This window comes from Abramis brama (assembly GCF_963993115.1).
Source record: "Abramis brama genome assembly, chromosome: 18".
NCBI lineage: Eukaryota > Metazoa > Chordata > Actinopteri > Cypriniformes > Leuciscidae > Abramis > Abramis brama.
The window spans coordinates 16,388,117-16,532,295 of NC_139980.1; the positions used below are offsets into that span (position 1 = coordinate 16,388,117).

At 38.0% G+C, this 144,179-nt stretch overlaps 4 protein-coding genes across 7 annotated transcripts; 2 read left to right on the forward strand and 2 right to left on the reverse strand.

Moving 5' to 3' along the window:
- Positions 1-18,550: 18,550 nt before the first annotated feature.
- Positions 18,551-22,455, reverse strand: LOC311069033 (protein FAM177A1). Its single transcript, XM_084091958.1, has 5 exons — positions 22,311-22,455; positions 21,525-21,707; positions 21,197-21,263; positions 19,333-19,430; positions 18,551-19,246 (listed from the first exon to the last, which is right to left on the reverse strand). Exons 1-5 carry the CDS (start codon positions 22,377-22,379, stop codon positions 19,046-19,048), a joined length of 618 nt encoding a protein of 205 aa, XP_083948084.1. The 5' UTR covers positions 22,380-22,455; the 3' UTR covers positions 18,551-19,045.
- An 881-nt stretch (positions 22,456-23,336) lies between these two features.
- LOC311068509 (uncharacterized protein) lies at positions 23,337-50,240 on the reverse strand. Its single transcript, XM_084090994.1, has 11 exons — positions 50,101-50,240; positions 47,109-47,280; positions 43,512-45,167; positions 43,295-43,434; positions 28,437-28,641; positions 28,234-28,338; positions 27,945-28,138; positions 27,731-27,857; positions 26,174-26,797; positions 25,990-26,067; positions 23,337-23,791 (listed from the first exon to the last, which is right to left on the reverse strand). Exons 1-11 carry the CDS (start codon positions 50,113-50,115, stop codon positions 23,787-23,789), a joined length of 3,321 nt encoding a protein of 1,106 aa, XP_083947120.1. The 5' UTR covers positions 50,116-50,240; the 3' UTR covers positions 23,337-23,786.
- Positions 30,333-35,342, forward strand: LOC311068473 (uncharacterized protein). Its single transcript, XM_084090948.1, has 2 exons — positions 30,333-35,051; positions 35,114-35,342. The coding sequence occupies exons 1-2, from the start codon at positions 32,141-32,143 to the stop codon at positions 35,206-35,208; spliced, it is 3,006 nt and encodes a 1,001-aa protein (XP_083947074.1). The 5' UTR covers positions 30,333-32,140; the 3' UTR covers positions 35,209-35,342.
- Positions 50,241-50,256: 16 nt separating the features above from the next.
- On the forward strand, positions 50,257-85,037 carry c20h2orf81 (chromosome 20 C2orf81 homolog). Of its 4 annotated transcripts, none has more exons than XM_084090998.1 (4): positions 50,257-50,323; positions 52,382-52,643; positions 59,970-60,179; positions 62,066-62,160. In XM_084090998.1, the coding sequence occupies exons 2-3, from the start codon at positions 52,395-52,397 to the stop codon at positions 60,159-60,161; spliced, it is 441 nt and encodes a 146-aa protein (XP_083947124.1). In that variant the 5' UTR covers positions 50,257-50,323; positions 52,382-52,394; the 3' UTR covers positions 60,162-60,179; positions 62,066-62,160. The 4 variants fall into 4 exon arrangements, with proteins under 4 accessions (XP_083947124.1, XP_083947123.1, XP_083947121.1 ...); XM_084090997.1 differs by lacking the exon at positions 62,066-62,160 and adding an exon at positions 84,818-85,037 and having other exon boundaries at positions 50,258-50,323; XM_084090995.1 differs by lacking the exon at positions 62,066-62,160 and adding an exon at positions 69,950-70,793 and having other exon boundaries at positions 50,259-50,323.
- Positions 85,038-144,179: the final 59,142 nt, after the last annotated feature.

Sequence of the window (144,179 nt, forward strand, 5' to 3'; positions counted from 1 at the left end):
GGGTTCATGGGAGTTTGCCCAACCAATCCACATGTGCTTTGTGGATTTGGAGAAGGCATTCGACTGTGTCCCTCGCGGCATCTTGTGGAGGGTGCTCTGGGAGTATGGGGTTTGGGGCCCTTTGCTAAGGGCTATCCGGTCCCTGTACGACCGGAGCAGGAGCTTGGTTCGCATTGCCAGCAGTAAGTCAGACTTGTTCCCGGTGCATGTTGGACTCTGGCTGCCTTTTTACGCCGGTTCTGTTCATAATTTTTATGGACAGAATTTCTAGGTGCAGCCAGGGGCCGGAGGGGGTCAGGTTTGGGGACCACACGATTTCATCTCTGCTCTTTGCGGATGATGTTGTCGTGCTGGCCCCATCAGTCCAGGACCTTCAGCATGCACTGGGACGGTTTGCAGCCGAGTGTGAAGCGGCTGGGATGAGAATCAGCACCTCCAAATCCGAGGCCATGGTTCTCAGTCGGAAAAGGGTGGTTTGCCCGCTTCAGGTTGGTGGAGAGTTCCTGCCTCAAGTGAAGGAGTATCTTGGGGTCTTGTTCACGAGTGAGGGAAGGATGGAACGGGAGATTGACAGATGGATCGGTGCAGCTTCTGCAGTAATGCAGTTGCTGTACCGGTCTGTCGTGGTGAAGAAGGAGCTGAGCCGCAAGGCAAAGCTCTCGATTTACCGGTCAATCTACGTTCCTACTCTCACCTATGGTCATGAGCTGCGGGTCATGACCGAAAGGACAAGATCCCGGATACAGGCGGCCGAAATGAGCTTTCTCCGCAGGGTGGCTGGGCGATCCCTTAGAGATAGGGTGAGAAGCTCGGTCACTCGGGAGGAGCTCAGAGTAGAGCCGCTGCTCCTCCACATCGAGAGGTAGCTCGGGCATCTTTTCCGGATGCCTCCTGGACGCCTTCCCGGGAAGGTGTTCCGGGCATGTCCCACCGGGAGGAGTCTCCCGGCTGGCCTGGGAACGCCTCGGTGTCCCCCCGGAAGAGCTGGAGGAAGTGTCTAGGGAGAGGGAAGTCTGTGCATCCCTGCTTAGACTGCTGCCCCCGCGACCCGGTCCCGGATAAGCGGAAGAAGATGGATGGATGGATAAAATTGGCCACTGATTGGTAAACGCCCATTTTGGTTTTGCATGCGCACTTCTCAGTAGTGTAACGCTTCCTCAATAGAGAGAAAACATAGGTGCATCCTATACAGAAGTCTTGTTTGTTGAAGCACCTGACATACTTACATGACTTCTCTAGCACAGTTTCAAACAATGGTGCATCTACATTCTTAAAAAATGCGCATTGCTTTAGTAAAGTTTATTACGAATTTCCTGAATAAAGTTCTAACATCATTTAACACATTTCTTGAAGTGCAGGAGACATGAACAAGAAAGTTACACTGCAAACATAGCCCATGTCTTGCATCCATCAGTGCTTGCATGCAGAGCACATTGCTCCTTTAGTAGGAATGAAGGCTGACGAAGATGGACAATAAAAAAAAGAAAAAAAGAAGCACCCTCCTGATAATGCTCACATTGATTATACACAGAGTTGTTGTCGACAGCATAATTTTCATTTCGGGCTGAACCATCCCTTTAAAGAAATTTTCATTGAAAAAACCTAAGCTCTTTTATTCTACAAGATAAACTTGTTACTTGAATGCTATGTAGTTTCACAGAAAATGAACTGAGATATAGTTAATGGCTATAGCTCAGAGGTGCAGAGGTGGACAGTAACAAAGTACATTTACTTGAGTACAGTACTTAAGTACACCTTTTGAGTATCTGTACTTTACTTGAGTATTATTTTTTCTGGAAACTTTTTACTTTAACTTCACTACATTTGAAAGACAAATATCGTACTTTTTACTCCACTACAATTTTGTCAGATCCTTGAGTAGAAAGTAACATCAGTCAGTGGATGATTTTGGTTGCAGGGGTTGCATTTTGGTTGAAAATGAAAGTCGGGTTGACGTCAGAACCCTGCATCTGATTGACATCAGAACCCGACGTCAGATTGACGTTGGATATTGATTGAAAATAAAAGTCAGGTTGACGTCAGAACCCGACTGATGTTGGTTTCTGACGTCAACCCGATTTTCATTTTCAACCACAATACAACATCTGTCCAATGTTGGAGATCAACGTCAATCTGACATTGGATTCTGACATAAACCTGATTTTCATTTTCAACGTTGGGTTTGGTCTTCTAAATGCGAATTTTGTCACTTTTTTGGAGCACACTAGCTTATAGATAACAGTAAGGCTAACATATTCATACTAAAAGCCAAAAAACTTTAAATAGGGCAATATTTGAGGGAACAGCCATTTGGGTGTTCGAAACCATTATGGACGTTATTGAGAGCACTTATTCAATCTCACATTCAATTCCACTACTGGAACTGTGTTCTAGAAATAAATGTGATATTAATATAAGTGCAGGCATAGATTCAGAGGCATAAGGTACTGTAGGTATTACACACAACAATGCAACAATAATAAAACAATGCATTGACATTTACTTTTTACTTTTGATACTTAAGTACTTTTAAAAACGAGTACTTCTGTACTTTTACTTAAGTAAAAATAGGTCTTTACAACTTTTACTTGTAACGGAGTAATATTTGACCAGTAGTATCTGTACTTTCACTCAAGTAAGGAAGTTGTGTACTTCGTCCACCTCTGCAGAGGTGTTTGTTCCTCTTCATGAAGAGTTTAGCTCCAACACCTGCCTGGAAGTGTTCATTGATCCTAATGACCTTGATTAGCTTGATTAGCTGCTTCAGGTGTGTTTAATTAGGGCTGGAGCTAAAATCGCACACCCCTGCCATAGTGCTTTCTTTTGATATTGAAGCATTAATAGATTTTAGAAAAATAAATGAAATAATCAGAATTTAACGATACTTTAATCATAGTTAGAATATTTTGTGTTCAGCAATATTTTTTTAAAAATGAATCATATTGTGTTTAGTATATTAACATTCTTGAATGTGGCAACTGAATTGACTTGTTCTCAAGTAACATCATGCTTTCTTTTTCAGATTTCAGAGAACCCAAAGGAAGAGGCAGTAGTCTGATGTAAGACAGATTTTTAAAAACCTGAACCGTTGGACCACCTGTAGTTATGACATCAGACTTCTAAAGCCAATTTTATTTTTAAAGGTTGAAATTATTTTGTCCTATTTCTCCCCCTTTCTTTTTTAAATAATGATCTTTTAATATATTTTTGTCATTGATTGATTGAATAAAATAAATTGACTCAACTGCTGGAAAGGTGTCATTTATATTTTAAAAGGGTTTTTGCATTTTTGCATTTTTAAATGGTCAGGAATTTGCTGACGCATCACTGAAGCGTAGTTGAAATATTAATGTTGTTTCAACATTAACTTAGTACATCAGATGGCAACATTGGTTGACATTCCTTTTCAGTGTATTTTCAGTGTTTCAACAAAATATATTTAGAATCAATATCACATTGTAACATTGATCAAACCATATTACCAAATATTATTTCTGTTAATTTCAGTGTTGATTCAACAGCAGTGATGTAGATTCAACATCATAGTGTAACGTTGATTCAATAATATTACCATTGATTTATTTTAGTTAATTTCAGTGTTGATTCAATAGCAGTGATGTAGATTCAACATCTTAGTGTAATGTTGATTCAGTATTACCATTGATTATTTTTGTTAATTTCAGTATTGATTCAGCATGGGTGATGTAGAATCAATCATAGTGTAATGTTGATTCAGTAGCATTACTATTGATTTTTTTGTTCAACAGTTTCAACATTAACTGAGGGTGCAAAAGTGATGTTGATAAAATATCACTTTGTAATGTTGAATCAATACTATTACCGTTGATTTTTGGTTTGAAATCTCAACATTATTTCAATATTAACTGAGGGTGCAAGAGTGATGCTAAAGCAACATCACTTTCTAACGTCATTTCAATGTAATCAGCGTTGACGCATCAACACTGACTCAACATTGTTTCAATGGTTACATGCTATCTGGGAACAGTTGACGGTAGCCATTCATTTCCAGTATTTTTTCCCCATACTAGTCAATGGGGTCCATCAACTGTTTGTTTTGATATTCATCAACATATCTTCTTTTGTGTTCAGCAGAAGAAAGAAATTCATAAATGTTTGGAACAACTTTAGGGAGAGTAAATGATGACAGAAGTTTCACTTTTTGGGGGTGAAATCCTTTAAGTATTCTTTTAAAGTATATACTCTTTTTAAAAGTTTGCTAAATTGTTCACCTGACCAGTGTCTTGCAATTCACCTTATTAATTATAACCACAAAATACGTTTTTCCAGAACTCTAAAGGCTTTACAAAAACATAAAATGCCCCTAAAACGTTTAACCTCTAAAACCCTAACCTTAACTAACTTCATAGACACTGGTTGCTATATATAATTTGTGGTTGTTTTTCACATACACTTTCTCAGAAGTAGCCAAACATTTTAAAAGGAAACCTTTGGATCCTTGATAATCTCATCAAATATCTACCTCAAAGTTAATGAAAACAAACTTTTATATCTTAAATGCATGTTTAAAATCTAGGTTTCTCAGCCCATCCTTTCAAAGGATAAAATGTATGAATTTTAGGGCGAAATGTTCTTGACCCCGGCCCAAACCTCAAACATGTTTGGCTGTTCTGACTTGGCGTTTCAGATGTTACTGACCACACGGTTGTGAATGTTCCCTATCTCATCTCTTAGCATGTTCTGTTTCAGAGAAAATGGTTCAAACTTATCTCATCTCACTTCCTTTATGCTTTGGTATTTGATCTTAGAAGCATAGATATAGCATTAGTTCATGCAGTTAAATCACATGCTTTAAGGTAAGGAGAAGAGGCAAAAAGATGTGCACAGTACATTGTACTGTATGTCTTTTCATATATTTATTTATTTCAGTCCAGTTGTAGTGTGGTGTTGTTAAACCTCACAGAGAGGTAAAATGAGGAAAGAAAACAAACCATTTGAAATAACAGAAGTACCTGAAGTGCAAAAAGTGGTGAGAAACGGCCATTTCTGTAACACCCACCACACTGAAATCCCTTTGTGATCCAATTCATCTTCGTTAAACGTTAAACTGTGGGAGTGTGTCAGAGCTGTTTCCTGCTCTCTCACAGGTACCACCGCAGATAGAGTTGTGTAATGTGTGAATCTGGAGGCTGGTAAAAACCAGAACACTCATAACGGTCACTGGCCAAAATAAAGCAACTAATGGAAAATGACTATAAATATATATTGAGCGTGAAAATGTATTCATTGAAGGTCAGTGACATTTTTAACAATCAAACTTGACATCTTCTAAAAGAAAAGTCCCTGTGACCACTTCCCATTTGAATACTCTGTAATGAAAGAGTGAATGAAGTCACTTCTGTTGCAGCATTTTTTTATTTTTATTTTTTCAACAATATTGCCTGCAACCTATGCAAAATAGATTAGTACATTTGCTACATAAAACATCCTAATGGTGGATGAATCGTGTGTGTGTGTGTGTGTTTGTGTGTAAACAAACAGTTGCGTCCCCATTGACTTCCATATAAATGGATTTTTTTTTTTTTACTATGGAAGTCAGTGGGGACCAGAAACTGTCTGGTTACCAAACATTCTTCAAAATATCTTTTTTTGTGTTCAACAGAAAAAAGAAACCCATACAGGTTTGGAGCAACTTGAGAAAAAATATGTCAGAATATTAATTTTGGGGTGAACTATCCCTTTAAAAAATAAAGGTGGTCTGCCAGCTTTCTTCAAACACAAAATAATATGTTCTGTGAATTAATGTTTGTTTTTCTTGTAATTCCAAATTGAATCAGTTTGTATTTTAGGCTAATACCAACACTGATATTACATAGGCTAATATACTTTCTTAGCTTGCATAACTTAATTGTATCAAACTGAAAATGTTATATAGAATTACTTCTATACACCAAATGAAGTGGTGTACAGCACGTGGCCAAATGATGTCTGGATGGAACGCTTGTTTTTAATGACACTACAAGTTTGATTCAACCATCAAAATATGAATATATATATATATATATATATATATATATATATATATATATATATATATATATATATATATATATATATATATTTAAATACTTTAAAAATGCTTTTTTAAGTATTAAAAAATACAAAAAAGGGGGGGCAAAAAAGGCAAATTACAGGTTTTCTTTTAATATAAAAAAAATTAATTGAAAAACAAAAGCTCACAGGAAAAAGCATGCATTGACTACAACATAATCAGTTATCAATATTTCATTCTGTCTTGAAAAGGCAGAACCAATGAACTCCAGTGAACCAGTGAACCAATGGACTCACTTTCATTGGTTTCATCATTTTTGTGTGTGTTCATAATTTCATTGTATGACAGCCCGGCCAAAAATTTCATTGCGTTATCACAAATAAAACAATTGACTCCAAGCACATACGCAATATGTCTACAATTTTTTCAATAATATCTGAATAAAGGTTAAAGATGTCAATTTTCCTAAGCCGGACATCAATTTTGGCCACTGCTGTATGTGCTGGGATGGAAGAAATCATAATCATAAATCATAATCATCAATTTTACAGCAAAATAAAATCAAAAATCAAAAGAAACAGATATGTCAAAGCACATCACTGTTGCATTAGAACAGTTAACACACATTTATGAGACACTGTTAAATTGATTACATTAAATTATTACATCATTAAGCCGATTCTCCATCATTCACTCCCTGCTCGTGATTGTAAATTCTTGCTGTTGAATATTTTTAAGTTGCTATAGTACTAAATGGCCCAAACATTTACTTTAGATTTAAAGCTTTACATTCAGTAGTTCAATCAACCTTTAAAATAGAGTTTGTCAGACAAAACCAAAGGTTTTTTTTTGTGTACAATATAGGCTTGAAATCTGAACCTCCTCTTTGATTCTCTTTGTTTCTGCCAGGCCATCGCAACACTGTTACTGTCTTTGCTCTATTACGTGATCTTGAATTTCACCTATGAAAAATGACAAATGATGTCATGCTTTGGTGGAGTCAAGAAAAAAAAAAAAACATTACTGAGTGGACATGCATCTTGACATGTACTGGATGTGGATGAAGCCACTGCCAGTGAATCATGGATATCTCAAAATTCCCCTCACACAGTCAACATGAAGTCATTATTTTGTACATGGATTGAGCCAAAAAATAAATGTGAGGTCAAGAACCACTCCACACTTCTCAATATAACACTGCAATATCTACTGCTCATCCTGCAAATAACAAAATAAAATCATACGTTGAAAATATGGCGTACAAACCCTTATCAGCAAGGTGTATTTAGCAAGTCTGTGAATGTGTAGTGAGGAACACACCGAATCTCGAATAACATTCACTCTTTTTAAATTTTCATCAGCTTCCCTTAAATAGTTACAGTTCCTCTTCTCTAAAATCCCCTGAACTTTCCCTGTCACGTCTGGCACAGGTGTGTGATAATGCGTATCCCAGAAAAGCATACAAGGCTGCTGAGGCGCTTCACCAAAACAATAACATTGCAGAAACAGGACTTTTGATTTGATCAAGAGTTTAGCTGTCACTGGTGAAAGTACAAAGCTGCCAGCTGCTTCCCAGAGCAGTGTGAGGATATATTGTGCGGAGGACATGGAGTGGGGATTTACACATCTGTAATTGATCAGGCTCTCGGGGAATTCCCTCGTGCATGTATCTATTTGCTTTTTATAACCGAGGCGTATCATATAACATGAACCAAACCTCAGCGGGCAAACGCTTTTCTTATGGTGTCAACATCTGCTACTACTGTTACACCTTCACACTGACAGCAAGGTTTTTTGTTGTTGTAGTGGGCCAACTTCAAAACCTGCACGCCTTCAAATAAAAAAAGCAAAGCTTACAACATGCTGTGCTACGTGTGAAAATGGGTATTTGAGTTATGGGAATGGGGCTTTTAGTTGATGCAGTGCACAATGTAGCAAGAGTATTTACCACAAATCTTTTGATGTGGGTATGTATATTTTCCCCCAAGACATGAAACAAGACTCTCATCTCTTTATGTTCTACATGTGACACTATGTAAAAGGAACCATGCCTCTCTAGGGGCTCTTTTTAAGGGTATTCATCCAGTGGCGTCAGCAGTTGCATAATGTAAGGGGAGTTCCTTTCTTTCCTTTTTTATAATGATAGCTGATTCTGTTCAATAACTTTCCCATGAAAGAAAGAACAGTAAATTCTCTGAATTAAATCACTTCTCTCTCTCTCTCTCTCTCTCTCTCTCTCTCTTTTTTTTTTTTTTTTTTACATGCAATTAAGTTAGAGTGCATGTAAACAAGTTGGTGTAGAATTGACTTTATATATATTTATACTATGCTTACACTTCGCCAAATGATTTCAGTTATTTCAAAAGTCTTATATAGTAAATACAAATACATATAGTAAACAATAGGATAAAAATGACTTTTTTGCCACAAAATTACGTGTTATTATGTATTTTACAATTATTACTATGGAAAAGCACATCACTGACAGCAACTAGTGTTGGCCCAGATCCGTCCCACATCTGGGCCGTGTGGAATCCACGTGTACCAGATGTGAGTCGGATCTGGGGCGACACTATGTTGCTGCATATCTCTTGTGGGATACCTCGTTGTCTCTCCCACTCAAGCGCGCACGCACACATACAGTACAGACACACACTCGCACAGAAACGTGTTGTCAGCAGCGCTGCTCTGATAACTTTATCAGTAAAACAGTTTAGCAACTTAAAAGCTACATGACGTTTCTCACTAGCGAGGTGCAATGCAGATAAAAGTAGTTTCGCTATTATAGGACGCTGGTGCAGAACACTGTTGAGAGACGCACAGACTGATGCAATTCACACACTTAATTTCTCTCCCTCTCTCTCTCTCTCTCTCTCTAATAACTGCATAAATAACCACATTAATTGACGTACAGTATGAACAAATGACTGCCAATGTTTAAAAGAAAAAAAAGTTGGTTTTATAGGGATAATCAACATAAATAATAAGGCCTGTATAAGGCCTAATATAAAATAATACTACAGCATAAGGCCTAATATAAAATAATTATTTCATATGAATTATTCAAGATTGCGCATGCGCACATGATCGGAACTCCACGCAGCTCATGGTCATCATGTGTTTTATTGTTGGTCGGAAACATTGAAATGGAGACATTTAGGATGTGTTTTTTGACTAAATGAATAAAGTCTGAAAACATGGAAGTGATGAACATTTTATTACAGGCCATAATTGAATTGAGAATTTTGGGTTTTGGGTTGGGGTATAAACGAAAATGGATGTAGGCTACTACAACCTCCTTTCTTAGCGAATAGGCTAATCTGTAAGTTAATAATGTAAGTTTGCCAAGTCTCAGTAATTCCTCACTGTAATTATAGCAATAATCAGACTACTGGTGTGCATGTTATAACTAGCCTACCTAAAACAGGCAGAACCTGATTTCACAAAGTACAACATGTCTCTGGATCATCATCTCTGTGATCCTGGAACAACATTCCAATCAACAAAACAGATTTGTGGGACAAGTTTAGAGTTTATGTCAAGTTTAGGCTTACAACCAGGGTTAGGTGCTTCTCTCTGATAGGTTGTGATAGATTACAACCTATCATTTCCCTCTGATAATAAGGATAACTTATGGGTAAGGACTTCATTTTTAGACAGGAATGTTGTTCCAGGATCAACAAAATATGTTGACCCAGGAACGTGTCTATCTCTGCAAAATCAGGACGTGCCTAAAACAGAAGACTTGATCCAATTAGCTGCAATTAAAGCGTTTAATTTCTGCATGAGTAGCAAAAATGAACAGATTTGTAAAAATAATGACTCAAACCCGCCCCCTGTTTGCCATTGGCCATACAAACACTTCATTTCATCAGCCCCCAAACCCCCCAAACTTAATGTAGCTGTCTTGGGCTGGTCAGGATGTTCAAACAAACACAATACAAATTCTTCCTGTTCTCTTAATGCTTGCATTCTGTGCTGGCCTGTTGAAAGCAAATGCTTATACAGGAAGAGGAAATGCTTGAACTATGCTTAGTACTGGACAAAATGTCCCTAAATTTCCCCAACTTACAGTCCTCTATGAGTGAGCTCATTTATGTCTGGAGTGACCGCACCAGCCTGTATTCCTAACCACAACTTAGTAAATAGAGAGTTACGCATTAATTCCTCATGAAGAACAAGCATACACCCAAGATAAAAACTGATTACACCCTCATTTATTTATTTTTGTATCAAAATCCATTTAGAAGTTTATGGTTAAGATTATGATCCATTTACACATGCAACGATATGAATCCCTGTGCAATAAGACTTATACATGTTAAACTATCTGTTGTGTGCTGACATGCACATCTGCACATGATGTCTAAACCACAAACAAAAATACAAGATTGAACTATGGTTAGCCAAACTGAAAAATACCAAAAATCTCCCCAATATGTGTTCACTATCAAAGGAACAACTGATTCCATTTTTTTTTTTTGGCATGCCTACTCACTCAGACTTTGTGGTTTACACCCTTACAGTGAGGGTAGATCTGACCTCTTGCCTTTGCAAAAGTTTTCGGTCTGCGCTCGTGGAGCAGGCTGGTGGGGACTTTCCACAGCTGAGGGAGTAACAGCGTTTTATCTTCAGCACGTCTTCTCACAGCACAATGTAACAAGTAGCCTATCACTCATATGCTTGTTTGTTGGTTTTGATACCCTTTTATGCAAAACTATAGATAGATAGCCTTGATTCTGCATGTTGTCCTGCAAGTTGAATGTAAAAATCTCTGTGCATGTTTGTCAATGTAGAAATCTGAAACAGTCTAGCAATGTAGAAAAGTCTATTAATGATGAAATGGTAGAATTTTACTTGTTCAGGTTCTAACAACATTGCAGTTTGCAGCCAAAATGGTTGGGAAAATTCTGTGGCTCTAGTGTGCTGAAAAAAGAGATCCGGGTTTTTGGGTATAGCAACAGGAAAGAGGATGGGTGTTGGAAATCCCCGTCACTGTATCTGTGCGGGCCAGTCGTGCTGCATTTGGAATCCAGCTGCATTTTTGGACAAGTGAAGTCGTCTTTTTTTTTTTTAAACCAGTTTTTGTGGTTTCTCCTGTTTGGAATTTGGCAGATTCATTTTCAGTTGCTTACAAAATGTCATAATTTGCCCACATTGCATTATATGTCCTTACGTTCATGTGCAACAAAGTAAATCCCATTTTAGGTAAAACGGCACTTAACATTTTATCATGAAGTTCAATTGGTTAACATTTAATACATTATGTAACCTGAACTACCAATAGCTAAGTTAACATTCAACTAAATAATCCTTTAGCAATCAAATTGAAGGCCTTCATGTAAACATGCATGATCTGAATGAAATTTGGTCAGATTGTAGACTTGAAATAATCCATTCAATAGAATGCATGTAAATACTTTAATCCGACTACTTTCTCAATTAGTCAAAAGTATCTTGCGCACACACGCAATGTTATGGTACACATTTTATGACTTACGTATGTCCATATGTTTATTTAAGTTTTATGAACTGGTCAGTGGAGGAGACTACTTACTAATAATTTGTAAAAAAAAAAAAAAAAAAAAACATAATCTGACATACATGTCCAGCTTTCTCTGTATATATGTCAAAACCTTCAATTATGGTGGCTGCACATTCCAGTTTTGTTTGTAATACATGTAAATGTAGATAAATATGATTTGGATGGCAAAGTTTAGGGTTCATATAAACATTACTTTAAGAATCTGTATAAAATTTTGCATAACCAGCAATTTACTTGGTACAGATGGTAGCCCATCATAGAATAATGCTTAGTCATCTTGGATCATGTGTTCCTCACATGACAATCATATCATAACCCTGATATTATTGAATTGCATTTAGAGTTTTACAACACAGTCATTCTTTGCAGAAATGAGTAGTGCCATACAAACGCATCATACTTTGATCAAAATTATCTGTGACGCCTCTTATAAAATAGCTTTCTATTTTGTGGTTGCTTGCAGGCTCCAAATATAGGTCACTCCAAAATGAATATCACAGTCAATTTATTATGTGACAAGCATAGACTATGAAATTAAATATTTCTCTCAGCATACTACAATATTCCAGCAAAATAAAAACTTGAGGATTTGAAATGTCAAAAGTGGTTTAAATGTTTGAAAGTGAAGAATTTAAAACATATTTTTATTGAAACTTGTAGTAGTTGGTACTTGTAAAGAGTGAACCCAAATGTGATCACCCTTAAAATCAACTATTTCCATAAGCAGTTGAGTCTTTGAGTTCTTTGTCTGTCTGGATGTCCCAGCAGTAGCAATATGGGACATTTTCATATGAAATTAAATATCATATCGCAGTTAAAATTTTAAAATTGAAATAAAACACATTCTAAAAAAAGATTCAATATTTTATCTGTTTTCTTTGAATGTCGTGACAATGATCATGCATTGTGGTTAATATCTTTAAAATCTCAGGGGGTACTTTAAATAAATACTTCTAAAGGGTACAGCTGACAAAAATGTTTAGGAACCCTTGCCCAGGTCCCAGTGCGGATCCATTTGTGCGGGGGCCCGATTGTTCCCGACTCCAGCCGTACATTTTGCAGTTTATTCAACTAACTTTAGAGGCTCCCCCTGCGGGTAGAGATCTGGTATTACAGCACTGGGTTTTTGAAAGCTAAACCATTTTGTTTTCTGATCACTCAACTCAACCGAATCACATGCATGCAGAATCAGATATTCAGTACAACAGCAGCTTTGCTTTTGTCATACTACGGCCCTGTCCTACATGGCACACTTCATATGGTCTTGTGGACTTACAATGGCTGCCGTGTGCGCGTGTCCGTTAAGTCCGTGAGACCGTAGGGTGTCCCATTTGTCATTTTCGGTCTCAGAAGGGTGCTCGCGAGCGGTCGATTTGTGCCCTCGATGCGCACTTTTGCCGAACCCGCACTGATGCGAGCTCCGCAGCAGACTTCTTCCCAACAGTCAAAGCGGCGTTACGTCACGAAAGTGCGGACTCAGAGGAAGACCGCGAGTGCTTAGGGTGCCATTTGGGACAGGGCCTACTTTGTGACATGAAGGCCAAGTACCCATACTTGTGCCCACTCGACCTTAGACATCAGCCGCTAGCGCGCCTCTTGAGTTCAGAGGAGTGAGGTTTACACGCACAGCTCTTAATGGCCAACGTCTGTTACACTCACCCCCCAAACCTCACTCCCATCTGGGTCACGGCACCAGATATAATCAGTCCTACTTGACCCTCTCTGAACGGGATTAGAACCGGGGTCTCTGGAATGGGAGATGGGCACGCTAACAAGGACGCTAAACACAGCGCGCCTCTTAAGGCTAACATGCACAGCTTTTACTGGCCTGTAAGAGCCACACACTGCAAACCCTGGACGCACACACCCGGAGCAGTGGGCAGTCATTCGCTGCGGCGCCCGGGGAGCGATTGGGGGATGGGTGCATTGCTCAAGGCATTGAAGGTGGAAGAGAGGGTGTTCATTCATTCCCCTACCTACATTTACCTATTGAGAATCGAACCTGCTACCTTTGGGTTACAGTCCGACTCTCTAACCATTAGGCCACAACTGCTGAAAGTCGACATGAACTGGAAGTTGTGATAGTCTGTTCTTGTTACGTATATCTGAGTAAAAACGGCTACAAGAAAAAATGTAGGGCGGGACTTGATTTTGTCCATCAGGAATTAATTGGATGGTTGTGGTTTGCTATTGGTCGATCCGATATGATTGAGAGGTTTTCCCACCCTCACACTAGTGAACACATCACCAGAGAAGAGAGTGATTTTGAGTAAGGTTATGGGAAGGACACATGAATTAAAAAAAATAATAACAATGATGTGCACGGATAAATCATTTTTAATAAATATTGCAATATTTCATAAAAAAATGAAATGGTCCATTTTGATTTCATAGTGACTTTAAATATCTAGTGGGAGCATTCAGCACCATGACAACATCCAGACAGTTGTTCGATATCATTGTGGGATCAGGACAATGATTTGAGTTAAGGGAAGTTGTTCCGAATCATGCAGTGAAGCGAGTGATCTATTTTCAGCCTGGGAGTCTCTGCAGAGCTACATTCATGTCTATTTTTTTCCCTGGTAAAAAAAAAAAAAAAAAAAACCCAGACTCACCCACTTTTTCTGCAGCTGTCTGACGCAAAGCCACGGCGGAAAGGGTGAACAATCTCTGAAGTGTGCAGAGTCTAGACGGATGTACCATATAACACAGAATCCCCCTGCTAGTTTAGAAACAAATCTTTGTGAAGGGTACAATCACAGAGGACCAGAGATGTGGTGTGTGACCTATTTTTGGAAGTCACTGGCTGTGGTGTGATGCATTCAGGGGATTCAATACATGTATGTATAATGAAGTAAACCACAAACTGAAACTCTGAGCTCTATTTAAATATTAGGTGATGGATGAGTGTGGTAGAAAGCAGTATTACAATTACTACACAATAGCTGTTACTGCCATCAAGTGTTGCTAAACACTATCATTAAAAGATTTGTGTAATCTGGGATTTCCCACTGATTATAAAACGTCGCCAATAACATGGCAAAATGAATGTTATCTACAATGAATATCGCTCTTAATTTGTGTTTTTTTCAGGAAGAACTCATGCTTTATTTGTCAGTTACATCTGTGTCCCAATCACATTTCTAAATAAATCAACCCCAAATAAAAATGGTCATCGTTTATTCAATGTCATGCCATTCCAAAACCTTATGACTTTTGTTCTTCATTTGAAGCAAGTACTGGCTTATCTGTTTCATTAAATAAAAGTGAATGGGGATCTAGCTCCAAAATGTTTATAAAAAGAACCATAAAATGATGTATCCCATAACACATCTGTACTATATGTTGTCTTCTGAAGCCATAATCTGTTTGTATGAGAAGCAGAGAGAGACATCATGCTGCTTGAATGTTCAGTAGATGTTTAAATCTGCATTCATGCATGATGATCAGAACCAGTGTCTTGCAGTTTTTGTTTTGCATAACAGAATTGCCTAAAACTTTATATTACATCACCTGTGAAGCTGCTTTAAACATTAAAACAGAATGATTTGTAAGTGATGTCTATCTTGTCTCTTTTTGAAACCAAACGGTTAACATCGCCATCTACTGGCTCTTTTGAGGAACACATTTAGACTAAAATGTAACTATATCCCAGTTTCAGCTGTTTAGGCTGACTGACTTTTTTCAGTTGAATTAAATATAAGGTTTGCAGAAAAAGAAAGCTGTTTCTTTGCCATTTCAAGTTTATTTCCTAATACTCTCGTTGCTGAATGTCTTTCAGCCAGCAACACAGAATCTGGTTGTCATGACAACAGATTGGCGCCTGCTGACGCCATGATGTCACAGAACTAAGCTAAAGGCTAAAGCATAGAGAAAAAACATGCAGGAGCAAACTAAAACTCCTTCTACAACATGTAAATAAGCTAGGATTCATAGTCAGACTATTGATGTTTGTTTATCGTGAATAAAGTGGTTAGGGGTTTCTTTCAAGTAATTCAGACTAATTTAGATTTCAAGTAATATTGAATGGCAATCAGATGATTTTCATTTTCAGGTAAGAAAAAGTACCTATTTATGGGTTGTTAAGAAAACTTATAATTAACACTATTTTTTTTTTTTTTTTTTTTGAAACAACAAACTGCAACATTTGAATGAAGGTGGAAAGAGGCCTGAATCTTTCTTTCTTGGGCTGATTTTCATTTTCAGGTAAGAAAACAGTAGGCTACCTATGTCTAGGTTGTTAATAGAATTCATAATTAACACTATTTTAGGGCTGAAATGAATCTTTCTTCAGTTTCAGGCACAAGATACAGTAAATACAAATGATGTGAGGAATTGTGCAAATGCACTTTGATTATCATGTGATAAAACAGCCAGTGTCGTTTTAAACCTCATAAGACCAGGAATGAGGATGATTTTAAATTTCAGGTAAGAAAAAAAAAAAAAAAAAACTTTTTTGGGGTTATGCACTTAATTGGACTCATAACTAAGTTTTTTTTTGTTTTGTCTTTGCTATATTATATTAAAACAAACTTCAACCTGATGAACCTGAAAGGTGGAAGGAGAATCTTTCTTGAAAGGATTTTCAATTTCAGGTAAAAACATTTACCTGTCTAATAGGTTTTACTCTTAACAGGACCCCCCCCCCCCTTGCGAGAGGAGAGTGTTTGGAACCAAAGGATCGTCTCTGGGACGAGAAGAGCAAACCGTTAGTTAGCATGGGGCCGCCTAAGTGTGGAAATATAGCATGGATTGTCATGTGCGGACTGTACCGACCATCCCACCCGTGCCAGTATCTCCATCCGTGATCTACGATGTCCATTGAAGTATAAATAATTATATTTTTAATATCTGGAACCAAGATATAAAAATACATTAATTCAAAGTCATCCCTTCATTATTAGCCATTTTATTGCCATGTTATATGCATCATGTGCTTGCAAATTGAAAATTAGTTTTGTAAATATACTGTAAATAAACCTGATGGGGTATATAAGGCTAATTTGGATCATATCATAATGAATGTGTCTCTGTCTGAGCCTTACTCATATGAGCAGGGTTACACTGAGGACATGCTCGACTGGCCTTCAGTACCACACAGACACTGAGTCCTTTGTTGCCTAAGACAAAACAGTATCTATCAGCGGGGAGGACAGTAGAGCATAATCTACCCACACAACACATTCAGATCCATCCAACTTACAGGGTTCATGCTATGTTTTAAGAGTAAAGCACTTTACAATCATTGCTGCTATTGCTTGCTAACTCAGTCAGGTTATTAGACATTGTAATTATGTTTTTATAATGAAATGTAATTATTGGCGAGGCTAAAACTTGCTCGTAAATTACACCCAGTCATCTAACTATTAGCTTAACTGTTCTTTCATATACACAAAAAATGCTATGTATGCATGATAAACACAATATTCGCAAAATAGCTCATCACTCATCTTCCCACATATAGTCTCTAATTCGTTAAAAGTAATTTAAAGGTGCAGTAAGCGATTTCTGAGAAACACTGTTGATATTTGAAATCAACCCAAACAAACACACCCCTCCCTTCATTGCTCCGCCCCCAAAATGCACGAACACGCAATGCAAGAGTGGATGTCTCTTTATCATAGCAGAAACGAAGCAAAATAATGCTTCATGAAAAATAAAGTGAGACACCACATGAATGACAAGAAAGAACAAAAAAATTTAACATATAGTACACAAGAGTAATATAAGCAAGTGTTTGTTGTTAGTCGCCAGCAGCTCACCAGCTCCAGACCAACAATGACACTCAAAACTGTCCTGTTATTAGAGCTAACATTACAACAACAGCATATCTTCTTGGTCCTGTGAAAGAGCAAAACCAATGTTACTCACATATGGAGCAGAATGGTTTTACTCACATATGGTTTTCAGGCCTTCCCGCTTAGGTCTCTCCAGCACTGGAAAGATTTTCTAATATTAACACGGGTCCTAAAGCTCTTTCCTGATCATAACCCTTCTTTGTCCAATGATATTCCTCTGACCTTTTCTCTTTTGTAATGTCTCTCAGCCATCTCTCTTTCTACAGTATTTCTTCAAATCTCTCTCTTGCTCACTCTCTCTCCTCCCCCATCATGAGTGGACATGCCCCCTACTGCTGATTGGCTCACTCTATCCACCTCCATCATGAGTGGACACGCCCCCTACTGCTGATTGGCTACAAGTGTGTTGTGCTGCTCGGTCCGATACACTTTCAACAGTTTATCAGAGTTTGCTTACTGCACCTTTAATGCAAAGAGTCTTGTCTAGCACTAAACGCATTGCCAAGAGTACAATACTACACACTTGTCTTTAAAAATAAAATGAAAACTTAACACGTGACTCCATATTGATTTTAAAATAACTATGTCAGTAGAAAACCCCTCAGTAGAAATCTTGGACCCTTTTCCCCCCGCTAGCGTGACATCAAAACATGAGACTCGCGCAAGGGATCCACGACTTGATCTTTAATAAAGGTTAATTTTCGTAAATAGCTTTTTTCTCTTTTAAAGGGATAGTTCACTTTAAAATGAAAATTCTGCCATCATATACTCACCCTCAAGTTGTTTCAAACCTGTATGAATTTCTTTCTTCTGCTGAACACAAAGGAAGATATTTTGAAAAATGTCAGTAACCAACCAGTTAACTGGTCCCATTGACTTCCATAGTAGGAAAAAAAAAATACTATGGAAGTCAATGGGACCAGTTAACTGTTTGGTTACTGACATTTTTCAAAATATCTTCCTTTGTGTTCAGCAGAAGAAAGAAATTCATACAGGTTTGAAACAACTTGAGGGTGAGTATATGATGACAGAATTTTCATTTTAAAGTGAACTATCCCTTTAATCACACTGGATGTTTTTAAGGACGACATTCAAAATCCAAACACCTTGAAAACGTAACGATTAAAATCAAGTATTTTTCAAACTCTGTATGAACCCTGAACTAAACACTCGTATGAAATAATACTGTAGTATTTTATTCATGTTAAAAACAAAATGGTAAAAAAAATTACATTTTCTCTTTAAAAAACAAACAGTGACATCACAAATATCAAGCATTAACAGTATATTAAATAAGTACTGAATATTCAGTGTGAGGTATGTGTCTCTGGATTGATGGAGGATAAGTCCATCAAATGCTTCATAACACTAATAATAATAAAACATACATACTGTACAGAGTCAATTAAAAAACACTTATGTAGAAATGTTCAGTGTAATCATGTTAGCGGAGAGGCATTTCAGAATTTTTGGTCAGAGGCTGAAGAATTGGCTCATCTCCTCATTAGCACCATGATCAGTATCATATTGTTTCACTGGCCCAGGATCAGTGCATTAAGGCAGTTAAAGTCACAAGTTAACATGGACATCTATTACAGGGCCTGTTTATGTCCCTGTGGTAAGTGCTTTAAAGAATAGAGACTAGTGTTTATATGACTATACTTGTGTTGGTTAAGTGCTAGTAACAATTGCAGGGATGTGAACTGTGTTGGGCACTAAAGAAGTCTGACAGTCCAGCTCATTGGTCACCTGTACTTGAACACTGTTGGTCTCGGGCTGGTTGGTCTTCGGGTCCTCATCTTCATCATTTAGCTGCTCTTCAAACAGGTGCTCTTCCTCTTCAGACAGCTGTGTATCTTCAGCTCTCTCCTCCTGTTAAAAACAACAACAAAAACATTACAATATGCCAATTCTGATACTAGCCTTTTACATTAAGCGAATATAAATGACTGCAGTACCTCCCTCTTTGACCTGCTGTATTCATCTATGGCATACTGGTATTTAGCTGAGGTGATGCCAAAAAGAGATGCCATTCGCTCACCCAGGTAGTCACAAGCTGTAAGATGGGAGATGGTTATAGAATATGAATATTTACAAATGTTTGACACTAATTAAATGTGCCATAACAAACGTGTGAGATAACACGCGCTTGGACATTCATACAGTGTCTCAATGTTCTGCCTTTACAAGATGCTACATTTTTAAAAGCTTAGTGCATCTCTGTAGAGATGAAGGATTTTGAACAGTTAAAGAAAATCTTTAAAGGAACACTCCACCGTTTTTTGAAATAGGGCTTATTCACCTTCTTTCCCACATTTAGATAGGTGGGCAAATGCATTTTTGTCTCAGTGCATGTGTTGTTTTAGTTTGACAGGGTCGGCGCTAGCTTAGCTTAGCACAATGAATGGAATCCTTTGTTGCCAGCTAGCATGGCCTGAGTAAAAGTGATAAAAAAAATTACTTCTTGTGGCCTGCGTATTCACAACGAGTACAAATAGCGATGCAGATTAACACTAGGCGATTTCCTAGGCAGATATTGACTTGGGACTATATTAGGGGGAAGCACAGGCGAAGCACTGCTGCTTAGGCGAAGCACTGCTACTTGGGCGCAGAGATATCACGCAACACATGAGTAGCCCAAGTAGCAGTGCTTCGCCTAAGCAGCAGTGCTTCGCCTGTGCTTCCCCCTAATATAGTCCCAAGTCAATATCTGCCTAGGAAATCGCCTAGTGTTAATCTGCATCGCTATTTGTACTTGTTGTGAATACGCAGGCCACAAGGTTTTTAAAAAAAATTTTTTAATCACTTTTACTCAGGACATGCTAGCTGGCAACAAAGGATTCCATTCATTAAGCTAAGCTAAGCTAGCGCCGACCCTGTCAAACTAAAACAATGCATGCACTGAGACAAAAATGCATTTGCCCACCTATCTAAATGTAGGAAAGAAGGTGAATAAGCCCTATTTAAAAAAAACGGTGGAGTGTTCCTTTAAGAAAAGCTTTACTAAACGTAAACTAGAAAGCAGCATACAAAAATAATCATGTTGAAGCTCGAGCGTGTTTCGGTGTTTTGCATATTTGAATAAAACATCATCCAAAATGGCCCGAGGAAGATTTCATTGCTATTCCCACAGACACAAACATTAGGCCAGAAAACCCTTTTTAATCTTATTGCTTATGCACATTTCAGTCATTATGCCTGTACATAGAATATGAATATGTTTTTTTTTCCCCAAGTTTTAAGATTTGTTGTTAATTTTGTAGAAGATGATGATGTTAAAAAGGCCCTATTATGCCCTTTTACAAAGTCTTGATTTTGTTTTTGGGCTCTACTAGAATTAGCCTGGCTCCGCCCTCCTACGTACTTACGCTCAATTTTCATTTTCCTTCAGTACTCCGTCTGGGTTTGCGGTATATTCTTGGGTTTTCTCCGGCCAATTTTTTGGCGGTCCAATCGGCGAACAGAGGGAGTGGCTGAGAACGACAACGTTGAGGCCGTGCGCTAGTTTGAGTTACCCGCCTTCAAGGAAGTTAACGCTTGTCAATGGAGAGTGGCCAGACTCTCTGTACAAATGAAATGTACGAGAGTCTGGTAGGACCAGGCTATACTAGAATAGGCTTTCATGCTTGAATGTTTAAAAACATTATTTTCCCACATATTTTACATTGTTGAGGCTCCTCTCTTCCCAGTCTGTCAGTAACGTTCTATTTAGTTCCTGTCTCAATGAAGCCCCTCCTTCCGAAAATGTAATGCGCTCTGATTGGTTGGCTGGACAGTGTGTTTTGATTGGTCAACCAATGAGCGTGTTTCAGTCAGACTTACCAGATATAGTGGATGTAGCTGCTCTCCACATTTGAAACCAGACATAGGGACCCCAAGTCAGCTTGGACTTAAAAAAAGAAGAAGATAAAAATACAGTTATATTTATGTACTGTCATACTCTTATTTTTCACCTCTGGATAGTGCACCCAAAAATGTGCTCATGTTGTCTCAAACCAACTTTCTACTGTGGAACACAAAATATTTTCTGAAGAATGTTTTCTTTTGCATTTCACAGAAGTCATATGAGCTCGGAAGGACATGAGGATGATTAAATGATGAACTATCCCTTTAAGGGCCATTCAGAGGATTTGTTCAAACACACACATACTGTGTCTATGGAAGACAGAAGTTCTTTCTTTGCGTTCTGTCTTTTGTCCTCCTCCTCCTCATCTGTGCTGTATTCTTCCATGGTTTCCCCACTGGAGAAATGAATAATGCGCCGCGGGGTCTTCTCTTTTCTGTCTAGATCACCAAGCTCCACACACTCGTATTCTTTCTCTTTTCCAGAGCTCTGTCCACAGTCACACACACATCACAGATCATCAGTATTAGGAATAAGTTGATTATGTACAATATGATAGGGTTTTAAACTGAAATGAGGGAAGAAAATTACCCTAATTCCATTATAAAAAGAAATTAACAATAGTAGTTTAAAAAACACCACAGTATATTGTTGTGTTTGTTGTATTTATTCTAATATCAAATTAAATGTACATGGGTCTGATTAAAAAAAGAGAGAGAAACAAATATGGTTCTGCTTCAAAACTTTCAGACATTCTCATTTCTTTATTAGACAGTTAATAGATAATACCATATCACTTTTTTTTTCTTCTAAATTTATATTTGTATTAATGTAGTAACTTTTGGTGTTAAAGACATACTGTATCATCTAACAGGTTTTAGTTTCTATGTAAATAAGCATAAGCACTAATCAGTTTAATATGCTTGTTTTATAGCTTTCTAGTGATAGAAATGACCAGGACCGTGATTTAATTCCAGGCGCAATGGGAATGCTTCAATTAAAAAATAAGTGATAACAGTAGCCTACAATAAAAATGATACATGCAGTGAGTCATGTAACGTTAGGCATGATTTAAATTGGTCAATAATTTACCTTGTCATTGTCCATATCATGTGTCACAGTTATACTGACGCTGGAGAGATAAAGGGATATTTCTGCCATCGCTATTGTGTTGAAACTCCGCTTTCCAGTGCAGTAACACAACCTGTCCTGTCCTGTCCTGAGCGGGCGGGTCCACCACTACATCACTCCTGACGTCACAGCGGTCCCAGGCAAGCTGGTCTCCGTGCGGAGACAATAATACATCACAACCACGCCACCTACAGTTTTGGAGCGTTATTTATTTGAGCCTATATTTGTTTGTTTTATTAATAATATCATTATCATTGTTAAACACACCCACAATAAATTTAAGCAGCATACACTAAAAGAGAGAGAGAGAGAGAGAGAGAGAGAGAGAGAGAGAGAGAGAGATAGAGAGAGAGAGAGAGGGTAACACTTTATTTTACAGTGTCATTGTTACATGTAGTTACTATAGTAATAACTATAACTTATGCATAATTACATGGAACTAACCCTATAACAAACCTAATCCTAACCCTATAGTAAGTACATGTAGTTAATTAATATTACTCATAACTTAAATGTATAATTACAGTGTAACATAGACACTTTAAAATAAAGTGTAACGAAAAAATAAAGAATTAAAAAATACATGTTAAAATATATAAAAGAAAATGATAGTAAATTAGATTAAATTTAAGGGGGTTATCAAATATACTATATTTGTAAGGTATAGTATATAAATATACTAAATATAGTTAAGGAATTGTTTTTTCAGCTTCTCTGAGGGTTAAAATAAAGTTTTCTAATAATTTTTAAATGCCACAAAACTTGGAGCAACTTAAACTAATCTACATTTGTGTAAATAAAATCAAAATGTTATTACCCCAAAAACGTACGTATAACCAAAATATTACACAAAAAAGTCAACTTCTATACTTTATTAAATTTGATATGTGCCGAGTTTACATCTAAAATATTGAACTGAGATAATATAATTCCTTTCTTGTTTGTGATGTTGCAAACAGTACTTAAAGACACAAAGTGTAAGCATTTGTATTCATGAATGTTTAATCATATATAACACAAAATAACAAATCCAGATATGACATCCACATTGATATTGCTTTAAGTAAAACTAAAATAAATTAAACATCACAACTGAAATACTCAAATAATATATTTCAACTATATTAACAGTCCTGCAGAAATATACATTATAATAATAATGAAAAAACAACAAAAAAACATAAATAACATCCAGTATCCAGAAATCACAATGCAGTCTTTGAATGCAATTGTTAGCCTAGAGGTAAATTCAGAATTTTATGATTTTTTTTTTTTTAAATAATAATCATAATAAAGGTTTCCCAGTCATTTGGTTTTAACCACAACTAACTCAGTCGTTAACATTCAATTCAAACTCATCAGCTTATTGAGAAGGTCAAGAAAAAGGATTTTACAATTGTTTCCAACTCCAATGGGTTGTCTGTGCTGAAGGCCCAGTCAAGCTTTAAGACAGAAAAGAACAATACAAACACATGAATATGATTATTCTTTAGATTCATAGATTCATTTTTTTTTATTTTTTATTTATTATTTATTGAACATGTTAAAAAATACAACAACAAAACTAAATAAGAACAAACAATCAACAAAAAAGATCATCAGCAGATGATCCAAATAACAGTCATGTTCAAAGGGGTAGGAAGAAGTTAATATAACTTTTCATGTCCTACCCCCATTCAATGATATTTTTAGCTACTTAAATTGTTTGCATCATTATATATTCAAACTAAATAAAAATCAACAAAGTTCTGAAAATCACTGTTCCAGTTCATATCCATCTAGGATTCTTTTTTTAAATAATAATTTCAGTTGCAATAAGTTTTTACATAACTTTAAATCATTATTGCTGTTGTTCCACAGGATAACACCCTGAGTTGTTATACAGTGGAACTTACTATTTGTTCGAATTAATGGTTTACTAAACATTGATATTCCTCTGAAATTGTACGTGCTTTCTCTCAATTGAAAAAGCTCTTGGATATTTCTAGGCAATTGGTTATTATGTGCTCTAAAAGCAATTTGAATAGTTTTGTAGTCAATCAAATCTTTAAATTTTAATATTTTGAGTTTAATGAACAATGGGTTCGTTGGTTCTCTGTATGTAGTTTTATGTATGATTCGAATAGCTCTTTTTTGTAGGATGAAGATTGGATATGTATTTGTTTTGTAAGTGTTCCCCCATACTTCCACACAATAAGTCATGTATGGGAGTATGAAGGAACAGTACAACATACTTAGAGAAGCCTTATTCAATAGTTCTTTGGCTTTATTTAATATTGCTAATGACTTGGATATTTTAGTTTTAATATACTTTATATGAGGTTTCCAGCTTAATTTATTATCAATAACTACCCCAAGAAATGTTATTTCAGATACTCGTTCTAGTTCTATACCATTTATCATAAGTTTCTTATCTGTGTCTGTTAATCGGTTCCCAAATATTATAAATTTGGTTTTACTCAAATTCAGTGTTAGTTTATTTTCATCAAACCAAATCTTCATCCTACTCATTTCCTTTTCCATGGTATCCAGAAGCTTCTCCAAATTTTCACCACAACATAGTAGGTTTGTGTCATCAGCAAAAAGAATGCTTTCCACAATTTGTGACACTTCACATATATTATTTATATAAAGGTTAAATAATAATGGCCCCAACACTGAACCCTGTGGCACCCCACATGTAACCTGCAACAGCTGTGATTTATTGTTTTGTATTTCAACATACTGTTTTCTGTTATCTAGGTAACTGGATAACCATGTTAGTGCAATTCCTCTAATACCATATCTTTGTAGTTTTTGAATCAATAATTTGTGATCTACAGTATCAAAAGCTTTTTTGAGATCTAGAAATATCCCTACTGCATATTGCTTCCTGTCTATGGCATTTGTAACTTTTTCTATAAATTCTATCAATGCAAAAGAAGTTGATCTGCTCTAAAACCATATTGCTGTTCATATAAAATGCTATGTTTGGCGATGAAATCATCTAGCCTTAAAAATAACATTTTTTTCCAGTATTTTAGAGAACTGTGGAAGCAATGAGATAAGTCTGTAGTTGTGTAGTATATTTACAGTTTTATATATTGGTATTACTTTAGCTATTTTCATTTTATCTGGAAAGACACCGGTTTGTAGGGACTGATTGCAAATATGGGTTAGAGGTCTTGCTATGGATTCAATAATGTTTTTGACTGTGCACATATCAATATCATGGCAGTCGGTCGACTTCTTACTCTTCAATTTATTTACAACATCAATGAGTTCTTTTTCATCAGTCCCTCTTATAAATATTGCTTCTTCAACAAATAACTTCTTACTTTCTACTCTATCACTACTACCCGTTTTTGGAATATCCCTGGCCAGTCCCGGACCAACATTGACGAAGTATTTATTGAATTCCCCAGCAACTGAAGCACTGTCAGTGAATTCTGTATCATTTGATACCAACAGGTTCATACATGTGCTTTTAAGACATTTACAAAATGAACTCAAATCAAAACCACTCTGTGTACCACTGCTGACAATCCAAAAAAACACTCTACTGACAGGTGTTTAATGTCACACAACATTAGGATAATCATTCAAATATCCCATATAACCTGTAAAAGGCCTTTGCGATATTGACAATAAAAACACGTACCACTGCTCAGGTCCATCAGAGATGGCAGGATTGAGTCCTCAATCACATTATCCGTGCTTCTGGATCCTCCTGGATTTTCTATTACAACACAAACAAATCTAAAGTTACAAGTATGTATGTATTTATCAATGTCTTTCCACTACATTTCTGATGTTGTTTAATATCATTTATATCCAAAATTTACCCAAAACAGCTTGTCCATACGCATCAGTCAGCAAGTTGGATCCAGAACTCTTTCTTAATCTGGTGCTCGCTTTGTTGGCCTTGTTTTCATTATAGTGGTGAACAATGTTCCTCATTAGAAACAGATGCGCTGATGACAAAGACATGAAGTAGTTATTTTTCTTCATTTTGGCAAATAGTCGCTCTGCAACTTCACTATTCACTTTGCTGGCCAGCTGAGGCACGAGCGTGAGTTTCCTCAGAACATCTGTGCCGTCTTCTGAGTTGCGTTCATGAAGCACGTAATGATCAGATGAACCGGTCGCCGGGTGTCCGTGAGGATCTGCCATTTCCATTTTTTCACCCAGCCAAGGCAGGAACACTCTCAGCTGTCCACGTTTGGCAAGTTCTATGTTTGCTTGAGTTGGCTCCACCAAGAGTCCTTCAAATGGAGAGATGGGAAGCTTTTCCGGGGCCCTTAGATTGGTGTGCGTAGCAAGACTCTGCGCAAAGTCATAAATCATGACATTCGGCATATGTTGCCATGATAACAGCAAATCGGCAAAGTCTCGAGGGCTCGCAGCTTGGAGATTGCATTTTAGACTGTAGACAATTCCACAGGGGCACATGATGACTCCCCAGCCTCCTAAAAAATGGACAGAAAAAAAGAAGAGAGAAATATGATTTTAGAAAGTAACATTTAATAATAAAAAGAGGGTTAGTGACAAATTGAAAAAAGAAAAGGAAAAATCTTTTAAATATTTAAATTTATATCCTTTAATAATAATAATAATAATAATATTATATATATATATATATATATATATATATATATATATATATATATATATATATATATATATTTATTTATTTTTTTTTAACTTTTTTTTTTTAAAGAAACTTGCATTACATTGATCAAAAGTGACAGTATAGACTATAGACTTTTATAATGTTAAAAAGTATGTTTCTTTCAATTCATCAAAGAATTCTGGAATGCATCGTGATCTCCACAAAAATATTAAGCAGCAACTGCTTTCAACATTGATGATGATAAGAAATGTTTCTTGAGCATCAAATCATCATATTAGAATGATATCTAAAGGATCATGTGACACTGAAGACTGGAGTAATGTTGCTGAAAATTCAGCTTTGATCACAGGAATAAATTACATTTTAAAATGTATTAAAACAGAAAACAGTTCTTAGAAATTGCAATATTTCACAATATTACCGTTTTTATTGCATTTATGATCTTTAAACAGTAGTGTTTACTTTTCAAGGTAAAAGGTATTTTTACAAATGTAATTAATTATTAATTCATAAATATTTTATGGGGAAGTATTTTTATCACCAACTTTGCCTCGTCTTTAAAATATTAAATTATTTTAGTTAAATGATGGAACTTGTTGACTTTGACAAAACTAGGGTCTGCAGGGATCCTCTCTGTGATATCATTTCCTGTTGATTTTTTTTTTAAATATTAGAAGCAGTTTTTTGTCATTTTCATATATTGGCAATAATAAAAAAACATACATTTACAGGAATGCAGTTACAACAGTAGAGTAAACAGTAATCTCACCAGAGCAATAGATTTTTTCACATGTTTGCCTGGATTTCATTTCATCGGCCAATCTAAGAAGGATATCACCACGAGATCCGGTGGAGTCCACACCACATTCGTTGCATAAATCTCTAACCACATCATCCTATCAAAGAATATTATTTAAAAAATGTTCATTTTAATTTATTCAATAAAAAAGCATTAAAAGGGTTGATCCACTCATAAAGCAAACCTTCTGTTTGAAAAGTTCTTCACTGAGACTATCCTCTGTAACTGTCATTTCTAAAACCTCTGACTTAGACTTTGAAGCACGAACTTTCTCAAACTCTGTGTTTAGCACAGTGTCTGACTGCCGTGTGTTCTTGCCTATCCAAGGAGCCCAAAAGTGATAATTTGGTGGAGCTGCAAATGGATTGTGTCCACCATCTAAAACAATAGGGAAAAAAATAAAAATAAATCATAAGATGCATTCTTTTCAATATTTCACAATATAGTGTAATAAGCACTGTATGTGTATGTACTTTCAACAAGTCCTCGACAGATCATCTCTTTGGATAGTGCCTCCCAGAACTTTTCCAGATTGACCTCCCCTTTAAAATTCTCTGGTGGTTCTTTAATGTCATTTTCTGAAAACATAACAGTATTTCACTATGACAAAAACCACATGTCCAAAAAAGTATCAAATAAACAAACTGGAAGATGAAGAACATTATCATTTTTCTACCTGATAAGTGAGAAGTGCTCGGTTTGTGTACACCCAAGATCACCACCGGGGGATGATCGCCGCAGGAGGGGCATGAATACTTGTATTCATGATCTGTGAGGGCTTCAAACTGTAAATATGCATGCAGCATTGTGTCTGGAGGTGGAAACTCCACACCTGTCATGAGCTGTAAATATTCAACTGCTCTGCTCACTGAAGTATGTACCTAAGCAAAAATACAAAAAAAGAAGAAAGTTTCAAACAGTTTCAACATTTGAATGTAAAAAATAGAATACTTAAACACATTCATGGATAAGTGGCATAGATAAGAGTGTTCATTATAAAGAAAAAAATCCTTCTTAGAAATGTACTCTTTGTATCCTTTGTGAAAAATAAGGTGCTCATACAGGTGTGGAACGACATGAGGGAAAGTAATTAACGACAGAATTTTCATTTTTGGGTGAACTATCCCTTTAAAGGGTTAGTTCACCCAAAAATGAAAATTCTGTCAGTAATTACTCACCCTCATGTTGTTCCAACCCCGTAAGCCCTTCGTTCATCTTTGGAACACAAATTAAGATATTTTTGATTAAATCTGAGAGCTGGATCACTCCTCCATAGCCTTCTAAGACATTATAACTTGCTGGCCCAGAAAATGTATTAAAGACATCGTTAATATAGTCCAAGTGACTCCAGTGGCTCAATCTTAAGTTTATAAAGCGACGAGAATACTTTTTGTGCGCAAAACCCCCCCAAAAATAACAGCTTTATTCCACTATTCATTTCCTTCTCTCTGGGCCTTGAGTTTTTTCACGTAGTGTTTTAGCGCAGCGCGTCTGTGTTGCACGTTTCGATCGGTCTAATGGTTTCGAAGATATTGGCAAATGTTTTTTAAGCGCTAAATCACAACGCTACACAAACCGTAAGGCGAAACCTAGCATGGGTGGTATCGTTGGACTCGGTGAAAATCAGTTGACCACAACCAGAGTTATAAGCATTTGAACGTTTAATTTTACCACTAGGTGGCGCTGTTCTGGCGCTGGTCGAAACTTCTTAGGCTCCTTCAGGGCATCGCAGTGATGACCCATACCGAGTTTCGTGACAATCCGTTTATGCGTTCATAAAATACAGCATTTTAGCACATAATTCAAAATGGCCGACAGCCAGAATGGCCGACCTGGTAAAATTGGATACCATTCGACTCGCCATGATGCCCTGAATCTATCGAGACCACTTTTATGATTTTTGGGCAAACCGTTCAGAAGTTATAAGCCAAAATAGCCATTTTTCATATCTCCGGACCAGTAGGTGGCGCTGCGCCGAAACGCAGCATGTAGCCTCAGGTCATGCTTGTGATGACATGTACCAAGTTTGGTCTGAATACGATAAAGCGTTGCGGAGATACAGCCTTAAGTCTGTTTTCGCAAGCGCTACGTAAAATTAGATTGCGGGGTATTCGAGAAAGTTTTGACGAATCAACTTGAATTCCATAACTTTTTGTTGGCATGGTCTGGAGATGATCTGGTTCAATTTTTTTCGTGCAAATCGGACAAACCGTCTAGGACGAGTTCGAAAAAGTAATTTGTTTGGACAATTCAAAATGGCGGACATATTTATATGACGGAAAATGACGACATAGGGTGCAATCGAATCGTCATGAGGGATCAGAAGAAAAAAGAATTTTGTTGATAGGCTTTATGGTTCAAAAGTTATTAGCATAAACATGAGTGAAACTTTGGACAGGTGGTGGCGCTAGAGGGAATGAGTTAAACACACCAAAATTGGTGTATTTGATGTTGGGACTGTCCTCTATCAGAATGTCAAACCGTTACAATTTTCCCGCGATCGGTTCTATGGGCTGCCATAGACTCCTAGTCGGAAAAATGAAGAATAATTTTGAGAACGCCAACGGATACAATAGGTGCTGTGATGGCCACAGCCATGGCCTCACAACCAGTCCAAAAGCGGTAACCTCATGCACTTATATTTTTCCTGAGTTTATGCGGTTTTTCTTTAGGATTAGTTTATATACTTTTTTATACACATTATACATTTGTTGCAAATATTTATTTAGTTACAAATAACTCACAGGACACATAGTTCATTTTACATACATTATACTTTATTTAGTTGACCATACAGAAGTATATTTTTGGGAGCGCGCACCATTAGTTGCTTTTGGATTGTCATTCTGTTTGTATAATTATTTGTTTCTGAGCTTACCAGTGTTGGATTCCACACCGGGAGAGATCCAGGAAGTCGGCTGGCTTAAAGGGGTGGCGCTTGGAGCAGGAGCAGCTTTATAGGGGAGGTGGCCTGATTGGACACTACCATTGTTTGTTATGTCCGGGGGAGGTGTAGCTCATTCTCTCCTTAGATATTTTGGGGTTTAGATTTATATTATATTGAGTATTTTTGTTGAGTTAAGGTTAAGTAAAAGTACATTTCTTTTGGAATAAGTTTTAGGTAGATTTTGCTGTTATTTGTAGTTTATGTAATAGTGTTATTGTTAGTCTTCCCCTGTGTGTCAAAATTGGTCTGATCAGCCAATATATAAGTCCCTGTTGTTTCTTGTGTTAGAGGTCAGTTGTATTTTTGAGTCTTTTATGTTCAGAGCTTTAGTTACTGTCTGTGTATTTGATTTTTTTTTTGTGGGCCCAAAATTTTATCTTTATTTTGTTATTATGATTTTTGGGAAATAAAAATTCGTATTTTTGAACTTCCCTTGTGACTCCTCTTGCTTAACTGCTTGGTCCCTGACATATGGTGGCAGCGGTGGGACTAGCCAGTTGAGGAGTGCAAGGTGTTTTTTTTTTTTTCCTCATTTTGGTGAAGCATGCGAGGAGGGAGAGTGACAAGAGGTGGCCAGACAGGGAATAAGAAGACTGAGTCAACCCATATAGAGAGAGGACACCGGGCTGAAGGTGAGGACGCAATGGAAGGTGAAGCACTAAAGGGAGCATCGGGTGGTGAGGATGAAGATGGCAGAGAGCCAACGCTGAGTGACCTGGCTGGGATCATGCGGTCATTTATGGGTCAACAGGAGACCAGGGAAGCAAAATTGAGAGAGGAAACTAACCGCCAGGAGTACCAGTTCAAATCACTACAGCATCAGTTTCGCCTTCTGCAGCAGGAGGTAGCGGTTCGCACATCTCCAGTACCAGATCCTGCTTCCACAGTGCCAGACCCTTCTGAGGACTATGATTTGAATGTGGATCATTCAAAGGCCCAAGCCTCACCCTCTATAGAGTCAATCCACCCCACCATGTCTTCAGCAGGTCAGTCTCGATCTTTTCATGAGCCTAGACTGGAAAAATTAACAGAAAATGATGATGTTGAACATTTTCTAATTACCTTTGAGAGAATTGCAGTGGCATGTCGGTGGCCAAAAGTGGACTGGGTTTTTCGTCTCCTCCCATTGCTGACGGGTAAGGCCAGAGGAGCCTATGTGCATATGGATGTAGATGATGCTCACGAATATGATAAAGTGAAAACAGCAATTCTGAAAAAATATGATATTAACCCTGAGACCTACAGGCAGAGGTTCAGATCTCTCTATGTGGAACCTGAGGAAAGCCCCAAGGAGCTGTATGTGAGGCTTAAAGAGCTGTATGTAAAATGGATCCAACCGCAAGGTAAAACACTTCATGAAATTAATGAAATCCTGATCATGGAACAATTCTTGAGAATGCTGTCCCCTGAGCTTCAGGTTTGGGTAAAGGAGCATGGGCCGAAATCTGCTGCTGAAGCTGCCACACTTGCTGATGTGTTTGTTGCTGCCCGGAAAAAGGGTCAGCCATGGAGTAGTATGGGTGGGAAGGCTGGTAAGGACGGCCACAGGCCCATACCCCCTCAGTACCAACAGAGGCCGGCACCAGGAGTGGGTAAGCCCCCCCATGAGGGAGGACCAATATACACCACCTAGAGCTCCTAACAGAACGCCCATTTGCTACTTGTGTGGACAGGAAGGTCATGTTAAACCAATGTGCCCGAAGAATCCAGCCAAGCTGACCCAAATGTGTTTTATTCCACGCCAGAGTGCTAACCCTGAACCCAAAGGTAATCACACCATGAAAATGACTTGGATTAAAATGAATGGGGAAAACCTCAGAGCCCTGATTGATACTGGCAGTACTCAGACCCTTGTACAGAGAAAATATGTACCAGCTAATGCTATCTGTACCCTTGAGACTGTCCCTATTTGCTGTGTACATGGTGATGAGAAGTATTACCCTACTGCTGATATTTATCTGGAGATAGAGGGACAGATGTATCTGTTAAATGTGGGAGTTGCAGATTACTTGCCTTTCCCTGTAGTTTTGGGCGAAGATCTTCCAGTACTCTATGACTTGATAAAGCCGGTGCAAAGTTGTAATGTGATCACTAGAGCACAAGCTAAGCAGGTGGACACAGATTCCATAGCCCTCAGTGCCCTGCCGTTCTATAATGAAGAGTTTGAGACATGTCCCGGGAAAGCTCACAAGACTCGTAGTCAGAGGAGGCAAGACAAATTTCAGGGCACGGCTATACAACCATCAGCTGAGGCTACTCCAGACATGTCCCTGGGTTTTCAAATACCTACAGATATAATGCAAATGCAGGAAAATGATCCAACTTTGTCTACCCTTTTGCAGAGAGCACGAGGAAGGAAGCAGGAGACTAATACTAATGGTGAGCAAAATGAGTATGTCCTACAGAACGGTGTTCTTTACCATCAGAATGGCCAGGTGAAGCAACTAGTGGTCCCACAGGTGGCCCGAGAAATAGTACTTAACTTGGGTCACTCCATCCCCTGGGCGGGCCACTTAGGGAAACATAAGACCACAGCTCGTATTAAGCGCCATTTCTACTGGCCCGGTTTGCAAACTGATGTCGCCCAGTTCTGTAGAAGCTGCTCTCAGTGCCAAAAGACGTCAATGAAAAGTCCCTCCAAAGCTCCACTTCAACCTCTCCCAGTTACAAGTATCCCTTTTGAGCGTCTTGGGATGGACATTGTTGGTCCGGTGGAGAAAAGCAAAACAGGAAACCGCTTCATGTTGGTAGTAACCGACTATGCAACTAAATATCCAGAAGTGTTCCCATTGAAATCAGTTAAAGCAAAAACTGTGGCTTTTTCCTTGGTGCATTTCTTCTCAAGAGTTGGTTTCCCTTGTGAGATTTTAACGGACCAAGGCACTAATTTCATGTCTGATCTTTTGAAACAGGTTTATCAACTCCTTGGCATAAAGAGGGTGCGCACTACACCTTACCATCCGCAAACAGATGGGCTGACAGAGCGGTTCAATCAGACCCTCAAGCAAATGCTCCGTAAGTTTGTGAATGAGACTGGATCTGACTGGGATCACTGGCTCCCCTACCTCCTCTTTGCATATAGGGAGGTACCTCAGGCTTCCACAGGTTTTTCCCCTTTTGAATTACTCTATGGTCATGAGGTGAGGGGTCCTCTAACCTTATTGAGGGACACCTGGGGAGGGGATCAGAAGAAGGAAGGGACCATTAATGTAATCTCATATGTTGTCCAGATGAGAGAGAAACTGCAGCGAATGGGGGAACTAGCCCAGACACATATGCTGGAGGCCCAAAAGCATCAAAAGACTTGGTATGACAAGTTGGCTCGACAGCGAGGCTTCCAACCGGGCCAGAAAGTCTTGGTTATGTTGCCTACCAGTGACAGTAAGCTCCTTGCAAAATGGCAAGGGCCCTTTGAGGTGCAAAAAAAGTTGGGGCCCACCACCTATCAGGTCTCCACTCCAGGGCATCAGCGTTCTAGCCGGGTGCTTCATGTGAACCTCCTTAAGGAGTGGGTCCCAAGAGCTGAGGTGTTCCTGATTCAGGCCGTAAAGGAAGAGGAGGAGGCAGATGACCAGTATCTGCCCTTGCCAGTGTCCACAGAGCTTGATGTAAGCCATCTGTCAAAGGATCAGCAGTCTCAGGTACAAACTCTACTTCACTCAGACACATTTCAAGAATATCCAGGGCGCACAAACCTGGTTGAACATGACATTGTATTAAAACCTGATGCAACAGTGAGACGGATGAGTTACAGGATACCAGAGCGCCTCCTGGTGTCCTTGAAGAAGGAAGTTGACCTCATGCTGTCTCTGGGGATAATCCAGCGATCTAAGAGTGAGTGGTGCAATCCCGTGGTGCTGGTTCCGAAGAAGGATGGGACAATAAGGTTTTGTATCGACTTCAGGTATCTAAACTCAATTTCAAAGTTTGACTCTTACCCCACCCCACGAATTGATGATCTCATTGACCGCCTTGGAAAAGCAAAGTATCTAACCACCATTGACCTCTGTAAGGGTTACTGGCAAGTGCCCCTAACCCAGCAGTCTCAGGAACTGACAGCCTTCCGAACTCCCTGGGGGCTTTTTCAGTTTACGGTGTTACCATTTGGGCTGCATGGGGCTCCAGCAGCGTTTCAAAGATTAATGGACCAGGTTCTTTATGGATTGTCTGAGTTTTCTTGTGCATACCTTGATGATATTGTCATCTACAGCACAACGTGGGAGGAACATGTGGAGCATCTCAAAGTGGTCCTGGACCGCCTACGTTCTGCTGGCTTGACAATCAATCCAGCTAAATGTGTCTTGGCCAAGAAGGAAACTGAGTACCTGGGTTTCACTATTGGAGGTGGGTTAATTAAACCTCAGGTTCGAAAGGTTCATGCAATTGAGTCATGTCCTCTCCCACAGACCAGGAAGCAGTTAAGATCTTTCCTGGGGATGGCTGGCTTCTACCATCGGTTCATCCCCAACTTCTCGGCCAGGGCTGCTCTACTAACGGATAAGACGGGCTCAAGATGTCCTAACCAGGTCAAGTGGACGGGGGAGGCAGTGGCAGCTTTCAAGGACATTCAAAAATCTCTGAGTAAAAGCCCTGTTTTACATAGTCCAAACTTTGAGGAACTGTTTATATTACAGACTGATGCCTCTGAGAGGGGTGTGGGGGCGGTGCTTCTACAGGGACCTAAGGAGGAACGACATCCTGTGGCATATATCAGTAGGAAACTTCTACCCAGAGAGGTCCGCTATTCAACAGTGGAAAAGGAGGCCTTGGCAGTCAAATGGGCCCTGGACTCTTTCAAGTATTACCTGATGGGCAGAGAGTTTATCTTAGAGTCTGACCACAAGGCACTGCAGTGGCTGGAGAGGATGAAGTATACCAATGGGCGGATTACCAGGTGGTATCTGGCCATGCAGCCGTTCCGGTTTACAGTCCAGTACATCCCTGGCAAGTTCAACACCACTGCAGACTACCTCTCTCGCTGGCCCAGCAGCAGCTCTGAAGGGGGGGGGATGTGTGATGGCCACAGCCATGGCCTCACAACCAGTCCAAAAGCGGTAACCTCATGCACTTATATTTTTCCTGAGTTTATGCGGTTTTTCTTTAGGATTAGTTTATATACTTTTTTATACACATTATACATTTGTTGCAAATATTTATTTAGTTACAAATAACTCACAGGACACATAGTTCATTTTACATACATTATACTTTATTTAGTTGACCATACAGAAGTATATTTTTGGGAGCGCGCACCATTAGTTGCTTTTGGATTGTCATTCTGTTTGTATAATTATTTGTTTCTGAGCTTACCAGTGTTGGATTCCACACCGGGAGAGATCCAGGAAGTCGGCTGGCTTAAAGGGGTGGCGCTTGGAGCAGGAGCAGCTTTATAGGGGAGGTGGCCTGATTGGACACTACCATTGTTTGTTATGTCCGGGGGAGGTGTAGCTCATTCTCTCCTTAGATATTTTGGGGTTTAGATTTATATTATATTGAGTATTTTTGTTGAGTTAAGGTTAAGTAAAAGTACATTTCTTTTGGAATAAGTTTTAGGTAGATTTTGCTGTTATTTGTAGTTTATGTAATAGTGTTATTGTTAGTCTTCCCCTGTGTGTCAAAATTGGTCTGATCAGCCAATATATAAGTCCCTGTTGTTTCTTGTGTTAGAGGTCAGTTGTATTTTTGAGTCTTTTATGTTCAGAGCTTTAGTTACTGTCTGTGTATTTGATTTTTTTTTTTGTGGGCCCAAAATTTTATCTTTATTTTGTTATTATGATTTTTGGGAAATAAAAATTCGTATTTTTGAACTTCCCTTGTGACTCCTCTTGCTTAACTGCTTGGTCCCTGACAGGTGCCTACGCACATTCTGTGCTTGGCCCCTAAAAATATGATGCCAAACTACGTAATAATGTTTAATGTTTAAGAATTTCCTTCTCTTAATGAGTCTTTTATTATTTTGATACAAGAACAGTTGTACCACCAAGACATTTATGACTATATTTTTGAAAGAATTAATAGACAGGACAAAAAAAATAGCATCAGGACTTCTGGTTTGAGCATGTAGCGAACAGACGTGTGAGAAGTGGCTCCCGAATTACTTTTTTATTTTCTACCTCATTTTTTCGACATAAAGTTAGGCGCACCTTAAGTTGATTACGTGTATGTTAAGCATAACTTTGCACAACTAAATGAGACCAAAGAGATGTGACCGTGGGCAAAAAACGACCGAGATGGACGAAGATGCCACAAGTGAAGACAACATGGCTACACAAGCTAGCCCAAGCTCGGAGTTACCTGCTGATCTTGCTAAGCTTCACTCGGTACTTCTATACGACCTTGCACAGCAAACAGACTTCCTCTTGAAAAAATCACTCGGCGATGACAAAAACAAAGTGGAGGATTTGGAAAATCGCTCCCGTAGGTCCAATCTGCGAGTGGTCGGTATCCCGGAGAATATGGAGGGGCCGGACACAGTTAAGTTCATGACTGAATTTTTCGAAAAAGTCCTGGGTAAGGAATTCTTTCCACATCCCCTCATTATCTCCCGCGCGCACCGAGTGGGACCCAAACCGACCGCCGAACCCGGCGCTAGCTCCAAACGGCCGAGGATATTCCTCGTTCTCTTCCACAACTTCCAAAACAAACACCGCATAATAACGAGGAAACGAGTGCAGCTGTTCTTTAGGGGACATAAGGTCTTTTTCCACGAGGATGTCAGCGCAGAACTCGGCAAGAAACAAGCTGCTTTTAAAGAAGTGAAATCCCTCCTGTATAAGAAGAACGTCAGGTTCGCTCTTATCTATCCCGCCCGGCTCCGCGTCCTTCATGACGGACAGACGTTAATTTCGAGACTCCGGACAAGGCCAGAGAGTTTTACGAGCTTCATTGGGGAAAGTAGCCTAAATGATGCTGGAGCACAGAATATTTACGAGAAGATGAAAGTAAGCCTAACTTTCAGCTTAGATACTTTGACTCCTTGGGACGATTTGTTTTCGTACATGTTTAAGTTTAAGGTACAATAACAACGCAGTGGCCTCTGTGATTTAAATATGCAACAGCTTTGGCATATTTTTTTGGCAGCGTTTTTTTTTTTTTTTTAAACATGGCAGGGTTGTTTTAGTTAATGTGGCTTTCACACATAACTGGCATATTACCATTTCACAGACTGGTCAATTTAATAAGGTAAATTAAGTGAGCTGGATACATAACTAGGTCAGTCACTTCGAATTATTTTACATACTTTTATCAGTCCAATTGTGCTCTGTGTAATTGCACAGATGCAAATCAGGGATATATCATATTACTTTCAAATTTATTTATTTAGTTTGGTCCCTTTTTTCTTTATTCTCAAGGTGAGCTGAACAGATAATTATGGTAGAACACAAATCACTTACTGAGAGAGGAGCCATTCTCAGGTTAGGATAGGAGTTATAGACAACGTTAGATGTCTTGGAAGTTTTCCGTCTGGGAATTCCTGTGGTTTTCTTCGTTTGGGGAAGAAGATCTAGGTTTGGGGTGTTCAATGTTTTTTTTTTATTTTTATTTTTTTTATTTCAACTTAAGTTTCATGAGAACTGGGGAACATTTTATTTACATGGCAAAACCTTATCTTCTGAGGATGCACATAGCTATGTTAAACTGTATTTTTAGTTAATTATTATTACTATTTCATTTTACTTCTACACAACTGCACGCAGTGTGTATTGACATCACTTATGACCACAAATGTACTTCCACAATGTGGTTCAGGCTAATCATACACATTTTGGATGTCTCCTATGATAAATAACGCAGGCGGTACAAGCCCAGGAGAGGGAGCTGCAGTAAGGTTTTTGTCCTGGAATGTTAAAGGGATAGTTCGCCCAAAAATGATATTTAAGCCATGATTTACTCACCCTCAAGCCGTTCGAGATGCATATGTCAATGTTTTTTCAGACGAACACATTTTCAGTTATTTTAGAAAATGTCTTAGACCTTTCAGTGGTTATAATGTGAAGCAATGGGGCTCACCTCGTTGAAGTCCCAAAATGTGCGCGCATCCTTCACAAAAATAATCCATCCGGCTCCAGGGGGATAAACGAAGGCCTTCTGAGGGTAATCCGTGCGTTTTTGTCGTAAAAATATACATATTTAAAACTTTATAAACGAAAATAACTGGCTTCCGGTAGCAGTCGACGCGCGTTCACGGAGATGGATGCTGGAGTATGACGTATACTCCAGCATCGGGGATTTCTTTAAGGGGATGAACAGTCCTGTGAAACGTTCTAGGATTTTTTCCCATCTTAAACAACTGAAAACTGATGTTTTGTTTTTGCAGGAGACACATTTACGGTTAGAAGATCACACCAGGTTAATCATATCTTCCATTCCAAATTTAATAATAGATCGCGAGGGGTGGCAATTTTGATTAATAAACGAATTCAATTCTCACTAAATGCAATTACTGCAGACCCCAATGGTTGATATGTCATTGTCTCGGGCCTCCTATTTCAAACACCCGTTCTTTTGGTAAATGTGTATGCCCCTAACTGGGACGATACTGAATTTGCCAATAAGCTTCTGTCATCTCTCCCTAATTTAGATACACATAGACTGATCCTTGCAGGAGATCTTAATTGTACAATTAACCCATTGCTCGATAAATCTAGCCCTAAATCTACCTCACCTTCTGCAATGTCGAGGGTCTTTTCAGACTTCATGAGACAAAATGGCTGTGTAGACCCATGGAGGTTTCAAAATCCAACCTCCAAACAATTGTCTTTCTTTTGTCATGTTCACCATTCTTTCTCAAGGATAGATTACTTGTTTATAGATAGCTCGTTCATCCCTGCAGTGAAATCGGTTGAATACTTGGCCATCATCATTTCAGATCATGCACCACTCATCTTAGACCTTTCTTTCACTTTGAACGTTAGAGAGCAACCCTTCTGGAGACTTAATTCCCTGCTGCTTTCAAACGAGAAATTTTGCGAACATGTGGCTACTAATATAGATACTTTTCTGGAAGTAAACAAGAAGGAAGGTATATCATATTCCCTACTTTGGGAAACCTTAAAAGCGTACTTAAGAGGACAAATTATCTCCTATGTAGCACGTCAATAAAGAACGCCGCAAACAAATACAAGACCTGACGGATTCAGTTTTTAATTTAGACCGCAAATATTCTGAAAGCCCTTCCCCAGAATTATATAAAGAACGGATAGCTCTACAGTCTAAGCTCAATCTTCTATCCACCAACCAGCCTGAATACTTATTACTGCGGACCCGGAGCACTTACTATGAGTATGGAGAAAAAGCTAGTCGATTGCTGGCTCACCAGCTGAAACGTCAGGCTGCTTCACGGCTCATACCCCAAGTGAGAGATCAGGATCAAAACATAGTCACCAACCCAAAGGAAATCAATAATACTTTTGCAACATTTTACTCTACACTTTACACGTCTGAATTTCCATTAGATGTTACGAATATGAACAGTTTTTTAGATAATTTAGAATTACCTACTACTGAGCCTGGAGACAGGGAAATGTTAGATTGACCTCTTGCACTGACAGAGATCGCTGCAGCCATCGGAGACATGCGAACTGGTAAATCTCCAGGACCCGACGTTTACCCCCCCGAATTTTTAAAGAAATTTAAAGATAAACTTGCACCTATTATGCTAGAAGTATTTAACGAATCATTGGGAAACGGTTCCTTGCCCCCAACCCTCACACAAGCTAAGATTACACTACTCCTCAAAAAGGACAAGGACCCCACCAACTGTGGCTCTTACCGTCCTATCTCCCTCCTAAATGTTGATATAAAAATTTTATCCAAGGTAATGGCACATCGCTTAGAATCCGTTCTCCCCAAAGTAATCTCTGAGGATCAGACTGGTTTCATAAAGGGCCGCCACTCTTTTTCAAATAATCGCAGACTTGCTAACGTCATCTACTCCCCCGGTCCTTCCTCGACTGCAGAAGCTGTAATCTCTCTGGATGCGGAGAAGGCATTTGACCGGGTGGAGTGGAAATACTTGTTTGCCGTATTGGAGAGGTTTGGGTTCGGTGACACGTTTCTGGCATGGATTCGTCTGCTCTATTCGTCCCCACAAGCATGTATTCAAACTAATCAATCTCATTCCAAATTTTTCCCCTTGACACGTGGGACACGTCAAGGATGTCCTCTATCCCCGCTCCTGTTTACAGTGGCAATCAAGCCTCTTTCGCTTGCTTTAAAGTCATCATTGTTATTTCGGGGGGTTGGGCGTGGGACTGAGGAACATCGCGTCTCTCTGTATGCAGACGATCTCTTGATCTATGTAAGCAATCCAGAAACCAGCATCCCTGTAATTGTATCACTATTGAATAATTTTGGGTCTTTTTCTGGCTACAAACTCAATTATCAGAAAAGCGAATGCTTTCCCATTAATTATTTGGCAATGCAAATTAAGTCCCCTTTCACTTAACACACTCCGGTTTCAAATATCTTGGAATAAACATTACGCGTTCTTTCACCTCTCTTCTTGGGGCTAATTTTACACCTTTAGTTAACCAAATGAAAGCTGACTTTCAAAGGTGGAGCTGCCTACCTCTGACTATTGCAGGGAGGGTACAATCGGTGAAGATGAACGTACTCCCAAAATATTTGTATTTGTTTCAATGTCTACCGTTATTCCTGACGACTAAATTTTTTAAATCAGTTAACACATCCGTTACCTCCTTCATCTGGAAGAATAAAGTTCCAAGAGTTAATAAAGGCTTACTTCAGAGGGGTCGCGATGTGGGGGGACTAGCTCTTCCCAGTTTTATCCACTACTATTGGGCAACTAACTTGCAGAAAATTTTATTCTGGCTCCATGTGCCAGACACCGACTGGTGTACACTTGAGGCACACTCTTGCCACTCGTCCTCTCTCCCTGCTTTGGTGTACTCCTCCCTGCCTACAAAGTGGTCCAAGTTTACCTCCAATCCCATAGTATTGTCCACCCTTAGAATCTGGGCCCAGTTCCGAAACCATTACAAATTCACCACTCCCTCCCCCCTTAGCCCTATTTGTAAGAATCATTTATTTCCAGCCTCCTCTCTCGACTTAACATTTACTCAGTGGGGCAGGAAGCAGCTTTCCTGTTTTAAAAGCTTGTACTGTAAAGAAAGGTTCTTACAATTGATTGGTTGGGTCCTTACATGCGCTTCGTGAGGCACACTAGCACACACGCGCAAGGTCTCTCGCTCCCTCTCTCTATACGTTCTTATCCCGGTAGACGTAGAATCAACAGCTAGATCAATGAGAAACCCTATGATTACAACGACCATCATTTGAAGTGTCACACAGTTCTGAAATTATCGTACATTATAGGATTTTTTCCATTATTGATCGTACATCGTACAGAGGTCAAAATTATCGTACAAATACGATAATTATCGTACATCTGGCAACACTGCATAGACAGTATATAAACGAGAGCTCCACGTCCGAGACTTCGACCGCTCCTACATGTACTTTATTAAACAGGTGAGCACATTTACATAAAACTAATCAATGTTATATAGTTCAACAATGATAAAATGTCAGAATATGATCTGTATGTTATTCTAATGTTGATCTAGTTTACTGCTAGTCTCATACAGACAGACTAACACATAAATTTCAACACATTCAAATGCAGTTTAGTGTGCTAGTGTAATGTTAGACCAAGTGAAACAGCGCTGCGTTACCTCACAAGTTTAATTTGTCTAATAAACTGACCTGTGAGTAGTAATTCTGTGTGTAGTTCGGTAGAATGAAATGTCCATATTCCTTTTATATCCGCGGGACTCGCGTCGCGTTTGGAGCTGATAGCTGTCTCTTAGCAATCCTGAACTGCTTCATATCACAGTCATGATAAAAGCATCGATGTATTCAGTCATCCATAAACATTATTAGATCGGTCGGCTTGACGTTGACGACAAGATCCATAATTCTTAGCAAATGTTGCGTCATCAAACTACGCCTTTGTTATTGTAAATAGGTTAGCGACCCCTAGTGGAGAAAAAATCCCATACTGTACGTTTAAAATGGCAACCATTTGTGACATATTTTGAGAATCTCAAAGTATTGCCTGAAGTATGAGACTCCTTTATATTTTACAATTTACTACTTCTTCTCTCTGTTTCCTTTTTTATTTTTTCTATATATGTTTATTCAAATCAATGATCAATCACCTTGATGTGGTGGGAACTGAGTAGCCTGACTGACAATTGTGAAACTGTGAGTTTAAAGCCGTTAATCAACTGGGGTCGAAATGTGGGCATGCAGCTGTGTGCTTGTTTTCAATGTGTAGATCCTTAAACTTTTTTGAAGTACTGTGTAACAAACAAAATGGAAAAAGATTGTTTTCCCAGAATGTTGTCAAAATTTGGGGGGTGGGAAGGGTTGCCATTAAGTAGTGTGTTTTTTTTGGGGGGGGGGGGTTGTATAAGGTTTTAGTTGTTTAAGATAAAATGAAACTGGAGAACTGTTTCATTTCCTGTAAAATGTAACACCCTTGATTCTCCAATAAAAAGATTTAAACAACAAAAAAAATTGCATCATATCACTGACTCTGATATAGTCAGACTGAAGATTACCTGTAGAAGGTTCCTGAAGGTTAAGCACAAAGGTATGTCAAGGATGATGTGATCATTGAAGTTATGGAGGCCGTCTTTCCACTCTTGGTAACGATAAAATATCCCACACTGCGGGCACTGCTTACAGTAGGTGGCAACATCTAGCAATTAAAACAAATATCACATTACAGGACAATGTAGCTGAATAGAGGACAAGCATAAGGACAATATAGCCTACCTTCAATACTGCACCAATTGGTCAGTATTTTGGCGGTCTGTGTAATTAGCATAGGATCGCTGAGAGGGACTTCGCCTGGACATCCCTGACATAAAGTTTCAGTCGGACAAAGGTTTCGTGGGTAATCCTTACGTGCCGATGGTATGCGCATATCTTCTGGAAGAACAGCAGGAATCTTTTTGATCTGAAGAATGTAATTCACCATATACTCCAGTCCCAGACCTTTCGGGGGATACACATGAATGTCGTCTGTGACGCCTTCCTCTTCTGAATGTGGCGTGTTGTGTGGTGATCCATCAGTACTCAATAGCTCACGGTGCGTTTGAAATAGATGCCATTTGGCAACATACTTGTGCAGACATGAGCGTCGCACTTTAGTACAGGGACAGTGCCACGTGTTCATTTGGGTGTTGTAAACAACCATGACACGGCCCAAACGACTATAGGAGGACACACTGGGCTCAAAAACCGAAATAAACATTTTTGTCGTTGACACACCAATCGAGGTGTGAACGGAAAGTGGTACGCGGCTACTATTGGCGAGCTGTTGCAGAACAAGGCATTCTTTTTTCTTTTTCTCGCTGAACAATTTTCCTCTCACTATCGCCGTTAAAACTTCTTCCTTGAGCGAGACTGGTTCAGCCGAAGACTTGCAAAAGCTCGCTGCACTGATATGCACGCACTGGTACGATGTGATACCACTCCTCTGCGCAATATCTATGTTAACCTGGCACTCTTTCGATTCGCAGAGAATTCTGTGGTTTTCTCCCATTGTCTTGTATTGTACGTGAAGCGGGACGCTGTGGCCTTTTACAATTTTAAGAACTGTAAATATCCCGTTTGTCTCGTCTATACACTCGCTTGTAAGCTGGAATGTGTCACCAATGTCCAATTCTGACTGATCGGAGTGTTTCCGTTCAATATGTTTTTGTAGATTGGTTTTATTGATGAGGATACTGCACATTGGGCATCTTTTTTTAATAACAGGCCGCACACGAATCTTGCATGTACTGGTGGGTGACGATCCATCTTTGATCCCCAAAGCAGTCATGTCTATAGTGGTGGCTGAGGGTCCATCTTTGATCCCTAAAGCAGTAACGTCTGTACTGGTGGTTGAGGGTCCATCTTTGATCCCTAAAGCAGTAACGTCTGTACTGGTGACTGAGGGTCCATCTTTGATCCCTAAAGCAATAACGTCTGTACTGGTGGTTGAGGGTCCATCTTTGATCCCTAAAGCAGTAACGTCTGTACTGGTGACTGAGGGTCCATCTTTGATCCCTAAAGCAATAACGTCTGTACTGGTGGTTGAGGGTCCATCTTTGATCCCTAAAGCAGTAACGTCTGTACTGGTGGTTGACAGTGTGTACATGAATGCAGGAACGGTCCCTGTTGTATTAATGATTGACGGTATGTTTATGATTGTAGGAACAGTCCCTGTTGTATTGATGATTGACTGTGTGTTTATGATTGATGGAGCGGTTACTGCCGAACTGGTGCTTGACACCATTTTTGTGGCTGATTTTGAATGTAGCTTATGTTTACAGACTAGTAAATGGTTTTTAAAATCAGCTTTCCTTATAATTGTTGTTGAACAGTATATACAGTGGAAATGTAGGGATGGTCTACAGCCCAGGCCACACCTGTGAAAATTGAAGTCTAAAAAAAGAAAGAAGATATATGTATATTAGTAAAATATTGAGATACAATATATTTATGCTACATGTATACACTGATGAGCAAAAACATTATGACCAGTCACAGGTGAAGCGAATATGATCATCTCCTAACAAGGCCACATACTAAGGTCTGGGTAGAATAGATAGTAAGCAAACAATCAGTTCTAATAATCAATGTGTTGGATGCAGCTGACTTTGACAAGTGGCAAATTCTAATTCAAAATATCTCTGAAACGGCAAGGCTTGTGGGTTGATCCCAGTCAGCAGTGGTGAGAATTTATCAACAGGGGTCCGAGGAGGGACAAACCACAAACCGGCAACATGGTGTTGGGTGCCCAAGGCTCATCGATGAACGATGGCAATGAATGCTATTCCGTCTGGTCCAAGTCAACAAAAGGTCTACTGAGGCACAAGTCGCACACAATTTTAATGATGTTTTAGGTGGAATGTGTCACAACACACAGTAACTCACACTCTGCTGGAGCTGTGACCAATCAGAGTGCCTATGTTGACCCCTGTCCACCGTTGAAAGCGCCTACAATGGGCATGCGAGCGTTGGATCTGGACCTTGGAGCAGTGGAAGAATGTCGCCTTGTATGATGAGTCTCGTTTTCTTTTATATCACATGGACGGTCGTGTGCACCGTTTAACTGGGGAAATTATGGCACCAAGATGTACTGTGGGATGATGACAAGCCGGTGGAGGGAGTGTGATGCTCTGGGCAATGTTCTGCTGGGAAACCCTGGGTCCGGCCATTCATGTGGACGTATATTTGACAAGTGCCACATACCTAAACATTGTTGCAGACCAGGTACAGCCCTTCATGACACTGGTGTTCCCTGGTGGAAGTGGCCTCTTTCAGCAGGATAATACACCCTGACACACTGTTCAGGAATGGTTTGAGGAACATGATGAAGAGTTCAAGGTGTTGACCTGGCCTCCAAATTCCCCAGATCACAATCCAATCAAGCATCTGTGGCAGAGTCCTGCACGGGTCCGATTTTGTAAATCCGCACCCGCCCGTACCCGCAGTGCTTCAAACCGCATCCGACCCGTTATCCGTCAACAGCACCAATTAAAATCCGCACCCAACCCGACCAGCTTAAAATAGAACCGACACCCGACCCGCACCCGAAATAAAATCAGTTTAGCCAATCACATTATAGACACACTTACAAAAATGTTTATTGCCAGGTCATACAGAAGTTATAACGACAATTAACACAAGGACAACTTCAGCCGAAGCTGTCAAAAGGCCGGTACATGAAGAACATGGCTAACGTTACCACAAAACTGAGTAACAGATGCAGCTACAACACTATATCTGCCACGCAATTTCGTCTAGCCTACATCTGACAATTTTGGGTTCAAACACTGCACACCACACATACTGAACAGTGTTAAATCTGAAAAATACTGTTCGATAGAACTGCTTGGGTTTGTTACCACAGTTATCTGTGTGCTTCCTCAGCGATGAAGTTACACATTTGCGGCTATCCAACACGAAAATGCATGCAGCAAAGCCTTTCACAATATTGTTTTCTTCAGATAATTCCAAATTTCTCCCACACACTGGACTTGATTTTTGATGACGTATTGTCGACAACTTTACAATCTCCACTAGCTATTCTTTTCTTCAACTCCTCAGCATCTCTAATCTGTGGGATGTGCTGGACCAACAAGTTTGATCCATGCAACCTACAGGACTTGAAGAATCTGCTACTAATGCCTTGGTGCCAGATACTACAGGACACCTTCAGTGGTTTTGTAGAGTCCATGCCTTGATGGGTTGGGGCTGTTTTAGCAGTACATGGAGGACAAACAGCATATTAGGCAGGTAGTCATAATGTTTTGGCTCATCTGTGTACACATACTACACACAATATACAATATATGTACACTATACGCTATATACTTATACCTCCATGGACAACTGCTTTTTTAGAGTGGATTTTCAGATGTAATTTGAGTTTGTCCAGTCTGCTGGGCTTAAACACACTGGCCATACAAAAGGGACAATGAAAATTGTTGCAGCATTTTGTGCATCTCTGCAACTGAGGGAATGTTTGACCTTTCTGAATTGAAATATGTCTCTGCAAAGGAAATAAAAAAAAAACACAGTTAAGAAGACTACATATTTAACCAGACACTGCATAGAGTGCGAAATAAATGGATTGTTCACCCAAAATTTTTAATTTTGTCTATTTACTTGGCAATAGACGTTCCAAACCCATTAGACTTTCATTCATTTGCGAAACACAAATGAAGATATTTTTGATGCGATTTCTGTTCCATCATTGAAACCACTGTAACCAAAATGTTTACACGTCAAAAAAAGACATTGTAAAAGTAATCCATGTGAATTGAATATCAAGAGAAACAATCTCTTTATATGATGAACAGATTTAACTGTGGCAGTTATTCATAAACATTGATCAACTCACATATGCAAGAACTTCATTGGTTCATCACGAGGAAGTTAAAACATGCTTCTGACATATGCCAGAACAAACCTCATTGGTTCTTGAGCACATGCATATTTGATGTGCTCTTCAACACACATGGTCTATGTAGCCTATGTGTGTTGATCAATATGTGAATAGCCTAAATCCTAAATGAATCTGTTCATCATATAAAGCGACTTTTAAAATCTCTTTATGAACTTTTTGAAGCATCAAAGTTTTAGAGGAATGAACTTTGCATGGAGGGACAAAAAACTCTCAGGTTTCATTAGACATCTTCATTTGAGTTTCAAAGAACGAACAAACGAACGAACGAATATGTTAGGAATGACATGAGGGTGAGTAAATCATGACACCATTTTTGGGTGAACTGACCCTCTGCTACACCGGACATAGGTGGGTGATTCTCCAACTAGGAGCACTTTTGGCACTGTGAGTTTATGGAAAATTCACTCTCTTAAAACACTCTTAAAACAATCTTTCTAGCTTCATTCATTTGTCTTCTAACACAATATAACAGTGGGCAGTTTTAGAATTCCATGGATTATTATTATTTTGAACAGTTTTTCTGAAGAGCACATTCAAATATGTCATTTCCACCACTTTTCAATTTATGTATTTTATTACAATATAACATTGTAAAACTGATTATAAGATTATGTATCAGTCAACAACATCAGTGGCTACCTAATCATGTAACAAAATAAATCTTAATACTTCATGAACTTAATGCATTTTTATTTAAAGTTGCTAAATGCCACGAGTTGCCACGAGCTGGGATTTTTGCCTACAGCATTTCATTTTTGCTCAGGTCTATGTTTATTATAAGTCACTCACACATATATTGCAAGTAATGAACTATTACTACTTGATTTAAAATACATTTAGATCCACATCATTGGTTATTCTTATTTTTTTTCTTAAAAACTGTAGTGGTGGAAAGTGGTGGAAATTACGGTTTATGGTGGAAAGATTATTTCTGTTTATTTTTACTTAAATTGCCAGCCCAAAATATTTTTAACCATGTATTTTATTATTTAACATATATGAGTAGAACAGTATACCTAATAGTTTTAAAAATAATGATTACAAATTATATGCAAATTATATGAACCTGCTCAAAACATTCATAGAAATATAGATAAATAAAAATAAATTTAGAGTGTACTGGAATGATGATACAGTTCTCAGTCCAAAAGCACAAATATGTCATTAGAACATGCAAATAGCACACAAAAACTATATAAATCATGTCCAAAGCTACGCCTGTAATTTCTCAGTGGTGGAAATGACGGAGGTGGAAATGACATTTTAGCAGTTTTTCTGCAATATTAGCACTCCCTCATGTCAGGCTTAGCTACTTTTGGACTTATTATGTTGTTTACTCGTAATAAACATACATACATTATTTTCATATTTGTTGTACTTAATTCAACTGAACTACAGCCAAGGTGGAAATGACGCTGAATAAAAATACTCTGTATAAAAGCTTGAGTTACCTTGATTTATTTTCTCGTGCTGAAGAGCACATGTGCCTTAAGTTTCATCTTCAACTAATACGTCCTTTTCACTATTATTTTCATGATTACCAAGTAAATAAAATATTTAAGGTGGAGCTATTAAAGTGGATTTTGTTGAAGGAGGTGGAAATGACGGAAAACCTGGGGACACTTATTTCATTCCAAAAATAGTTTAAAATTATGATATACATATGGAATTTCGATGCTATGATATTATATTTTATTTGTCCTTAAGACAAACATGTTAAAAAATATTTTTAAATCGATCCTTTAATATAATTTTTTAACATTCAAAGAGGGCCAGTCTGGGTTGGGGACAAGCATAAAACTGCAAAATCTGCTAATAAACAGCCTTGCAAAAGCATTTTTAAAAGAAAAAAGGGCAAGATTTGGTGGTTACTAGGATGTTGGAGCATGAACTTCATAATGACAATTTATTTGTGCACTTGTTTGTTTATTTATTTACAAAAAAAGGCCAAGGACACAAGAGTGCCTGTAGTTGGAGAATCACCCAGGTATAGACTCAGGAACATAAGATTCAAAATTCACCGTTTTATTTATTTAATTTGCAGAACTTTACACACACACACACACACACACAGAGAGAGAGAGAGAGAGAGAGAGAGAGAGAGAGAGAGGTCCGTGTATTTGCATAGAAAGCGATAGGGAGAATGCAGAACTTAATTCGGAATAAAGAAGCTTTGGAGAATACATTTTACTTCAGGAATTGCGACAGAGAGTTTGTAACGATAGAAGTAAAATGTAACCAAGAAGAATTTACTTCCGTAGTTTTGCACTGGTCGCGTTCACATCAACATGGCATTGCAGACTCCATACCGCCTTTTTAAGCGGAAGCCGAGCGTGCACCAAAAGTGCTATTGTTAAGCGATCATGTTAAAACAAATAAAACATTACAAAAACACCAACTTACCGTGCACCCCTCCATAATTATGTGCTATTAGCTCTGTTGTAAAACTCTGTCCGGAGACCGCTGGCCTAGTACTGCTGTTCTGAAATTGCTGTGACATATGGCTGCAGTATCTCGTCGTTTCCGGTGTCGTCATCGTCAGAGGCGCTGGCCTGGCTGCTTGGCAACCACGATCAACAAGAGATAGGCAACCAGAATCAACCGGAGATAGGCTAACGTTATACAGGTAAAGTTAAGGTTTTAAATGTTACATATAATCTTCTTTAATGTGTCGAGTGCTTAATGATGAAAATGTTTGAAAAATGTTCGTCATTAATTGAATCGTATAACTTTAGAAGTGTCCCTTGTGAAAAAGAAGTGTGCTTATAATTGTATTGAATGTGCACTTGCAGTGTAACGTTACTTATAAATACAAAAAAATATATATTTTTAAAAACTGTACTTGCAGATAATATAATGTTAAAATGTGTACTTGAGAGTACACTTTCATTACTGTTTCTTATCTTAAATACACTTTTAAAAAGTGCACTATGTTTTTCATTCAAGCAGGCCTAACGTTACATGCAAAATCATTGTTTTTAATAATCTTTTGTCATGCTTATTTTGATGTTGACTAACATAGGCTACTTAAGCATTAATTTTAACTGTAGTGTGTTTATTTGATGTTAAATGTACTAAATTGCAACTTCATTATTACAAATGTGTAGGCTAATTACACATTTAAATACATGACATTTAAATTTGAATAGAAATTATAAGGGAGGTGTGCATTCACTGATCAATCTAGTCATATATATCAGTGTGTGCATTAACATTTTTTAATTCATGACATAGAGGCAATGAACCACCCAAAGCAGTTTTAACACACACCTTCCAGCCAATTAGAATCAAGTATTCAGACAGACCATGGTATAAATTAAAGTATGTTTTTTTCAGTACATGCGGCAGTACTCCATATTTCAAAGACAATAGAAGTAATTATGAAATGTACGTAAGTCAAAAAGCAAGTTCAACTAATTGCATTTAATTTAAACAAATGTATTAAATATAACATTTTACTAATTAACAAACTTAAATAACATGCAATGAAGTGTCTGAAAATATAAAATTTAGTTCACTTACATATATTTTCAAAAGTATTATTTCTGTAATAAGTAGGCTACTCTTTTTAAAAAATAAGCTAAATTGTAAAATTCTAAATTCTTTTTCATGGTGGTGGGGATCACATGTCTGAGTAGGCACTACCTTTGAATTTACTTTGCGACTGTAAAAAAAAAGTATGTTTTATCATACATTATATGAATATGGGTACTATGAATTAAATCCAGATGTAGGCTACTACATCTGCACATGTTGTTACTGTCACGTGACCTACCGGCATCAGTTGTGTTGCTTTACCGTCAAATCCCCTATTGTGGCCTCATGGGATAGGAAAGTGTCCATCGAATGCACACCTCAGAATCTCTACAGAAAGTAGTAAGTCATCTAGGTACTTTTCGCCTACTGTTTTTCGAATACTAGCCTATGTATTCGGACACACTACTCTGTTGGCGTACTGTTTTTGCATACTATATAGTAGGGAAGTATTCAATATTGGACGTAGAGTTGGTAAAAGCAGCATACCAGGAGTTGGTAAGATAGCATACTACTAGCATACTATTTCACCCATGTAATTTATAGTAGTAGTAATAGTAGTATACTAGTATTCAGTTCTGAATTTAAATAATAAAAAAATATATATTTTCAATTTATTTATTTATTTGTTTATTTTAAATAAATTTAATTTTAAGATTTTTACTGAAATTTACCCATTGTCATGTACTGCTCAGAGACACTAAGGTTGAGGATCTAAATGCAGTATTTATTGAAATGGCAATCCACAATCAAAGTCTAACAGGCACAGGCAAACAATCCCAACATATACTAGGGCAGGAACACAGGGGTCAAAACCAGGGAACAGATAATCAATGGCGCGTTTAGAAATGCAGTATAGACACATACATTACTTTGCAAAGAATGGCTGAGTGAACAGGATTGGGGCTGTGCTTAACAAGGTAATGAGTAACAGCAGTAAGCAATCAGGCATGAGTCCAGGCAGTGAGTTCTGGGAAATGTAGTTAGTTTGTGAGGGAATGACAATAGTCTGTGATGGAGAGCCCCCTGGTGGCTCTTAAGGGCACTCCACCTGGTGATCGTGAACCATTTTGACAACTCCATGTGACAAAATACTGCATTTTTGGTGTCCTGTTGTTTTCCCCCAGTTATTTTAATTTATTTTTACCAGAGAAGTGAAGACCATGCGTCGCTCAGCTGCCAAATCTCGGGTCGATAAAAGCCACACAGATTCTGGCTCAGTTAATGCTGCTCCTCCACCACACTTGGTCCAGCCCGTCGAGACCGTGGACATTGTGCCGGGCCTCCTAACCGAGTCCACCTGGACCAGCATGCTCACCAAGGAGGAGGGGGAGGAGGTGGTGGTGGACATCATAGCGGAACTAATGGACAGACTGATGGACCGATGTTGTCAGGTGTATTTAAAAAGACAGGTGAGCTGAAACTTCATGGAATTATTGTTAACTAGTGCAAAATGCCCGTGCAAAATCAGTTTTTGTGTGTGTTTTTAGTAATTGTTGGTTTGGTGCCCGTGAAAGAGACTGTGAACGCATTGAATTCAGGGAGCAGGCTACGTTACTACAAATGATGGCCGTGAATAAAATATAATATTCAGAAGTAAACAGTATAGCTGACAGAGTGTTTATGTCAGAATGTTTATTTTTAAACCACAACCTTCTAAGTGCTTCTTTTACCGATATATTTAAGAAAACGCTATGTTTGAGCAAACAGCTTGTGAATAGGCAACTACAAATGATGCCCGTGAAAGAGACTGTGATCGCATTGAATAGGATATGTTTAGTTGGTGAATAGCATAGGCTACTATTACACAGTAGCGATAGCGTTAAGCGCACCAGAATCTATCTATAAATTACAGAAGTAAACAGCATAGCTGACTTGTAGATTCAGTTTACATCCACAAATGAATATGAATTACATCCTCAATGAATTACATGCACATCCGTCGATTCAGGGAGCAGTGCAAAGTGGCCGTGCAAAATCAGTTTTTGTGTGTGTTTTTAGTAATTGTTGGTTTCTTGGTAAAGAAACAAAATCAGTTTTTGTGTGTGTTTTTAGTAATTGTTGGTTTCTTGGTAAAGAAAACTATAATATTCAGAAGTAAACAGTGTAGCTGACAGAGTGTTTATGTCAGAATGTTTATTTTTAAACCACAACCTTCTTGGGGCTTCTTTGACCGATACAACCCTCTAATGTCAGAATGTTTATTTTTAAACCACAACCTTTTAAAAATGATATATTTAACAATATCTTTAGCATTTCTCATGCAAACAACGTCAAACTTGGCACTGCACTTACTCGTGCCCGTAGCGAGACACCTGTCGAGTTTGAAATCCATCGGACTAACGGTTCGAGAGATAAGTGGTTAACAGACATACACACACACACAGACACACAGACAGACAGACGTTTCTGTAATTTATAGATAGACTAGTGCAAAATGCCCGTGCAAAATCAGTTTTTGTGTGTGTTTTTAGTAATTGTTGGTTTGGTGCCCGTGAAAGAGACTGTGAACGCATTGAATACAGGGAGCAGGCTAGGTTACTACAAATGATGGCTGTGAATAAACTATAATATTCAGAAGTAAACAGTGTAGCTGACTGAGTATTTATGTATACCACAACCTTCTAAGTGCTAGTGCAAAATGCCCGTGCAAAATCAGCTTTTGAGTGTGTTTTTAGTAATTGTTGGTTTGGTGTGTTTGAGTGCTCATTAGCCGCTTTCCGACCGGAGGAACCTTTTCACAGTTCCTAGAACTATTGGCTAAAGTACCCGGATGTCGGCGTGTTCGCACCGCAGGAACTAGGAACGATTTTAGTTCTAGGAACTCCATTTGTAGGAACTAATTTAAGTCCTACTTCAGAGTAGGGTCTAAACCAGCGCTATAGGAACTATCCGTGACGTTAGTGTACGCTGATTGACCGAACGCTCGCGGAACACCAGCACCCGCCATTTTTAAAACAGCTAGAATGTAAACACATTGTAGCCTATATATTTACTCCATAAACTAACTATACAAGATGGAAAACAGTGATAGATGGGTCTCTAAACCTTTATGCTGAAGAGAAAATCCAACGCAACTTTGAGGGGACCAATCCAAACATGATTATGTAGGCTAATAACCTTTTTTCATATACTGTCTACTTTCTATAACAGTTCTATCTAATATGATATTAAACAGTACTGTTAGACAGATCGCTAACTAATAAACACAGAGAATGCGAGCATTGTTTGCTCTGGCATTTTCAGCGCCGCCAAAATAAAGGTCCGTCGCGCCTTCAAAATAAAAGTCACCGTGCTTGCGTCACTCCCTTACCCCTCCTACCAGTTCCTATGGCCACTTGGCCAGTGCGAACGCAAACAGCAAAACCGAGTTTGGGGGAGAGTAGTTCTTAGAACTGTTTAGAAGTGGACAGTTCCTAGAACTAAGTTCCTAGAACTACTTGGTCGGAAAGCGGCTATTGTTACAATTACACAGCAAAAGTTCAGTGACATTTTTATTTGTGCATGGTAGAAAGCACACAGTGAACTCCGAGAAAACGCTACGCTTGAGCAAACAGTTTGTGAATAGGCTACTACAAATGATGCCCGTGAAAGAGACTGTGATCGCATTTAAAGGTGCCTTGTGTAAAAATAAATAAATTCATACTCCACATTCCATACCAGATGGGGGCAGTATACCTCCAGAAAGTGAGTTGGTCTACTCTAGAGTATGAATATCTTCAAGCTACTCCCCTTCACCTTTACCAGTGAATATGTTCATATTCGTTTTGTTCATATTACATTTTTATTGTTAGTTTGAATTACATTAATTTGACAGACAGCATTCGCTGATGTTGACCAAGCTAGCGCCAACGTAACCAGAGCTTCCAACTCTCACGCATTAACCGTGAGACACACGCAAACACTTTTCACACGCTCTCACCCCACACATCAATTTTCTCACGCACAGAAAAATCGCGAAGCAAAGAGGACACGGAGACCGACAGACTAGACAGAGCAGGTTAGTTATGATATAAAAAAATCTCAGCTCTCAGATTCTGTCAATTAAATACCGTTTTGGCGCTTGTAAATGTTACACGACAGATCCCTAGCGCATGTGAACCGATCATCTCTACTAGCTAATAGTAAAAAAAATCACGAACACTGAAAGATACAGTAACGTTAGGCTACAACTTACCAAAATGTATTCCTCATACATAATATCGACCAATCAGTGTTTTTTATCATCGTGAAGAGGTCAATAACACAGCTGGAGAACAATTATGTCAGATTTACCTCAGGAAAGCCATTTAATATACATAATATAGGTCACGTAGTTGGCAAGAAAAAAAGAGCAATAGAGATTGTGCTATGTGTGTACTATATTACAATACTGTATTTATGAACGTTATATACGTTTATCGAACAGCCTTCGATACATTTCTATGTTATAACTTCCCGAAAATCTACACAAACATATAAAACAAACTTCTAACGAAATACTAACAGCATCTTACTTACCAATCCAAAAGAAATGTTGCAAGTTCGAAGTCAAACCTCATTTTTTTCATGTCCATTAGTTGTCTCCAGCGATGGAAAGCAGTGCCAATGTTTACTCTGGTTCTGTTCCTTTTTTATCATATTTTATTTGAATGTAGTAGTGGGCTGTAGGCTACTTTCCACACGATTGACATCAGGTTCAAGTACGCCCACAAGCCGTGCGAGTTATTCGTGTATTGCATGTTTGGCTGGTGGTTATGTTGCCGGCATACCGCCTCCCATGGCCGAAACTGGTATTACGACACCTGTCGGGCCGTGGCTATTAATGCTAATGCTAATTCAGGTTGATATCTCTGCAGCACTATAACTTGACATTTTTTTAATGACATCATCGCCCTTATTTCTTCTCATTCTTTTGATGCATGTAGCTCATTTTTTGGATATTTTTACCTCAATTTTTACATAAGGCACCTTTAATAGGATATGTTTAGTTGGTGAATAGCATAGGCTACTATTACACAGTAGCGATAACTTTAAGCGCACCAGAATGAAATCTAATATTCAGAAGTAAACAGCATAGCTGACTTACAGATTCAGTTAACATCCACAAATGAATAAGCGCGTCGATTCAGGGAGCAGTGCAAAGTGCCCGTGCAAAATCATTTTTTGTGAGCTAAGATATTTCTTAGTGACGGCTGATTTCAACAGTTTCAATATGATAGCATTTTGGAAAAAAAAGTGTCATGAATTTATTGCAATTTTTTGGGAAAAATAATCCGTTTTATAATAGATCTTTGAAAATCCAAATCTGGATTTGAATTTATGATATTATAACCTTAAGATGCTATGTGAAAGTTTGAAACAGAAAATAGTGTTTTTCATCTTGCCACTTTCTTGGTAAAGAAAACACATTTTTACTCAAATTAATCAAAATGGATTTATCACGTTCTGGAACCAAACTATAATATTCAGAAGTAAACAGTGTAGCTGACAGAGTGTTTATTTTTAAACCACAACCTTCTTGGGGCTTCTTTGACCGATACAACCCTCTAATGTCAGAATGTTTATTTTTAAACCACAACCTTCTAAAAATTATATATTTAACAATATATTTTGCATTTCTCATCCAAACAACGTCAAACTTGGCACTGCACTTACTCGTGACCGTGGCAAGACACCTGTCGAATTTGAAATCCATCGGACTAACGGTTCGAGAGATATGCGGTTAACAGACACACACACACACAGACAGACAGACGTTTCTGTAATTTATAGATAGACTAGTGCAAAATGCCCATGCAAATTCAGTTTTTGTGTGTGTTTTTAGTAATTGTTGGTTTGGTGCCCGTGAAAGAGACTGTGAACGCATTGAATTCAGGGAGCAGGCTACTACAAATGATGGCCATGAATAAAATATAATATTCAGAAGTAAACAGTATAGCTGACAGAGTGTTTATGTCAGAATGTTTATTTGTAAACCACAACCTTCTAAGTGCTTCTTTTACCGATATATTTAAGAAAACGCTATGTTTGAGCAAACAGCTTGTGAATAGGCAACTACAAATGATGCCCGTGAAAGAGACTGTGATCGCATTGAATAGGATATGTTTAGTTGGTGAATAGCATAGGCTACTATTACACAGTAGCGATAACGTTAAGCGCACCAGAATTAAATATAATATTCAGAAGTAAACAGCATAGCTGACTTATAGATTCAGTTTACATCCACAAATGAATATGAATTACATCAACAATGAATTACATCCACATCCGTCGATTCAGGAAGCAGTGCAAAGTGGCCGTGCAAAATCAGTTTTTGTGTGTTTTTAGTAATTGTTGGTTTCTTGGTAAAGAAAACTATAATATTCAGAAGGAACCAAACTATAATATTCAGAAGTAAACAGTGTAGCTGACAGAGTGTTTATGTCAGAATGTTTATTTTTAAACCACAACCTTCTTGGGGCTTCTTTGACCGATACAACCCTCTAATGTCAGAATGTTTATTTTTAAACCACAACCTTTTAAAAATGATATATTTAACGATATCTTTAGCATTTCTCATCCAAACAACGTCAAACTTGGCACTGCACTTACTCGTGCCCGTAGCGAGACACCTGTCAAAATCAGTGTGTTTTTAGTAATTGTTGGTTTGGTGTGTTTGAGTGCACATTGTTACAATTACACAGCAAAAGTTCAGTGACATTTTTATTTGTGCATGGTAGAAAGCACAACGTGAACTCCGAGAAAATGCTATGCTTGAGGAAACATTTTGTGAATAGGCAACTACAAATGATGCCCGCGAAAGAGACTGTGATCGCACTGAAAAGGATATGTTTAGTTGGTGAATAGCATTTACACAGTAGCGATAACGTTAAGCGCACCAGAATGAAATATAATATTCAGAAGTAAACAGTATAGCTGACTTATAGATTCAGTTTACATCCACAAATGAATAAGCGCGTCGATTCAGGGAGCAGTGCAAAGTGCCCGTGCAAAATCAGTTTTTGTGAGCTGATCGCTGAACAAAAAAGTTCAGGAGATATTTCTTAGCGATGGCTGATTTCAACAGTTTCAATATGATAAAAAATAACTTTTATATTGATTCAATGGATTAATTGCATTTTGGAAAAAAAAGTGTCATGAATTTATTGCATTTTTGGGGGAAAATAATCCGTTTTTATAATAAATCTTTGAAAATCAAAATCTGGATTTTAATTTTTTATGTTATTATAACCTAAAGATGCTATGTGAAAGTTTGAAACAGAAAATAGTGGTTTTCATCTTGCCACTCTCTTGGTAAAGAAAACACACATTTTTACTCAAATTAATCAAAATGGATTTATCATGGATTTATCACGTTTTGGAACCAAACTATAATATTCAGAAGTAAACAGTGTAGCTGACTGAGTATTTATGTCAGAATGTTTATTTTTAAACCACAACCTTCTTAGGGCTTCTTTGACCGATACAACCCTCTAATGTCAGAATGTTTATTTTTAAACCACAACCTTCTAAAAATGATATATTTAACGATATCTTTTGCATTTCTCATCCAAACAATGTCAAACTTGGCACTGCACTTACTCGTGCCCGTGGCAAGACACCTGTCGAATTTGAAATATCTTTTGCATTTCTCATCCAAACAACGTCAAATTTGGCACTGCACTTACTTGTGACCGTGGCAAGACACCTGTCGAATTTGAAATCCATCGGACTAACGGTTTGAGAGATATGCGGTTAACAGACACACACACACACAGACAGACAGACACACAGACAGACAGACGTTTCTGTAATTTATAGATAGATATGTCTATAGGAGTTGCTTTGCAAACATTCATTTCATTCATTGTATGCTATAGTTTAGGGATAGGTTATGCCATGTTAAACATAAGTTATAGAGTGTACAATATGTGATCATTCAGTCAAGTATTTCTGTTTTAGTATCAATGAGATACTATTACAGTTTTTATTAATATTTTAAATTGGTTTATATATATATTTTTAATTGCATGTTTTTATCATTTTATTATTATTATTTTAAATATCTATAGGCTTGTTTTCATTTATTTTTAGTACATCAAGTTAAACCAAATAAAAGACAAATTTTGTCTTGGCAAGCTAGTTTTTTAAAATGATATTATTATTTTTTAAATTTAGTTTTTTTTTTTCTTTTCTTTTTTTCTTCTTTTTTAACTATAACAACCCTGCAATAGACCAGGGAAGCACCATATTTAATTTTTTTTCCCAGGAATGAAAACAAGGCTAAATCAAGGAACTGTTGTAAGAGCTTTGTCTTATATATTCCTACTCTATACTTTTATTTACTGCATTTGGATTTTGTTTTGCATTTGCCTTGTGTTACAAAAACTGACATGTGTTACAAAAACCGTTACTGTTTAAAAAATGTTTTATTAAAAAAAGGAGTGAAAACGACGCTATGAGGAGTGTGTTCAATGGTGTTAACAACCTACTAATCGTTCAGCTGGCGAAAAACATATTTCTTTCAATAAACATAATTCCATAAAACAGCTTTGAAAGCTGTGAGTTTTGAAACTTACATGTGATCTAGGACCTTTATACAGTGCATGCCATTTTAAAGAAAGTCTGTCCCTCACATCCTCGTTTTCATCTGCGTGAAGTTCAATATGTCACCTACCCTGATTAAAGTCTGTATGCTTACTGTATTTGAATAGCTTACTTGCAATGAAAAAGTTTTGTGATGCATTCATCTTATACACATACTTCCTACCCTCCAGATGATACCCTTCTCGGTTTGGTGGGCACGAAATAACCTGATTGAGACGATAGAATGTCTTCTCCTGATGAGAGATGAGGGGGATGATCCAGAACATGAACCCTTTTGGCAAGAGGACCCAGAACCTCAGCCTTGTGCTATTGATGCTTGGGCTGAGGGATGTGTGCCTGTGTTTCATTCTGCTCAGCAATAGCACACTGCTTTACTGCACGTAAGAAAAGGTGGGGTGTGGGCTTTTCGGGGTTGGGGCAGTGAAAATTGCCATTTAAAACAGCCTGAATTGAAAACACTGGTGGACATCTTACTCAAAATCCTACTCACAAATTGTCCTTTGTAAACCTAGACATAAAATATTTATATGTATAATAATATGCAATAATTAATAATTTTTAATGTCTCTTGTGCTCTTTCTATTTGATCTAAAATACAGTAAAAACAGTAATATTGTGAAATATTCTTTATATTTTAATATGTTCATGTGACATTGAAGACTGAAGTAATGATGCTGACATTTCTTTTACTGTATTTTTGATCAAATGAATCCAGCCTTTGTGACCATACATAAAAACAAAATCTTCATGATTCCAAACTTTTGACTGTATGGGAGTGAGAGCGTAATTAAAAGAACAAACTTAAAAAGGTTCTAGTATTAGATACTGACTGTACATTATGTCTTAACAGAACTACGCCACCTTCAACCTGCTATGGCTCAAGATGGCAGTAATGATGTTCGACTCCGCCAGTCGGAGATCACTAAAATTAATGTTAAAGAGGTGTGTGAACTCGCAAGTATGATGTCAGGCACTGTAATTTGCTCTGGCCCCCTTCCTTTTCGCAGGAGTGATGAGATACTTAGTAGATTGTCCTCACTCAATGGCTGGCTGTCTAAGTGGTGTCCGCAAAATAATATAGAATTCATAGACAATTGGAAAAGTTTTTGGGGCAGACATGACCTGTTGAAAAGAGATGGTATTCATCCCTCCTGGGATGGTGCTGCTCTTCTCTCTAGTAATATGGCACATAGTCTTAGAGCTCAAACATGACTTGGGGTTCAGGTCAGGAAGGAGACTGGCTATAACCGACAGTCTGCCAGCTGTCTCACGTCACTAAGGTCAGATAAATCCCATCACACAGAGCCTCTTTTACCTAGATATCATCATATAGAGACTGTGTCTGTTCCCCGAATTAGGACATACAAAAAACTTACAAACCCATCTAAGGGTAAAAATTTAATTGATGTTCAACAAATAAAAAACAGATATAATACAAATGAGCAAATGATAAAGTTTGGGCTGCTGAATATTAGATCCCTTACTTCAAAAGCACTTATTGTTAATGATATGATTACAGACTATAATCTAGATGTGTTTTGTTTGACAGAAACCTGGCTAAAACCAAACGATTACATTACTTTAAATGAGTCCACCTCACAAGATTACTGTTATAAACATGAACCTCGTTTGAAAGGCAAAGGGGGAGGTTGATGTAATTTATAGTAATATTTTCAGAATTACTAAGAAGTCTAGTTTCAGATATAATTCTTTTGAAGTGTTGGTGCTTAATATAGCAATATATAATGTAAATGATAAATCACCTTTGAGATTTGTGCTGACTACTGTATACAGGCCACCAGGGCACCATACAGACTTTATCAAAGAATTTGCTGACTTTCTATCAGAGTTAGTATTGGCTGCAGATAAAGTCCTAATTGTTGGTGATTTTAATATACATGTGGATAACGAAAAAGATGCATTGGGATTGGCATTTAAAGACATTCTTAAATCTATTGGAGTTAGACAATACGTGTCAGGACCTACTCATTATCGTAATCATACTCTAGATCTAATATTATCACACGGAATCAGTGTTGATGCTGTTGAAATTCTGCAGCAGAGCGAAGACATCTCAGATCATTATCTAGTCTCGTGTAAGCTTCATCCAGCCAAGGCTGCAAAGCTGACTCCGTGTTATATGTTAGAATATGTTATCACTTCTGCCACTAAAGATTGCTTTATTAATAAACTTCCTGATCAGTTTCATCATCTCAGCATCCCAACTCGATATTGCGACAGAAACTTTTAACTCTCTCTTTTCCAGCACTTTAGACACAGTTGCTCCGATGTGCTTAAAGAAGATTAAAGAAAATAGTCCAACGCCGTGGTACAACAAGCACACTCGGGCCCTTAAGAGAGCAGCCAGAAAAATGGAACGGAATAAAACAAAACTAGAGGTATTTCGCATTTCATGGAAAGAGAGCTCGATTGCTTACAGAGAGGCCTTAAAAGCTGCTAGATCTGCTTATTTTTCAACCCTACTAGAAGAAAATAAACAAAATCCTAGATATTTATTTGAAACAGTGGCTAAACTAACGAAAAATAAAGCTTCAAGCCCAGAAGTTTCCAAGCAGCACAGCAGTAATGACTTTATGAACTTCTTCACTTATAAGATTGATAATATCAGGGAGAAAATTATAACCATGCAACCGTCTACTACAGTATTGCATCAGGCAGTGCATTGTAGTCTCCCTAAGGAAAAATTCGATTAATTTATTGCTATAGAAGAGGAAGAATTCGTTAAACTCGTTAAATCATCTAAATTGACAACATGTATGTTAGACCCTATACCGACTAAGCTACTGAAAGAGATGCTTCCAGAGGTCATAGATCCTCTTCTTAATATCATTAATTCATCTTTGTCATTAGGATATGTACCAAAAACTTTTAAGCTTGCTATGATTAAACCGCTTGTTAAAAAAACGCAATTTGATCGTACAGAATTAGTCAATTACAGGCCGATCTCGAATCTACCTTTTCTGTCAAAGATACTAGAAAAGGCAGTATCCTCACAACTATGTTCCTTTTTAGAAAGAAATGATATCTGCGAGGATTTCCAGTCAGGATTTAGACCGTACCATAGGTATACAATAATCTAGCCTTGATGTCATGAACGCATGAACTAATTGTTCCGCATTTGTCAATGAGAGCATATGACGTATTTTAGTTCCCTTTCAAAAGCTACAATCGATGCTGCGCTGCTCAGCGCATTGGGAACGTCTTTAAACGTGACCAGCTGTGAATATAGTGTGCAAACATGTCAATAGAATTGACCCGGAGGTAATATAGCGATGGTCGATGACGTCATCGGCGCACACCCGCGACGCGAGGCTATAAATAGATGAGCCACAGGTGCATCGTCAGGTCTTTTTTCTTCAGATCACTCTGTGCATGTGTGCATAAAAAACTCTCTCTCTCTCACTCTTATCTGACTACAGATCTTTGTTAGGAGTTAGTTTATTACTATTGACAGTGTACAGAAAATTCTCATTTCTCAATCTTTTTCTCTGAAAATCTGTTAAAAGAGTTTAAAAAGTCAAAAAAGAAAGGAAATGAGTCAACAGCAGAGTAAGCGTTGTGTTCCTCCATGCTCCCGTCCTATGTCTGAGCTGGACACACACGATTACTGCTTTGTTTGTTTGGGGGAGGAGCACGCGGTTCTGGCATTAGAGAAAGGCGAGTGCGAGCATTGTGAACTGTTCACAGTGAAAATTCTGCATTCTCATCTGAACTATTTCCAGACCGCACCCACATTACCATCGTGGGGCTCCCGCATGGATCTGTGTGATGAGCAAGAGACGGGTCCGTCCCTTTCGCTTGCTGTATCACCGGATCCACACGTTTCTTCGTGTGATCCCGAAGCGCACTCCGGTGCTTCTTCGGCTCACGTGGAGGACGATGATTTGTCTCTTGGGTCTGTGGACTTTGAGCGGCCTGCCTCTGAGCATTCCTCTCATCAAAATAAATCTGTTGAGGAATTGCTCGAGGTGGTCACTCGCGCGGTGGCCAGGTTGCAGCTTGACTGGCCACGTGATCAAGAGATCCCCAAACAATCTAAGCTAGGGGATAGGTTTCTGTCCGGTGGCAGGGGGGAGGGACCACAACATCAGTCTCTCCCCTTCTTCGAGGACCTCCATGACAAGCTGTCTAAATCATGGAGTAAACCGTATACTTCCTGTGTCTTTTTGCCCTCGATGTCGACTTTTTCGACTATCGTGGGTGCGAAGTCACGGGGGTATGCGGAGATGCCGCAGGTAGAAGAGACGCTCGCGAGCTATCTCTCGCCTACTACAGCATCTTCCATCAATAGACCTACCCTCCCCACGAAGCCATGTAAAATAACATCAGCGCTTGTGGGAAAAGCTTATCAAGCTGCAGATCAGGCTGGTGCTGCGCTGCACACTATGGCAGTGTTACAGGCGTACCAGGCTGACATACTGAAGGACGAGGAGTCTTTCTCGGAGATGCGGAGAGCCACAGATCTGTCTCTCCGTGCGACCAAGCAAATGGCCCGTGCCATCGGCCGTTCGATGTCTGCTTTGGTCAGCACGCAGAGGCACCTGTGGTCCTTCAAAAACCCAGGAGGTGAAGAAGCAGAGCGTGGCGAGTCGCGCTCCCCCTCAGAAAGATTGGGGACAGGCTCGTCGCACTCAGCAACCTCCCAGGCCAGACCTCAGGATTATCATCAATAAAAAGAGGATGTCCTGATGGTCTGGCGCCCAGTCTGCTGGGGGTAGCCCCCCGTGGGACGGGGCGCGTACAACATCTGACCACCCCTCCTCGTTACCCCCACAAAACCTCTCCACCTCCGCCGCCTCTGGTGCTTTGGGGGGCAGCAGTTTCCAGCGAAATGTTAGATGTTCCGTTGCCTCCTGCTGTCATCCAGGACACGGAACATCTAACACCCCCTCAAAAGGAAGTGTTAAAATTGACACCACTCTCAGAGAGTCTGGCAGTGTGGAAACTTCTGCCAGGCATTTCTGCGTGGGTATTAAAGCTGCAGTCGGCAAGTCTGGCAGATTGAGTGGACTTAGCCAAAATTTTGAATGTTTACAACTCTCATGCCCCTCCCCCACTACCAACGAGCACCCGCCCATCGTCAGTGCATGTGTACCTGATTTTCTGTGAACGCGCGCGTCTCTTCAGCATCGATCAACACCATGGACTCGGAGGTAGGCTGCCCTGGCTAATCTATCCATAGATAGCAATAACAGAGGAATTGGAAGCTTGTTAGTAGATTTTCTCTCCGCCATCACGCTTCCTACAATCTTCAGGCGAACTTCAGGCGTGTCGTGTGCATGTGATATTGTAATGTACGCGTCTGCGTGAGGGAGAGGGGATCTGTGGCGTGTGCACGAACTGTGATTGACAGTCAGATCTCACACCCCCCTGCGCTGATTGGACCCGATGAGATGGGAGCGGTGGATTTTTGCAAAACAAATAACACGCTCCAGGTGGAGTTAGAAGCTCGGGTTTTTTTCTAAAACCAATTTATTTATGTTGTTCTGTCGGATTATAGTGTCGATTTCACTGAATATGATAAAAAAAAAGTTGCCGACGGCAGCTTTAAGCACAGTACAGATAGGATACAGAATCCAATTTATTTGTGGTTCTCCGCGTTTCAACAGCGTGGTGAGCTGATGCATGTACTGTCACAAGAGCTACAAACTCTTCTGAGTAAAGAGGCCATAGAACATGTTCCTCTTCCAGAGAGAGAGTCGGGCTATTACAGCAGATACTTCCTGGTTCCCAAGAAGGATGGGGGGTTGCGTTCAATCTTAGATCTTCGAGGCTTAAAGCGTACAGTCAAAGCGCTCAAGTTCAAGATGTTAACCGCCAAGACGGTCGTGTCGCAAATTCAACATCACGATCGGTTTGTCACAATCATCCACGGTGATTCCTCTGGGGCTGTTGCACATGAGACCGTTTCAGTTGTGGCTAAAAGCTAGGGGATTTCATCCAAGGGCCAATCCTCAAAGGCAAATAAAAGTGACGCGTTGCAGGCTCCGTACACTATCTCTGTGGCTCAGACCCCAGTTCCTCGCCTTGGGTCCCACTCTAGGGGCGCCTTGTCGTCGCAGACTGTTAACGACAGACGCCTCCCTGATGAGCTGGGGAGCGGTCTTAAGTGGTCGTCCAGCTCAAGGGGAATGGGAGGGTCATCAGCTCGATTGGCACATCAGCTGCCTTGAGCTGATGGGCGTATTTCTGGCCCTGAAATATTTTCTTCTTCAGTTGAGAGGTTGTCATGTCCTAATGCGGGTGGACAACACAGCGGCAGTCTCTTATATAAATCACCAGGGAGGTCTGCGCTCATGCAATCTGAACAGAATAGCGAGGCAGATTTTTCTCTGGGCCCAGGACAAGTTCCTGTCACTCAGGGCAGTGCACATTCCAGGGCATCTGAATGTGGGAGCGGATTTACTGTCCAGACAGAAAGTACCGATGGGGGAATGGAAACTCCAACCGGAAGTAGTGAAACAGGTTTGGACCAGATTTTACAAAGCGGAGGTGGACCTCTTCGCCTCCCATCAGACAGCGCAATGTCCCCTCTACTTCTCTCTGAGTCACCCAGCCCCCCTGGGTCTGGATGCGATGGCGCATACATGGCCCAAAATGCGCCTGTATGCGTTTCCTCCAGTCTCTCTGCTCCCGGGAGTTCTAGCCAGAGTTCGCCAACAAGGATCTTGCCTCTTACTGATTGCGCCGCGTTGGCCTAACAGAGTATGGTTCTCAGAGATAATGTCTCTCCTCAACGGCTCGCCATGGTCTCAGGTGCAGGGCACGATATTCCATCCCAGACCCGACCTGTGGAACCTTCATGTTTGGCCCCTGATGGGTACCAACTGAGGGACACTGGGCTTTCGCGTAATGTTATTGAGACCATTCTGAATGCTAGGGCCTCCTCCACTAGAAAGAGTTATGCCAGTAAATGGGGTGTCTTTGAAAGGTGGTGTACAGCACATAATGCAGATCCGGTCAACTGCCAGATTGCATCAGTTCTGGACTTTCTGCAAGAAAAGTTGTCAACAGGCACATGCCCCTCCACTCTCAGGGTTTATGTGGCCGCTCTTTCGGCTTGCCACGCCTTGGTGGACGGGGTGTCACTAGGGAGGCATCCTCTGCTTGCTCGCTTCATTCGTGGGGCCAGGTGACTGAGGCCACCTATAAGAACCAAGATCCCTTCATGGGACTTATCAATAGTCCTAGAGAGTCTGGTTGAGACCCCCTTTGAACCTCTAGAGTCAGTGTCTGACAAACTTCTGACCTTAAAGATGGTTTTTCTAATGGCTATAACTTATTTAAAAAGAATTGGGGATATGCAGGCTTTGTCGATCTCTTCATCCTGCTTAGACTTTGCCCCAGGTATGGTGAAAGCGATTTTGCACCCTCATCCTGACTACCTGCCAAAGGTTTCTTTCTCGACTGTACATCCGGTCACTCTTGAGGCCTTCTGCTCTCCGCCTTTTACAACGCCGGAACAGGAGAGATCCCACGTCCACCGCACTAGCCAGTGGCGTAAGTCAGAGCAACTATTCGTCTGTTATGGGGGCAGTAACAGGGGGGCAGCTGCCACCAAGAAGACCATGTCACATTGGGTCAGGGATGCTATTGCTCTTGCCTATGACGCGCGGTCAAGTACCGCCAACGGATCTACGGGCTCACTCTACCAGGGGGGTTGCCTCCTCTACTGCTTTGGCAAGGGGTGCCCCCTTACAAAATGTTTGTGATGCAGCAGGCTGGTCCTCTCTGCACACATTCATAAGATTTTATAGTTTGGATGTTCATGCCACTCTGGGCTCTCATGTCCTTGAGTCGACATCACAAGCTAGTGTCTAGGGCCTTCTTGCGTTCTTGTGAGCACACCTGCACAACCGTAGGGGTCCAGACACCTTCAAGCACGGCGGCGTGGGTATTCTCGTTCCCAATGCGCTGAGCAGCACAGCATCGATTGTAGCTTTTGAAAGGGAACGCTTCGGGTTACTTGACTGTAACCCTGTTCCCTGAAAAAGCGGAACAAGATGCTGCGCTAATTTGCCGTGCTGATGATGTCACAGGACTGCTCTTCAGAAAAAAGGATCCTGACGATGCACCTGTGGCTCATCTATTTATAGCCTCGCGTCGTGGGTGCGCGCCGATGACGACATCGACCGAGACTATATTAAAGGGTTAGTTCACCCAAAAATGAAAATTCTGTCAGTAATTACTCACCCTCATGTTGTTCCAACCCCGTAAGACCTTCGTTCATCTTCGGAACACAAATTAAGATATTTTTGATTAAATCTGAGAGCTGGATCACTCCTCCATAGGCTTCTAAGGCATTATAACTTGCTGGCCCAGAAAATGTATTAAAGACATCGTTAATATAGTCCAAGTGACTACAGTGGCTCAATCTTAAGTTTATAAAGCGACGAGAATACTTTTTGTGCGCAAAAAAACCCAAAATAACGACTTTATTCCACTATTCATTTCCTTCTCTCTGGGCCTCGAGTTTTTTCACGTAGTATAACTGCGCAGCGCTTCTGTGTTGTACGTCACACGCATCACACACATGACCAGTGTCGGCCAATAGTGAGCCTACGTGTGACGTACAACACAGTTGCGCTGCACAGTTATACTACGTGAAAAGACTCGAGGCCCAGAGAGAAGGAAAAAAAACAAAAACATTTTCATTTGGGTCTCAGCATCAAAACACTGATTCGTTGAACGCAGTTTGGCCCTGAGGTGAGGAAACAGGGACCCCATGAGATCCAAAAACTCAAAAACTGTTGTAGCCCTTGGACCACAGGTGGTAACAGACAGTATGAACTAAGGCGACATATTAAAACAAAAAATAGCAGAATACATTTTTTATTAATATTTAAAAATATACATACATATATATATATACATATATATATATATATATATATATATATATATTTTTTTTTTTTTTTTTTTTCTACATTGAAATCAGTGAATCAATGAAATTGAAATGTAATCCATGTGACCCCTATATTAGCCTCATCATATTTATGCAGTTGTATTTCAGGGATCAATGTGATGTGACTTGTTTTAACACAAGCTATGCTAGTTCACCCTAAAAAAGAAAATTCTGTCATAATTTACTAAACCTGAGTTTCTTTGTTCTGTTGAACACAAAATAAGATATTTTGAAGAATGTGGGTGAAAAATTAATTTTTTGGGGTGAACTATCCCTTGAATATAGTATCATATGATTTACACAGTGTGTGTGTGTGTGTGTGTATATACAGTGCTATGCATAAGTTTAGACACCCATGCTAAAGTTGACTAAAAATAGGAATAAAAAAATCATTTTTTGGAAATTGAACTTAATGCCTTAATTAAAAAAAATAGGAAAAATCCAACCTTTAAGGACACCAATTTTCTTTGTGAATAAATAATGTATCGTAAATAAATAAATGTTCTTCCTTAAAATACAGGGTGCATAAGTCTGGACACCCCTATGTTAAATTCCCATAGAGGCAGGCAGATTTTTATTTTTAAAGGCCAGTTACTTCATGGATCCAGGATACTATGCATCCTGATAAAGTTCCCTTGGCCTTTGGAATTAAAATAGCCCCACATCATCACATAGCCTTCACCATACCTAGAGATTGGCATGGAGTACTTTCCATAAGATCATCTCTCAATGCAAATCAAACCAGCTATAGGCTAACTGAAATAAAACCATGCCAATCTCTAGGTATGGTGAAGGCTATGTGATGATGTGGGGCTATTTTAATTCCAAAGGCCAAGGGAACTTTATCAGGATGCATAGTATCCTGGATCCATGAAGTAACTGGCCTTTAAAAATAAAAATCTGCCTGCCTCTATGGGAATTTAACATAGGGGTGTCCAGACTTATGCACCCTGTATTTTAAGGAAGAACATTTATTTATTTACGATACATTATTCATTCACATAGAAAATTGGTGTCCTTAAAGGTTGGATTTTTCCTATTTTTTTTAATTAAGGCATTAATTTCAATTTCCAAAAGATGATTTTTTATTCCTCTTTTTAGTCAAATTTAGCATGGGTGTCTAAACTTATGCATAGCACTGTATATATTTTTTGGAAGGTAATGTTATTTTAGTCCAGTGAGTGACCCTGTGCTCTTCTCTCTTCTTCATCCCACTAACGCCAGTGGGCTAAGATGATCTTTTTCTGCAGAGGCGGTCGTTCACTACCTTATTACATCATAAAGAGGCACATTCCAGGATGAGTTGTTCGCTGGGCCTGGTCACAATAAAAGCTGATTTTTGACTAACAAGGACGTTTTCAATTCTGAAACTTTCAGGATATTCTTATAATATGATGACCTCTAATATGTCAAAACCTCAAGGAAAATTTGATTTCTGAGTTCATGACCCCTTTAAAGTGGACGAGTAATGCAATTGACAGGAACAACAGTTGTCCTGGGAACCTCACTACAACTTAAGGAAAATAAGGTTTCATGTGTTTTCATACAGACTTTCACTCCCTCACTCCTCCTGTTTGAGTTTCTTGACAATAGGGACTGATGAGTTTTCAGTAAACAAAATCATATTACATCCTCACACTGAAACCCTGTTTAAGAAGTGTGGTAAAATGTATGTGTGTTATATAAGAAAAAATATATATATATATTTTTAAGTTGTTTTGACACGTCTGAAGTAAACTCAAAATGTGTGTACGTAGATGGAGCCTAGTGCTGTTCCAAAACCAGATGACAAGAAAATTGGTTTAATGGTTTCAAAAGCTTGATTAGCTTGCCTCAGATCTTATTCCAAATTCCCAAACTCAGTTAAAGTTTACACCAGTGAGGTCGATATAATATCAAAAACAATTACAAAATGAATATTGAATAACTGCTTAATTTTGATCAAATTCGTTTTGGTTCAGGTAAATATGCAATCATCATTATTTCATTCAAATATATGAATAGCTTGATTCAACCATGCAGCTCATGTTCATAAAAGTTGTACTTAGACATTTTTTTTTTAAAACGCATACACTGTTCAAAATTTGGATGCATGAAATTGATCAGGAGTGACAGTAAATACTTTTACATTGTTACAAACATTCCTGTTTCAAATAAATGCTGTTGTTTTGGACTTTCTGTTCATCAAAGAATCCTGAAAAAAAGTATCACAGTTTCCACAAAAATATGAAGCAGCACGACTGTTTTCAACATTGATGATGATAAGAAATGTTTCTTGAGCAGCAAATCATCATCATAGAATGATTTCTGAAGGATCATGCGACACTGAAGACTGGAGTAATGATGCTGAAAATCAGCTTATACCATCACAGGAATACATTACATTTTAAAATTTATTAAAATAGAAAACAGTTATTTGAAATTGCAATAATATTTCACAATATTGCTGATTTTACTGTATTTTAATTAAATGAATGCAGCCTTGGTGAACATAAGATACTTTAAAAAACTTTTTTTTTATAGTAGTGTATTCACATTATTTTTCACTTGCAATGGGGGTGGATTTAACATTCTGACTTGTTTAATTAAATCCAGTGCTATTAATGTTTTTATTAATGTTTTTTCAGTGTAAACATTATTGCCACATATATTCATTATTCCATAAGATGTCTATAACAATAATATAAAAGATAATTTTTAGTTTTGGACCCATTAGCAGTAACAAGATCTTAAAGAAATTACAACCACACCAAGCTCACCTTTTACTCATTTTAACCACAAGATGGCGCTGCAAAACCATAAACAGTCCACACATAGCAAAACGATGACATACACTTTTAAATGAACAGCTTGGAAACTGCACATTTGTTTTGCTGTGAAAAACAACCTCATGATCATTAGCAGGATGATCATTGTATACCTGACTGAATGACACAGACTGACTGGTTCAAGATGGAGACAGTTTGTTATAACATTGTACAAAACAAGCACATCAGTATGCCGTAAGCTCATGAATATTCATGCGAGTAGAGGCCTGTGGGGACTGAGCGTTCTTGGAAATGGAAACATTGGGTTGGGAAAACAACCCGCTTTTTCTTTACAGCGATTAAAGACATTCATGTGAACTAAATAAAGAGATGTGTAGGAAAAGACAACCATAGCCTCACTGCTAGAAGCTCCTCTTTATGCTGCTGATAGACTTACACAGATGATAAAAATATTCATCTTGATTCTGTTTTATCACTCAGGCCTAAAATTAAATGCTAGAAAAGTTTCATCCAAAATAAATAAACCAAAATCTGTGAGAGTCGCAGACTCACAGATGCTGGTTCCACTGCAAGGGGAAGGATGATACAATGCTCTATGAATTCAGGGTAAAATCATAAAAGATATAGACTGTGATCTCAGCATTGAGACTCTGATCCACGGGCTGCTGTCTTCCTTGCCCCTTCGGCTGCCAAAAATAAGAATGAAGTACAAATGTAAAACGCTTTATTGCTCCTGTGAGAGTAAAATTAGAGCCCAGAGGGCTTATTACGGTGAGTTTGCAAAAAGACGTCAATGAGACCTCCTGCTGTTTTATTCTGTTCCCGAACAATAAAAGAGAAGTTCCAAACAGTCTAAAGAACAAGCGTGGAATACTGATGACTATTTAAAGGCCTGTCTGTGTTCAGACATACCTGCACTGTTCCAATCATTAAACTCTCTCATGACCTAATTTCTAGCCGGTTTCAACTCTCGTTTCATCTCTCAGTCTTCTGCGCTTTCGAAATCGGTCGGAAACGTTTTTTCGGCACTGCAGGGAATTTTTATAAAAAACCCTTTTCCTTGTTTTACCCCATCACACTCTCAGACATCCGAGTTTACTAACGGTTTTTAATCAGTTTCATTATTTAGTCTCTCAGCGGGAGCTTCAAAGGGCATCAAAACGTTTTTAGATCACAGCTCAGCTTTGGATGTGTAAATGCCAAACGATAACAATCTCATTTTGATTTGATATTGTGATATTGGCTACTCATCACTTATCTATGCTTTTGGGTCACATTCATGTTACAGAGGAGACTTTCGGGAGGTGCTTTCCAAGTGATGGTCCATCTCTGCTCGAAACATTACCGTCAACTCTTGTCGAGGCGAATAACAGGTGCAGGTGGATACGAAGAGTTCTGCTGGTAGTGCGTGACGAGGCGAACGCGATGCTTATAATAGTGTCTTGTCACTGATACCATAAATATCGGTATATAATAATAGTTGACTCTGTCGAGATTCATGTGCGGCTGTACCACCCTGCCTAGACAACCTGACCTTCACTTCTCCCGCCTGACAAGCACTGTAGGCCCATTTTTTGACCATTTTATTAGCCTCCCAAAAAGACACAGACACCCACTGTGTTAGTATTCACTCCCTCACAATTTTGTAGAAAAACATTTATATGTATATACAGATGAAAAGCCCAAACATTTTTTTGAGCCATTTAAAAATTACTTCTTTCTCTCTAATGTAACTTTGTAGAAAGCCCAACATCCAACAAGAAAAATATTCTTTGCTCCAGTAAAATTTTCAAGAAAAGTTATGAGGTGTTAAAAGCATTTGACACACAAACAAATAAGCCTTCTTATAAAAATTCTTTACACTTCAGCTGCTCTCTTTAATTCGTGCTAACTATAGGTCATCTTTGTTGGTTGAAAACAACATAATCTCATTGCAATTCATTACTTTTTTATGTTTTGGTGAATTGGTGGCTACCCGGCTAACATGGGATAATCTCAGAACTTTAGCTAACACTCTTGCAAGGTTCTCTCAAAGTTATGAACAAACGTTCTTCCAGTAACCTTAATAGAACATTCGTTCAGCAATCTTTATTAATGTTCTTTGAATCAACATTATTTATACATTGTTCATGTCTTGTTGGGGGTTAGGGTTAGGATTTTTAGATTTTTAAATCTTGCTACTTGTTTCAGAGAACATTCAAAAGTAACTTTCCCAAAATGTCTGAAGAATGATCAAATTAAATGTTTCCTTAACGTTCGCACAACCAAGAAAAAAAATGTTTTTTAAAACATTATAAAAAACTGGACATTTCGAACGTTCAGAGAACATTCAGAAATAATGTCATAACTTAATAGAAATATTAGCAAAACGTTCTTATTCAGTTATTCATACAGCCTCTGAAGCTCAAACTTGGACACATCATCAGTGTTGTTTCCAGGCGCCATTGGGTGTTTCGTGTCTTTCAACAGACACCCTCTTCCAGGCGACCCGACCGAGGTTGATCAAGCCTCGGCCTTTGTCCAAGTGGCATTTTGTGGTCCCCCCCCTTCAACCATAGCCATCTTGATGCCCGCTCTGCAGCCTCCATGCTGTTGCTGATGGCTCTTCTCCGGCTTGCACCAGTTATTCCCAGCATTCCATAAGCCTTGCTGAGGGAATGACCAGCGAATCTTCGGCAACCCTCCTCCACTGGCATGTGCACCTGGTTTTCCACCCATTCCAATGGCAGGCCTCCAGCAGTCCCTCATACTCCTCCCTCTTTCTCTCCTGAGCCTCTTCCAATGCACAGTTAGCTCCTAAGGTGTTTTGTAGACTCCGAGACGAGGATGATGTCCGGTCTAAGCATGGTCTGGAATTTTCAGCTGCCTGTGGTGAACTGTCATCACCCAGTCTCATGCAGTGTAGAGCAAGCCAACAGGGTTGTTTTTCCTCTTGGGCTGCTCTCCCTCCTTGACAAATGCAATCATTCTGGCTGTAGTTTTGGCGCTTCTGCTCTCGCTGATCCTCTTGCTGATTGCCTCAGCTATGGTCGTGAGGACTTGGTCTTGTCTCTAGTGATAACGGCGCCCAGGGCCCGGGAGCAGCTGCTCAAGATGTTTTCTTGGACACACACAGGGGGCATGCTGGAGTTTCTACATAGAACATATTTATGTTATCTTGGCAATTCGTATGAATTTGTACGATCTCGTTCGTATGTTTTCATACAATGAATACAATACCCCTGGCTTACGTGCCATTGATGGGTGGGGGTGGACCTATTGAGTTATTGAAGCTTTCCCCCTTTTATCTTAACTTTTGTTTGTTTTGTACAATCTGCTCTTGTCTGTGCAGTGACTATAGCAATTATTTTTGTTACTGCTGCAGTTTTTTCAGAATATTTGAATAATCTAAAGAACATTTTTCCACTATAAAGAATATTTTGTGCAATGGAAAGGTTCTATGGATGTTTACGTTTCTTCATGGACCCAAAGATGCCAATGAACAATCTTTGTAGTTAAGAGTTTTCGTTCATCATTCACCTCAGACTGCAGCAAAACATTTCCTTTATGTGAATGCTGTCAAAGATGTGTGTGTGTGTGTGTGTGTGTGTGTCTGAACATTTCCCCGACTGACTTTATTTTTTTCATGACAAACAGCCCCCCAACTTCAGTCTATTGCTTGGGCCAAACCGCCGTGTCAATAAAATCACTTTTTCTTTTTTTAATTTATAAAATAAAATAAAATATTAGAACTTAAACTTGAAAAACTTGAACAAAAATTGTTAATGTTAACTTTAATAAATGTTAAATGAAATACAATAAGTTGAAGTACTAAAATGACTCAAACTAAAACTGCAATAAAAATAAATGAAATCTAAATAGAAATATTAAAAACAAAATAATAAAAATGATAAAAGCACATAACAAAATTACTAAAACTAAAATATAAAAATAAAAGCTAATGTATTAATTAAATGTATTAAGTAAATAATAAAAACTATAATAGTAAATAACATTAAAATAACATTGAGCCGAAATGGTTGGGATGTTCAAAGAAACAGAGCAAAGATCTAATAGAAACACAGCCAACCAATGGTTAACTTACAATATTCTTGTCTTTGTAGCTGAGATAAAAAAAATAATTCACCTTTATATTATCTTGTCAAATAATAGTTTTTATATCCATTTATAATTGCTTTCTAATGTTCCTTTAGCCATCCAATTCAGTTAACTGTCTCAAGAAATATAGTTATGGCACAATATAAACAATCCTTTGCACTGAAATGTCATTATGATCCTTTTAAGAATAAACCTTTCATGTTTGTTTGTGTTGTGTGTTATGCTGGCTAATGTAAGACATGTTAAGGTGTAAAACTACATTATATTTACAGAAAACACATTAACATTCTTGTCAGCAGCAACATTAATCTGCTGGTACAAGACAGCAGTACAGAGGAATTGTTTCAAAACGCCACACTACCAAGCTACTCATACTATTGCTGCTGTGCATATAGAACCATCTGTTATTTCAGCATTAGTGAGAAGGTTCTAATTGTATCCATCATCCTCAAGCTCTTGACTAAATGAAAGGGATATATCCCCCACAAAAATGTAACTTCTCTCATGTTGTCCCCTTTATTTCACTGAAAAAAATAAAAAGGTATCTCACAATTCTGACTTTTTTTCTTGCAATTACATGTCAAGGACCACTGGAAATATCAGGACCCAAACACAGAGATGAGTGGTGGTGAATGGTGATTTGTTAACAATAGGGTGTAACAATTCGTAACAGTTACACAGCCCAGAGACAGTCCACGACAGCGGTCTAGACAGGAGACTCGGGCACAGGATTGAGCGGCACAGGATTGAGCAGCCCAGTAACCAGCAGTCAGTGCAGTCTCAGGCTGGGCAGGACAGGACTCGAACACACAGTTCACGCACAACACAGGAGAAACAAGACAAGAACAAAACCAAAACATTAGATAAGTACAAGGCAGGGCAAACACTGTAGTTAAGTAAAAAAACTAAAAACTTTTACATATGAAAAGAAAACTAACAAAAGTCAGAATTCCAAGATATAAATTCTCAATTGCGAGAAAAAAAAGTCAGATTTGCATGATATAAACTTGCAATTGCGAGAAAAAAGTAAACGAAAAAGTAAGAATTACGAGAGAAAAAAAAGTCTGAATTGTTGGATGTAAACTCGTAATGTCCGGTTTCTGCCTTGACAGCCTTGTCTCTTGTATCTTTGTTTAATGTTTCCATGTTTGTTTTGTGCTTGAGCACATGGCTTTGTCTTTGTTTATATTGGCCATGTGCTCCCCTTGTCTTGCCTCCTAGTTTACCCTTACCACGCCTCCTCGTTTAGTCCTTGTCTAGTCCTCTTTCACTAATTGTGTTCACCTGGTCCTCGTTTGCTCCACTCCCTTTATATTGTGCTTCCTTGCTGCTTGTCTTTGCTGGATTGTTGTTTCAGGACCGGGACCATGACCGGGACCATGACCGGGACCATGACCGGGACCATGACCGGGACCATGACCATGACCGGGACCATGACCGGGACCATGACCGGGACCATGACCGGGACCATGACCGGGACCATGACCGGGACCATGACCGGGACCATGACCGGGACCATGACCGGGACCATGACCGGGACCATCTAGGTGTGATTGTCCAAAGCTTTCTCTGTAGCTTGTATCCTTGCAGTTTTTGCTTTGGGGTTATCTTAGACTAACTTCCCTTTATTTAGCCTTCTTTAGTTTTTTTTGTTTTACTTGAGCTAGTCTAGTTTTTGTTCTGTCACTCCGATTTATAGGGTTAGTTTATGTTACTTTGCTTTTCTCTTTGATTTATTATTTAGCCTGGGTTTTCACTTATCTAATACCTAGCTTTCTCCTGTTGTGGACTTGTTTTACTTCAGTTATTTACTCTAGTGTTTTTTCTCACAACTGAGTTTATTTCACGCAATTGCGAGTTTATATCATGCAATTCTGACTTTTTTCTCATGATTGCGACTGCGAGTTTATATCTCACAATTCTTTATAATTTACAATTGCGACTTGAGATAAAAGTCAGAATTGTGAGATAAAAAGTCACAATTACGTTTTTTATTTTTTATTCTCTGGCGAAACAAGCTTCCATAACAACCGCATCAAGTGTTCTTAACAGTAATCCATACATGTTAGCATGTTGCTGGGTATTGATGTTTTAACATGTTGCTTGGTGTTGTTAGCATGTTACTTGACATTGCTAGCATGTTCTATAAGCATCCTGATAGGGTTGCTATCATGTTTTAGCATGAAGTTAGACTTATAAGAAGGAAAATTGAGGGTCACCAGGACATTTAAAGCTGTGCAATAGTTCCACTTTTTCTTTGAGTCAGATTGATGAGATGATTCTGCAGTCTTAAGATCCAGATGTCAGAGAGAAGTACATTAACCTGCAGTTTCGCTCAAAAACTCAATACTAGCTTGACAGTATATTCTGCTTGACAAGGATTCAAGGTAGCACAGGGATGTGTAAATGCCCTAAAGTGACTGGGAGACAGAATAGACTTACTGGATTTCACAGCTCCCTCAAGGTCTTCTCCGGTTGTTGTCTTTCCATTCCCTTTCTTCTAGCTCTGGTCAGAAATCATGAGAGCAGATGGTGCCCTCCAAAGTCCCTCTTAATCACGAGCAGGTGGAGAATGTTTCGTGTGTCCGGAGCTGCACTATAGCTGTGGGCTGCTGGGATACATTTTATTACAGGTTTCAACAGCATCTGCACATCCTTACGGTGAAGCTGTTTTATGGAACACTGCTTCTTTCATCTCCCAATAACCTATATTTATTGGATCATAAAATGTTACAGGACGGTAATTTGTGGTTGTAAAGACAGATATACAAAGTGTGTACTAGACACACTTTGGTGGACCAAAAATATACATCAGCAATATATTAAAACAATGGGCTGAACAGAACGTCTCAGCTAATCTTGAAGAATCAGTCAGATACGCAGCCTTTAATGCAGAAGGATTACACTTGTCTCTTTTATTATACTGCGACACTGGTGAATAAATCTGCCTTGATGTTTGTTTTGAATGTTACATATGCATGATTGAACGCATAAGCCATCCATTTAAACTTGGCAAGAGTGAGCAATGGGAAAAATGCTCGTATTATTTTATTTGCAGGACTGATTGTTGTGTAACCAATCAAATAAAAGAGAAAATATATTATAATATATTTGGTACAATATATCATCATAATATCATTTGTGATATTGGTTAAGAATTATAAATTGTATGTAATAACATAGCATTATTGGTCTGGGCATGTCTTGGCATATTCAGTAAGAGTACAGAATATGCAAATCAACACTTAAATATTCATAAGAAAAAATGCCCTTTCAGCCCCTTTGAAGGATGTGCAATTTCAAAGTACATCAAAGACAAAATGGCAGCCAGTATAAAAACAAACATCCTTCACAATCAATACACAGTCTGCATGGGGACGGCTACACAATTTTGTATCTCAGCTCATCAAAAGTTAACATTGGCATCCAAGGCACTAGTATCACTGAGAACTGAGGTGATTTTCCTCACATTGTAATGCTGGTAGCATGAAGGGTTTCTTTCATGATAATGAAAGTAATTTTTGACTCTTCAGGTTTAATGTCCACAATCATGAATATATAGGGCTAATGCCTCCCTTTTATAATGCCACTGGCAAGCAGCTCTGAATGACTTGTAAAATAAATGTTTAGTTTTTTTTTTGTTTTTTTTTGCACTTAAGGAAATAGGTTTAATGAATCAACCCATTAAATAAATAAAGTCTGAATCCCTTTAAAGACTTGTATTACTATATAATGTGATAAGACTTCACTATGGTTGATGTGCTGAGCAGCCATATTGGATTCTGAAGTCGAGGTTGTTGCACTTTCCCCCCTCCAATCCTACTTGAGGCGACTTTCCAGTTAAAAGTTCCTAATGGTGCGCAGGAATTTCCCATATCCGAGGAAAAATGGAATGAACCATTATATCTTGTTGTTTGATTACCTTCTTCACTAGGAATATCAACGCTGTTATTGATATTGCCCTTCTTAAATTACTGACACACCTCCAAATAAATTTGCCATCTTTTTCTGACAAATTGTATCCATCATTTATTGATAATTAAAAGTGCTTCTTAGTATTTAACCTGTATCCTCTGAAAAAAAGAAACATTATCTTACATTTTTTGGGGGATTTGGATTAATAAAATGTGTACATTTCTAAAGGTGCAGTAGCATTATTAAATTATTAATTTATTGTGAAAATTCCATTGTTCATTGTTCAATAGTGTAGAGATGCATGAAGCAAAGCTCACACAGAAGTCACTTGCAAACCAAGCAATTTTCTGTTGGTCATTGCAGTGAATTTGCATGAACAACTTGAGCACGAGCAAAACCAGCGTGGTGAACTTTTTTGCCCTCATGCAAAAAACTCCTGATCGTACGGATTCCTGTTCCATGGAGCAAGTGGAGTAGAGTGGGCATTTTTAATTAATTCCTATTGAATTTCAGGCTTGCACAGTGAATTGTGGGAACATGAGGTTGGAGAAAGCCTTGAGGCTGAGGCTGAGGCTGCGTTGAAGTCCACTTTTTTATGCCCTTCCCTCGCTAACTTCCCTCTGTCTTGTTCACTCGGATGTATGTCATTGCTTACGTTGCATGAGTACCCACTACAGGAGGAACACTTGCAATGGTTTATATATGTAACGTCATAAACCCTTGATCACTTTTGGTTAAATTAAGTGTGAGCACTGCAAGTTGCTGTTCTGATGTCACAATCATGTTGCATTGTGGTCTATGGATCTGCCTGAAGTGTACATATGAGTAGACTCGCTCCAAATAAATATATATATATATACACACACACATATATAATGCAGTTTGGATGATTTTATCATGAAAAGACTGATTGTTTACAAAAGTTATTACACTTTTTCTTTACTTTGGGCACTAGGAATCAAAGTTTGCATCATCCACTGCAATCACTGCAATCATGTTAATTTATATGATGATTATATTGGATGTGTTTTGAAAAAACACCCCAAAGTGGAGGCGTTGTAGTGCTGTCAGCAGCACTGAGAGAAGAGCACTATAAATTGACTGCAGAATTTCAGTAAATGTGGCCGCAGCACTAGATGCTGTAAATACACTGAAAATGTACACAACATACAAAATCTACCTACAGTACGGATACTGAGATCACTCTGGACTAAACGATGACACCTAGAGAATGTCCCAATGTAAATGCAAGGTTTTTTATTCCTCTTTGTTTGTTAACACTGTAACACCTCTGACTTCCTTCTCTGACATTGAAGTAAGCAGCTGGACATGATTTTAACCCTCGGCAGGACTTAAAGCTGTTTGAGAGATTTGAAACAGCTTGATAGAATTGAGTTTTGTTTGAAATACCACCGAAGATAATTCATTTCATTTTTTGAACACAGCAAAGATAATTGCCATCTCTTCTCTTTTAAAGATAGGAGAAAAAGAGCCAGCTTTAAAGATTTTTGAGCATCCTCCAGAAAGAAGTAGGACACTGTCTGGGAGTAAACTGAAGAATAAGGGAGAGAAAAAGAAAGGAATCTTGGTTATTAAGATCACAGATAAAACCATCCTTTCTGAAAAAAAATGCAGAATGATGCATACTAGGTTCCTAATCAACCATCTGCGAACCAGCAGATTATAATGGTGCTGTGATTGTATTAAAGTCTCCAGGGCTCATAGTTCAGTAGAATCACAGAGAAAGAACATCTGTGACTAAAGCAGAGTGTGAGTGGTGATCCATGAAGACATTCGCTAAAACAAGACGAGTGTTTGTCCTCCCACATACAGTATGCACTCCTCATAAACTTAAGTTCTCCATCTGTCTGGGTTTTCCAGATCAGGCCTCTGGAATTATGTATTAATGGGAAATAGATGAGTCAGAGATGGGTCACTTATTCTCTGACATTGAACATACCTTGGGAGATTTCCAAAAAGGTTCTTCTAAAAGCACTTTAAATATGATCGCTTTGGTCTGATGTGACACCAGAAGGGAAATGATTCTCAAAATGATTCCTTTCCCATGCTGAGCCCTTTACCAGTGACCAGACTGACAGATGGGCCTTGAAAATGACCTGGTTTTAATTTTCTTAAAGCCTTTCCTATGTGCAACATTATGTTGAAACCAGGTTTTTAGATCAGTAATTTAATGCAAACAATATGGGCTGTAATGCACCACAGAAGTTTGTTTAAAATAAGTGGCTTCAAGCTTCAATTATGTGATGAGGACAACAAAAATCTTTGTGTCTAATGTTCCATTAGAGATGTACTGAACCATCAGAAATGTTATTACATTTTGGATGTCATTATATCAACCATGAAATGAAGGGTTTAAGTTTAATAATTGAAGAGTTTTAGTGAAATTACAATCATTATACTAAATGTTTCCTTAGTTACAGTAAATTCTTCTTGGAAAAAGTGATTTGAAGAGTAAGGGCTGGTTCACACAGGTCAAAAAACGCGAGACGCAGGTCAATGGTACGAAAAACTCAAGGCATCACGGATTGCGTGACTTTGCCAGTTCCTATTGAGTTTTTTTGTTGTTGCGACTAACCACTAATAAAATTTTGGTCGACTAAGCCTCTTCTCATCGACTTATAGTTTATTAGGGGGGGCGGCCCTACACTGTAAAAAAATATTTTTATGATTTTTTAACACAACATTTTTTCTTTTGTAAAGTCAACTTAATAATTTATGTGGTTCAGATAACAATATTTTGAGTTTCTGTTGATTAAACCAATCTCCTTCATTGTATTAACTCAAAATATTTGAGACAACCAGGTAACTAACTTTTTAAAGTTAAACCAACAATATTTTTTTACAGTGTAGAAACTTACAAGTGAAGCATATTGAATTAATTTTTTTCTTCAAAAATATATTTTTAAATGCAACACAAATATGCTATAAATACTTGGCATCTGTATCTTTCCTTCTTCAATGGTTTCTTATAATAAAGGAATTTAAGAGGGGGTGTATTGATTTTTACTCTTCTCTCTTTTTACACCCAGTTGTGGTTGGGTTGAAGGGCAGATCACTTTTGGTCGATAACACATTATCAGCCGCAGGCCTTGTGCTTCTAACATTGACTTGAGATTAAAGTGGTGGTTTTACAGCCTGTTTCCCACTGTGTTTTATGTACATGTCTCCGTCTCCCTCCCTGTGGTATATGTGTCTTCCTGATCGTGGGGCTGTATTAAGGTGTCTCTTGAAGAATTTGTGTATGAAGTAGCTCAGATTGCAGGGCCCACAGAGTTCATGGAGAATGACTGACACATTGAAGCCTAATGATTTAACCAGGAGTGTAGCTCCACGGTCAGGCCTTATCTCCACATAAGTGGATTTATCCGAGATCTCGCCGCATAAAAAAAGACAGCGAAAGTGAGAGAGAGAAGTGAAATTGAGAACATGTGAATCTGACAGCAGCCCCTGGTCTGCATTTGCAATTGATAACGGCTTAATATCTTATCTTGATTTTAAAGAATTTCTTTTATTAGGTGGGAAGTTAATGGTGATAACAGGTTACAGCTGCCTGGTGACCCTGTCAAGTGGATAGTTCACCCAAAAATGAAAATTCTGTCATCATCTGTTCAGCCTCACATTGTTCTAGAACCTGTTTGACTTTCTTTCTTCTGTGAAGCACAAAAGGTGATGGAGGTGATGTGATGGGGACCAGGGGCTGCCAAGGTCCAAAAATGACTATAAAGCATCAAGGAAAGGAATTTTTTAAACTATATTCCAAGTCTTCCGAAGCAATATGATAGCTTTTCGTGAGAGACAGATTGAGATTTTAGTTGTTAACTTCTTTGTTTGTGTTGTCTGTCATTTAGCCCACAATCCTCACACAGGAAGTGGCTGGAGCTCAACTTCCTCTGAAGGTGCCACATGGCAAGATTATTCAACTTAACACTCTGACAGACTGTCTCAATGCTCCACAATCTGCATAACTATGTCATTAAGCTCTTAAGATTTCTTTAGTGTGGACATTAATCCACTTTCACACCAAAAGCTGGTCTGCTATCATTGCAAAGCTTCCAGACAGAAAATAAAATGGCTTAAATCAATTGTTGTGCTGAAATGAAGGACAATTCTGTTCAAATCAATTCCATTCTACCTCTGTATCCTCCACAAAGCTCTGGTATTAGTTGAATACGTTCTACCCAATCAATTACAAAGAAAAGTTTCTGTTAAAACACTTTAACTCAGAAATGTTTATAAAACACAATAACAAAAAATATAATAACAATAATTCTGACAGCTATAGATGTGCTGTGATGTTGACTGCAGTAAAGTGATGTTTAAAAGTCTTTTAAAAGCATTCATTCTCTGTGCTTGATGGATTCTAAATGTTTCTGGTGTAAAAACACTCACTCAAAGCCACAAAACAAAATGGAATCTGAAAAGGATGCCTTGCTAGAAGCTGGAAAATATTTATATTATATTATGTTATATTATATTATCTTTCGTAATAAAAAATAGCATATACTAATTCAACCAGATGTGTTTGGATAAAAAACATCTGCTAAATACATGTAAACGAAAAAAGGTAGCACTTTATTTTACAGTCCTGTTCCCCATGTACATACTATGTATGTAGTAATTTCAATAACTGGGTAATAACTAGGTTCTTACCCTAAACCTAACCTTAACCCTTTTAAGTACACACGTAAGTGCACATACTGTAAAATTATTTTAAGGTGTCCATGTTACAGTGTAATTATACATTTAAGTACTGAGTGATGATAATTAATTACATGTACTTACCATAGGGTTAGGATTAGGATTAGGTGTGGTTTAGATTAGTTGCATGCAATTAAGCACAATTTATAGTAATTATTATAGTTACTACATGTAACATGTGTAACAAAGACACTGAAAAAGTGTTACCAATTCTTATCTTAATATTTTTAAATGAATATTATTTACCTGTATTTTGAAGTGTGAAATGGTTCAACATTATCTGTTTTTCTACAGAACTTTTTCTACAGAAAGTTCATACACTTTTAGAGCACTTTATCTGCTGTAAACCTCGCTATAAAGATATTGACATACACCCACTTAGATTTTTCATTTCTGGTTCACATTTGTGTAAAAAAAATCATTTTATTTTGGTCTATTTTAACTTTGTTTTGCTCAGCAGCAATCCTGCAATACCTTACATCAACTAATTAATATTCATAAGCCGGCTTATAAGGTTTATAATGTGTCCCCACACTCTTCAGATCATACGCCCCTGCATATAAATCTCTTTATATTTTATGTATGCCTACAGATGCAGCGAGCAGCGTGTTCTTGTATCCTCTACATCTTCTCTCAGAGATTAACGTTGACTGTGTGGATGTACATATGTCAGTAAGTGCTGGTGTCCTCAAGAGAGTCCTGTGTGCTAAACCATCTGTTCTCTGTCATCTGCAGGGGCTTCACCCCTTCCCTTCATCTCACGATAATAAATGTCAAATGCTTGAGGGAAGAACTGCTGAATAACAATGAGAAAACGCTAAGATTTATTATATGGATAGAATTACGAAATTCACCCATGAAATTTTGATGTGAGCGATAGATGATTTGTGAAGATGTATTTTTGGATCACTCACTGGATTTTTATGAGGTTCTGTGCCATCGCAGAGAGGCTTTTTAATAATAAATGACTGACTATTTTATTCACAACCATCACAGCCTCATCCATTTTTGTCTTTGAATAATCTTCAGATTTGTTCTTATCAATGCAGATGTTATTAACAGCAGTGCCATTAATCTTTCAGTAGCTTTACATCACACTCTGTTATACATTTATTGAGAACATAGCAAAACTTTACATTTTGCTGAAGGTCTGTTCCCTTTCATAAGTTCACTCAACGCTGCATAACGATGACGCAATGGGAAACGCCCTTGGGCAATGCTGATTGTCTGAACCCGTATAGAATCACACAAATTCATTGGCTGAGGGCGCGGGTGCCTCCTCAGTGGCACTACGTCATTCACTCCTAATACAGTGATCTGCTGATCGGCACGCAATGCCGTTTCCTTTGGAATGGAGGATGTTTTATTCACAGCAGCATCTGATTCAGAGGATTTTGGGCCCGCAGCCGACGCTCTCCCGTCTAAGCGCAGCCTTCTGCGGCCTACACTGAGCTTGTGGATGTGCTAACTCGTGCTACTGAGAAGCTCAACATTGAGTGGCCTGACGAGCCTCGCGATTGTCGGTCCTCCAAGCTCGACGAGCTCTTTCTGAGTGGCCAATCTAATTCACGCCCCATTAGAAGGAAGCTGCCATTTTTCAGTGATCTTCATTGCAAGATCTCAAGGCCCTGGAAGCAGCCTTTTACCGCTCGTCTGACTAATGCAGAGGCCTCTGACTTCACCAACCTAGTTGGTTCTGTGGAGCAGGGCTATACTAGCATTCCAGCAGTTGAGGACACGTTAGATGCTCACCTTCCCAGATGTGGTTTTCAGAGCACCCTGGTGGAGGGGTCCCCGTGGGAAATTCTAATCAGGAGAGATCCGTTGTCTCAGCTCCAGGGCAGGATTTGGCATCCTCACCCTGAGATATGGAGGGTGTGGCCGATCAGTGGCGGTCGCTAATGGCTTCTGGTCTTCCCGCTAATGTTCGGGAGACCATTGATAACGCTTGTGGGCCTACTAGACGGCTGTATTGTTCTAAGTGGGAGGTTTTTGAGTATTGGTGTCTTACTTGTGCAGTGGATACAGTCAGCTGCCAGGTTGATTCAGTGCTGGAATTGGCTGCGACTACTTTAGGGGTTTTCGTCGCAGCTATCGCTGCCCATCGGAGTCAGATGAGGTCCCCTTAGGTAGACATCGTCTGGTATCTTCGTTTATGCATGGAGTTAGACACCTGAGGCCTGAACGTACTATTAGTGTCCCCACCTGGGATTTATCGGTTGTTTTGGAGGGGTTATTGGAACCACCTTTCGAACCTTTGGAGTCAGCTCTTTTTAGAGGAGTTCCTTTGGAGGATGTGTGTGTGGCGGCAGGTTGGTCCTCTCCGCACACTTTTATGAAGCTTTATAATCTGGATTTGGATGCGGCCCTTGGTTCCTGGGTTCTTTCCGCATGAACTGGTCACTTTTGTCCTGGTTAAATTTGGTCTGGCCTAAAAAAAAAACCAAGAAAAGAGAGAGAAGAAAGCTCTTGGGCCAGATCTGGCAGCGCTTAGCTTGGCGTGTGTGGTATATCGTTCCCATTGCATCATCGCCACGCAGCGTTGAGTGAACCAATGAAAGAGAACGTCTGGGGTTCCCTGTGTTACCCATGTTCTCTGAATAGGGAACAAGATGCTGCGTTCGCATCCAAGCTCCTCTCGCTGCAGAGGGGGGCTTCTTCGGTGGAAAATCTGAGGAGCAGATGGTGCTGTCACTTTATTAAGAGTGACTGATGTAGCGCTGCTGAGGAGGCGCCCACGCCATCAGCCAATGAATTGGCAATGAATTGGCTGAATTGACTGATTCTATTCGGGTTCAGACAATCAGCACTGCCCACTGGTGTTTCCCATTGCTTCACTACTATATATTATTATTTCGAATAATTTTTACTACTTGTATTTGCTACTATTTAATTGATAAAAGTAAAGGTGCATTCAGCTTTAATATTCCTTTACAAACTTACCTTTTAAAAGTCCATGATAATGAAACAGAAACAGAACATATACGTGACACTCTCAGTCTATGAACTATTTTATGCTAAAACAACTGCAACGTAACTTGTGTACAAACTCAAAATGTAACAATTTTGAGTAACAGTTGTCAGTTTAAAATGAGATTAAAATGTAATTTAAAAAATTAAGAACTTTTTCCAATAGTTATGACTACTTATTGGAATGGCAATTGTTATGACTATTTTTCTCGTGTGATTTCTGTTCTCATTCATGTACAGCTTTTATGTTTGAGTTATTGTTGCTATCTTATGTAATCTTTTTGTTCATTGTTTCTCCTTTGATTATTCCCAGGCTTAGATATTTTAATAAGTAGATGCTGCATTCAGAAGCCCCGCTCCTTCTGATTCTCAAGCAACTTTGTTAGTGAAGCTTTTACCAGCTGAAAAAAATCGGCCAGGTTTAATGAGACTTTCCTGGAAGAGTCAATCCATAACATCATTATCTGTTCCTAGAAATTATTCCTATTTCCCCCCTTTTGTCATCTGGCACTGGGTTGAATTATGTCTTATGCTGGTACTCTTCCAGACCAAAAAATATACCATTCATACATGAGAGGAAACAATTACGATGAGCATTATGAAGTGAATTGACTAAAAAGTCAAATGATGGGTTTCATAAAGTTTGTGCCTTATCTATGATAGATGCAAATATCTGAGAGGTTGAGTATGAATAATAAATGCATAAACATCCACTGGCTCTTCAAAACCAAAGAAACAGCTGTCTGATCTTGAACTATGCGTTCAGCTCAGATCCCTGTTCTTAAAATGTGAAAGTGGAATTGAGAAACCTCTGTGAAAGCCAGGATGGGTTGGCCAGGTCTCAGGCTCCTCTTTTATACCTCAATATCACCAAAGATAAAAGATCTTGGCTTTCATCTCCTCTCCTTTTTGTATTCATTACACATGAAACTACTTCAGTTTTGTTTGCCTTCAGCAGCTTTGTGATGCAAAAATGGCATAGAAGCCTCCTGTTATCAGAAAATCCTCTTCCATTGTCCAATGGAAATTATTCTGGGCTTGTTTTAGCTCTTTTGCAGAATTACTAGCAAAAGAATCATTACTATCTCTCTTGCTTTTATTTTCATTACAATGAAGGATAATTAGTCTCCAACAATGGTTGTTCAATTTAAGCTTTAGGGCCCTATTTTAACGATCTAAGGGTATGGTATAAATGGCAGGGCAGAAGTTCACTTAGGGCATGTCGGAATCCACTTTTGCTAACGACGGGAAAAATGGTCGCGTGCCAGGCGCATGGTCTAAAAGGGTTGTCCCTATTCTCTTAATGAGTAATGGGTGTGTTTTGGGATTTACATGTGTTAAACCAATCAGAGTCTCATCTCCCATTCCCTTTAAATGCCAGTTGTGCTCGTGCCATGGCATATTTGCCATTTACATGATGGAATTTGATAGTGGAAAGACCGAAGCCGTCTCCAGAGCGCAAATGGAACTGCTCGTGCGCGAGGTAAAAGTGCGCAAGCAGACCATCTACGGGACAAGTCGGATTCCACCATATCTTTATGTACACAATAATAATCTTTTACATTGTAATCCTTTTATTTTAAATATTTGGCATGTTTGTGTGCTGCTGTGCGTTCCTGTGTGTTAGAAACCATTGTTTATAAGCAGAGTGTACGCGCGTTGTGGACCCGCCTATAGGCGCACATTACTAACGTACTCTTTAAATAACAAAAAAATAAATACTTCATCAATTGGTCAATGGCGCAGTCTATTTCTGTTGCCTCAAAATAGCAACGTGCCAACAATGCGCCAGAACACACCTTGTTTTCAGACCAGCACACCCATGTGCTCACAAATGGGCGCAAATGCATTTGCTATTAAACAACGTGGCGCAGGACGTGACAATGATAACTGCGTCGGACTGAAACTAGCAAAAAACACTTGCGTCGCGTTTGATGCTGCATTGCGCTGGGTGATAGGGCCCTTAATGTTTAATGTTTAATGTAATTTGTTGACGACTTATTACACAGTGCTGTGGTATGCGATTCTGATTGGATTGATTCTGAATAGCGCATTTAATTTGCTATAATGGTGCCACTGTACATATAGGTCTGCTCATCTATTTATTCAAATAAACATAAATTTGTGACAAATTTGTCAGACAAAGACAATGACTGACCATGAGCAGAAGAAACTATATTTGTCTATATTTGTACGTTTATACACAATGTACAAAAATGAGCTAAAAACAGAAAAGTTTTTCCTTTGCGTTTTTCCGTGTACAGACGACAATGTTGTCAAAACGTTCCCTTTTCACACGGATCCACAAAAACGATTAAAAACGCTGTATTATCATGCCAGGCCAGTGAATGCATAGGATAATGATCAAGCTAGACACAGATGAGGAACATAATCAGGAACAAGGGGAACAAACAAGAGCATACTTTGAAACCATGACAACCAAGTAAACAGGAATTAAGAACATAGGAACCGGAAAATCAAAATAAGAGTTTTATTCCTAAACAGAATAATCGAGACTAGCTGTGACAGTTACTAGCACGAAGGCTTCTGAATAATTTATTTATTTATTTATTTTTTTTGTGGTGGGCTTTTGTGCTTTTTTATGTTCAAAATTACTTTTACTGTTTATATATACAACTTGGAATGTTTAACATTTATATTAGTATATGTAGGCTAAAAATGTATATGGTTGATTATACAATGCAACCTAAATCGGTGCAAAGTGACAGGAGAAAACAGAGAAAAGGCCTGTGCTATTCCCTTTTGGCAAACACTTCAATGCCCATAATGAATTTTGATTTTGGCACCACCCCCCTATTGATCCGACTGTCCATTGGAAGGAATACAAAAATGTGGAAGTTCGATCTGTACTTTCAACAAAAGCCTTGGTTCTGTCAAAAGTCAACCAGATTACACAAAATGATGCGTTTTCTGGCAGACATACTACTGACACTGATTTTCAAAGCTGGCGGAAAATCTGTGATCTTTTCCTTTAATAACTATATTTCATTCACATTATGATCATATTATTAAATAAAAATTACCTTGAGTGGCTCTGATGAATGAGCAGCCTTGGTCAGGGCTGGACTGGCATTTTGGCCCAGACTGGCCCACTATATGATTATAAACACCACCCATATTTGCACGCCCTTAAATATATGCATACCAACTCCTATTCCTTCAAACCACTAATGACATGTAATGAGTGAGTATAGGAACGAGTGAGAGTTAACAGATGAAATAAGTACAAATTTGACATTTATTAATACAGTTGAACTATACTCCACAATGATGAATCCTAAAACAAGCTATAAGCTGCATTGGCATAGCAATACCAGTGTTTCTCACAGGATTTTTGGTAAAACTGTGGTGGGTGGACCTCAGTCCTTCTAGAGGGATTTGGGGGCATGCTCGCTCACTCGTTTAAAGTTGTGATTGGGCCAGCCCAGTGTCAATCAAGAAAAGAACCAATGGGCTGCTGATCTACGTGTTTCATGGGATGGTCTGTCAAAAAAAAAAAAAACTAACGCTGATTTTTTTTAACCAATGCATTACACCGCCAATTAAGCAAAACAAAACGAATGGGCCGCTGATGTAAAAAATTTTTGGGCCGTTAAAAAAAAAGAAAAAAAAAAGAATAAAAATTATGTTTGAGTATGAGATGTATCGGCCCAAAAAGCACGTCGGCCCACTGGGAAAGTGCCCGGTATGCCCGATGACCAGTCCACCCCTGGCCTTGGTTTATCTGCCCATCCACAGATCCACTGCCTATCTGCCCATTTTTTTCTGACAGGCAAGAAGCATAAAGGACTCTATTTGATTATTTTAGGCATCAGATGCAGCAGAACGCAGTGAAATTTGTTTCCCTTGAAGGTCACTATAAGGCATCCCACTGGTCCTTATTGACAGACCAGTGTCCTCCTCTCTCTCCTCCCTTCTCTCTCTTTAGGAACAAGGGTTGCTAAAGCGGTGAGGGTGGGAGCAGATGATTTGATGAGTGATATTTTCATTCTGACTGACACAGAGCCAGAGTTAACAGTGCCCACACACAAGTATTATATCAAATGAAGTTGAAATGCTCTGTTTTTTTTCTTTCTCGTTGTCCCTCCTACACAGCTCAGAAGTGCTACAACACAGTTCCTCCAGTCAGGGAAAGACTGTCAGACGAGACGATACACCCACCACACAAATTCACTTATTACAGCCCACACTATCTGAATAAAGCCATTTGTCACATGGGACGTACATGGGCAATATTATTTGACATATGACATTTGAAATATGCACTTATCTGCATAAACAAGCCCATGTTCCATACCCATATACACTACATTACTGTTTAAAAGCTAAAAATAATAATAAAAAGAAAGCTATTCAGCACTGTAAAAAATTATCGTGATTTTAACGGTAAAAGACTGTAAAAAAGCTACAGTGAAAAACTGTTAATTGGTTAACAGAAAGTTTCCGTACTATATACGGTAAATAACTGTGATAGATCTAATGGTACATTTAATGTAATTTTACTGTAAAATACCGTTAAATTTACAGTTTTTGAAAGTGAAAAAACCCCAACTCATTGTATAATTTACAGTGAAAAAACGTAAATTGACATTCCCACAATTCCCTGCGTGACACTTCACATTTGATCTATTTTTGTTAAAATAACTATGTTTCTTCATAGTTTTCTTAGTTTGTTCTAATCAGTTATGTACATTAGGGTTTTATGTTACATTTAATGTTGTTAAATTAATGTTTATTGCATTTTTAAAATTTCATGTGTGTTACCATGATGGTGTTTAATGTTTGTGTGAATGACACTGTGCAGCTTCTATTATATTAGTATTACATTTCTTGTGGAAGAGCTGCTTGTGATGAGCTTTGATTGATCATGTGATTCTCATCACTTCTGTGATTGTTGGTTATCAGTGTATTACAATGGTACAAAACAGATATTAATACTTCAATAGGACATTAAATTCACATTATATCAGATAATGAATTACGGTTTATTACTGTAAATTTTAAGTTAAGTCTGTAAAACCAATAACGTTGCTACCGTATTTTTGACGGTAAAGTACTGGCAACCACAGCTGCCGGTTTTTTACCATAAAAATCACGGTTTAATTTTTTACAGTGAGCAATGATGCATTAAATTGATCAAAAGTGACAGTATAGAGTTTTATAATGTTACAAATAAATTTCTATTTGAAATAAATGATGTTTTTTTAATTTTCTATTCATCAAAGAATCATGAAGAACAAATTTATCAGGGTTTCCACAAAAATATTAAGCAGCACAACTGCTTTAACATTGATAATAATAAGAAATGTTTCTTGAGCAGCAAATCAACATATTACAATGATTTCTGAAGGATCATGTGATACCGAAGACAGGACAAAATAATACATAATTAATACATAATAATACAATTCAGCTTTGCCATCACATAAATAAATTACATTTTAAAATAAATTAAAATATAAAAGTTATTTAAAATATAATAATATTTTATTTAAATATATAATGCAATAATATTTCACAGTATTACAATTTAATTGTATTTAATAAATGCAATGATGTTTCAAAAACAGCATAATGTTTCAAAAACATTAAAAACGTCTTACCGATCACAAACGTTTCAATGGTAGTCTATAATATTAATGTATCACACTAGTAGTCAGTCACTGTGCTTAATCACTCATAATTTGCCACAATTTGTGATCCCCACTTGTTTTAAGCAGACCATCATACCATCATACACCTGGTGGGAAGAGACACCTGCGTGCAGATGAAAGTTTATTGATGAAAGCTCTGCATGTAACAGTCACTTATGTAACTGGATGTTGGACTTCCTGACCGGCAGCCCTCAGATGGTCAGAATCGGCAGCCACACATCCTCCTCACTCACACTCAGCACTGGTGCCCCACAGGGACATGTACTCAGCCCTCTCCTGTACTCCCTGTTTACTTACAACTGCTCTGCTAAGCACAGCTCCAACCTCATCTTCAAATTTGCTGATGATACAACCATCCTAGGACTCCTAGGACATCCTATGGCCGATGTCCTACAGAGATAAGGTCAACTTAGTCAGTATGGTGTACTGACAACAGCCTCTCTCTAAACGTCAGCAAGACCAAGATTGTGGACTACAGAAAGTCACAGAGAGGTGGTCACATTCCCATTCACATCAATGTGGTGGAAGTAGAGAGAGTTAGGAGCTACAAGTTTCTTGGTGTACACATCTCTGAGGACATTTCCTGGAGCCTCAACTCCAACACCATAGCGAGAACAGTTCGTCAGCGTCTCAAGGTTTGGCATCTCCTCTGATTTCATGTCAAACTTCTACCGCTGCAGCAGCGAGAGCATTCGGACCGGCTGCATCACTGTAAGGCACGGCAACTGCTCTTCTTCTGACAGCAAAGCTCTTCAGAGTGTGGTGGGAACAGCTGACATAAACTAATGGCCTTACAGGACATCTACCAGACACGCTGACTGAGAAAGACCTGCAGCATCATCAAGGACTGCACTCACTCTGCTCATTACCTGTTTGCTACACTGCCGTCTGGCAGACGCTTACGTTCTATCTGATCACAGCCCACCAGACTGAAGAACAGCTTTTATCTTCAAGCCATCAGACTGCTTAACAGCCAGCTGTCCTTCATCTAGCTCTGCAACACTTTACTACTGACACTTTATTATGGTACACTGTCAGAAATAGGGGTACAATAGGAGTCCATTTCTGTTCCCCAAGGTACAATCTACACTAACGTACCCCATAGGGCTTATTATTGGACCTCAATGTACATATATGTACCTTTTTGAGGGTCAAAAAGCATTAAAAGATACATATATGTACTGTTTCTTTTAAAGGTTAAGGTACAATATTGTACCCTTGAGGGTACAGCCCCAGTGACAAGCCATTGTACCCCAATTATGTACTTTATTTTCTGAGAGTGTACTTCGGACACTGAGACTTACTACTCTTAATACTTTACTCTTTATTGTATTTGTTACTGCCACTTATCTGTAATTATTGTTCTGCCTACATTTTGTTGTTCTCCCTATGCAAAGCACGTCATTTTAATATCACATTGCCCTCCACTTTGTGTTTAAAGTTGTGTATGGTACTGTTACTGTAAATCTGAGCCTCGTCACAAGCATTTCAATGCCCATTTTCCCAGGTGTAATTTGTGCAAATGACAAATAAATGCCTCTTGACTCTTGCTGTAGTTCTTAAATCGGATATTGGCATTAGAAATGTTTGTTCATGAGACACAAGAGAACAAATGGCTTAAAGGGATAGTTCACCTAAAAACTAAAAACTATCATTTAAAGACCCCCTGTGGGTAAAATCAAGTTTTAATGTTGTTTATATGTCTATGTGGTGTTTTTAAAATGCTTTAAGGCAAACCATGTGCAAATTTAAAAGTCAATACCATTGCTGAGTATTTTCTCCTTAAATCTGCAGTTAAAATAAAGACAGTTTGAAATCGCTGGTGTTTCTGACATCACAAACCATGTAACCAATCACATTAACTGTGCGGGCAGGCTTTAGCATATCATCATTATTACTATGCTGCGAAGCAGGGGAGTATCAAGAAAAGCCAGGTTATTCTGGTATATTTTTCTGTTGATATGAAAAATCGGGTAAATTTAGCAATATAGCGGGTGTGAATTGTGTATATGATGTATATTACGATGTTATGATGAACTATATGTCTTTCTCCGCTGATGTTCTAAGTTGTTCAAAGCGTTTGTAAGGATGCTGATATTTAGAAAGCAGCTGTCTGATTCTCAGATGGCAAATGGGAACATGGTTTGTATAACATTATCAACACATTATTAGCTGTTTTATAACATAGTAAAGCCAAAGGCTAATCATATTAATTATGTTATGTGTCCGACATTGTAGAGAACGATACATAAAACGCATTACCATTCTGATACATTAGACTTGTAGATGACGCTGTATGAGTGAGTGGAGGCGGGGCTTATTTGCATATTCATGGTTCCCCGTATACTAAATGAAGCAATGGTTTAAGGCTGATTCAAGGCCCAAATATAAAAACACATCGAAAAACAAACTGATGTTACATCATTTTGAACAAAAACAAGCCTGAAACGAAATTTGTTGGGCGGGCATTCGAAACAGCTTGCCAAAGTGAACTTTCCGGAAAAGTTTGTTCCGACTGCTAAACACCTTCATACTACCATTGGTCCATGGAGATTACAATACTTCTGCATCGTTGTCCACGTCAGCGTGCAATTACACATGCAGAGGGAGCATGTGAAACCCAAGGGAGGGGTTCTAGCAGACCAATCACAGTGCTTGAGGTTCACGTAGAATTGACTTACATTTTTAAATTACGTTACATTTTTGGAGAGGTGCACGTCAGGCTACATCATAGGCTACTCATGCTACACACAGCCTACGACATAGCTACGTAGGTTCAATGCAGAAGTATAAACCAGCCTTTAGAATTACATTCAAGCTATTTTAAGGCATCAATATTTTTTTTTTTACAGGAAAAAAAAACTTTAAATATGTCATTTTGGTGATCAAAGATGAGTTTTAAGGGATATAATTACACGTCACTGAGGTCAGATAAATCCCATCACATAGAGCCTCTTTCACCTAGATATCATAGAGACTGTGTCTTTTCCCCGAATTAGGAAATACAAAAAACTCCCAAACCCATTAAAGGGTAATAATTTTATTGATGTTCAACAAACAAAAAACAGATATAATACAGATGAACAAATGATAAAGCTCGGGTTGCTGAATATTCGTTCCCTTACTTCAAAAGCACTTATTGTTAATGATATGATTACAGATTATAACCTAGACGTGTTGTGTTTGACAGAAACCTGGCTAAAACCAAACGATTACATTACTTTAAATGAGTCCACCCCGCAAGATTACTGTTATAAACATGAGCCTTGTCTGAAACGCAAAGGGGGAGGTGTTGCTGTAATTTATAGTAATATCTTCAGAATTACTAAGAAGTCTAGTTTCAAATATAATTCTTATGAAGTGTTGGTGCCTAATGAAACACTATCTACTGTAGTGTAAATGATAAATCACGTCTGAGATTTGTGCTGGCTACTGTAAACAGGCCACCAGGGCACCATAAAGACTTTATCAAAGAATTTGCTGACTTTCTATCAGAGTTAGTACTGGCTGCAGGTAAAGTCCTATTTGTTGGTGATTTTAATATATATGTAGATAACGAAAAAGATACATTGGGATTGGCATTTAAAGACATTCTGAACTCTATTGGAGTTAACACGTGTCAGGACCTACTCATTATCGTAATCATACTCTAGATCTAATATTATCACATGGAATCAATGTTGATGCTGTTGAAATTCTGCAGCAGAGCGATGACATCTCAGATCATTATCTAGTCTCGTGTAAACTTCATTTAGCCAAGGCTGCAAAGCCGACTCTGTGTTAGACCTATCACTTCTGCCACTAAAGATTGCTTTATTAATAATCTTCCTGATCAGTTTCATCATCTCAGCATCCCAGATAGCTTAGAAGAACTTAATATTGCGACAGAAACTTTTAACTTTCTCTTTTCTAGCACTTTAGACACAGTTGCTCTGTTGCACTTAAAGAAGATTAAAGGACATAGTCCAACGCCGTGGTACAACAATCACACTCAGGCCCTTAAGAGAGCAGCCAGAAAAATGGAGCGCAACTGGAAGAAAACAAAACTAGAGGTATTTCGCATTTCATGGAAAGAGAGCACGATTTCATACAGAGGCCTTAAAAACTGCTAGATCTGCTTATTTTTCAACCCTATTAGAAGAAAATAAACAAAACCCTAGGTATTTATTTGAAACAGTGGCTAAACTAATGAAAAATAAAGCTTCAAGCCCAGACGTTTCTAAGCAGCACAGCAGTAATGACTTTATGAACTTCTTTACTTACAAGATTGATAATATCAGGGAGAAAATGCAACCGTCTACTACTGTATTGCATCAGGCAATGCATTGTAGTCTCCTTGAGGAAAAATTTGATTCATTCATTGCTATAGGAGAGGAAGAATTTACTAAACACGTTAAATCATCTAAATCGACAACATGTATGTTAGACCCTGTACCGACTAAGCTATTGAAAGAGATGCTTCCAGAGATCATAGATCATCTTCTTATTATCATTAATTAATCTTTGTCATTAGGATACGTACCAAAAACTTTTAAGCTGGCGATGATTAAACCGCTTGTTAAAAAAACGCAACTTGACTAATTCCTACAGAATTAGTCAATTACAGGCCGATCTCAAATCTACCTTTTCTGTCTAAGGAAAAGGCGGTATCCTCACAACTATTTTCCTTTTTAGAAAGAAAAGATATCTGCAAGGATTTCCAGTCAGGATTTAGACCATATCATAGTACTGAGACAGCTCTCATTAAAGTCACAAATTATTTGCTCTTATCATCTGATCGTGGTTGTATCTCTCTATTAGTGTTTCTCGATCTTATTGCTGCATTTGACACTATCGACCACAACATTCTTTTAAATAGACTCGAAAATTATGTTGGCATTAGTGGAATTGCATTAGCATGGTTTAAATCATACTTATCTGGCCGTTATCAGTTTGTAGCAGTAAATGAAGAGATGTCTTATGGATCACAAGTTTAGTATGGCGTACCACAAGGCTCAGTACTAGGACCGTTGCTGTTCACTCTGTACATGCTACCCTTGGGAGATATCATTAGGAAGCATGGCATTAGTTTTCACTGTTATGCTGATGATACTCAGCTCTATATTTCTTCACGCCCTGACAAACTTACCAATTCACAAAATTAACGGAATGCATAGCTGATATAAAAAACTGGATGACTAGTAATTTCCTACTACTTAATTCTGAAAATTTCTAATTATTGGACAAAAAACTTCCTCACGTAATAACCTAGAATACTGTCTAACACCAAAACTCTGGAACAGTTTTCCTAACATTGTCCGGGAAGCAGACACACTCTGTCAGTTCAATACTAAATCTAGACTAAAAACACATCTCTTTGACCTAGCATAAACATAACACATTATATACTTCTATAATTTAATGTTAGGCTGCATAGTTTAGGTCAGTCGGAACCGGGAACACTTCCCATAAATCCTGATGTACTTGTTACATCATAAGAAGGATGGCGTCTACGTTAATATTAGTCTCTCTGTTTATCCCGAGGTTTAAGCCGGATCCAGGCTGTATCCAGATCTGATGAAGGACCTGCGCCTGGACACGACGACAACACAGTCCTGAAGTGTCAACTAGTCTCTCCCCTTCTCCTTCCCTTTACCTCTGTACAGATAAAACGTTGGCGTTTTATCTGTACAGAGTCACCACGTGGCTACGTGGACGCAATAAATAATTCTGTATTATACATTTTTAAGGCCAGACAAGTAGTTTGTTGAGGGTTGATTTGTAAAGTTCCGGGAGTGCGTTCTCGAGCCACCAGGCACTGTTTTGTGCGGATGGGCGGCCGGAGCGCGTTAAGGGTTTTCTGTTAGAGCGGTGTCATGTTAGCGAACAAAGTTAATAACTAAAGATCTTCGCAACGGAAGTGAATCAATCAATTAAAAATAACTTTAGCTGGACAATAACTTTATCCTAGAGCTTCTGTAAAGCCAAAACAATGTATGTTACTGTAATTTCCTATCATCACTGTAAATCTGCTTTGAAACAATTCATATTGTTAAAAGCGCTATATAAATGAAGGTGATTTGACTTGACGACTACAAGGGGACTTTAACCAACCTTTGTCAATATTTAAAAAACATTTCTAGTCCTTTTTTTATACAATGAAAGTCATTGGGGTCCAATGTTATTTTGGACCCAATTGATTAACACTGCATATGGACAAAAACAGTTTAAACATTGTTAAAATAAAACAAAAACAAAAATATACAGGTTTGGAATGACATGAGGATGAGTAAATGAAACGCATTACAGTTCAACAAGATCCTAACCGGTTATGGATTCAGTTGATTTTAAAGATGCATTAGATGAAAATGCACAGCTGACTGGGTCTGAGAGTGAGAAGGCGCTGCCAACTAAAATAATGGTGTGAACACTTTCAAAAGTGCACATGCTCACAGCAATTCCAAAGCTTTTAAATGGAGTACAGTCACAATTCACCATCTGCCTGCCTGATCTCGTGGGCATGTAGACCTACTGCCGTCATCTGTTTGATCATGTTCTCCTCAGTCTGCACACCTGCTGCTGACAGTCCTCTTCAAATAGACTGTAATAACATAGCATAATTAGAATGTGTCTTACAATGAGCCATGCAGACCATGTCACATTTCAAAAGCTTCAACAAAGCAGCTTGGTTGTCTAACATGCTGTGTGTACGTCTTGAGCAGTGCATGGATCCATATTACCATACAGCAGTAATAAATAACAAGATAAATAGTAAAATAGTAAAAAAAACAAAACAAGATAAATCAAAGACATAGGTCGGTTTAAACATTTGTAGGGGCACTTTTTCTTCTTCACCTTTTTAGCATTTTAGAACTTGACAATGCCAGTCCTATATAATATGGAAAAGAGTGGCCAGGATATTCTTCAAAATGTTTTGTGTTCCACTGAAAAAATGTTTCTTTTACAGGTTACGAACAACACGAGTTGTTCACAATGACTTAACTTTTATTAATGGATCACTATTGCTTTAACCTTTCATAGAGTTAACCCAAAGGATCATTTTAAAGTGCTCTCAAATTTTCCCTCGGCAGAGCTCTTCCAAAATAGTACAAATATATGATGTGAATATGAAATGACCTTCACTAGCCAAAAGCGAACATTGTACACTTTGGGAATTCCACTGGTCCAGCGCTCCAGCCAAAACTCTCAGCATTTTTCATTTGGTGATTCGTGAAGACAGTAATTGGCCAGCATTTAGCTAAAATGAGAGCTGACGTATATGGAGTCCACTCTAATGTGTTTTACGACAGTCTCTAAATTTAATTAAGGTATTTAAGTTTAATTTACTGTATGTGTCACGATCACCAGTGAGAGTGCCCGTCATTACCACCAGAGGGCACTCCACCCTATAGTCATTCCCTCATTAAACTACATTTCCCATAACTCACTGCCCGGACTCATCATCCCTCATTGCATCCACCTGTGTCTCATTACCTTGTCAGTCTTAGCCTATTTAAACCATGTGCACTCATTAATTTCCGAGCATTTCCACTGTTTTCCATGTTCTTGGTTTTTGATATCTGCCTGTGTCCTGATTTTCCCCATTTCTGTCTCACCCTCTGGATTTGTCTGTCTGTCTGTCTGTCTGTCTGTCTGTCTGTCTGTCTGGACTGGTTTACTGTGCTCTGACCTTTTGCCTGTCTTTTATAACAATTGTGGATTACCCTTTCATTAAAACACTGCATTTGGATGCTCAACCTTCGTGTCTCGGAGCAGTTTGTTACAGTGTGAAATCTAGGTAAAAGTTGACAGTTTGTTGTAAAACGTTTTAAATGATGACTGGTTATGGAGCCATTATGTGCAAAAGCCATTTATGAACAAAAATATATAGGTTACTTGAAGTTCCCCTTGAGATTTTAAGCTATATTTAAAATTTTCAGTTAATTTAACTAATAAATTAAATGTAAATAGACTTTTTTTTATTTTTTTAAATTTTTTTTATTAGGATTACTAGGATTTACATTAAAACATTTGTATTTTTATAAATTTGTTTCTATTACAGCTTCACAACCTCCCTACAATATCCATTGTGAACCCCCAGTTGGGAAACCCTATTTTAGTGAGTTCTCACTATGTGTGATTAGATTTATCTAGTTACAACTACATTAATCGACTTTATAAACGTGCAATTCTAACTTTTCCTCAGAATTGTGAAATATAAACATGTAATTGTGCATTACAGTCTGAATGGTGATATATATACTGTATATCTGTCTGAAATGTGAGATTTTTTTTTATTCTGTGATGGAAACAAACTTCCATAGTCTATAATTCAAACACTGTTTCTAAAATTTCTTTAACAGACAAATTTACACACATTTCATTTGTCGCAACTGAAAATACACAATCTCTAAGGCAAACTCAGGCTAGAACGGAAGTGTTAAAGACCTTTGATCCATGCCATTGATGCCCCCTTGCTGTTTTGACATGGGGTGGGATTGGTACATTTAATATGATGTCTAACCGCATGAATCTCACTTTCTAAAACATCTAAAACAGCTGTGTATTGATTTGCACATCATTCAACAAAACGCTTGGCCAACTGTCATATTTCTGTGGTTTGATTTTGTGCAATAATCCATGCTTTATTTATGTGTTGTGTTACTATAATTCTACATGTTATTTTGGAGCTCAACAGGCCGGATCACCATTCATTTTCATCATAAATTCATCAACATTTCTTCTTTTGTGTTCCATTAATGTAGAGTTGGAACGAGATGAAGGCTAGTAAATGATGATATTACTTCACAATCATCCTGATTATCATGCTTCAGTACCCTCATGTGAGTGTGGTTAACCTTGAGGCCTCAATACTAATGTTCTCAGTAACACTGAATGGAACTGCTTATTAAAAACAGGCATGACAAGCCGACCTGTAGCCAAAGTCCCTGATCTCACGTCCAGCCTCAATGCACCACAGTCAGATCCTGCACTCTATCACCTGTCACAGGGAATTTCTGGCCTCTTGGATGCCCTTCTGGATCGCAGCTTGAATCTCATGCTGGTGGCGACCGACCTTCCCTCCCTTCCGCCTCATACAGGAATAATACGACCTGTAAACCAACAGCACTGTGAGATCTGATGAATAGTTCTACATATAATTAAGAATAACTTCTACAGATTTATTTAAATATTTGTATCCTATGAGCACTGTTGAGGGTAACTCATTACAAGTAACTTGAGTTACGTAATCAGATTACTTTTTCAAGTAACCAGTAAGGTAACACATTACCTTTTCAATTTACAACGTCTAAGTTACTTTTTCAAATAAGTAACACTAGTTACTTTTTCACATTTATTGACTGACAGTTCTCCTGTCCCCATGTTGAGAGAAATAAAGTGAGGTGTTGTGTGCGCTGTGTAAACATGATGGTTATTTTAGTTCTAGACTAATTGTAAACATATATTTACTGATCTCACTTGCACGAAAACAGTATTCCTCAAAATGACTAAAAACAGTAAAATGCAATCTCAGAATTTTATGCAAAACTTTTATAATTAACTATATTAAATTACACAAATATATGTATTTAATCTCACTTTATTAACCAATGTCTTTGCTGCAGACCTTCAATGCTCCAATTTAACCAAACTAATAAGCAAAAATTACTTTAAATTAGATTTAGAAATAAGTGTGTTGAACTTCCTTCTCCTGTATCATATTGTTCTTTAATCCAGAATGGCAGCACATCTGAAAGGTTTATTTGAGCTGCGCCCTCTACTGTACAGCCGTAAAAATGCATTTCCTTCAGCCTGAGGCTTATTCATTTCACTTTTGGTGTGAAAGGGCCTTAACATTTGCCAAAAATAGAACTTTTTTGTTGTTATTAAAAACAAACAAACAAGCAAGCCCAGTCCAGGTGAGAAAAAGTAACGCAAAAGTAATGTAACGCACTACTTCAGATGTAACATTACTTTTCATAAAAAGTGGAGTAAAGCATTATTGTAATGCATTACTTTTAAAGTAACTTTCCCAACATTGCCTATGAGTGGCCCAGCAACACTGCACCATTAAAAAAATAAAAATAATTCTTGTATAATTGTGTTTATACTACTCAAACACATAAGTCTTCCATAGACTTTTAGAAAAGAACACAAAACTTGAAAATATGAAAATATGATGGACAGAATGGTTTCTTGAAAGATCAATTAGAGATGTTAAGTCTTCTGAGAATCTGAACTCTGAGAATGAAAGTTTAATCAAGTCAAGTAATAAACCTAGACAGATTAAAAACAATGGCAAAGAGAAAAACAAGACATCCTTGCAAATAGATCAAATGCCATGAGCAGCATGAGATTTATTAAGTTTCCTTTTATAACTCAGCAAATATTCAGAAGGTGTCAGTTATGACACAAACCGCTAATGAGTTTATCCCAAGAGTACACGCAGACTCAATTTTGCAGCTACCTGCAGCCTTTTTCTTGTCATTTAGGCTGGAAAAGAAACAGAAGACTCATTAATGGGAATGGATCCACAGCTCTTACTGATATTTTGAATCACCATGCATTATCTACAGTAAGTGGTGAGGGTCAGGCCAATGGCAGGAATGCATTAACAGTGATTACTCATTTAACCCAGAGATCACCTATTGACCTATGTTTGGTACTCCTCAAAGATTTGCTTTTAAGAATTGCTTGAGTATGCGTGTGTTTCTGCTTATAATTGTCTCTATGATTTTGTGATGATACATTCTTTAGATATGAGATACAGATGCTCAAGTGCATTAACCTATATTACCTCCACCCTGTGTCTGCTCTTCAGTGATGGAAAGGCCATATTGACCTACTCGGCCTTGGCAAAGTGGATGTATGTGCCTTTTCTTCTGTCTATTGATTCAGTCTGCCTATTTCTCTTCTTTCCATTTACATTTTGGCAGATGTTATGGCTGCAGATGGACAATAAAGACCCAAGAGCTGTGACTGGATATTAGACTGGAAAACAGGCTAAAAATAGACTCATCTGTATGCAAAAAAATACATAAATAAAAAACTAAAAAGTGTTAACCAGTGGGTTTTTTTTGTGGTTGTTTTAGCTCTACACATTTATCTAAAGTAGGCATGAAACGGAAGCTACAATATATATATTTTTTTCTCCCCATTGTGAAATATATAATTATATTGGATTCTGGATGGTTGGAATTGCTTGGATGGTTGTGGTTTGCTATTGCTAGTTTGCTATTATCTCATGTGAGTGACAGGTTGCCCCGCCCTCGCGCCAGTAAACACATCATCAGAGAAGAGATGAACTGCAAGAGGAAGGGGAAGTTATTTTGATGAAAGATTATGAGGACACATGCATTAAAAAACAAACAAACAAACAAAAAAACTATAATATTTTATTTCATGGTGACTAAAATGTTTATTTTATTAATTTTTATTTATTTAATTTAGCATTGACATCTCTGTATTTGGTATTCAAACTTTGTTGTGTTAAATTAACTAAATGGATTGCAGAATCACAGCTGTTATCCGTATCCTTTTCAGTCTGTGCAACATGGGTTTGGATTCGTATTTTTTGTTCTGGATACGGCACTCCTGTGAAAGAGATGTTGTGACAAAATAAGTGAAGAGGGCCTCAATGAAATCTGAACACAAGTAATGACAGTAGACAGATTTGAAAAGCATGTCAATTACCAAATAATTGTTTACTGTACATTAAAGGGTAACTAAACCCTAAACCAACTTTTTTTAGTTAATGATCTGTAAGAATGGGGCTTTATTAGTGCTGTTCATTGATTCGAGTAACTTTTTTGACATTTTGGGTATAAAGTGTTTAATTCTACAATATATGGTGTAAAAATGTCTGAGTGCTGCCCTCTTCAGGTTGAACGGTGGCTACTGCAGTTGAATTTTCCTAATGGATGTTTGCGGTACTGCGTGACGTAAGCAGGTTCCAGCTCACCACGCCCTTGGTACGAGCTCACCACGCCCTTGGTATGAGCTCACCACACCCTTGGTACGAGCTACCACACATAGTATTGCATCAGTTAGGATAGCTTCAAGTTAGCTTAGATTTATCTGTATTTAGTACTAGGGGTGTAAATTGGAGCCTTCATGACGATTCGATACGATACCGATTTCTTAAGCCAACGATTCGATTATTTTCGATACTTCAGAATTCCCCGCGATACGATTCGATACGATTCGATACTAGATATTTTTACATGATATCTATTAAGTTTCAAATAAATCAACAAAAATAATAAATAATTTGCCTTTTATTGAGAATACAGAATACAGAATACAATTGCATGTCACAAAGAAATTGTTTTTCCACCTCCAGGAATGAGACGAGTGTTGTTCATTATGTCGCCTTGTTGAGGTAAATTGTAGTTTTCCTTGCTTTACCCCGGTCTTAAAGTAAAAAAGATGACTGTGAAAAATAGTAGAATTAAATTAAATACACTTATTTAATTAAACGCATTTATGGTGAAATTACTACATTTTCATGTCAATCTGTGTTCATTTTGACCACGAAACATGCGCTGTCACTTTAATTCAGCGCGTGCAGCACAGCAAAAATAGACTCTGTGCGGAAACGATCTCTGCACTGCTGTAGCCTATATACGCACCGCAACTGGAATGGATAAATGGACCGCAACCGCATGCAGTGTGAAAGCTGTTAACATGGGTACGGAAAAAATACGCACTGCATACGCACTGCAAATGGAGTATGTGTGAAACGGGCGTTACAATAAAGTGCAATCAGACAAACGGCAACATCTCTTACCACTGCTCCATTTGTTTTCCTGAAGCCAAAATACTTCCACACCCATGACTTGACACCGACTGGAGTGTGTAAGATTTCACTTTCATTGCCAGCTCGCTCTGACGGTTCCATCGCTCTTGAAAGTCAGACTCAACAATGTGTGTGAACATAGATAGACTGTGAAGCGTAAATAACGCGTGTGAAGCGGTGTGAAGTAGAAGACAATAACGAGGTTAGCGCCACCCGCAGCTTAGTAGGTTGTACGCATATGTCGGAGCGGATGCTGAAAATAGACAGGCGGCAAAATAAACACATTAATCGATACTCTTGCGGACGCATCGAATCGTCGGCTGTATAATCGATGCATCGATACGAATCGATTAATATTTACACCCCTATTTAGTACAGTGGTCAGGATGGTACGTAGGTGTAGTGTTGCTGGTTGCAACAGCACTGCTGGACAGCATAGCTTTCCAGCAGACTTGTAAATTAGGCGCCAGTGGTTGCATGCACTTGGCCTGGAAGACCGTGTGTTCCCGCTTAGAGCTCAAGTGTGCAACCTGCATTTTACGCGGGATTGCTTCTCCACTGCAATAGAGATGGAAATGGGCTTCTCCACACAGCTCGCACTGAAAAGCGACACAGTGCCAAACGCTGCTCCTCCTGCATGGACTCCACCACCGCAGAGGCGTCTTGATGTGAGTGATCATATATATTTTAATCACAATTTATGGTTAGGCTAAAGTCTAACCATAAATAATGCCGCTTCTTCGTCGTCATCCAAGACGGAAGCGGCGGCAGACGACGACCGCTGTCCGGGAGTGAGAGACTCAGGTGAAGCAGGCGGCGAAGCTGGCGGGTGAACTGGCGAGCTTCTGTCGGTTGGAGGAAGTTCTGGGACCCGCTGAGCACGGCGCTGAGCACGGCACTTTTTACGGCGTGGCACCGCAGCGGGTGGAGGTGCAGTCTCGGTGAAGAATGCCAGGCGAGTCCTTAGAGTCACCATGGGCAATAACTCGCAGTGAGGGCAGCCACCGTCAGCGAGCGCAAGAGCTGCATGATCCTCACCCAGGCAGGAAACGCAGATGACATGGCGGTCCCCGTCGCTGAGTGGGGCTCGGCACGAGCCACAGAGGTTACGAAACATCTTAAAAAAGACGCTCGGCTCTTTTAGAGAGAGAGTGTGAGTCGCGGCGGCGAACACACACTAGCAGTGAAAAGGATATAATGCGCCGGATAGCGCAGCAGGAACGGCGACTGAAGGCGGCGCGGCCAGCGGCTTCAGATGCAAGGCTCGTCCCGCTGAAAGGCTTTCTCTGACAACGCGGCTTCTTTCTCTCAGGATCCAGCGATGCGTGAGCTCCGCTGAAGAGATGAAAAATCAGATTACCAGCCTGTTGAGCTATATTTATAGGCCCAGGCCACGCCCGTTTCGGCGGGACGTGACGCAGTGGGTGCGAAGCGCCCCCATTGGATCTGGCGTGATGGGGCCTCTCGATAGGCTGCTGCAGTTGCCGCAGAGCAGCCAATAGGCGTGCGAGCCATCTTGCCTATGTCTGCATGCTGCAGCAACGCGTTTTACATTATTCCAAAATTAAGGATAATTTTTGGCTTCAGTATCTCGCGGAAAAGAGATTTCCCCATAGCATAAGATATTACGCAGTACGAGAGAACCTCTCGTAAGAGAACTAACTTTACCGCTCTCTGAGAGCCCTCTAGTGGTCGGGAACATTTCCGTTGTGGCCTGATTTCGTTGTGTTGTGGCTTGTTTCCATTGTATTGTGGCTTGTTTTCGTTGTGTTGTGGCTTGATTTCTTTGTGTTTGGCTTATTTCCACTGTGATGTGGCTTGATTTCATTGTGTTGTGGCTTTCGTGGGGACAGATTCCGTTGTGGCTTGATTTTGTTGTGTTGTGGCTTGTTTCCATTTTATTGTGGCTTGTTTTCGTTGTATTGTGGCTTGTTTCCATTTTATTGTGGCTTGTTTTCGTTGTATTGTGGCATGTTTCCATTGTATTGTGGCTTGTTTTTTTGTGTTATGGCTTGATTTCGTTCTATTGTGGCTTGTTTCCATTGAATTGTGGCTTGTTTTTGTTGGGTTGTGGCTTGATTTCGTTCTGTTGTGAACTTATGTTTGCTTTTTAAATTTTGCTGTTGTGCACTACTGGGCGACGTTGTTCTCTCATCTGAATTTCTGCATTTGATAATTTATAATTGTAGCGAATTCTAGAGAAGTACACTAGATTCTCTTCTTCTGTTCCTTTTCCTGTTGTGGTGGTTAACAAAGAGAGTTGCTTCATCGTCTGACTGTATGCACTGAACCGTGACGTCCATACCATGTCCGTACCTTTACATATATATATACATTTTGTCAACATAAAGGTTCATATTTTTCAGACCTATAACACATTTGCAATGCTCTCTCATTTCTATTTTAGGATCAGTTCAAGAATGTCTTTTACAATCAAAAGGACTTTGAATTTACTTTGGTTCAGATGCTTGCTTTATTTATTACCTTTCCTGTGATGTAAGTCCATGTAAGGCTCCTCCAGGCTTGAATCTAAAGCCCAAGGATACAGTGGAGGAAACTATTGTTTTTTCAGTCTTTCTTTCCCTCCTGCCATATTTCCAATGGTGGAGATTGCTTGTTCAGATTGAAATCTAGCCCAATTAAAGTCCCAACTGCTTTGCTCTATATTTGGTGCAGATGTTCTCCAGTGTACAACATCAAATCTTTCTCTATTTAATACTAAAGCGGAAATCAAATCAAATTCGTGCTATTGTGGAAACACTTTTAAGCACTTAATAATTTGGGCTGCTTTTCATTTTATTTGAAAATTATTTATGTGTGCCAGCTGCGTTTACCATTTTGCATGCATATATTAGTACTTAGTAGTCTATCATATAACAATATATGATGTCATTTATGGGGGAAAATAATCACTACTGCACATTTTTTTCTGTAGCTGTATTCTTTTGTTTCTTGGGAATTTAAGCCAATCCAAGCCAGTCAGATGCACATATGATCCTGTCATGAGGAGTAGCAGGGAGGTTCTTTTGACAGTTTGGATGCTGAATCTTGCCTTCTACATGAATACAGAACAGTGCAATACACAAAGCGACCATGTTTTTTTTATGGGTTTGCTGCACCCAAGGTGGGTCACATGGAGCCCATGGTTCTGCTAGACAGAGGTGTAATGTGTACTTTACTCGAGTACTGTTGAAACTGAATGCTTGTATTCATACTCAATTACGTTTCCAAGGCAAAATCATATTTTTACATATTAGATACAATACTGTTCTGACATTTGGAGTCAGTAAGATATAATACCTCTTATGATAACATTGTGAATTAGTATTACAATTTAAAACAACTGTTTTCTATTTTAATATATTTCCAAATGTATTGATGTATTTATTTCCAGGATTCTTAGATGAATAGAAAGTAAAAAAAAAAAAAAAAACAGCATTCATTTGAAATAGAAATGTTTAATCTAACAATGTAAAAGCAACAATTTACTGTCAGTTTTGATCAATTTAAGGCATTCATGCTGAATAAAAGTATTACTTTCTTTCAAACAAACGGACAAATAAACAAAACATCTTACTAAACCCAATCTTAGGAATGGTATAGTATTTATTTGTCATTAAAATTATTTTATTAAATTTAAATTTGTATAATTTGCAGAATAAGCATTTTCATTTTCATTAGGTTGCACCGCATTTACTAACAATGAAAGATGTGTTTAGTGTAGGATGTCAAAAATTGAATGCAAATGGCTTGTCATATCAATAATTTCCACTCCAGTATTCTCAACATATGTTCCTATTTTCCCTTTCTTTTAAAATAATGAGGACAAAATTCATGAAGCCATAATTTACAAAAAACTATCATTTAAAATGCATAAGAACTAACAGCTTGGAAAGGTGCAGATGGCTTTCATATCCATTGCTTTAATTGTTATGAGCATTATTCTCCTCTTAAATTTTATGATGTAATTTCAACCAAACTGTAGGCATGAGCACAACATTAGCAGCGTTATGAAAATGAGGTCTCTTATGCCAGAGCACAGTGGACAAAACAACAGAATATATACACTGTTATCCCTGAAATTGTTTTAATTTAAACTACTTAGGTACAATAAACATAAACTCCAAAATGTTTGCACAATTACTCCATGTTTTTAGTTTGTTCTACGATTTGCATGATACTTTTCATTCTATTGAATTGTTTAAATTGAATGTACTCAACTTAGCTTATTTTAGTCTGTTGTCAATGCAACGCAATACAAGGAAGATGTTGATTGGCTCTTTGAACTGACGTCAGACATGGATGCAGCGCGCATTTTCATTAGTGATGGGCGATACTGCAAATTTCGGTACCGATCCGATACCAAGTAAATACAGGGCCAGTATCGCCGATATCAATACTGATACCAATACTTTTTCATTTTAAAAGCATGCACTTTAACTTGTATGCACTTTCCTGTGCTAGAGCAGTGTGTCATGATTTATGAGGTGAATGCATCATTAATATGATAAATCTGAATACGTTTTCATGACTACTAGGCCTAAATATTTTGTGATTTGTGCTCTCAACTCGCCTGTAATTAGTCAGTGACTTTTACAAAACGACCCTAATTACAGTACTAGCCTACTAGTACTAGCCTACTGTTCAAAGGTTTGGGGTCTGTAAGATTTTTAATTCTCTTCTGCATTTATTTGATCAAAAATACAGTAAAAACTGTAATATTACAATTTAACATAGGCTATCTGTTTTCTATGCCATAGTAAACTGTAATTTATTCATGTGATCAAAGCTGAATTTCCGGCATCATTACTCCAGTCATGATGATATTTCATTTTAATATGCTGATTTGCTGCTCAGGAAACATTTCTTATTATTATCAATGTTGGAAACAGTTTCATATTTTTGTGGAAACCATGATACATTTTATGCAGAATTATTTGATGAACAAAGTTGAAAGAACAATTTATATGAAGTAGATTTTTTTTAACAGTGTAAAACCCTTGACTGTCACTTTTGATCAATTTAATGCATCGATCCTTGTTGAATAAAAATATTAATTTCATTAAAAAAAAAAAACTTACTGACGTCAACATTTTGAACCGTTATGCACACTTTTGGTTTGTTTATTGCGAAATAACTCCCGATTGTTTCTCTGTCATCTAAGCAAGGCTTCGTTTCCCAAACGCACTGGGCCTGCGAGCTCAGTGAAGCACCAGCATCGAACGCTCTCTGTGATTGATTGGTTTCGTCTTGTATCCAGATGACTAGGAGAAAAAGTTCTGTCCTACACAATTATCCGCTAACATTCGCTTATTTTTCCACTTAGAAGCTTATTTTATGCACTGAATTGCGTGCTAAATTGATAAAAAATTACTGGTAAAAAAAACACCCATTTGGATCGATATTTTTATGTGAGGATCGATCCTTTTTGATACCACGTCAGTATCGAAGTATCGATACTTCAGGATCGATCCGCCCATCACTAATTTTCATCTGTTCATCTGGACTTTCATCATGCACGTTTGCTGGTGAGTAGGACTTTACATTTTGGTCTGAAACAGCGAATACATTATAAAACATCGATAAATGAGATGTATAACATTTAGCCAGTAAAACTAAATGTACGTTTAGGCTGTGTTTACATGTTAACGTTCGCCATGGTGTTGTATCGATCAGTCGCAACCGACCATTTTAAGTAGTTCTATGTTACGACATGCTCTTTGGGATCGTCACATTTAAAATCTAATGCTTAACCTTTTTTGATCAATAATTCTCATTAAACAAATGAACGAAAATGTCGTCTGTTGTGTAAAACGATATATTTTTTAGATGGTGTTTTTGCATCTTGGCGGTTTGCCATATTAGAAATGTTCAACATGGCTTAATAACGTTACTTTTATATAAAGCGCAACGTTATCATTAACCTTTTAGAAGTTTTTACATTTCTTTGTGAGTGAAGTATTAAACAAAATAGCTTACATTGAAATTCGACTGCCCGCAAGAAATACTAACCCATGTAAGTTAGTTGTCTTAAAGAAATGCAACCTCTTGCTCAGGCCTACATTTCAGTTAATGCGGGTTTAGTATCATGACATGCTAAATAAATAAATAAATGGATAGCTAGATAGTACTTTATTTTGGATATAAATTTTGTAGATAACAGATCAAAAGATATATTTTTTTTCTTGTTATCATGTAAAAAGCAATCTAATGTTTTTTGTTACTCTGCAGATTCAAGTTCAAAGCAAGGCTAATCAAGATGATCTGGAAATGTAAGTATTGCATATTTGCTTGTGACAAAAGGGGATACTTGTTAAAACATTACAGACTTAAACATGGGAAATATGCAAGAAGCCAGGCTTTTCCATGCCTATATCAAGAATACGTAGTTTTAAGTCTTTCAATAGCCTTAAAATACACTTATCCCGTTTTCATACAGCAACTGAAAAACAACAGTCGAAGGGAAAATTTGAAGCTAAGTTTCGCTGTCAACTTTGTGATTTTCTTCAAAAGTCAATAGTCAAAAGTATGATTAACAGAAATTGCCTTCCTTTCATGTTGACAAATGATACAATGTTTTATTTTTCTCTGCAACCACCACACCTCAGACCTCTGCATTGCCATAAGAGGGCTTCCAGTACTTCTTGGTGATGACCCAACTGAGTTCTTCAAAGCATGCTTTGTAAGTATTATTAAGGCATGTCATAGGTTTATTATAATATTTTCAGCTGGAAATATGTAAACCTTACTGTGCATTTATGCTAGTAAGAACAATAATAAATAAATAAAAAACACTAAAAACAATGTTATATTTTACATAAATGTTGAATGAAATGAGTGAATTTTAAATCATTCAGGAGAAATTTAAATTCATGTCTTGACACCTTTGAAACACTAAAATACAATCAAGGTTAATCTCATAACGTTTTATTTTAATCAGTAATTGATGTCATATGCAAAGACTTGTATACAAATGAAAAACATACTTAATGTTTAAATATAACTGAACTCCTGGATGCACTTGTGTACATAATTCACAAAAAATTATGCTTGCATTCAACTAAACAAAAAAATGTCCAATAAAATTAATATCTAGAAAAAAACTGTACACTGCTAAAATGTATTTTAGTAATCTCCAATCTCTTGTCCAGGCTTCTGATGATGGAGACTCGTACCAACATGTGAAGATGAATGAAGATGTGGCTCTGCAACCCCTGTCCATCCATCTCCACCCATCCTCGGTGGGAATCATCTTAGAGGAGAATGTTGTAATGGACAATTTAGACAACATACCCCAGGCCATGAGTCTTCTTTTTGGTTAAACTTGCATAATTTAAACCAAAAAGAAGACACATGGCCTGGGGTATGTTGTCTAAATTGTAGACAACAGACTACCTAGCACCTAGCACTACCTAGTCTAGCACCTAGACTACCCAAAGTGCATGGGCAACACCTTTCTTTTCATTCAGCAAGTTTTGCTAGGTTTAGGAAAGAAGGAGTTGAAGGGCAAGATTCTGGCTGTTACAAACCAGCTTACCATGTAAACAGGTACAGTAAATGCATTTTTTTCTGGTTCTCTTTCAGAATCGTTAGATTAAAAAAACTTTCCCTTTCATTGAACTATGCCTTAGGGTTGGACAAATATTCATGTTCCTTATTAATACAGTATAACAACACTGTGCTTGTTAAATATTTGAAAAAGTTTTAAAATACTGTTTTAAAGATTTAAAATTGGGTAATTGGTACTTAATATAGTTCATTGTTTTTGTCAGTCTTTGAAAACTGAATGAAGTGAATTCAAATAAATTGTGAGTTCAAATAAATGATTGTTATCCTTTGTCCTTATTTGTTATGCAGGTGTATCTTTATTAAATCATTTACAGTAAATAGCTATATTTAAATTAAAGTTTTGGGTTCTGTCTACTCACAACATTCATCCAGATTGTAGGTTTCACATATGTTTTCTGTGCACAACTGTAAGCCTTTACTTACAGGTTGATTGAACTTAAAAAATTTATGGAAACTCGTTGCCCTAAAAAAGTTAATTTTGTATTGTTGAAAAAACAGCATATTTTAAGTTTAATGTACCTAAAATTTCAGTTGCCCTGCATTAAAAACTGTTGGTTCAATGAACTAAAAGTTTTCAATTAAATGCATTTGAAATCTTAAGTACATTAAACTTAAAATATGCTGTTTTTTCAACAATACAAAATTAACTTTTTTAGGGCAACGAGTTTCCATAAATTTTTTAAGTTCAATCAACCTGTAAGGGCTTACAGTGTATATATTTTTCTTCAGCATTAAAATTCATTGCACAAAAGGTTTTTTTTTTTTTTTTGGAACTGAAAGACTAATCTATAAATAAGAAATTATGTATGGACATTTGAAATTCAGACAGAAAACATACAGCATTCTCAATACGCAGTACTATTTTCTAATTCTTTTGTAAGTCTTTCATAAAGACACACTGTTCTTAAAGAAATGCTCTTGAGACACCCAGTGATCATCCGAGGCCAAACTTGCCCAAAGAGATCGATAACTTAAAGCTTGGAGAAGCTTAAAACATCCGCAGGCGATGGCACAACACAAGTTGTATTGTTGTTTCTCTCACAAACCGAAAGAGCTTTTGATAAAATGCTCAAGAATCAATACACAAGCCACATTTATCTCGCTGCTGTATAGTTATGTAGAAAGAACTTGGACTGCTATCAGACAACCTTGAAGAACCATTTCGGATGAAAAAATGTATCTAAAGCCTCAGCAATGAAGCTGCGACTTGAAAACATGAATTTATTCATCTCAGTTTCTGTCTTCTTGATGAATGTGGTGTTATTTTAATTTGAAGTTTTATTTTAAAGTTACAAGCCTTCTGTTTTGCTGAGATTTTAATAATCAGTGAAGGATTAAAGTCACATTAAATTTCTCATTTCATTTATCATGCAAGCACTGAAATCATTGTGGAAAATATGTGAAGTCTCTACAATATCTTCACAACTTTGACTGCAAGCAGGCATTAAGCCATGTTAATATAATCATGGATGATATGTTTTCCATTTTTTCAAATAATATAATGAATTGACAGCACTAAAACGTACATTATTTACGTATGAACAACTTTACCGACGTACAAATTTGTATGCATTACTATTTATGAATATTAAAATAGTGGCATTAATGTTTTGACTCTATTGTGTTCAATAGGCTCTATGCACGAACACTGCTGACGTATTTCCTGTAGAATCTCAGCCAGCGTCTTTACTTCCGCATAGCGTGTTCTATAACGACTACCTGACAAACCTCCCTAAAACGTGACGCTGTTACTCTGGGTTTTCGGACCGAATACCAAGCATGTGATTGCTCTTTGGTGGCATGCTCTATCTTGTGAGCCATATCCAATGTTACTGCCAGTGACCTCATGTGTGGTTGTCCATGTTCGCTATGGACAAACAAGGAAACAGATGTGTCAAGGCTGTAACCAACTAGTGGCAGAGGTGGCGGTGGTGGGGCATCTTGATGGTGAGTAATGTTGCATGTTGTTGCTGCTGGCTGCTGGTATGATGCTGGTAAGATTCGTAAATATTCAATGTTTTGTAGCTGTAAAAACATAATAATGCTACAAATGTACACATTATACGTTTCAGCATCTATCGAAACGTACAAAAAAGTATAATGTGTGTCTTTGAAAGTTACATATTAATACCTACGTATTAACATTGAGACCAGGCTGGATGATCTGTCACTGACCCAATAAATTCCCAGTAAGTAGCAAATAAACAAATGTCTAGTCTGGACACGACAATGAATCTAAAACAAAGGCTGCAGAGCCAAGTTAAAACAACAACAACATCACCAGTGATAATCGGTAGAAAAACACTATATTGTCAGTCTTATAAAAATCATGAAGTAAGGCTTGCTAAACTGTGCCTAAACCTGTAGTATTGCTTCCTGTAACTGTCAAAGCCGACAGCTGACTGCACTGTGACTGTTCATATTGGATTTCTGCATTAATCTGTTTGTGGATGATATGGTTAATCATCTCCAGTGAAAGATGACAGACATATTGATTTTCACATCAGTACATTCATTTTAGTTAATTACACAGAAAGATAATAAACATTATTGCCTTTTCATGCAGAAAATTAATAGGCTACAGATTTATATTCATGAAAACATTGGTTTACTGGAAAGAAAACTGTGAGTCAGTCAGCCAGGAGCTCTCACTGATGATATTTGGGGGGATATTTGGGATATTTCTTCTGTCTCTCTTAAATAATTTATTTTAGCAGCAGTGCATCTCAGCTGTTGTACTTGTCTGATACAATGTGTTTTTTTTCCACAGCCTCTCACTATCACTTTGCAGCCAAATAAAATGACAGTTGAAAAAAAAAAAAAAAAAAAAAAAAAATCAATCCAAGTATTGGTTTTCATTTTAATGAGTCACCATGTAATTAAATATCCAAATAACCTCTGCAAAAGATGGATGAGGCTTGAGTTTCAGCTATTTGTTTTATATTCATTAATCATTTTATTATTAGATGTATTTAAATGTGAAGTGTGTCATTTCTGTTCCACCAAACAAAACTGCGAAAAGAATGACTTGTAATTATGTTATTGAACAAGATTTGCTCCCCATGTCTTTTATTGTTCATGCTAACAAAACAAAACAAAACAAAACAAAACAAAACAAAACAAAACAAAACAAAACTAAACAAATCTAAACAAAACAAAACAAGACATAAAATACCCAAGACAAAAAATAAATAAAAGCAAAACAAAACAAAACAAAACAAAACAAAACAAAACAAAAAACAGAACACACAAAAACAAAACCAAGGCAAAACACAGATACCCAAAACAAAACGCACAAAAAAAAAAACTAAATCAAAACACAAGACAAGACAAAACACAAATACCCCCCAAAAACAAAAATATAGTTCCATTTAGACACTATAGTGACAGAAATCACAAATGTTATGTCTGAAAGTCTAAATTAAATCAAAATGTAAAATTCTTATTTTTTTTATGGAACTATAGGAATAATATAGATATACATCTCAATATGGAATAAAATGTAATCACAATTTCCGTTTCATGCCGACTGTAACATTTTATTCTTTACTTTGTATAATTACTGTGTACTCAGATCAACAATATTCACTTTTGGATGTATTAGAAATTTGATTCTGTTTTTTTTTTTCCCCAGTTTGAAGTGATATGTAATCATCATTCCTATATACTAACAGCACAATCTCTAAATTTTAGTTAATCAGTAGTTAATTTCTAATACATCCAAATGTGAATGTTGTTGATCTGAGTACGCAGTAATTATATAAAGTAAAGAATATTAAAAAGTGTGTCCAGTTAAACCAGTGTGAGACATGGTGATCTAAATTAACCATATGGCAGTTTTGGGAAAATGAGCGAGAGAGAGACAATATCATTGTGAATTTTATTCTTGTTTTGACAGAGGCTGTGTGAGTGTTAATAATTCACTTCCAAATCTTTGGGTCATGGGAGACAAAGAAAGAGAGAAATAATTTGATGCCTGGAAAATGCTAATTAAAGATAGGAGCCAGTTTGAGTTTTCAAGCCGTATTCAGAGCTCAGCCAGGGCTAATAGTGCCAGTGCAGCGTCTAGGGAAAAGCAGGCATGAAATGACAACGCAAACGCTAATGAAATGCGCATCCCTCTCTAGCACGAGGGAGACCATTCACGGACTTTCCATTTCACACCAAAGACAAGAGAGGATCCTTCATCAGACTTGAAGCCCACAGTGACTCATTCCACAGCCCTTTTATGAAGCATTCAAAGTCATACAAGAATGTGCTGCTCTACTTCCAGTCTCTTCAGCCATCGGATTCCAGCAGCGATTAAGTCACAGTTCTGGACTGCAGGAAAGAACGTGGCCAAAATGCAAATCTGATTTCTGTTCAGTCTATCAAACCATTACTTAATCACTGTTTCCAAAGCTTGATGTTTCTAAATTGTTATAAGCATTGCACTTGCGGGTGAGTCCCGTGAGTCCCAAAAAACCCCCCCCAAAAAACAGCTCAGAGACTTGTAGAAGCAGCTAAAATGGCATGGTTGCTGCAACAAATGTTTTGTTTTTTTATCTCACATTGGCTGCTACATCTAGTTAATTCTATTAACTGATCCACATATTTCTAATTGATTATAACAAGTAATAATGAATTTTTCATATTTCCCTTTTGAGCTGATTTGCGACATTCACGTGCTATTGGAAATTTCCTACTTCCCATTTCTGAAGTCGTGATTACAAGCCCAAGTGCTGTGTTGTCGCAAGGAACAGCAATAATGGAAGACACCAAGTTTATTCTTGCCTATTTGTTGGGAAAATCTTATTAAAGCCAAAATGATATTTAGCATCCCTTTCACTGAAATCCATTTAAACATTCACCATGCTATCTAGATAGTCAGCTTGCTGTCAATTCTGGAATTTCAGTCAAATACAGGCTATTTACGCTGTGTATGATGATTTTTCATATATGTAAATATACTCTACTTTAACGACAAGTCAAGGCAATGTAGCTGTTGTGGAAAAATAATAATAAAGAATACCAGTCACAGCAGCAATCGTTCTCCTCTCCACCATGTGTAAAGTTTATGGCCCACCCAACTCAGGAACTTGGGTATCAACATTTTAGGTATCATCGTGTGAAAATAAAGCGAGATGCTACATAACAATCTGAGGCATCAGTCTGCGTGTGTACTTCATCTGGGAGATTTTCTCAGTAAGTACTGACACATTTGAATAATTTGATGCATTAATCCGCAAATCAGCATCATTTATGAAATGATTCAGTAAATCAGCATATAATGTAATTAATTCTATTACATTTTTATTCGATTGAAAGGCCTGGAATATAATGAAATTGGGCCAAAGAAAGAAGGTGGGAATTCACAACAGGGGAATTTTTGGCACCTGCATATTTTTGGCTAATTTCTGACCCTCGTACCATCAGCGCAAACTGCAACTGGATTTGATTAGTTGATAATGAGGATTTTCACACGTTGTCACTCAATTTTAAACTAAGATGGAAAATATGTTTCCTCAATACTCATCAAAACTTGCTTCACATCAGAGCGCAGAGCAATAAGCAGCTCCCTGATGAAAGTATAAATCACTAGAGGCAGTGGGAGGAGATGTCTGAAAGAACTGACTGATTCAGTCATGCTTTATGGGGCTTCCTCCCACTGGGGCCATTTTTAATTTACTCATAGTTTAATTAAAAGGATATTTCCCCTTCCTCGGCCCATCCAGATCAAGAACCACAGTTAGACAGATCACTGGGACTGCCTCCAGGTTGTTAAAAATGAATTAGTTCAATGTTTTGCTAATGCTACCAATGGGAAGTTAGATATTATCCCAGACCTGTTATTGGTCTTTAGTGTCTGTGATTTATCCCAAACATTAGGTGGCGTACAACACATTTTCTTTAAAAAGCTCTGATTTTATGAGGCACACTCAGGTTCGTTATAACAAATCTGGTTCCTAATTGATGACATGTGGGGCTGTAGCAGTGCTTCATCTGTCTTCTTTTATAGGACCCTGAAATGGTGCCAACACTTCCTATTAAACACAGCAGTTATGCTCCTGACAGACTTGTGACACAGTTACAACTTCCCCAGTCCTTGAGCTCTTAAACAGAGAGGAAAATGAGCCTTTTAAACTTTTACAGAACTCATGAAATGAGAGGGTCATGTCAATTGGTCAGCTGTTTTGCACAATGTTAAGATACAAAACATTTTGTCTCACTAGTAAAAGAACGTAAATGGGTTCAACGTTAATGTACATCATTCAATGCTTTTTAAACAGTTGTAGGTGTTTTCACACTTGTTGGTCACTTTTGTTTCATTGTCCAATCCAACACATCAAAATAAATAAAATAAAAAGTAATGTAAAATAAAATAATAAAACCCTACACAGGACAAGCAGTTGGGAAAATGGATAAATAAAACATATAAAAATAAAATAAAAATAAGTTTTGTATAGTATTAAATAGGACCTATTATGCTTTTTTACATTTTTATTTAAAAATGTATATTGTATATTGGTTGTGGTTATGGTAAGGGCGTGACATTTCCAAAACACGCTCAGTGGTTGACCAATCACAACACACTGCACCAGCCGACCAATCAGAGCACATTGCACTTTTCAGAAGGCGGGGTTTCATAGAGACTGGAACTAAACTGAGCGTTACAGACAGACTGGGAAGCGAGGTCCTGCAACAATGTAAAATATGTGAAAAAATTGTGTTTTTTGTACATTCAAGAACAAAATTGACATATAGTCATAAAAAAAGGGCATGGCAAACAAACTTTCAAACTTTTAGACCTGAGAGTAACCGACAGAAAAGCCTAAAAATAATACTATACTTGTATTGTAACTTTGTGGTATAATGGAAATTATATAAGCCCTTAGCAACTAAATGCACAGTGACATTTTCCTCTAAAATATAATACACACTTGACACACACTGTATGCGAAACACTAGCATGATGAATCTCTTAATCTACTAGCGAACTAGAAGTTTTCCTAAGAAGGTCCTGACCCTGTACAACTACTGGAGAACAAAGAAAGCCTGTCTAAGTAATCCATAGAGAGATCACAACTAGTTGAGTAATTAGTACAGTATAATGAACTTTCAGATGTGCTGAAACAGAGAAAAGCGGAACAGCACAGCACTCTCTCATCCTCAAATGAAGAAGATAAATCAGTGGAGAGGGACACTCTGTAGTGAGAAACACCATTTCTTATTGACCTTCATGCATTGTGTCTCTAATTATGGTGGAGCTGAGGATTTTCTTCTGATCAATGTGGGAAGACTGAATCTTTAATCTTCTGTGTAAGGTACAGTATAACTCTCTGTGAAACTGAAGACTGCACTGCAATTAGAGCCTTAATCAATGACCAGGCAATAGACAGTGTTTATTCAGTTAGAAATAGAAGAAAGTCACTGTGCATTTAGTTCTACCAGAAAGACTTGGGAGAATAAATACTGTGACAATTATACATTTATTAACAGCCCAGCAAGCAATAAAGTTCTTTGGCGTAGGGCCCGTTCGTAGCTCGCAATCCGAGGGTCCGGACTCTGCATATCCTGCCTGAAGACGAAGGCAGGGGCGCAGCCGACCCCCTGTGAGGTATGGGAAGGGACCATCCTGGTGGTGGTGCTGGGGAGGATGGAGGTGAATGGAAGCATCAGCATCTGCGAACTCAAATGTGTGTAAGTACCAATCTTTTATACCACGAGTATTAGAATATGACTGGATAGATGAGAAGGTAAAGTGACGTAACAATTGAGTCTTCCCGGCAGAACTTATGCTAAAGCTTTCATTTCATGTTAAGGGCTCATATAATTTCCAGGGCTCATATAATTTAAGGCATTTCCTTAAAAAACAAATATTACCCAATACCAAATACCCAAATATTAAATTTCACCCTCATGTCTTTCTAAACCTGTATGCATTTATTTTTTTCTGTGGAACACAAAGCAGAAATTTTAAAGAATTTACTGTTTTCCATGAAAATGCAGTGAACACAAAAGATTGGTCAGATGGCCCAGTCTGTTGTGATTGGTCTACTCTGCTCTGATTGGTCAGATGGCCCAGTCTGTTGTGATTGGTCTACTCTGCTCTGATTGGTCAGATGGCCCAACATTATGCAAATTTGTTACAAACCTGCATAGGTTTGTGCAGGAAGTAAGACTGGAATCACTGACGACTTGTTTCAGGCAATTCAGAATCGGTTCTGTATTTGGGAGACAATAACTTCATTTGTTGTGCACTTTGATCTTTGAAACTTTTCAGACCTTTTACATTCACAAACAGCAATATTACACACTACATGAAATGTAATATCCAAAAACGCATAATAGGGGCACTCTAAATAATATGGTTGATTTGAATAAAACTGGTTAGTTCAACTGTCACCACTGTTTTCAGTGTAGAGGTAGGTTATAAAATGTTCAATCAATCAGTCAATCAATCAATCAATCAATCAATCAATCAATCAATCAATCAATCAATCAATCAATCAATCAATCAATCAATCAATCAATCAATCAATCAATCAATCAATCTTTCTTTTATAAATATTATGATTTATACTATGTTGAACCCATAAATGCACTACAAATTATAGTAATATAATCTGATAATTATACCTAAAAACCAGAGGCCTTCTTTTTGCATTCAGATTCTACTAGAAAGTGGAGACGCATGAGCAAAGAGAAAATGGATGGCAGTTTTTTGCTATTCAGTGAAGAAAAGTTAGTTAAGACGTAAGTAGTAGACAAGTTGTATACAAAGTAGACATAATGCACAGGGCATGAGATCAGCTGGTTACTACCAAAAATGAATAAGTACTGTTGAAGATAATGTGCAATAAATACAAAGCAGGAATCTAATACACACTGCCACAATACAAATCTCTTACAAGGTTTGTAAAACTTTCTTCTAAAACATTTTCTAAAACATTTTGTTCCTAAATCTCACACTCAATATGTATTATAATATATACACAGAGGAAATGACATGAGCAGAGGTGTCAGTGAGGGGAGAGAGAAATGGCGGGCAACAGAAAGAGGGCAGAGAGAGGAGCAGCTCATGGCAGTTCTGATGGATGGGGCTTGTTAGGAGGCCCAACTGTTAGCTAAGTGACAATGACAGCTGGAAAAGACCTCCATTACCACTTTTAAGATGTGGCTAAAATCCCCGTCAACCTGTAGAAGCAGATGTTGATAACCCGGGGCGAAAGTTCTGTCAGTGGCGATGACAGTTGCAGGAGATGACACATTTTCATCAGACTGACGGAGCCACAATACAGACACTAATGTTTACAGTCAGCATGGCAAAAACATCAGAAAGCACTAAGCACACAAGAGGTTGTGCCAGGTCCTTATAGATTTGTGCAATAAGTGTTTCGCATGTAGAACAAGGCTGAAGAGAAATGAGAACTCAGCAGCGTTCAGCTCTGCCTGCATGTATGAGTTCTCCACACCTCAGGACATGACATCCATTAGTGCAGTAGCCAATGCCACTCACACTGGAATATCGACACCCATTAGCAATGTTATTTTATGCTTAATGTGTCGCACTTATACAGCCAAATATCCTTCGCTGAGTATGTTACCCATTGCACAACAAAATGATGTCAATGTGAAGAGAGCTTGCAATTTTATAGACGGAATAAAAGACCATTATTCATGAAAATGTTAATGCCCACTTTTGCATTTTTTTTTATGAATAGATTTTTAACACGTTCAGTGACTTTTGCATTGAATTCCATCAAATGGTTTTGACTGCATATTACTTGCTGTAAGTTATGTGCAATTTAGTTTCCTCTAGCAAATAATCTGAAGTATATTTGTATGAAGGAAATGTGTTGTTCTTAGTTCTTAGTATGGACAGTCTTGAAAATAAGTAATGCTTTCTAGTAGAAGCTTTGTGATGAAAACTTTGGGATGAAAGAGTAGCTTGAAAGAGTAGTTTCAAAGCTCAAAAAAATTAACATGCTTTTGCAGTGTATGAATTCATAGGTCATGATTGTATTATTCAGAGGCAACAATGACCCAGATAGAAGGCCGGATATTGCCGTCAGGCACAGTACATCCACCCAGAAGAGACACTCTTTGATTTAAAATACATTTTCCAAACATCGATAGGTCTGAGAGCTTCTGGAGAGTTGCTGTTTATCTTACACTTCATTAAGAAAGGCACAATTCAGATGTACTCCAGCTCACTTCCCAGATTCTCCAGGAGTATTTCTTTTTGGAAATCATCCACATAGATAATCAATACTTTAAATATTATGATGTTTTTGTTAGAAAGCTCAAGATCCAGCATGATGAGGATGCAAACACCTCCAAAGACAAATCAACTATAGAGCAAAGGTAAGGAAAGTTCCCCTCATTTTTAAAGAGATGTCAATATCAATACAGGTAGGAAATGTAGAATGTGATGCTTCAGGCTAAACAGAATTTAAAGGGATAGTTTAAAAAAATAGATCTGAAATTTAATTTACTGACCCTCATCTTGTATAACTTTCTTTTGTAAAACACACACACACACACACACACACACACACACACACACACACACACACACACACACACACATGCTTTTTTTTTGTGTGTGTGTTTATGCGGACATTCCATAGACATAATGATTTTTATGTTGTGAAATCTCTCAGTAGATTGCCGGCATGCATTGTTTATTAATATGTGTGTCCTCATTTCTGATTAAATAAATAAAGACATTTCTGCATAAAGAAATGTCTGAAGATTCTACATGTTATGGTTGTTTTCATTGCCATTTTGCAGTTACTGCCCTCTCAGCCCCTTCAAACCTTCCTTATGTCGTATACACATGTGGTCACAACCTTCAGTTTCTGTTCAGGTGATGAAAAACATTAGGAACAGAGTAAGATGGTATATAACAAAGTGACAGCTAGTGCTGCTCCTCTGTTTGACCACTGAGTTGTCAAGGGAACAGCAAGAATCAATGACACTTGCCGACTGCCCAGTGGGCAACATTTGTCTCCACTATTTCCTTTAGATCCCAGACAGTCCCAATAGGATCTTAATGCACTTTTCCTTGTTATTGTGGCCCACAATGACTGAAGAGACTTTGCAGAAGGTTTTCTAAACAATCGTAAAACCATTTGCATCGGCAATTATCATGGAATTATGTAATTTGTGTTTGTGGCAGTACAATTTCTACATATTTTTGTAATAATATTTTGTTTTGTAATTAACAATAATTAGTTTAGTAATATTTAATTAGTGAATCTGCAGTAAGCAAATATTAGGCACTAAACTTTATTGGTCTCCATGAGGAAAACAGCTTATAAATCATATTAATATGTTTTTTCTCTTTTTTTTCCTGTTTTTTAAAAATGTAAAAATGCAAAAAGATTTCAGTGAGGGTTAGATTTTGGGGACAGAATATGCAGGGGTTTTTTCCCCCATAAGTTAAGGGCCTCCAAACCATTTTCTTTTAGAAGAACATTCATCTAGGTTTTTTGTGTTGTTTCAAAAATTGTGTTTCTTGCTTGTGTAATTATTCACTTCTGAAAAATGTAAAGGTATTCATCACCCTCTAGATTGGCTCCTCTTTTTTTTTAGTTGAGCTAATTTCATTCCCACATGGTCCTGACATACCTTGGCACTGACAGCTCCATCTGTTTGAAAACTGTGCCCAGGCATGACTTAGTTTCATCTTTCTATCCATTATCATTCAAGCACAAACCAACAAAACACCTGCTTATCTGTTGGAGGTTGTTGAAGATATTTTCTCTCTCTAATGCATTTTACTAATACATGTAATGATGTTTATAGCAGATTAAAATTGTATATGAAAGTCTAAAATCTTTTTTTTTTTTTTTACTTGCGATACAAACATTTTTAGAGATCATTATTCATTTAAAAGTGAAATTCTATTTTTATAGCATTTTCATAGCCATAAATATTTTAGTTGTGGGACATGTTTTGTCCCATTGCCTCAAGAATCAGTGAAACAACAGCCAGAGATACAAAGCTCTGACTGGGTGCTGCAAACAAAAAATGGGAGCGGCCCAAGTACAGAACCCTGTGGTACACCCACTGAGTCTCTGTGGCACAAATGAGCTTTTACAGTTGACTTTACTGTATGTTTCTTTACAGCTATAATGTAAACATGTTGTCCACTATATCCCATGTTGCTATTGATGTGCTACATATGTCACATTCAAACCACAGCCTCCAGTTCCAATATTGTACTTTATACATTGCTCATCTGCTACCTATTTGTGTGTGTTGTGTTTTGAGAGCGAGTGAGTGGAAATGAGAGATAGACCGGATGTTGTGCTCTCTGGCCTTTTCCACCGGCTGCTCTTTACAAGTTGCAAATGTGGCACGAGGGGGGTGGTGGTGGCGGCATTTTATGAAATAGCACCTAAAGCCAAAAGCACCTAACCCTGACCTTCACACACATACAATGTTGACCAGATAAGCCATGAAAACATTTTAAAATCCATAATAGATCAAAACTCATCACATTTTTTACAATGCCTCACTAGAGAGAATAAAACGGAATCATCATATCTACAATCAGGGGCTAACTTTACCATGCTATCTAGCCAAACCGTGAAAACAGCTAAACTAATGGTTGAAAACAAACTATCCTTGATGACAACAAAACTAATGCTTATGTCAGCTCTTGTTTGTTTTGTATGAATGTAATGGCTGTGCAGTTTTATGGTCACTCAATGAACGAGATGCCTTTTCCTTGATCAAGTGATTTTAAAATAATTTTTATATATAAAACATGCTTCTGTCTATGTTATTATCAGTAATAATGAAACAGCAATAATGCTCAGAAAAAGAGAAAAACCCCTCACTGTCATTGTCTAGGAAACTTCAAGATTCTGAAAGCACTTTTTGTTTATTGATTGTAATGTGTTTCTTTATTCCTCTTCATCACTTTATATTTGCTTGTATGTTTGAGAGCTATATTTAGTTGGTTAATAATTTTTAACAATTGTTATGATTGTTATTAATTTGTTATTATTTTGAAACGTGCTTATTGTAATTTAAATAAATTTGATATTCAGTGTAGATCAATAATCATTTTAGAATCTGATCAGGAGGTGCTTATAGACATATATATATATATATATATATATATATATATATATATATATATATATATATATATATATATATATATATATATATATATATAACATGGATGATGCATGGGGAAAATAAATAAATATAAAGAAATGAGAAAATATTGATACAAATCTAGCTTTCATTTGTATACATTTTTGCTTATGCATATTTGATAGTATAGGAAAGAGAAGCTGGAAACAGAGAGGAAGACCAAAAAAATCCTCACTATAGACAATGGGGAAAGTGAAAAAGGTAAGTTAATAGCTATTTTAAAATCCTCATATGAACACATATTAAAAGTTGGTATTAGTTTTTCATTACCAAAGTTATGCTTTTTTCTCATATATATGGAGCTACAAAAATGTTCAGTAAAACTCCAGTATGTTTGAATCATCAGGAGTATGCCTTATGTCACAACATGATCCCCATAGACACTATTTATACTTTTTCAATGGACTGTGAATGAGGTGGCTCTTGTCTGTCTCCCTTTTTCGCCTCTTTGAAATCTGTTTGGTGTGGTAAAGCATGGATCTGGCATTACTAAAGAGTCTTTCTGGAGAGCAGTCCTTATGTGTGTCGTGGCAGGAAGCACTTAGCTCAATGATACGCTCATTATAAAGGCCCTTCAGTTAGACAGACATAACAAGCGTATTGCTCTAATTCCTGCATGCCTCTTTAGACATATGCATAGAAGATGGCTAAAATACTAATCGGATACATTTTGGGGTCAAGTCTTTGAAATTACATTTCACAGATAAGCCTAGCGAGATGTGTTAAGATATGCAGGTCCTATTTTAAGGTGATATGAAAATTCAACTAAACACTTACTTATGTAACTAAATAATTTTTTATAAAGTCGACTAAATAATTCAAATGAATTTTAAAAAGTATCTGACAATTCTCCTTGTCTAATCTTGCATGATGAACACGGTGTAAATCTCACACTCAGAACCAGCCATTTTAGCAGAGCAATGCTCCAGTAGATTTTCTTAACTGAAATAATCAAAGGTACCCTATTTAATATGCAATTAGCAGAAAAAAATATGGATTATGGAAAAAAGAAAAGAAAACAAGGCAACACAAAGGGAACTACACCCAATAAAGGGCACTAATTTGTTTGTGCAATCTATCAAATTGTGTATGCACTTCATGGATGTATTGCGGGCAATTTACAGAGACTAAATGAGCAAATACTGTAGCTGCTCATGAAAATACTTTGCATACTGTAATTGTATCAATTGTTAGCAATGTCACTCCCATAACCTTGAATAATGCAAAGAAAACAAGTTTATATACATTTCTAAACAACACAATACTAAAATGTTTTAACCAGGAAGAATTCAGAAAAATGAATATAAACCTTTCTTTGCATTATTCAAGGTCTAAAAACATCTTTTTGCGTTTTTACTTTTATTTTTTTATTTTTTTACCAGTTGTCATTTTCTGCAAATAAATGCTCTAAATGACAATATTTTTTTGAAATTTGGATGAAATGTTGTCAGTAGTTTGTAGAATAATTCAAAAAATATTCATTTTACTCAAACAGGTATAAATAATAAATCCAGAGCAACAGCGAAGCACAGCGATTCTCTGACTGGTCAAGATTTTAGGCAGAATCATGGTTAATGTAGTTTTTCCATCAGGGAATGGTTTTGTTATATATTATTATTTTAAAAGGTTGAGTTGAAATAATGTGGTTTCAGCAAAAGCATGTACCATCAGTTAACAACCTAAGAGCTCATATCAAGTCGGCATTTGTTTTAAAAATATGTTCTATAGCTATAGTATGAATGTGTGTAGTTTAAATGTAATACAGATGTACTACATTCGTCATGATGTCGTTGTCATGTGACCTAGAGCGTCAGTTGTGACGCTTCACTGACATTCACAAACCCTCTCCCGTGACATCATGGGATAGTAAAGTGTCCATCAGATGTGCATTTTAGAATCTTGCTGGAAATAGTAGGTTATCTGAGTACTATTTGCCTACTGTTTGTAAATACTGTGAATTTGGACATACTAGTCTTTTCACATACTGTTTTTTGTCTACTATAAGGAAGTAGGCATATTCAGATGCAGGGCATTGTAATACCAGTGTCCATCTCATATACAGACTTACTGTAAATCAGCTCTCTTGGAATGCTGCTCAACCAATCAAATTCAAGAACCAAGTTAACTGCTGAATTATCAAATTTATTGTTTGATTAACTGACAGTTGTCAACACTCTGAGCTCTTCTATGATTTGAATGGAAAATCCATTTGCTTGAGTGAAGGGAATATCTGGTACATCAGAATCTGGTAAAAAAAAAAGAAAAAAAAGTGCTGTACTATCAAATGGCTGTACTGGGCATAAAGGGAGAGAGAAAGTAATGGGAGGAAGACAGCAAAAAAGAGAAACATTTCAACTTAGTGAAATTAGATATCATGATAAAACAGCGGATGGATTTGCATAGCCCAGGGTTGCCCAGTGCGTGGCCCACTTTCCCCTGCTCTCCCCAGCCAATGCATGCCATTATCTGTGCTGAGGTTCCACAGCTGGTTGCCAGTGGTACAGCCTCCAGTGTTCGATTCCACAGCCTACAAGGAATGAGTGGCCCAAATTTGTTTGTGGTGTGTGGTATGTCAAGGGATGCTTTAGGCATCTGGAAAGAGGACATGTCATAGAAACATATCTTCAGAGACACCACAAATAGGGGCATTTGCAAGCCATGACCAAAAAGAAAGATTTCAGTCAGATACACAAAACTTGCTCAAAATGTTTCTAGGGTAGAAAATCTTAAAATATCTCAAGAAATTTTAACTAACAAGTCCTTTGGGAAGAACGAAGGAACATCATAAATTACAGTATCATCTGGAAATAAGATTTTGCATGGTATAAAAACCTTTAAGAGATTCTGTCATCTTTTACTCTTCTCTCATCTTTTATTATGTTTCAAACCTGTAGAACTTTCTTTCTTCTGTGGAACACAAAAAAAATAAAAAAGTCAAAACAAGTTTAAGGATGGTTGTAGGCACAAAAGTCAGTGCTTTACTAAAAACAATTCACACATAGATCATCATTTCAAGTTAATTTCTAATGAACAAAAGTATTAATCCATCAATTTCCACCAGTTTGATCCATTCCATGTGCTCAAGAGAGGCACAAATGAGTCAATCCTCTTCACTCTAAACCTCCATCCTGTAGTTGTTGGATGGTGTTATTTTAGGGAAATTTGTTCTTAATACAATATTTGTTTACTTTCATTTTTTTTTTCTCTACTGCTTCCTTCTGAAGAAATGGCCCTGGTTAGTGGTAAGTTACTCTCCACCATGGGCTTTCACGTTGAAGAGTACGTTGATTGGCTGAACGCATGCGATATGAAACAGTGGCACCCGCCATTTTTAAAAAGCCGTGTAAACACACAGTTTAAATTTACAGATTTAGTCTTTTAGCCCTCCTTTTTGCTCTTTCAACTGCATAACTTATGCGTTTACATTTCATCTCCATTATCACAAAACCCACGACACACAATAAAAACACAGCTCTGATCATGCCGTCCTTCATCCTTCAGTTGTTGACGTTGTTGAATGCTGCGTTACATAACTTTAGAGTTTCTACTGGAATGCAACAAGGAAAATAGCCCAAGGAGAAAATGTATTTCTCGGGGAACCACCTTGGTGGCTAGTTACTACAACTGTCTTCCTACCCAGTGCGAAAGGACCTAGTATGTCACTCAGTTGCAACTAATGAGCTAATGACCAGTGTTTTTTAAAACCGTTCTAGTCAGAAAACCTTTTAAATAACAGCAAAAATGATGTAAAACTTCTTGAACTTCGTGAACATATTTCATTTGTGTGTAGGTAACTCTTTGCTTTGCTCAGTGTGAAAGAAATAGATTTTGGTATGCTGCTAGCTACACTTTTTAGATGGGATGAGAGCACAAATGCATATTGCTTTATCAGATTTTATTCGTTCATTTTTATTGGGAAGGTTCAAACTGGTCCAAAATGATTCTTTAAAGCTAAATTTAAGAAGCATAGAGGAGCTTTACTTTGCAAGTAACCCAACATCCTTCAAAAATTCCAATCAAATTACCTTTTTTCCCATAAGCTTATTTAAAAAAGTGATTTACTTATGTCCATATTAAATTGTATCTGTGCATAAAAAATGTCCATACAGTTCTCAGTGACCCTTATTGTGCTGTTATGCTTCTCTATGCTTTTAATGACATGCATTTCCAATGCATTACAAAACAATATGTACTGTGTACAAAATTGTACTGTGCCACATTGTCTGCCTGTGCCAGGCTGGTGGCTGTTAAAGGCTTGACACATTTATATGAGTTTATTGTGATGCTAGACCATCTATGTGAGCTCTGGCAACAGTGATCACTCAGCACCAAGGGCAAAGTGTGCATTCTATTAAATAAGAGCCTTCCCTGAGCATTTCATTGTCCCTCTCTTGTCTTAATTCTCTTCCACACCATGTCTAGACAGTCAATTTAGAAACATATCTAGACCAGCCAAATGCAGTAGATAAAATCTGTTTGGAAGCTAGTAAGGGTAAAAAAGAAAGCATATATATAACAATGGCACTGTCTCATTTTTTTACTTCAAGCACAGAATGAACCTGAGCAAAATTCTGTACAACACATTAAACATTTAACTCGAGCTGCAGGAATTGTAAAATGAGCGATCAATTTTACACACCTATTCTGGTTACATAATATATTTCATCTTCTGTTCCATTCCTTTACACATATTGTAATACACTATTCTAGCTTCCTCCCAGCCATATGGAAAACTCAGAGTGTCTGTGTTTTCCTTTGCTCCATGATCTGGGATTACTTGCAACTTGTCATGTTGTGGCGGGCATCACACATGTTCTGATTCTAAACAGGGGTCAATTTAAATTCAGATCAATCTGCAGTTTTATAGAAGAGACCTAAAGTGTCACAGTGTCTGGGTTGTGTTCCCTGGGTCACCACTAGATGTCCTCCTTCCCCACGGTGTCTGTCACATTTGAACTACATTCCCCATGATCCTTGTCTCTTCATTGCACTCAACTGTCCCTTGTCACTCATTATTACACTCAGCCAATTCCCCATTAGCATTGTCATTTACCTGTGTATTTATACCCTGTCTGTTTTAGTATGTGTTACGGAGTCCTTGTTGTATATCACGCCACTTCTGTGTTCTGTTCCTGCCTGTTCTTGTCGCATGTTGGATTGCTTATTTGGATTTTGGATTTTGGATTTTGGATTTTGGATTTTGGATTTCTGCCTGGAGGACTACGATTTGGATTACCCTTAATAAATGATTATACTGCTATTGGATCTTCCCTTGTTTCATTAAGTGTGGTTTTCCTGGATCAGTGTGTACCAAGTGCTAAGGAAGCCTCCGGAGCTGAAATTCAGATATGCTAATGGCTGTTTCTTTCTGACATGCAATGTGAGCAATCACAACAGACTGGGCCATCTGACCAATCAGAGCAGAGTAGACCAATAACAACAGATTGGGCCATCTGACCAATCAGAGCAGAGTAGAACAATCACAACAGACTGTAGAGAGTAAGATACAAAGAAAAGATGAGGCAAAGGGAGAGAGCCACAAGAAAGGGACCCAGAGAATAAGAAGAGAGCCAGAGCATGAAAGAGACAGAGCAACTGTTACAATCTTCTTTTATCCTTTCCCTGACCATGTGACTTTAACCCAAATGTGAGACGTTCAAACTGACCAATCAGATAATTACAACTTCCCCCACCATACTAAAGGTGTGACAATTCATAGACCCCCGAAGTACATACATCTTGGCCTACAGGCCTTGATCGCTCTCTGTGCCTTTGGGAACTCCAAATGGTCCTTGTGGTAGAAAGAGGGGGTGGAAAACAGTAAAGCAAATGTCTTTGTTCATTTAAAAAATCTCTGATTATTTTCAATCCTACATGACCAATCAGAGCACAGTAGACCAATCACAACAGACTGGGCCATTTGACCAATCAGATCAGAGTAGACCAATCACAACAGACTGGGCCATTTGACCAATCAGAGCAGAGTAGGCTCTCGGAAAGGAGGGGTTTAGAGAGACTAACATCAAACCGTTTCAGGCACTGTGAGAAAAGAGGTGATATAATATATTTTATGAGAAAATGAAAGTGCATTTTGTCCTTGGATGTATGTAAACCTATAGTAGGAGACCTCCAAAACAACATTAGGAACCTTTAAAGCAGAATAATAGGGGCACTTTAAAAACAGATATAACCTTCTTAAAGAAAGAAAAACTTAGACTAGTCTAAAGGCTGGCCCACACTAAAAGATGATGATAAAAAATAATAGATTGAACAGTTTTGTTCCTATAGTGTGTGGAGTGCTGCGATGTGACCAAAACAACACACCACACACTAACAGATTCAGTTCACAAACAACCAGAATCCAGACTATGAACTTGGGAAATCTTTTTGATCGTAAATATTCAACATGTTGGATATTTACAACTTGAAATCATTGGTCTCATTTCCCCGACATTCTTCCGAGCAGATTCAATCACTCTTAACACACCTCACACTACAGGAAAAAATGATGTGTCTACTAGTGTAAATACATTTGCATAACAAATAATCCATCAGCCTAGATTTCATTGCGACCTGAGCTCTAATAGGTTTGAATTTGTTTTATTCTCACTCCGGGTTATAAGAGTAACTATAATTTTGACAGAAATGGACACAGTTCTGGATGATCAACCAAATAAGTTTGTTAGCATCCGTTCCCAGTAAGTTTCCTTATTCATTCTCATATGATGAGTGAAAATAAAAGGTGAAAAATGTGTACTTCCAATGAGAGTTCTATTTTTGCAAGGTTTCATTGTGCCAGTTGCCATGGTGAGACCTTGCAAGAACACTTAGAATCAGGCACTATGTTTAACATGATCAACGTGACAGATATGACGATTTTCTGTTAAAAGGGATCATTATTCCCTGAATGGGCCACATACACACTTTAAAACGGCAGAACCCAGATGAAAATCACACAACATACACTAATACTCAACACTACCAAAAAGCATTTGTACAAAATGGCTCTCCCATTGTACCATTTCATATACTGCCAGGGATTCAGAGGTTAAAGTAGCCTAACTCTCATAGTGTGACAGATACTATTCCTGTAGTTTTTTCCCTGTCTGCCTCTAGACTTTGAGAAAAATTACTTTGATGTTAAACAAAACTCACAAGAATTTCCCACAACTTCTATTTGCGATTCAGCAGAACAGACTTTTATATGCTATAAATCACACACAAAGCGATCCAATATTTTATTTGTTCTTTCATAATCACTCAGATTAAAAAAAAAATTCATCCCTTGAGAGCAATATTATAGTTATGATTATTTCTACCTATATATTTATAACACTTTAAAGCTGTGGATACTGTAAGAAAAATACATCAGTGAAATATCAAACTATATACTCAAAGGTTTTGACAGACATGATGACCAAGTATGTGTGCTCGAGTGTAGCGCTAGGGCAGAAAATGAATGTGGGACTTTGGAGGTCTCGACTAGATGTGCTGAATTAATGTGCTGGAAAATTGAGGTCAAAGGGGAATCCAAGAGCAATTAAAATCTGTTTAAAGAGAGAAGGTTTTGAAGAGACTCTTGGGCCCTTGGACATACCACTATTACCGTATCATGTGCTTATATAAATACTTGATGATTAAAACGTGACTTTACATAATTCCATTATTTCTCAGAAGCAGTGAATAAAAGCTGTGAAATGTGAAATGCCTTCTGAAGGTGAAGTGTCCAGTGATACCGTATTACATAACTGTAATCGCTCTGTTTACAGTTATGTGATGGTGTAGTATAGTTGTTGTAGTATTATAAATTCAAATCCAAAATTAATAAGACATGTATTGATAATTTCACAGACAAAACTCACAGTAGAATACCCAAAGAAAAATATAGATTTGAATTTTTAGGCCTTCCGGAGGAGTATAACATTTAATATAATTATATATATATATATATATATATATATATATATATATATATATATATATATATAGGTGTCCGTGTTACAGTGTAATTATGTATTTAAGTACTGTGTAATAATAATTAACTACATGTACTTACTATACGGTTAGGGTTGGGGTTTGGTTTAGACAATATTTGTCTGCTTAAGTTGCTTCAGTTCAGTAAGACTTTTACTTGCTAAAAAGAAATTGGGTTTTCAGCAATAGGGTTTTCAGCAATGATTTGATCATGCTGATCATTTAGAGGCCTTAGAAATGTGCGTATCAAATATATAGGCTTTATAGGATTAATAATGGTAATATAACTTAGGACCCCCTGAGATCAGCTAGTCCTTTGCCTACCACTATCACTGTCACTGTCTTAACAAAATGAACAACAGAGGAGACCACTGTGCAAGAGAACAATAATGAGATGTATGATGATTTTTGCTGATTTCTAAGGCGCCTTTAGTGTTCTCTGCTTGCATAGGTTCATACATGCATTTGCACAGTTTAAGTGATATGACTGACTTCTCTAATAGTGTGTCCTCTACTGACAGCTCTGTTACTAATTAGGTCCTTGATGTCGCTGTCCATCACTTCAAGTGCTGAAACTGACCTGTCATTGTCCAGTTCACAAGGTGACATATGTTAATGAGCAAAAACAGGACACTTCCCTTGCCACGGTAGAATCCTGCAGTAAACAATGATGATTTGCCAGGGAAACTAGCTTATTTTCAGGTGCGTTGCTTGAAAAGCACTCACTCATGTCCAGACTGCACAAGATGCTGCCGTTTAGGGACTAAAATGTATAATTTTCACACAATAAATGTTCCCAAGGCTATTTTAATTTGACCTTTAAAAAAAAGTTAAACAAATTTACATCCAGTATAAAGCAAGTATCTCTGTCCTAGTGAGCTCTATATGTCTCAAGTGTAACAACATGAAAGTTATTTCGGATAAAAGCATATGCTAAATGAATAAAAGTCTTTTAGCTAAGAACCACTTTCCATAGACCAGTGAAAATACTCTGTCAGATGTTGTATGGTTAACTGTCTTTTCCCTTTATGCATAGTTCATGCAGGCAGTTCATATCCTAGCTATTAAATTACCTACCCCAAACATTACCAGACCATCCTTTTCCCTATGATCATCTGGCAATTGCATTAAGAGCAAAGTACAATAATTGCAATGGTGATCAAGAGAGGAGAGAGTTTTTGGAGGGGTTACATGACTTTTAATTTATTTCAATGAGAATATGCAGTTCACAAAAAGCTAAAATTACAACATACAATTGCATAATCTTAATATTTCTCTCTAAAAGTAACCCTTGATATTTGCACAAAAAGAAAAGAAAAGGACTTTCTGCATGTAAATGATCAAATTGTGTAAATTATATATTCACTACTGGTCAAAAGTCGATTTTTGAAAAAAGTACATTATGCTTACTAAGGCTGCATTTATTAAATAAATGCATACTGTATTTATTTAAATAAATTCTGAAACTGGCAGAATTCTGTCGGAGGTAAAATTTGATCTCAAACGTTATTATAATTGGCTGTCGGTAAACATGTCAAACTAACGATCAAACACTTCAGATTTTAGCCTAGGATCAGAGGAATCTTTTAGGATGTGCAAAATTCGTCTCAGACGGCCAAATTGTGGCCAAAATCGTACAGTGTGAACCCAGCTTTAGTATTTGGTTGTTTTTTTGTTTTTTTTTTCTTTTTGCTTTACTGGCAACAGCCTTCAAGCTGCATGAAACCAGGTTATCATGTTCAAATTACCTGCCCAAAAGATGAAATTAGACATGAAATAGAAGTGTTTTTCGAGTAGTAGTGTCCTCAGATCATCTCAAGTGCATTAAACCTATTTGAAAGTGCTGACCTTATGGTAATGACGGTTCTATCTGTGCTTTTATATAGTGACTGTAGGCACTATTTAAAGTTTGAGAACTAGTTAGAGGCAGAGACAAGCAGTTTGCTGAGTGTGCAAATAATAGGAGAAGGGGCATAATTTTTAATTTTGCAATTTAAAGACAGAACACTTTTCTGGGAGGGATGTACATAGACTTTCTGAAACAAAGGAACAAATTAATAGTTTATCTGATTTTAAAAAGAAACTTTTGACATTCTCTACTCATAAAGTAACAATCCACTGATTCACTGCAAAAAAAGAAGTGTACTTGACAAAATATTGTTAAAAAATGTTTAACACATAAAACTTTTCATCTAACAGTATTACAAAGTGCAGTTAAGTGTACTTAAATGTGTTAAGAAACAGTCATTAACTTGTACTCTCATTCATTTAAATGATATCATCTGCAGGTACAGTTTTAATGATTTGAAGTACACTACTACAACTGCACATTCATCACATTTATGCACACTTCTTTTTCACAAGAGATTCCCCCTAGCCACAATGCTTCATGAAGCAAAGAGGAATATAATACCTGGAGAAAGCTATCTGTTAGCATTTCCATTTAACACTTTTTAAGAATAAAAATATGCAAGCATTTGGTACAACACATATGCACGGTTGAATACAAGGTTTCTTTTGAAATGCCATCTATAGGGAAATACTTTTTGCTTTTAAATGATGTATGGCAGCAGGGGTTATAGGCCAGTCTAACTCTGACCTCTTCAGCTTTCCAACAATTTCACTTGCATAACCACAAGGGGGCACTCTTATCATATACTACATGTTGGTGTGAGGGATCATGCAGATTGATCTTTGCAGCCTCTGGATGTATCTCAGATGCTCACACACTGGTAATTGCTTCCATTCCCTCTCCCTCCCTCCCTCTCCCCCTTTCCCGGTCTGTCATTCTCTCTTGCAAGCGCATGCACAAGTAGCTCACTATGCTACCTGTCAACAGGACAGTGAACTAGGCCCACTGGAAACATACTAATGTTGGTCATACCCAGCGAAATGTGTTTTGTAAGTGATTCATTCTGAAGCAACTTTTTTTTTGTTCACTTGCCACATAACTCAGGTTCTGGAACAAGAGCCAGTTAAACATTTGATAAATCTTTAAGTCATCAGCCACTCTGCTTGATTTAAAGATGATAAGTTTACAATCTGGCAATCTGGTCTCTCTTTCAGCATGTTGTCCCTATTAAACTTGTGCGGAACACATATACATACAACACTTTTGCAAGCTGTAAGTTTGAGCTATACTTATTTTAAGTATTTTAATGTGTTGTTCTTCATTTATGATATTTGACTGTACAGTTTCATATGCGTGGTGGATGTTTACATAGGCATCTTAAAGGCACAGCTGCAAAAAAGGACCATTTAAAGGAAAAGTTCACTTCAAAATGAAAATTCTGTCAACATTTACTCACCCACAAGTTGTTTCAAACCTGTATGAGTTTCTTTCTTCTGCTGAACACAAAAGAAGATATTTTGAAGAATGTTGGTAACCAGACAGTTGATGGACACCATTGACTTCCATAGTACGAAAAATAAATAAATTACTATGTAAGTCAATGTGGTCCATCAACTGTTTGGTTACCAACATTCTTCAAAATATCTTCTTTTGTGTTGAGCAGAAGAAAGAAACTCATACAGGTTTGAAACAACTTGAGGGTGAGTAAATGTTGACAGAATTTTCATTTTGAAGTGAACTATTCCTTTAATTCTTTAGGTCATAGAGAGGGTGTAAAGTAAAGTAAAGTAAAGTAAAGTAAAGTACATTTATTTGTAGAGCACTTTTCACAATACAAATTGCACTTTTTAATGAACAATATGATGGTAATGTTAATAATATCTTCAATGCTTTATACTACATTATATACAGTATAATATAGCAACATTTTGTAATGGATATAAAATAATATAAAACAAAATAGCAAATAAATAGAATGCATGAATTATGACTGATTTAGATGCAAGAAACTTATAACATTACAAGTGAACCTTATGGTAAAACATTGTAACATTATAATATTTAAAATGAACAATACAAAAATGCTTACAGTACAGCTTACTCTATCAATGGCATTAATAAATAAACACAGGGGGGCTAGTTAGGAATGTCTCACATTTGATTTGATTTTTTTATTGATTTTTTAATGTGGGAAACAAAAATATTGAAAAAAACAAAAAAAACCAAAACATTGAAGGGTCACAGACTGTGGAAATATAGAGTCCTCTCAATTTTCAAGTATATTTTTGCAGGCAGAAAAACAGTGAAAGCTGATTAGAGCTTTCCATTTTTGCAGACATTTTCATCCAATGCAATTCACATACTGTAGGAACAGTCCCATGGAGAAACCTGCGGTTAAGACCCAGAGTGATCGTTCATTGATAGCCCACTGTGGGATTTGAACCTACAACCTATTGGTTGCCTGCCCAGAACGTTAGCCACTAGGTTACACCACACCATACAGTCTGGCAACCATCCAAAATAGACATCCTTTATCACTGTCATAAATATCAATGTTTCAAATATCTTATCTACAAACCAGCCTAGAATGGTGTTCTATCTGGGTCAGAATGTTACAGTGAAAAACATGGATGATGGCTGTAATTTGGGCACCAGTGGGACAACGTTATATGACTTCTGTGCTCCAGTTAGCCTTCCAATCGCTCGCTGCATGACTCCACTGGCAGTGCAGTCGCTTTTCTTATTAAGGCTTGGAGAGGAGAGTTGTGGGAGGGTGGGGAGAACTCTGAGAGATTGAGGACCATTAGCACAGACACCCACGGCTATCTGAAGCAGGCCAAAATACATGCTCAGTTCCTGGGTGAATGACTTCCATGGCACCCCAGAGTCTCCAAAGATGTGCAAATGAGCCCTTTGAGTGCGGATGGGAACCATGCATGAGAAACAGACTAATAGGACAGGAAAGTTGTCACTGGTTTTGCCATTTGATAAAAAAATTAGGTAGCTCACATAAAGGTTTGCTCCTATAACTTTAAGAGTTATAATATTAAAGGGATAGTTTACCTTAAATTGAAAAATAGCTCATAATTTACTCACCCTGGTGTTGTTGTAATATCGTTTGCCCTTCTTTCTTTTATGGACCACAAAAGGAGAATTTTAAAAACAATCGCGTCTTTAAAAAAGACACAAAAGGATCAGAGAATGATCCCATGCGACACGTGCCGTATATTCCAAGGGTTCTGGGGGTATATGATAGGGTTTGGAGAAAAACAAAGCGAAATGTAATGTATTATTTAATACAATTCTTGACCTTGGCCATTGGGCTTCTCTGCACGGCTACTAGCACACAAGTTGTGATCACATGTTGTTGATAGAACTGTGGTGTTTTAGTCATTATTTAGATTTTAAGAGAAAATAATATCAAAATGGGCGTTTTGTAAAAACATAAATTTGTGCTTGCATGTGTGACAAAAACTTTTGGACCTAGTCACAAATTACCCCTCTCTTATAAACAACTCTACTACAGAACTGTATGAACAGTGTGTGAGACTAGATAATATGGTGAATTGGTAAACCTTTCTGAATCTGAGAGCTCCTGTTCACCATGATAACACTTTAACATCATTCAGTCTAGTAGAAATTGGGCCTTATGTGAGCAGCAAATCTTCTAGTTGTTCTGTTCACAGCTGCCAGATGACCTGTCAAGCACATCCAGAATGCCGCTGTGTTGTATTCAACCTCCGTAAATTCTCATCACGCTTTTCCTCACATCTCTGCACTGCCCTCCCGAAGCTGCCAAAATCAAATCTGTTGGTGGTGACATTCAGTTTCAAGCCCTCTATCTCTATTCTGTCTTTTATATATATGTAGCTTTGTCCATCAATGGATGCAACAAAAAATCATTATCAACACTTTTTTTTAGATAATTTCCGCAAGATGCTCATGTTACAAGCAAACATCAACACTAATGTGATTAATATTTCATTTTATTACACATATTCTCTTGTATTCATTTTACAGTTTTTTTAAAATCGCTTACACACAATTTCTGAAACTATGGCTCCATTTCTCGAAAGTCTACACAAAACCACAAAGCATGCACACAAGAAGTAAAATTTTCCAAATTGAAACACAAGAGCTGTTAGTTTTGAGTTATGTGTCTAATATAGGGAACTTTTTAACATTTTGCAGAAAATTTGTTTCACATTTGCAAATTGGGTGTGAAGCAGATAATGCACTTGCAATTTTGCACACTTGGTCTCAAGATTAGGTACATAAGTGAATGGTTTCAATGGTTTTATTTTAAAGACATATAGGGCCCTATCTTGCACCCAGCACAATTGACTTTGTACACCGACGCATGTATCATTCCTATTTTGCACCCGCGCACAGCAGACTTTTCCCTCCACAGACGCACGTCGGTAAATTAGGAAATTAACTTGCGCTCCCGGGGGCGGTTCAGCGCAAAGAGGAGGCGTGTTCTGGCGCAAACGTTCCCTGGTGCTATTTTGCAGGTTTAGAAAACAATTCCGGAACTGACTTTAGACTAGGTTTTTCCTGGTCAGTGGCAGAATTGTTTTCTAAACCTGCAAAATAGCCTAGTCTAAAGTCAGTGGCGCGTTGCGCATGTTATTCATATGCTATTTTAAGGGTGCATGCTTGGCCATAATCAATGTAGCGTGTGCACAACGCGCATGCACTTTGCTTATCTCATCTACACACAGACGCAGCAGTTCTCATTTTTAGAAAAACATTTTTACAAGGAAAAATATTAACACACGAGGGAAATCATTGTTGTGTCCATGAAGATGTGAAAAAATAGGCATAAATCTAGCTTACACATTTACCCAAATTTTTATACGCCTGTTTAACCGAAGCTAATTTGGGTGGGTTTCTCCCATCCCCATACAATGTCACTTCTCTGTGTTTTACGGCCCTGACAAGAACGTTGCTCTCCTCGGCTGTGAACCACTCCTGGTGCGCGCCTGGCAAATCCGCCGTTATAATAGCAAACTGCCATGGAACTAGCGCGCCTGCTCTTAAAGGGAATGTGAGATGTCGCTCTGATTGGTTAATTTCATGTTACGCCCAAACCACACCTATGAATAATGAAGCTACTTCAGACCAACCCATTTTAGATTTGCGTCGGGCGCAAGAGTCATTTATCCCACCGGTATAATAGCAACAGCACCCAAGACCCGCCCACAAAGTTACCTGCGTTTCGCGCTTGATACTTGCTTTTCAGATCGTTAAAATAGGGCCCATAGGCTTTTTCTTTGTTTGCTTCTCTGAAAATTGGAGTTTCTTCAACACCAAGAGCCACATACTGTGGAAGAGAGGAAGACATTTTACTCCCATTGCCCCTGAGAGAGGCATGATAAGGCAAACGTCAGAGGACATCACTTGCATTATATAATTCAGTCACCATTGACCCTCTGTTCCCATTTTGAAGGTTCAGCATGGTTCAAGAAAGGTTTAGAGCTCAGTAAGAAGCTGAGATTGAAGGCCTTTCAATTTCCAGTTTCAAAGATGTAAAGCCACAGTCTGGAGAGAGAGGTTAAGATACGTTGTCAGTGTTGTCGTCCAATTGTTTTGAGCTGTAAATGCTATTTTTTTTATTTTTTTTTTATATGGGTCTAAGGTTATAAGGGTATAAGGTTATCGTTATACACAATAAGAAAACAGTTCAGAGAAAAATCACCAAATAACCCTAAATTTCAAATACTAACTCTAACCACAATTGTATCTCAGGCCTTGTGAAATAAGACCATTGTAACCATTGGACCATTCTATAAATAAGTGAGCTCTCTGTAACTTCTTTTAGGCCTGTAAACCTTTGCAGAAAAAAGAATGGGCATAGAGCCTATGGGCATGGGCCAGACTGGCCTTCTTTATACCCTCCTCACTCACTGTGGGAGTGAAATCAACCGTTTAACCACAACGGAGGGATCTACTACTACACAAATGAGAGAGTTTAAGCCTTGTACTACTTCAGTGGAGCACCAAAATGAGAAAATAATGAGCATCCATCAATCTAATGCAGTTTTCCTTCAGGGAGACACTGGGGGAAATTTTTTAATCCTCTGAAAGATTAGCTCAAAAAACTCCCACATAGGTAGAGACTACAGTTCTCCCCTTTTCAAGGGCTGAGATATGGAGAAACTGGAAAAAAAGAAAAAAATATATGATTGATCAATGCTGCAAGGTAAAATGCAATTGCTGTTTTCAAACTTATTAGTTTGATTATTGTGTTGTGTGTACCCTATGCGGTCTGTCATTGTCTTTTGCGTGTGAGATTTTGTTAACATCCTTAGTGAAAAATAAATATACTAAAATATATTTGAAGTTCATTTATTTGATGCTAAGTACACTACAAATACATTTACATGTTACATTCTTAATAGAAATACCCTGCAATTGCACTTTTAGTATACTAAATTTATACTTAAAAATATAAGTATCATGCAATATGTCAGCAAATATGTTAATGGATTTGTAGTATACTTAGCATGAAATAAATGTATTTTAAATACATTTTGGTATATTTTTGTATTCATGGTTACAAATGAAATGTTTAACTTTTTGAGCGGTACGGTCCCATATATGGGATTTTTATTTCTCTGGCCCTGAGAGTACGGTCCCATATATGGGATTTAGAATGTTCAGTGACATGACATAACTGCCAGATTCAAACTGTGCTTTCGCACGTTGGTTGGCGCTGAGACAGAGTGCAGTGTTTTCAACCTCATGTTTATTTTAGGTTTCAGACATTTAAATACACATAAGCACTAGTAAAACAATAAATTTGGAGTTTGTAAAATACACACTGATGTCTGTGGAAGCAGCAATAACAATCTTTTCAAATATAATTTGCTGACGTGTGTTATTCATATCAGACAAACATAGTGGAAGTAACTACAAAATTTACTCTATTCTTCTCACAGTTCACCGGCCACTTTCTTACATGTATTTTGGAAGAAACTGATGACTGACAGGACTCTCTGAACTGCGGCGCAAAGAAACATGGGGGCGCCCATCTCACGTTATAGATCAAGATCAAGATTATTTATAAAGGTTTTTAAATGACCAAACACACTCACTTACACATTTTTGAGAATCAGAATATCAGATAGTTGATGACATGGTAAGCAATTTTGTGAATATTTTGAATAAAAAAGGAAAAACAAAATAAAAGCGATACATCTGTCATACAGTGTTATTGTGGCTGCAGTGTGTCACGTGGCAAATATGACGCGTCGCCATGGAAACATTAACGGGGAACGTTCTAAAATAACGGTTGCCTTGAAAAACTCACTCTGGGGAGTCGGTTAGAATATTTTAAACTTAAGCGTGTAACAGAGTGAAATATCGGTAACAGTTTTTTTTTTCTCTCACATCCATGTAAGAATGGAATGGTGTAGTAATACTACGAGGCATTAGAGGGCGCTATATAGGCTCACCTGTTTAGCATATAAGGTGAAAGCTGACAGGAAGAAGGAAGTCAGTTTGGGGTTGTGGGAACGTCTCAGGTTACGACTGTAACCCTAGTTCCCTGAGAAGGGAACGAGATGATGCGTCAATGACGCTTTGGGAACGCTCCTGCATGAATGCGTCTGAAGCACTTGTGTCAACTAGTCCAATGGCGAGAGTGGGCGTCACGGGCGGGTGACGTCACGACCAGGAAAAGATAAAGCACATCCGGAATAGAACCGCGCTAGCTTCGAAAAGGGCCAAAGCAAGTCGATCACAGGGATGTAGGAAGTATGGCAAAGTGACGCATCGTCTCGTTCCCTTCTCAGGGAACTAGGGTTACAGTCGTAACCTGAGACGTTCCCTTTCGAGGGAACTCGCGATGCGTCAATGCCGCTTTGGGAACGAGAATACCAAAACGCCATATGAACCAGAGCCTGTCTGTGTGAATACTGCACAACTAAGACAAGAGCAACTGAGAACCTGGGGACGCGCCCACGTCGAAGTT

What these genes read in the sequence shown, in the direction of transcription:
- LOC311069033 (XM_084091958.1), bottom strand. Translation starts at nt 22,379, where the DNA reads ATGGCAGAAATATCCCTTTATCTCTCCAGCGTCAGTATAACTGTGACA. An exon ending in ATGATATGGACAATGACAAG is followed by an intron (nt 21,708 to 22,310) that starts GTAAATTATTGA and finishes GACTGTGGACAG; the next exon opens with AGCTCTGGAAAAGAGAAAGA. An exon ending in TTCTGTCTTCCATAGACACA is followed by an intron (nt 21,264 to 21,524) that starts GTATGTGTGTGT and finishes TCTTTTTTTAAG; the next exon opens with TCCAAGCTGACTTGGGGTCC.
- LOC311068473 (XM_084090948.1), top strand. Translation starts at nt 32,141, where the DNA reads ATGGGCCGAAATCTGCTGCTGAAGCTGCCACACTTGCTGATGTGTTTG. An exon ending in CCTGGGTTTCACTATTGGAG is followed by an intron (nt 35,052 to 35,113) that starts GTGGGTTAATTA and finishes CCTCTCCCACAG; the next exon opens with ACCAGGAAGCAGTTAAGATC.
- LOC311068509 (XM_084090994.1), bottom strand. An exon ending in CAATTGGTGCAGTATTGAAG is followed by an intron (nt 43,435 to 43,511) that starts GTAGGCTATATT and finishes TTTAATTGCTAG; the next exon opens with ATGTTGCCACCTACTGTAAG. An exon ending in GAGCACTTCTCACTTATCAG is followed by an intron (nt 28,339 to 28,436) that starts GTAGAAAAATGA and finishes TTATGTTTTCAG; the next exon opens with AAAATGACATTAAAGAACCA.
- c20h2orf81 (XM_084090998.1), top strand. Translation starts at nt 52,395, where the DNA reads ATGCGTCGCTCAGCTGCCAAATCTCGGGTCGATAAAAGCCACACAGAT. An exon ending in AGGTGTATTTAAAAAGACAG is followed by an intron (nt 52,644 to 59,969) that starts GTGAGCTGAAAC and finishes CCTACCCTCCAG; the next exon opens with ATGATACCCTTCTCGGTTTG.